The following is a 121620-nucleotide window of genomic DNA, read 5'->3' as shown; positions in this document are numbered from 1 at the left end:
TTTAGTGTTTTTAGTAACTTTGAGATTTACTAACCGATTATTCATTATTTCATTAACTTCATTTAACTCAAAGTACATACCGCCGACTACAGTTCGGTTGTAACCTAACATTCGGCAAGGTACACTATATCCAAGACTATACGCTCACTAAGATATTTCACATATTAACCGATTTGTATGGTATAAAGCCCATTGACGAGCAAAAACTGGTACTGAAATCTTCACCCTAGCAAAGTTATTATTATGGCAATGTAAAATATTTTGCAACCTGTAACACAAATAAAAGTATTTGTAATGATTACAGTTGATCTCCTTTTTGCACGGTTAACTGGGACAGTGAATTACTCGTGCAAAAAAAAACGTGCAAAAAAAAAAACGTGCAAAAAAAAATCAAATGTTTATATAAAATTCTAAGGACCAATTTATGAAAAAATTGTGCAAAAAATAGAAAACGTATTCGTACAGTTAGAATTTACACTGTTGTTGTTGTTGTAGACTTTTCTGGTATTATATGTATGTATATTTACATATTACTGTTAGAAGGAACAAACAACAACTATTCTGGGAATGGTAAAAAAATAAAATCGAACTTAGCCATATAATAAGGTAGAAGCTTTTCCAATTTAATAGAATGCCATAACTTAACTCAAGGTTTAAAAAATATTTTTACAATACCGCCAACGTTAAACGTTATACCTCTTTATGTATGATACATTTTTTGTAGGCGTGGTTATGAACCGATTTCGCCCATATTCCACCCATGTCATCAGGGTGTCAAGAAAGTGTTATATACCGAATTTCATTGAAATCGCCATTTTGTGGGTGTGGCAGTGGTCCGATTACGGCCCGAAAGCAACCTCCTCAAGGTGCCAAGGAATATGTGTTCGAAGTTTCATTAAGATATCTCAATTTTTACTCAAGTTATCGGTTGCACGGACAGACGGACGGACAGACAGCCGGATTTCAACGCCACTCGTCATCCTGATCATTTATATATATATATAACCCCATATCTAACTCTTTTATTTCTTGGTGACACAAACAACCGTTATGTGAACAACATTATAATACTCTCTGTATAATTCCATGTATATAAAAACAACAACTCACCAAAATGTGACTTGGAACCGAGTTTCGTCTGAGGAACAGAACAAGACTGAGATTATGAACAAAGATGATTTAAAAAAGTATGTAAATACACGAGGAATACAAAAAACATAAGCGTACGGGACCAAAATCTTCGATAAATGAACCTACCAAATGACATATTCGCAAGTTGGCAACTCAGGACATGATGAGTTGCTCCAAATTAAAGCGGAACGTCTACAACAAATTTTGAAAGAAGACTTAAATCTTAAATATAAATGCAAAGTGCCTAAATCCGCGTTTATAATCTCCACAAAAACCCATGCATCCATTTTCGGAAAATACAAATTCTTAGAAGTAGAGTTTCAAAATTTGATATTTAGCGATGAGGAAACATTAATTTTAGATGGATCACAATTATTGGAGGGATCTACGGAACCCTCGCCATACTTACTATAAGCGCAAACATGGCGGTGGATCTCTAATGATGCGCCAAAGAGAAGTCTTTTTTGAGTCGCGTAATATTCTCTAACTTCGGTGTCCGTCATTAAGTCTATATCTGAATTCAATAGAGGATTTATGGGAAATACTTTCCGTAACATTTTTTAGCTGAACAAAGCAGTATGACATTGAGGAGTAATGGGCGAAGATAAACGTTTCAGTACCGTAAAAGTTGGCCAATTTTATGAGAAATTGGCTAAAACTTTGAAAAAAAAGAACGGGGGCCCAGTTTCAGATAAATAAATCGAAAACATTTCATTCAAACTGTTTACCTATTTAAAAGTTAATACTTAACTAAAAATTTTAATTTTGCACAAATAGCATTTTTCTATGGTATAAAATGAAGTTTTATTAATTTGATTACGTTTTCTTTTAGCATGGTATACATACTTATGTTTTTGTTTCTTTAAATACTACTTACTAACATCTAACAAAAAAAAATCAAACATGAATAAAATATGCAAAGGTTGAATAAAAATTGAGTAAATTAACAATGCACAAATATCAATTTTATTGAGGTAGTTGCAAATTAAATCGTGACAACTTCAGTTTTTTAATATCCATAAAAAGCTGTTTTCTGGGAAATTGAGAGTAAGCGAGACATCAAAATTGATAAATATCGCTGATAATGAGGTCTATTTTAAAGCAATAGACCAATCGCACCACGGAAAGTTGGAAGTAAAAAAAAAATGTTAAGCATTTCTTTCAGTGTATGCACAGAAAATTTGTGTATCGAAATTGTTACTTTAGATCGTTATATTTCGATATTTCCTACTGAGCACTTTCTTTAGTATAGATATTTGATAACAACAAATACTTTGTAAATATCATTTGTTTAACAATAGAAGTGCCCAGTTCGTCTTCTTATGAGTATAGGCTTATAATGGAGTACAAAGCTAAATTTGTCAAAGGCAATAGTGTCAAATTAAGTGATTTGAATTAAGTACACTTAAAAGACAGTGTCAACATTTGTTTTGTAACATTTCCGCTATTAGTAAATAGTAAACGATATTATAGCAAATAGATAGTAATATAGATAATACATTACGAGTTGTACTTGCACATATCTTTGATTTTGGATTTTAAATGTGTTTAGTTACTTACTTAGTTACATAACTTGAGTAAAAATTGAGATATCTTGACTTGGTTGCTTTCGAAAATGGAAAAATCGGACCACAAAATGGCGAAAACCGAAAACCTATAAAGTGACATAACTAAGCCATAAATAAAGTTATAAAAGAAAATTGAATGTTAAATTTTTGGGGAAGTGGGCGTGGCCCCGCCCCCAAACCGGTTTTTTGTATATATCTCGCAAACCAATAAAGCTATATCAACCATCCTTTCTGCAGTCAGTTCCCTTACGTACCCTACCATACACCATGAAAATAGTTGAAATCGGGTAATAACCACGTCCACCTCCCATACAAAGGTTAGGTTGAAAATTACTAAAAGTACGTTAACTCACTAACGAACAACGTCAGAAACAGTAAATATTACAGAAGAAATCGCAGAAAGAAGCTGTGCTGTGAATAAGGTATGTATATGTATGTTAAATTCTATTCTGGTTAACTATTTGATAAAATGAAACTATTTATGGAGTAACTTAGTACGAGTATATACAAAAATGTAATAGCAATTGCTGTGTCTTGAATTTAATGCTGCCAAAGTATCGGGATTACTAAATCAGTTATGATCCAAGTAATTATTTTGTACTTGCATCTCAATTAATTAATTTTTGTCATGAACGATAAGTCATAAATTGTTTGTCAGATTAATACATTTTGTATTTGTTTGCAGTTCTATTCCACCGCTCCCAATAATAATATTTGTGTTTCAAACTGCAGACATGTGCAAAATTTCATTAAAATCGGTTTAGTAATTTAGGCGCCAATCCCGGACAAACAACATGACATGAAATTGTTATATATATAGATAAGGAACCAATGAAGATAGCGAAATAAAACTTTACACAAATACTGTTTTAGAGCTGTGGCATCATTTGTAAAAAATTGTCGAAATTTCAATACCCCGGATATCGAATATGAAGAACTCCGTGCCTTATGGTAAATCGGTAAATCTCTCAGATATCTTTAATTCAGAGGAAATCTTTTTATTCTAATAGTGTGTCTCTGTACCAGAAATGGTTAAAATAGGATCATAACTTCCTCTAGCTCTCATATACCTAATTATAGGATTTTGAAAAATACGTTGGGCTTAATAGCCCAAATAAATCGATTAATATGTGAAATATCTTAGCCAAATTAAGTGAGCATATAATCTTAGATATAATGTATGTTGGTGATGAATTACCTTACCCTATATACTATATATGATCATTTTCGTTTTTCTATTGGACTTTTTGCCGAATATGTGGGTCAAATTGTGTGTCATCTTAATAAAAATATAGCAATAAATTGCGAGAGTATTAAATGTTCGGTTGCACCCGAACTTAGCCTTTCCTTACTTGTTTATATTTGTTGTAACTGGGTATTGCCTTCTTCTCTCATTTGTTTGTTTTTATTTTTGCGCGATGATTTTGTTTGTTGTGCTCTTGATTCTATTGTTTATCTTTGCATTTCGTCTCTATTACACTTTAGAGTTTGGTAAAATAATGAATGATGTATACATATATTGGGTTAAACAAGACCGAAGAACCAAAAAAATATTGAAATCAGTTTAGCTTTTACCTTCGTGCAGAATTCTGCTAAAATAAAATAATAATAAAGCAATCTACTTGATTCCATAATGTTGATTTAATTGAACTAAATACAATTTATTAAGTTGTTTAACATTAGAAAACGTATATAATACGATTTGTCGTTTTCGTTATAACATTTGAATTACATTTTAATGTTTCTTTGACTAATATCTATCTGAATTTATCAGAATACTCGAGTAGAGACCATAATATGGTTGGTCGTTCTTAAGCTTTGGTCACTTCAGGAATTGCAGTTTTGTCGACATCAACAGTCACTTCAGGCACGGTGGGTGTAGGAGCAGACGTTGGTTCTATTTTTTTAGGTGCTGGTTTACTGTCACCACGTCCAAATATTGCCTTCTCAATGCCCAAAATGGGTGCCTCGAAAGCCAATGTGGCGAATACGGAAAGTGTTAGGGCGACGCCGAAATCATGCCACCAGCGAAGGACCTATATATTAACAATTGAAAACATTTAGTTTAATTAACTTTTGCTTAAACCATCAATATAATACATACCATTTCGTAATCGCCAAAGTGTGTATCGGTTTGAATACGACCACCATTCACGAGTTGAACAATTCTGTGGATTACATACATGCAGTATGTGAGACGGCTGAAGCCTGTGAAGAAACCCCAAGAGAGGAAATCGTTGATTATACCGCCATGACCGTTGTAGCAGGCCCACACAATCCAACCAATAGCGACGGCCCAAGAAGCACGACTTAATGGTTCGTAAAATGCACCTTCAATAATGGGTGCACTTGGATTCTCAGGTAGAATACGCCAATAGGGACCCCACATATCGGTCAACATAACACCAAATGCCAACACCCAACCGGTAATGACCCATTTCTTGGCCAATGCAATCTGTCTACCGCGGTTATACTTATACAAGAAGTAGCCGAAGATAACACCAATCAACCAAGTGGGCACACGGGTGTGCGTGGGATAGTAGGTCAAACGTTGGCGATCATCAACATGATCATCGTCCACACGGAAGAGAGTGAATTTCCATGTCATGAAAGTAGCGAAAGTGCAGCCCATGCAAAGGACACCAAAGAGAATAATTGGAGCGAGCGCCTTCTTGCCCCATTTCCACAGTGGAATAAGGATGAGTGGTGAAATAACGTAGAGCTGTGTATCTACAGCCAAGTACCAAGACTGACTGATGCACTGAAAAAGAGGAAATTTTACAATCATCTCATAAATATACATTAATGGATTATTTATACTCACAATCTTCTTAGGAAAAACATAATTCTGCACATACAACAGAGTTGCCCACCATGTGTCCGAACAACGATCATCTTGAGTACCGATCTTCATCCACATAGGACCATGACCCGAATATTTGTAAAGTGACATGATATAGAGAATAACAACAGCTACCACTGGAGTCAAACGAATGTACCGATGGAAATACATCAAGCCCAGATTCAGTTTTCCTTTACTAAGGTAGAGAAAGAAATATTTGTTTGTTTAACTGAATCTTTCTAACAAGCAACTATAAAAACTTACGTGCGTTCCATTTCGCGGAAAGCACCCCATAACATCAATAGACCAGACATGAAGAAGAATGTATCCACACAGAGAGTAGCGTTTTGCACCAACATGGAATAGGGAGTTTCGACCCACTATAAAAGAAGTGGAAATGTGGCAATATTTAATAAAAATTTATAAGTAAAATCCCTAAAAATCTTCAAAGACTTACGGTATAGAATTTATCTCTGTTAATATGAGGCAACTCGTAGAAAGTCATATAACCGTGACCAAATACCACCCACATCATTGAGAAACAACGCAAGCCGTTGAGGCATTGGATGACATTAGGATTGTTGCTTTTTTTCACAGTGAAAATCTTTGGAGCATTAGTGAGTACAGAGAATGCAACGAATAGTGGCTTCTTTGGTTCTGAAATTTGAAACGGATTAACTATGTACGTATACTTAAATGGAGTCTTGATTGCAACTCACGATTATTTTTCGTTTTAATGTAATCATAAACACTGCTGGCAAACATGCAGAAAACAATGAAGCTGAAGAAAACACTGTAAAATATTCAAAAATAAGTTGCCATAGACCACTTCGGAGTAGTTATGTATATCAATTCGCTTACATTGCAAAAATGTCGATACCACGTAGTTTGACGGGCTGCTCATATTTACAGTATTTCTCATGGACCATAGTTGAAGAGATACCAGCATCGTAGTGTCTATTCATTACTTCTGTCAATATTTTGTTACCCAATTCGGCGGAGCATGAACTTGGTATACAAATACCCAGTTCGAATACTTCGGGCCTCTTATATTTGTAACTGATCCTTGCTTGCAAAGTCGATTCACGTGGCTTAATCTCGTCCATATATTTTTTAATTGGTACACGTGCGAGACAGTATTGACCACGCAATACATCGTCTCTACCGAATTCCCAAGAAGCGGCAATACATTCTTCATAGGCGCCAAAGCTCAGTGCATGGCCCCACATCAAGCCAACAGGCAGTCGACCCCATGTGTCGGGAACTGTAATGAACAAAATTAGGTTTATTAAAACATAATATATTTTAAGGATATTTTGATTTTGCTACTTATGCTACTTTATTAACAATACGACTAGAGCAGAGTATCGAATTCAGTTTCCCACTATAAACAAAAGTGCCTTGACCTTGACCGAAAAGTGAAACCTTCGACCACATCACAATGTATAAGTATAAATGAGAGCAGAAATATTGCTTCCAAAGCGGCTAATCTACCTATAGTACCCTTTAGGTTAGCTAGTATATGTGTTGTCCAAATTGTATTAAAAAAGAAAGCTATGTTTAAATCCAGGAAGTCAAATAGACTTATTTGTAAAATGTATGATATAGTGTTAAGTATTAGCTAAAACTTGATAATTAAGAATGAATCGATGTAAAAGGAAAAAAAATCAAAAATGGATCAAGCAAACCGATTTGTATTGTACATATCTACTATTCTACAATACGAAAATATTTATAGAGCACATGTGCAACCAACGTTGCAAAAATATCATATTCTTTTATTAATGTCTTTATATTTTTTCGAGTTCACCTTATATTGAGTAATAAAGAACAATCGCTTATCTATCGATAATCTGCAATTGAACTTTGCATTTGGCACTAACTCACATACATTTGTACTTGTGTATGTATGAATGTGTGGAGCAATTGTTTCCGTTAATGAATTAAAATCTTTCGGCAGCTGTTCATGTACATATGTGTGTTTCAAGATATGCATTTATATATACTTTTGATTAGACCATAACACTGCTACTATCGCAACTATTTATGATGTTTTATGATTGCATTGTGATTTATGGCCGGTATTCCCAAAAACAAAACGTATGCAGAATGCTACTTAAAGTTTATCACTGACTTGGATAATAAATCTTAAAAAGTAGAGATTTATGAAACGCTATGTGCAATTTGCCGATTAAGACTAAAGTTTTTGCTAATATCTTTCGCAATGTCGAATGGCGGTGATTCGTAAATGTACGATCGAAACACAAATTATATCATCGATAATACTTAAAACAATAACTGTAAAAGTGAACGTGACGAATATTATGTGGATTGAATTAAGGCAGTTGATATCATGGTACTTCAAGTTATAAGTGAACATTATTTATTTTAAATAAAAAATACACAAATTAAATAAATAAATGGGAACAAATGAAGTGGAATAAAAATAGAATGGAATAGATCAATGAAGCTATATTTTTTATGTTTAAACAAAATAAAACTGTTATAGTTAAAAAACATATATTTAAATTTATAAATATTTTTTTTTATTTTTTAAATTTTAATTTATATATTTTTTTTCTCTTTATATTTATATTTTATCATTATTCTTCTTTCGTTGTTTTTGCTTTTTTTAGATTTTTTAATCGTAAATATCTTATTATCGACAATCAAGTTTGAAAAACGATGTTTCTGTGAACTCGAAGCAATTGTATTAGTTCTGAACAGCAATCATTAGAACATTTCAAATGTTTCTGTGCATCATTTAGCAATATAACTAACAACCTGTTGCAAAAATTTGTATAGCACGTTTGCGTATAAGCCGGAAAAAATAATTAATCCCGCAATTTAATAATTATACACACGCACACGACTTTAAGTTCTTACTCGTATTCAAATTTATGTAGCAAAGTTACTTACACTCAATAGCCCATTCGTAGTACTCATCAAGAGCTTGTGATATGCGATCAATATCCTTCAGGCACTGTGAATTATCGTACGCTCTGTATGACGAATTAAATGCTTCAGCACCAATTTTTGCGCCTTCTTTATAAAACGTATAAGCGAGATCATTCTTGAACGGTGATCCTGAAACGGCGGCCAAAGCTGTCGACTCTTCAGCATAGCAATTATGCGCAAATACAGCTAAAAGCAGCGCAAACGCTGCAAAGTAATGCCGCGCTGCCATTTCGTTTGTAAATTTTAAACTTGATTGTGTACCCGAACACTAGGATCAGTCCGTAATCCCTACCTTTCGCACGCGTATTGGGTATGAACTGCAGTTGGTACATGTTTGTCGGTAACTTTTATAGCCAACGCTGTCATGAAGAGTCCGCTACTTCAATATGAAACGGTAGAAATTTTATAATCTCCATACTTATACACTTTTATTTCGCACATACTAGTATGTACATGAATACATACTTCTTGGCTCGTGCGGTAATACTTACATCTTACTACGTATTGGGGCGAAAGCGCAGGGTAGGGTTAATGCTGATAATGTCTTCACTTCAATTATACCAATGCCAAATAAAAATCAATTATACAATATTGCCCGTAATCTCAGAGTCAAACGCTTGGCTAATCTAACGGCAGCAAGGAATCAGTCTATATAAATCTACTCACATACAGGTGGAGTCATAAATTTGCAGTCATATCAAATTCTAAGTTTTATGGCCAGTTGTGTATATAAATAGTTTTACGTTTGTTCGTTAAACTCGATTAATCTGTGCGCTTATATGAAGTACTTATTTCATACATATATGTACATATGTATCTAATAGATGAGACGTAAATATAAATGGTTCAAAGACATTTGTTGAGCAACGATCAATTGTAAAGTCCTGCCTTACTAGCTTCACCTAATATTCACATATTGAAGTGTACGTTTATCAAGGTTTTACAATTATTTTGCGAATCTTGTCGTCATTGTTTTCATATACACATGTATGTATGAGAAAATAGCAAGAAAAACGTATTTGCAAGTCATCATGAAAGTATATGACTTCACGTGAATTGGTCATATAATTTCATGTGTGAAAATACCCGATCAATGTACCATACAGGTGGACAGTGTATATGAAAATCAGGACGCTGCACTTTGCCCCATACATTAAGAGCAACTATAAATATTGAAGTGTATTATTAGTTGAAAGATAGGTTCGAAGAATATACACGTAAACTAGTTTAAATGTGGAATTTTCTGAATGAAATTGAACAAGTCAGAAAAAACAACAGGTTTATACCAATTATAGATAATTTAATCAGTTGGTATTTTATTACGTATTTAAGCTGCAAAATTAAATTTTGCAATAATTAAAATAATAATAATGCTAAAAGAATTACAACTATATTTTCAAGAAATTATCAAAGCGGAAAACGTACCCTAATGTCTAATTTAGTTAGCTGATCATACCGGTTATAAAGTAGTTTACACTTGCTATACTGATTTGTACCCTTCCTTGTACAGTTCAAAATGTATTCATGAGCTTAAACAATGTTTAGCAATATTATCTATACTACTATTATAAAGAGGAAAGGTTTGTATGTATGTTTGTAATGAATAAACTCAAAAACGACTGTGCCGATATCAAAAATTCTTTCACCATTTGAAAGCTACATTCGCCCCGAGTAACATGTATGTATGTATGTGATTGGCGTTGAACCGTTTAGCCGGTTATAGCCGAATCGATGAGGGCGCGCCACTCGTCTCTTTCCTTCGCAGTTCAGCGCCAGTTGGAGATTCCAAGTGTAACCAGGTCGATAAATCTTGCGCAAAATTTTCCTCTCAAACAGCCGTTTGGAGGCGAGCTAAAGTGAGAAGGCGAACCCGCTTCTGCGGTTGTGCGTAGGGTTTTGGAAGAAAGCCTCAGATGAGACACTCCCCTTTTGATGAGGCGTGGTTGTGAATGTAAGGAATGTGGAATGTGGATGTAAGGAAACTATTACAAACCAAGTTTCATTGAAATCGGTCGAGTAGTTCCTGAGATATGGTTTTTGACCCATAAGTGGGCGACGCCACGCCCATTTTCCATTTAGTAAAAAAATCTGAGTGCAGCTTTCATCTGCCATTTCGTATGTGAAATTTAGTGTTTCCGACGTTTTTTGTTAGTGAGTTAACCCACTTTTAGTAATTTTCAACCTAACTTTTGTATGGGAGGGGGGCGTGGTTTTGATCCGATTTCTTTCATTTTTGGACTGTATTAGGAAGTGGCTAAAAAAAACGACTGCAGAAAGTTTGGTTTATATAGCTCTATTGGTTTGCGGGATATGTACAAAAAACTTAGTAGGGGGCGGGGCTACGCCCACTTCCCCAAAAAAATTACATCCAAATATGCCCCTTTATTGTGCGATCCGTCATACCAATTTTTATTTCCATAGCTTTATTTATGGCTTAGTTATGGCACTTTACGTGTTTTCGGTTTTCGCCATTTTGTGGGCGTGGCAGTGGTCCGATTTTGCTCATTTTCGAAAGCAACCTTCCTATGGTGCCAAGAAATAAGTGTGCCAAGTTTCATCAAGATATCTTAATTTTTACTCAAATTACAGCTTGCACAGACGGACGGAGGGACGGACGGACAGACAGACATTCGGATTTGAACTCCACTCTTCACCCTGATCACTTTGGTATATATAACCCTATATCTAACTCGTTTAGTTTTGGGTGTTACAAACAACCGTTATGTGAACAAAACTATAACACTCTCTTTAGCAACATTTGTTGCGAGAGTATAATTATAAGTATGTTTAATAGTACTAAATAGTATTATGAATAAATTTGTAAAAAAAATTATGTATTTATGTATGAAGTGCAATTAAATTAAATCAATTTTTGAGGAATTTTTATTAGAAGAGCGATCATCATTCAATGAGGTAAGCAGGTGAGTCTTATACGATAATCAGCTATAAGAGTTTGTTATCAAAGTCCATGGAATAACCGGCAAATAAATAATCAGTGTTAACTCGTGCGGGTAGACGATATTACAGGGTGAAACAAAAGTACCTTATACAATATAGTTTATTAAAATCTATATATAAAATGTGTTTTTTTTCAATATACTTTATTTAATGGATCTGCATTTTTGGAGACCAACAAAAAGTTATAAAATCTTGAATCTAATTAAAAACGGGCTTGTTCAAAGAAGTGATTGATCTGTTTTGATATTACGCTACTCTTTATCAGCCAGTCTGATAGCTTCTTTTCAAGCGAGTTTGATCATAGGAATGTTTCATGGCATTGACCAATTGTTTTGGATGACCATAGAGTTTTGATATACATTTCTTTCTTCTGTCCTCTACATCTAACTACCTTTGTAGTTAGCCTTAAGAATTAGAATATACAGTGACTCATGAAATTAATCACAATTCCGTTGAATCGTTTGAGATTGGATGGGCGATAATGGATGTGGAGATGCAAGAGTGCGAAACCAGAGGCACAACGCGCATAAGCCCATGCTAAAGTTTGAATTGAGATTTTGCGCAGTCATTTGCTCGGTACTGCAGGTGACTTAGCTGAAAATGGGTCAGATATTGTCTTCCAACAGGACAATGATTCTCGTAAATGCTGCAGGACAGTGGTCGGCAAACTTATACAATCAAACAATTTATTTTGTGAGAGTGTATGCGTGTTGAAAGCTACTCAACTGACCAAGAGTTCTGTTCTACTGGTCCCGTACTTTTTTAGAACTGGTGAAATTAGGACCAATACTGGTTTCCTAAAAATAATTTTTATAGTGAACACATACAATCAATTGCTTTTACTGCGTAGAAATGTGTATGAAAACATTATAAACCAGTAAACTTTATGTAAATTACATTTTTTGCAAAACAAAAATCGATAGTACTACTTCGAATTAAACACACAATTATTAATTATATTACAAACATTTTAAATGGCGAATGAAGTTGGAAAATTAATCGCTTTGTTTTTATGGACTAACTTGCAAAAATAATAAAAAATTAATAATCTAAATAGAAATATTATAATATATATAAAAGCATTGTCTTTTGTGTTCATACATTCGTGCGTACAATCCACAATACGTCCTGCTCGCTGTGAAGTCAGCAAGCAACTGACCTGACATCGCGTCTATGGTGTAAAAATGATTGCAAGTACGTGTGTTTCACACGTACACTCAGTGTGCGCTCAGAGAGCGCTCCGCGGGCAATGGGCTGCCGATCACTGCTCCAGGACTATAACGTTACGCTGCTGTTACACGGGAAGGAATTTGCTTTCAATTTGATCACACGAATTAATTGTCAAAAATGACATCAATTGAAAACCAAGACGTAGGCTGCAAGCAATTTGATATTCAATTATTGCTACAGAGATGCCGTCGTCAAGAAAACTGCTTCCATTTATCGCCAAAATAGATTCATAAGTCTTTATTTTTTCTTTCTCGCAAAAATTTAAAGTCCACTTTCACATAGTCAACTCCTGTTGCTAATTCTCGGGCGATTCTCTTTTGCTATCGCCCATTGCGTTCACACGAACAATTATTGTTCGACAACTCTGTTCGTGTCTTTCTCTCATTCTCTTTCATATAATTTTCTCAACTTCTTGTACGCATCGTTTCCAAGCAAAAAAATATATTTCATTAACTAATTTATATCGTTATTCTCAATTTTCTAACACATTTTAATTATATTATGCATATTTCTATATGTATTTGCAAATTACATACAAAATACAGTACAAAAAACTTTCATATAGTGCCTCATCTGTAGACTCTAGTGAAATCAAAGAAGCTCTTGAAGAATGTGGCTTTGAAGTTAAAACTGTTGTAAACATCTTTAACAGAAACAAAGTACCACAACCAATGTTTAGAATTGAATTGATGCCGAATTCTAACCAGCTTAAAACGAACGAAGTGCATCCAATATATAATTTAAAATATTTGCTGCACCGTAGAGTAACCGTAGAAGAACCACACAAAAGAAACGGTCCGGTACAATGCACCAACTGCCAAGAGTATGGGCATACCAAATACGCAGTGTTTGTGTGGTATGTGGAGATTTACATCCCACTTCAAAATGTATCCTCAAGAAAGAGGATTTAAACAAAAAATGCAGCAACTGTGGAGGAAGTCACACTGCCAACTACAGGGGTTGTCCTGTTTATAAAGATTTGTAATCGAAGTTGTCGCAGGGAATTCAAGCACGACGTAACCAAATGTTACATATTCCCCGCACTGACATTATAGATATCACAGACCATATTCCGAAATCTAGTAATATTAAAAATAATACTGTACAAGGGAGCTATGCCAATGTTGTAAAAGGCAACAATGTACAAATGCAACCATCGCAAAATCCTCCAAATAGTGGTATTGAAACTATGATTATAAATCTTACGCAATGTATGACACAATTTATGTCTACAATGCAAAACATGATCCAAGATTTAATAAAATCACAAAACCAAATGCTGCAAACTTTATTAAGTAAAAAATGAGCATACTAAACATTAGTATATGGAACGCTAACGGTGTTAACCAACATAAACTAGAGATTATTAGATTTCTGTCTGAAAAAAATATAGATGTAATGTTAATATCAGAGACTCATCTGACAAACAAAAACAATTTTAAAATACCGGGATTTAGACTGTATGTTACAAATCACCCGGATGGTAAAGCACATGGCGGAACGGCAGTATTGGGTAGAAACCGGTTAAACCACTTTACTCTGGGTTATCATGCTACAGCACAGTTACAAGCTACAACAATATCGTTAAAAAATCGGGGTTGTGATTTAAATCTATCGGCTATATACTGCCCACCTCGTTTTAAACTTACAGATAGCGAATTTAAAGACTTTTTTGGAACGCTAGGTCATAGATTTCTAGCAGGTGGAGATTATAATGCAAAACACATGTACTGGGGGTCACGTCTTAATAATCCGAAAGGACGCCAGTTGTACCAAACCATTATGAACCACAATAACCTTGATATAATATCTCTGGTTAAAATACAAAAAATATGTGAGTAGCCACATTAATATTGATGTAAAAATAGATACAGAAAGAGATATTGATGAAGGTATAAGAGAATTTAATGATGTAATATCAAATGCAGCTGTCATAGCAACACCAAACATAAGCAATAAACCGATTATCCGCAGAAAAATCACTAATAATGAAATAGAAAAGCTTGTAAATGAAAAAAGGCGAGCTAGACGTGAATGACAGTTAAATCGCTCCCCTTCTACTCAGCTGCAACTAAAATATGCTGTACGAAAACTAAAAACAGCGCTTAAACGTGAGGAAGAATACCACACTCACAATTATGTAAAGAAACTGTGTCCAAATTCAAACAAAGGAAATTCTCTTTGGAAAGCCCAAAAGTCAATGAAGCCTCCAGTCGACTCCAACTTGCCTATAAGAGGCTTGGGTGGAAACTGGGCACGAAGTGACGAGGATAAGGCAAATTGTTTCGCAAATCACCTAGAAAAGGTATTTCAACCTAAATTGCCCAAAGAACAGCTTTAAGCTGCCAATCATCTCCAATAGCGCTAACGAGTCGCTTGGGTCTATTCAAACGTCATCTTCTGAAATTATTAAAATCATAAAAGAGCTGAATCCTAAAAAGTCGGCAGGACACGATAAAATTACTCCAAAAATGCTAATTGAGTTACCAAATATTGCTTTAACAGTACTCTCCTTGCTCTTTAACGCTATTCTCAATTTCGGGTACTATCCAAGTTCATGGAAAAAGTCGCAGATCATCATGATAGAGAAACCAGGTAAAGACTTGACACAGCCGTCTTCATACAGACCAATCAGTCTTCTACCCTGTCTTTCTAAAATATTTGAAAAAGTGTTACTATCAAAGGTGTCTCCTTTCCTCCATGAAAATAATGTAATACCAACGCACCAATTCGGTTTTCGTGCAAAACATGGCACTGTAGAACAAGTAAATAGAATTACTAACGAAATCAGAAGGGCGTTCGAGTATAGAGAGTACTGTTCTGCTATATTTCTAGATGTGGCTCAGGCGTTCGATAAAGTGTGGCATGACGGGCTTTTATATAAGATTAAAAAAAGCTTACCTCTCGAAATGCATAAAACCTTGGAATCTTATTTAAAAAATAGAAAGTTTACTGTCAAAGTAGGAGACTTCATATCTGAAGAACGACCAATAAGACCTGGTGTACCTCAGGGCAGTGTTTTAGGGCCAACTCTATACATAATATATACAGCAGACCTTCCAGCAGCTAGTAATATTTTGACATCAACTTTTGCGGATGACACAGCTTTAGTGAGCCGAAACAAATGCCCTATCAGAGCATCAAGAGTATTAGAGGAGCACTTAACTTTTGTCGAAGAATGGCTAGCAAACTGGCGTATAAATGTAAACGAACAGAAGTGCAAGCATGTTACATTTTCTCTAAGACCAAAAACGTGTCCGGCAGTTAAAATGAACAATATTTTAGTACCCCAAGCGACTGAAGTAACATATCTTGGTATTCACTTGGATAGAAGGCTCACGTGGAGAAAACACATATCGAGCAAAATAACCTGCATGAAGATAAGAGCTGCAAATTTAAATTGGCTGTTAAATAAAAATTCAAAACTTAGCCTAGACCTGTGCAACCAATATCGATATAATTCAGAGATTCCAATCTAAAATGCTTAGAACAATCACGTGCTCACCATGGTATATGCGTAATGAAAATATCCATAAAGATCTTGGTATTCTCGTGGTAAAGAAAGAAGTAGACAACAGCAGAAATAAATATTTATCCAAACTCCGCGATCACCCAAACCCATTGGCTAATGCTTTATTACATTCTTGCAATCAATCACGTCTAAAAAGAAGAGATATGCCAGCACCCTGAGGAGCAACGTTTCACCAAAACAACTCAATAAATTGGTTGAGCTTGTCTAGTTTTAATTAGAATTAAGATTTTATAACTTATTGTTAGGCTCCAAAGAGCAGATTCAATAAATAAAGAAATATATGAAAAAAAACATACAAAATTAAATGATTAAATTCAAATGTTCAAATATATTGTAAACATTAATTTTAAAATGTGCGCAAATGCAACACTGTTACGTAGCAGCGAACTGTTACGAATAAGAACACAAAACGTGTTGCTCGAACACAGCAGACTCGGCGCGATTCTCCTCTTCTCGTCGCCCCTTCTCCTATAAAACTAAGAATTGCCGCAACAGGAATTGCCTGTGTGAAAGGGGTCAAAGCAAGATGGCTTTCAAGTTCAGAAAGTGCGTGTGTGGAAACTTGAAAGAAATTTCTTGAACGTGTAACGTCCGCGTTAGTAGGCTAGATTGGCCTAAACAATCTCCGTACCTATTTTTCATCAGAAACGCAAATTTGTGTAGTAGTATGACAAGAAGAATCAAAGCCGTTATATTCTCTAAAGGTGGTTATACTTAGTACTAATATTAATTTTTAACCCTGTTTATATTAATCACAAAATTGAACACACTGACTAATTTTACATTTAGTTTCGTTATTGCTTTTATTGTTGTTTGATGAAATATTACTTGTACTTATTTTTTTTCATTATTATACCTTTATAACAAAAAATGAAAAAAACATAAAAAATTGTTTGGCTTTTTATCATCGATAGGGCACCTATAGATTCCATGATAATTTCGTGTGTCACTGCACATATGTATGTATAATAGAAAAAAATACAAGTTAATAAGTTTCGGCTGACTCAAGGCTAGCCTGCCAGGAAACCTTCCGGGCACCGTCCGAATGTTCATTTTCAATGAAAGAAAACGAAATTTAGAATCTGTTTAAACCTTAAATTCATATATGTACATATTTTTAATTCAAAATACTTTATTATTACAATGATCAATATGAAAAAATAAATAATTAATTACACAAATATTTATTTGCATTCATTAACTACGTATGGCGTTGAGGCACTTAAATAATCATTTTCTTCTTCTTCTTGAAGTTCATTCATTTTATTTACCATATGCATTCGGAATACTCTCTGCCTTCTGCTGGATAGTTTTTCATAATCAGAGAGCAAGCTTTTAAAAAATAATGCATTCCCATTTTCGTTTAGTTTCTTCTTCGTTTTGGCGTGAAGATACTCACTAATTTGTTCTGCTACCATCTCAGTTAGTGATGTTCTATTATTCTTCGTAGGTATTGGACTGCTTCTACCACTATTTACAGTTTCTTCATCTAAAACATCCTTAAACTCGTTCTGCGACATGTCGACTGTTTGTTCTTTGATATAAGAGCTATCTGAATTACTGTTCAAACCATGATGCTGATGCACAGATTTTTTTAAAAAAGACATAGCATCTGCCAAGTACCACTTCCGCCTTTGCTTACCACTCAATCCAGATGGTTTGTCTTTTTCTTCCCTCAGATACCGCGAATATGAGTTTCGTAAATTTATCCATTTATTTTTGCATGCTGCTACTGCAAGATATAAAATTTGGTATGTTTAATTAAAATATAACTTTAGGCATTTAACGACTGGAGAAACATATATATACATACATATACATGTACATAATATGTAAGTTGCTTTCGTATCTTTCTCGCTGTGCCATACAAATAGTTATAATGAAACTTACCATCACAATTCATTTCGGTAGCTATTTCGTCCCATAATTTTGCCGTTATTAATTTATTTGATTGCTCTTTATTTTTATTATTATATATGGGGCTTCTTGATTCGATTAAATACAATAATTTTTCCGCGTCAATATTCATTCTAACTCAACTCGTATACGCAATGAAAATCTATGAAAACAGACGAAACAGATGATGGAGCAATAAGCATCGAAACGTGTATTTCTGTCTTGACTTGTTTTGTTTTGTTTCATTCGGCGTAGGTTGCGCTGTGGCATGTACTCGTATTGTTCGACAAACAAGCCGATTTGAAACGAGTTTGTCGCATTTGGTGTGCGTTGGCTGTATGTACAAATGAATAGTATTTATCTCAGTATATATGTACAGCGGAAAATCTTTGGTTTGTTTACATAAATTTTCATCTTTTAACACACCACCGAGGCGTACTTGGGTTGTGTGCTACGCTTTTTTGCTACAATTGTGGTAATTGGGGTGTTGTGCTAGCATTTAATCTTCACAAAAAATTTAAAGTCCGATGGACAGTACTTAAATAATAATAAAATTAAATAATTATTTTCATTAATTTTGGAATTATTTTAAATTATTTCGCATATTTATTACATTTTATCGTGGTATTAAATGTTATGTATTGATAAGTTAGTTATATGTTATGTACAAGTGTATAACGCGATTCAACTAACTTTTAAATACATTATTAAAATAAATACATCCCTGGGTTGGTGACACTGCATTTGGCGCTTTAAAATTTTAAAAGATTTAATATTAATATGAAACAATTTTTCACTAAATAACCTTGAGAGAGTATGTACTTATGTCTGGTTCAAGATAGTTCTTGGCAAACTTTGGCAATGTCGTCCATAGATAGTAAGCTATCTATTAGACATTATATGTAAATTGATATAATTGAAAACGATTTCCTTCAGAGAAATTCATTTGCATATTTTTATGGTTATTTGTATAATCAATATTTTAAAATGCACAATTGTTTGCTGTCTTTAACACTATTCGAGAAAGGGAAAATCTTTGAAGACGCCTATACTTTTACAAAATAAAAAAGCAATAATCATTTTCACAATAAAAGAAACTTTTGCTGAAAACATCACAAACACACATTTTTTTAATCATTCGCTCAATTTTTTTTTTTAATTTCTAGGTTGACGAAATTAAAAAAATATTTATTTAAATATGATACAAATGTGTTCTTAAGAGATTTCTGTTTTAGGGTCACGTAAATATCACTTTAGTTAACAAATATGATTTATTTAAATACGGTTAACTAAAGTAATCTATTTCATGTTCAATTTGTTTCACTGTTCATAGCATATCCGTTTTCATTTGACAATTCTTCATGTTGCCTATTCCCATTCAAGGGTCCTGTTGCGCCACTATGTCGTAATCTTGTCTTATATTTGTTTCTCTGTCTTCTATATTATATTTATCTCACGTAGTAAATTTTGCTAATTTTCCTACTTGCCCTTTGACTCATACTAAACAATAATTTTTAATAGAACCCATTCACAATAGTAAATTCTAAAAAGTAAAACCTGGTATCATTGGAGAAATATATTCTCGAAATATATATTCTCGAAGCGTTGGATTATAATGGATATACATACATATATCAATAAAAATAATGTAATACAAATAAGGATCACTTTGATTAAAAAATTAACAGAGAACAGAGCGATATTTATATATAGCATATGAATATAATCAGATTAATGAAAGATTTTGTATAATAATTGTGTAATTAATAGATTTATTTATATAATATTTTTTAGCTTCCATTCATAGTAGTATTGATACAAAACAAGTGCATCAAAATAGATAAATGTAAAAGATAGGTTTTGTTGTATTATATTTTTGGTTATTTTATTTTATATAGATCTTTCTGAAGCTTTCGCTCTCATTAAATTATATTGCTTTGCTTAAAAAGCATTTCTAAAGCAATCAAGAAAATTATTTGTATGTATTTATTTATCACAATTCACAATTGGTAATTGTTTATTGTTGGCAACGCGCTGAATGACGGCGACATGACAAAACCGCTGAAGTGCTGAATGTCAAAGCCCAAAATGACAGCTGTCATCTAACCTTTCCTTTCTTTCCGGTGACTGCTCCACAAAAGACGCTAAAGTATGTAAAAATTATTAAAATTTATCGTTGAAAATCTGTGTAATCACTAAAATGATATGTGTACAGAATCAAATAATGGTTGTGAAACATATTTGTATCATATATAACTAAATTGATGTATGTTCAAGACAAATGAATTCTAAATAATTATGTTTGGTATTCTAATACGTAAACCGATTAATAGCGGTCATTGATATCACATTAATATACATATATTCCTCGATATAATTGAGTGAACCTTCTTTATTGATTTGTTTGTTTCTATATTTCAGGATGTTTATGCCAAAGGCTCATCGCGTAGCTATCTACGAGTACCTCTTCAAAGAGGGTGTTATTGTCGCCAAAAAGGATTTCCACGCTCCCAAGCACCCTGAGCTGGAAACTATTCCCAACTTGCATGTTATCAAAACATTGCAGTCGCTTCATTCGCGTGGCCTGGTTAAGGAACAATTCGCATGGAGACATTACTACTGGTATTTGACCAACGAAGGTATTGAGTACCTCCGCAGTTACTTGCATTTGCCTCCTGAAATTGTGCCAGCCACATTGAAACGCCCAGCTCGTTCTGAGACAATGCGTCCCCGCCCAGCGGCATCTGCTCGTACTGGTGACTCTACCAAGACCGGTGAGGATCGTACTGCTTACAGACGTGCGCCCGGTGGACCCGACAAGAAGGGAGATGCTGGTCCTGGTGCTGCTGATGTTGATTTCCGTGGTGGATTCGGACGTGGTGCACGCCCACAATAAAAAGTGGATATGAAAATATCGTAACCACTTATTTAGTTATAAAATGATGTTCCAGACGGGATTTTTTATTTTAAAGTAAATAAAAAAATGAAACAATCTTGAATTACGGTGTTTTAAAATAGTGAAATAGTGATTTATATATGTGGTTGATTATATTATGGCAGAGTTTTTCAATTTGTGGTCTTTAAATTAAAAAGGTCACTTCTGATTCAAGAATGTACTGGTTTTGTGTATTTGGATGTGTTGAAGATGTGCGTATTTATCACCCAACAACTTAAATATATAATTTTTGCAAATGGCCACTATTGTTGCCAAGAAAAGTTGTGGAAGGTTAAAACAAATGTTTGGAGAGAAAGTGTTATTGGGTATCGAAGTCGAGACGAACAACAATTGGAATATTACAAATTTTTTAACTACATATAAATATAATCATAATATTAAAATCATTAACAAATTAAGCTGTAATTGTTTTCAAGGGCAATACGCCGGGTGCGAGTTAGAAAATTGCTAGTAAAGAAAATATTTTGACATAAAGCGGATGCAATATTGGAAGAGGGTATTTTTTATATATCAATGCATGTTTTCAGTTTACTAATTGTATAAATTTTACAAATAATTTAAAAATGTGTAGGCGAAGTAATAATATAAATTCACAGCTTGTAGGGTTCATTGTAAGTCGACCTAGCTGCATTCGTTTGTATGTTTCTTTATCAGTGTAATTCGTTTCAGTTGTTGTTACACACACACAAACATACACAGTCTCCGACAAAGCAGAAATGTCAATTTTATCATTTTGGTTTGCAATTTCTGTGAATTCTATAAAGCAAAGCGAATTATTTAGTAATAAATCAAGCAACGTTTTGAGATAAAGTAATGGAGCGTACAAATATGTGCTAAATTTTCTAATATATCTTAAATAAATAAATTTGCCAAGAAATAACTACATATACCTAATTTTGGAAAGAATACAATATTAAGTGCAATGGGACAAGTTCAATCAATTAGCGACAGCACCATTCCAGACACAGTAGACGCCGTTCATATGCAAGTTATTCGCCATGCCAAAGTACTCTCGGAAATAAACTCTCTAAGTTATGAAGATTTTAAAGCATGCCTGGATAGCTTAAACGAGCTGTAAGAAGTGTTGTTTTTTATTTATAATAAGATGTACAGAACTGCGCTACAAACATACTTTCAATGAAGCATGTCTACCCGGCCTTCTAGGTAGTTTATTACTTTAATTTCAATTAATGAACACAATTTCAGATCCCGAAAATGTATTGATCCAAATGGTAAGCAGCTGGTATTCCTTATCAAACGCGGTACAGACACATCTTTGTTGTGGAAAGCAATGGTCAAAATTGCTTGCATAAAAGTAGATCCTACTACGAGGAAAATTGAAAGCTATAAATTTCTTAATCTAAAGCAATTCCTGTGCGTTTTTAGGACTTTCCAGTCTCATTTAGAAAGTTTAATGTCAAGCGAAAATCAACTGGTAAATATAACAGATACAGAATAATATTGGTTTAATTTTATAATTTTACGTATCCAACAGTGTTCACGTCGAAGTTCACTATCCCAAACTCCAATAGATGATGAAATGACAGGCGCAGCATCCGCTGAAAATAATCGCATAACAGCATCGATGATAATGGAACGAGTAAACTCGCTTGTAAATATTGGTCGCAATTCAAGCAGCGAAACATCGAGTGGTCTAAACAGCCCTTCATCATGTTCACATTCGGAACATGTTGATGAGTGCTCCATTTGTTTAGACCGATTAACGGAAGTAATACTGCCTTGTACGCATAGTTTTTGCACACCGTGTATTGAACAATGGTTTGTAAAATATATAATATACATTATAAATGTCTTGATTACAAATTAATTGTCTTCATAGGAATGTCAATAATAAAACGTGTCCTATATGCAGTGAGGCTCTTGAGAGCACAGATGAAACGTGGATTATGCCAGATATTCCAGGGGTGGAAGAGATAAATGAAAAAATTTGCTCTGAATTTATGAGCTTAGCAAAAAAGTAAACAAATTGTTATATCTTGTATTTTGTTGGTAAGAAGGACATGTACATTGTGTAATAATAAGGAAATGAAAAAGTTTCCATTTAGAACTATTCGAATTATCGGCTTCTTTTAACGTTCCTTATTAAAAATCTTTAATAAGCACATCTTAATCATTGATTCATATTTTTTTGCTTAATCCAATTTCACAACCTTTAACATACGTTGTACATATGTATATGTCCAATCATACCTCAGTGCATTCCAATCAAATTATTCATATGTGTGTAAAAATACTCCTTTGTTATGAATATAATAATTTAGTTTTAATTGTTGGATGATCATTTACATGTTTAAGACTAATTATATTAACTATTAATTAAATAGACGACTTTTCTTGTTGGAACAATAAATAAGTTATTGCGAGACATACATTATAATATAAACATGAAATCTAAATCTATAATTACACGTTTGTAAAATTACATATTTATTAAATTTGTAAACAGTTTATCAATTATTTGCTGTTGTTATTACCATAAATGGAGTGTTGTGTTTGTTAGGACTGCAGCTGAAAGCGCCACTTTTGGCGTTGGATCAGTTGGCGCGTCGCTTAATTGTAACTTTGCCTTTAGCCAGATGAGACATATTTATTTTGACTTTACTGTCGTTAGTCTTTTTGACCCACACCTGCATTAATATATAAATTAAGATTTTTTTCAACAGTATAATATGTATATTTTTAATATGTACTTACCACTTCATTTCCTATGGCGGTTATTGTTGCTGCAAATTTCGCCAAATCCTTCCCCTCCACATATACTTGTTGACCTCTATGGAACCATCTTCTTTGATAAAGCAGTTTGCCATCTTCAATACGAGTCTCAATATTGGTGCCGGCATTTGCATTTGTAGTTTCGGAGAGTAAACCTCCTTGCTGCAAATTACTGAAGGGTACGTTTCCGACACCATTTTGCTGTGTTGCTACAATGGAAACAGTTATATGAAATACATTATCGCCTATTTTTGTAGACACACCAGTTGTTAATGCGTCTTACCTCTCTGTATCGTTTTCATATCACTATCAATTTCTTTATCGTCCAACAAGTATACAAGTAATTGACCCGTCGTAGGCTTTCGACGTTTTTCAACCACCGGTACTGGTTCATTTGGACGTCTGCGCAATTTGCGTGTTACGGTCGGTTTAACTTCCGTTGAGTCATTCGTTAGCTCCAAATTATATCGCTCATTCTCTATGAGTTTCTTCCGCTCTTCCAAATCTGCTAATATGTTTTCCTTCAAATCAATCTGCAGGTACAACAAATTTAATCATAATCATTATTCATGTATAGCTAATAGTAGCCTAATTATAAAAATATGATTTTAATCTTGCTTCAGAAAAAAAAAGAACAATGAAAACATGCAAAAATTGCCCAAATAAAACCCATCGGAAATTCCGTCCAGAATACAACATTTAAACAATTAACATTACTTACCTTTTTCTCTTCATACTCCTTTTGCGCTGCTCGACGTTCTGCTTGATAGTCTTTTTCAACGCACTCTTTGAGATATTCTTTATGGATTTCATTCAGTCTTAAGCGTTCTTTGTACTGATATTCAAGCTTTTTTACCCGCTTTACATAGTCGGGATGTGCGAGATGTTTTAGTTCTTCCAGCTGTTTATTCAATATGGCTAATTTGTGTTGATATACTCTGCAAAGTTAATGCTACAAATTTAGTAGAGATATAAAAAATGTACACTAATATTTTGACATACTGTTCTTTCAATTCGTGATTGCTGCCACCGTTTGTTGTGTTTGTAGCGTTACTGCTACGACTGTTGTTTCGAAATTCCGTTTCACTCGCATCGTCAGTATCTATTAAAATGTAATATGTTTACTTATTTTAAAATATTATTTATATTAATCTAAATAAATATAAATAAATTTATTTTATTACCCTCTTCACTATCATATGCATTTTGGTCATAGTGATTTGAACGAGAGTCATCATTCTCTTCCATGTTTTGGTATACTTGATTTGTGTGGCCTTGAAAATGCATTATGTCCTAATAAATACTCTTCTTTCTATATAATAATTTTTAATTTTAATATTATAAGAAAGTTTTTATAAACTGTGAACGATTCTACAACAAAAAATAACAATTCCAATAAGTCTGACATTTATCTATTGCAATTGGTCCAGATTATCTTTGAAGACATTTCGCACAGGGGTGCATTTTTGAGACATCGAATATTTATTAAATAACAAATGATAATTATCTAAAACTAATTATTTTCATAAACACAGTGAGCTATGCAGCTTACTTGCAAAAAACCTTATCTAAAAAGCAGAAAATTATTATTTCCACTTAAACAAAACTTTGTTTATTTTATATATTTCACTATTTTAAATTTATTAATTTGAACTCATTGTGTTTTTGATTCACAGTATTGGTATTGGTAATTTCTCTATGAGCAATATATTAATAGCGCATATGCATATAAAATTATTACCGAATACTGAAGGCTTTCAGTAAAAAAGGTAGATGATAACACTTTCACAAGAATTTCGGTGATATGAGTCAATTCGCCCTTAAGAAACTCACAGAAACTTTCACGGAAAATTGTTGTAGCACTTTCTAGTAACTCACCGATTCAACACTTGAAGGGTTTCGTGAGCATAACATAATAGATAATTCAATATTATCAGATTAAAGGACCGAAAGTTATAAAACAGTAAAAAAAATTATAATATAATAATAAATTTGTTAGGAAAGCATAACTTTTGTTTTTGTAAGAAGAAGCATGCTACATACATATGGGTTCAGATGAAACAATTTTTGGTTCTCATACTCAGCAACTTCTCTTTTGGTGTTGTCTATACCGTACACACGGGCAACTCAAGCCGACTAATTTTCTACCAATTTTTTCTTACAATACATATATGTTTTTTTTCTAAAATTCTCGTATGTTTCATTTACATATGCTAAACACTAAAATATATTTTTAAATAAGTTTGAAAATTTATCGCAACTGAAAGCATTTCAAGAATTTCAAAATGAAAAGCAAAGAGTGTGGCCCCAGCGGAGAAACATGGTGCATATCTCTTTCCTTATCATTATATACAGTTAGAATTTTCAAAAAATCGATTTTTTTTATTTCATTTTCTTAATGTACATATATTTAAGAATACACACAGAAAATTTCATATCGTTCCGGTCAATATTTTCAAAGTTACAAGCAAATGAAAAATTTGAAAAGGCGTTTCAGAGTGCTTGGAAGTACAAGGTCCAAACTTTAAACGCGTTTTTCTCAAAATGGTGTTTTCAAAGTCGGTGACCAACATTACTCGAAAACGGCTAGACCGATTAGTCTTAAATTTCACCACGACCTTCTTAAAAAATATTTTTTAGTAATTAATCGAAGATTTTTTCTCTCCGATAAACATTTTTTTTATAAACAATTTAAGGCCGAAATTGCGGTGAAAAATCGATTTTTTTTTGAGAAACCGCCATTTTGTCAAAAAATTTTATTTTGCTTATTCCTTCGATTAATTACTAGATTTAACATTATTTTAACGAAATCTGTTTAGTTTTTTAATTTCGGATGATCCAGTTCCGAGATATAGTGGTCACCGCAAAACGTCTTTTTTGAAAGGAGCTCCTGGAGATCAGCTGTAGCTCTTTTTCAAATAAATATTTTTACTAGTACTAAGTCTTAAAATACAGTTAAAAGATACCATAATATGTGTATAAATTTTTGGATCAATAAATTAAAGTTTTCTCTGAAAAAATTCTGGAAAATTCACTTTTTTTCGGCCGTCTAACTGTATATAACCCCTTAACTCAAAGTATTTGTTTCAGACTTTTGCATGAGATAAAAAGTGAAAATATCTATAAATTCCAAAGCCAACACGAGTGTTTTTAATATTCGATTCTTTCGGTTTCATTAGATTGCATTGTACTCACAATTTGTAGCTGTTATGGGTTTAATTTAGTGCTGTCTTTGTACTTTAAAACCAATTATGCTTTTTCATTTTTATATCTACCCCACACCTTCCTGCAAAACAAACAGCTCTTGAAATTCAAATTGACAAATAAATTGTGTTAAATATAGGTGTTCGTAAAAATAAATAAAACAAATTATGTATTTTTCGAATTTATTGTGATTTTTTATTTCAAGTACAATTTAATACTTTATCGCATTTTCGCGGCACTTAAATTATAGATCATTTACTGTTAACTTATTTTATAAGGATCATATATGCATACCATATTGGAGTCGATAAATCAGTGCAATTTCGTGCGTTTTTTATTTAAAAATACTTTTATTAATATTGAATGATTGTTGCTTTAATTTCATATATTTATTTTGTTTTTCTTTTAATTTTTCAATCTCACTTAACGAACTTAATTGACTATTGAATTTGACCTAATCTACCTATCCTAATACATATTTAAGTTCAGCGCATTTCTTTTTTACTGAGAGTTAGAAATAAATAAATAGTGCTTATATGTAATTATATGAAATGCAAGTTATTTAACTCGAATATATTTTCTTTGCATTTGCTTGTTTATATTTATGCTTAATCTCGTTTGCATATCAAAAGGGGCAGTGTATAAAAAGTATGTTTGTGGAAAATCATTTTATTATACAAAAATAGATTGAGCGAAATTAATTTAAAAATTCACAACTTTTATATGTACTTTACAAAATTAGTGTGTAATAATATTAGTCAGTCGATTGAAATGTGACATTCATTGTAATCTTAGGATATACGTATGTGACCCATGCGAATACTTAGATATTGCTCTTAATTTTTTTTTATAATTGTATTGAAATTGACTTCAAGTTTATTTCTAATTACAGTTTTAAAGACAAACCATATAATTTTTGTGTAATTTTGTACGAGTACATTTTCCAAATGTTTAGAAAAAATTTAATATTATTGTGTGTTATTGAGTGCACTGTGGTGCAAGTGTGTTTAATTATTTGAATACCTAGGTATGTAAGCGTATGCATAATTACTAAATTAAACCATGATAAAAGTGCGGCATGCACGCCTATTTAAGATTATTAATTTTATTTGTTTGTTTGTTTATTTCTATGCAATGCAGTAGTACCCATTTAATAACTATTATTATCATTAATTAACTATTTCAAAATTATTATACTTTTGTTACACACAAGTCGTGCTAGAATTGGAAATGTGTTTGTGCCATTAGATGTTTACAAGATATGAATGTGAATGAATTCCGTAATATTAATTATGAATTTCTATATAATAACGCTTTATGTAAATACGTACCAATATTGATTGCATTAAAATTTTACAAAATTAAGCATTAAATATTTTAAAACTTAAACCGTAATAATGACATCAAAGCACTTGAAGCGAATAAACACGCGGTAAACATATGAAAGCGATACGTGTTTCATGTGAAATTGTAATACCTAGCTAAATTAAATAAAAAATGCTCCTAAAATACCTATAGTTTCGAAAATATTTACAGTTCTTAGTTTCAATTAGTTGTATAACTAATGAGATTACAGTCCGCTAAAATTATGTTAAGCGCTAATAAATAATTTAACTAAGTAGCATACTGCTTATAATATAATAAACAAATATATGAAATGTAAAAAAATATAAAAGAGCTGAAAATAAATGAATTTATAATTAAGTCTAAAAAATACTTTGAACGCTGGAATTGAGTGGCGTGAATATTTACAGTGTGCGTATAGGTATATACATGTTTAATTGTTTTATAAAAAAATAACAACAAAATTAACTAAAAATGAGTGTTTTAAATTTTTGGAAAATTTTTTGTCGTTTGTTTACATTTTCGCATTGATATTCCTATGAAATGTTTATTATAGTAATAATATTAATAATATTTTTTAATCATTAATTATGAATTAATTGTATTAGGGATTTGCAATTGACGCATTATTTGATTTTACGTGCTCATATTAAATTCACAAAATATAGTTTGTATTAACTACAACTGCAAAATATTCGTGCCACTCAATTACCGAATCTTTTATTTTGATTTTAAAATAGCATAAGAAACCTTGTTTAACCTTCACATTATTTATTTATGTTTTAACATTATTATTAGTTTAAAATGCAAAATTACCCGTTATCACAATTTACCGTTGATATTTTCCTAAACTATAGATAGTTAAATTTATGGATTTGCACGCACCTACACCCCGTTCAAATACATAGTTCAGCAAATTTAAGGTGTCACAATACTATGCTTAAGATTAACGGTATTTTTTGTAAGCGAATAAAGTATGCTTTCTATTATTTATATCGGCGGAACTAACGTATTTATAGTTCTAATTATATATTTGTACGCACAAGCACAACGATTTCAGAAGCTAATTTAATATAATTATAAATAAATTAGCTTAACACATACACACAATAAAAAAATAATAATTAAAAATTAGTTAATTAAACATTATGAAGTTAAAAAAATACAGTTATGCATGTAAATTCAAAACACTTTTAAATTTTAACATACTAGTCAGTTCAATAGCGCATACATTTCGTTTCTATTTGTGAATTGGTAAATGTTTTAGTTGTCAGTTACTTCTTCTAGTTTTCACTTTATTACTAAATATTTAATGCTTAAGTTAAAACTCCGTTGATTGTCAGACAAAGGAGGAGAACCCGGGTAGTGGCGCCCGCGATCTGGCCATATTATTCACAATAATTTGACCGCCATTCAGACTCATAACGGCACTGCCCTCCGGTTCTGAGTCGGTGTAGCTGGAGTAGTTGCGCACTGGTTTCTGTTTCTTCCACGACTGTCGTAGCGAATCATTCACGTTGGCATAGTGATTGACGAACGAGTGCGGATCGGAACGCACGCTCTCGTTCTCGCTCTCGGAATGCTGCAATAATATACAATATAGTTAGGTGCAAAAGTATGTACACCACATTGAAAATTAAAGAAAAGCGTCTTTATGATATATGAAGTTGAAAAGCGCTAAAAAATATATAAATATGTAATTTGCATATTCGATAATGATATATGTAAGATTATGTTATTCTTGCGTTAAGTTAAAGCTGTCTAATTTTTTTTTCAGAAGACAATTTTTAACTAATAATTAGATAATATTCGCATTCAACCGTAATATATGTGGATATTTATAAGGCATTTAGCTGTGTCACAGCTTTTATAAACCGAGCCGCGTATATACATACTTATCTGACTTCCAGAGGATTTATCAATCTCAGCTTGAAAAATAAATAAATATGAAGAAAGTTTAGTTGAATGCATATTTCAAGTGCACTATTTTGGGCAACTGAAAGCTAACGGAACATTTTAAGCTTTTTAGTGATTTTTTTATGTTTGAAATGACAAATTGTTTTTTCTTGCACATTTTGAATTATATATTGAACTCAATATTTAGTGCGCTCAATGTGTATGACGTTTAAGCAGAACTGTGTGACGAAAAAAAATGTGTAAACGGAAAGAAATATTCAAATCTGATTGATAATTTTTTAGTTTTGTTCCATATAACATTTCCAATAAAATTGATGGATAAAAATAACAGAGGCAAATGAGTGAGACTTTCACACTCTTTGCATTTATGTATGGCTCTTTATGCTTTTAAATAGTTCAATAGCAAAAATGATCTTTTCCCTCTAATTTATTGTTAAAAAAATTTATTCATTTATGTATGGCTCTTTATGCTTTTAAATAGTTCAATAGCAAAAATGATCTTTTCCCTCTAATTTATTGTTAAAAAAATTTATTCATTTAACTAACTACTTATAAACTAAACTATTTCTAATTATAACATATTTTGTAATTCTTACCTGTGATGCTTCAGAGGAACTGACCTCTGACGGCTTCTCTGTAACACTGCTATCATCCGGGTTCTCATCGTAACACTTTAAACTCTCTTCATCGCTATGGTATGCCACAGACGCTGGAGATGGGCGTGGCGGACTTTTACCTAATTGCAAACTTGTCGGCGGTCGATTAGATGATTTCTTGCCCAGAGTGCCTAATGCACCGCGATTCAAGGTACCGACACTATTAAGGGTACCAGTGCCGACACCATGCCGTGAGCGATACAATTCAAGCGCCAATTCCTGTCGTTCATCAATAGACATTGCCATGGACTCCTCAAGTGTTTTCTGTGCTTCTTCTGTAATGAGAAAAGGTTAATAGTCTATATGGTGACTGTTAAAAATAATGGACAAACTCACGTTTATATTTGTAACTTTTGCTTTTCACGCACAGCACAGCAATGACCATAATAATGATGACAATGGAAGTGGCTGCTAATGAAACCATAAACCAAGTTTGGCGGTAAAATGGTTTGTGCTGCAAATAACCATATTCCAAATGCAACTTCGATGGCGTCAAAATCGAATCCTTAGAATAGGCGGGGAACGAAATGCCATACCGATTGTAAGCAATCACGCGAAATGTGTACGCAGTGGATGGTAATAAAATCTGATAGCTGACTGTGAAATCCTGTATGGTGCCGCTATTTGTCTGTTCGATGGTCTCCCAACGGGAGTCGTCTGTGGAAAAAAAATATTATTATTTTTATTTTAATGGTATAACTTTGTGATACAGTGTTTACAATTATAAATTGTATTATTATTTTTATGTTAAAGGAATTGCTTTTGGATATACATATATTTACCCAATAATAAAACAATTTTTTTTTAGTTAATAATATAATTTATAAAATAATAAATCTAAATATAATAACGAGTGAAGTTCACAGTTTCTTCCAAAAAATTTGTGTAAACTTATTTTTAATGCCCGGTCAAGCTTTTTAATTGAGAACGTTAGCAAAATAGTTTAAAATTATTGATTACGGAATAGCTTCTTCAAAGGAATATTGTGTTTAGTTCGGAGTATACCTTAATTTTGAAAACATCACAAGTGATATCAATATTTATTTAACTGTACATCAATATTTATAATAACGATTTGTTATTTTTAAGCATAATTAAGATACACATTTTAGGACACATATTCCAGCAAGTACTTACAAATAAAAGATGGTTCTCCTCTTTCTACTTAAGCATTTTGTACAGATTTTGTAGTTAGATTTAAAGAATTGGAGGAATAAAGAGAGAGAGAGAGAGTAAAGATTATTATAAAATTAAAACCAATTCACCAAAATATATGAGTTTATATAACCATATAACAATGGATAAATATAATGTATTATATAAAATATAAAATAGAATAATGTTAGTATTTATAGTCTTAAATATTTCAAAATTTTATCCAAATTTAGGTTTATATCATACTCATATATATTTATTTCCCAAATCTAGTTGTTTTTCTTGATTGCATTTTGAAGACATAAATCCCATCATAAAAATATTTTCTCCGTAGACATCCTTTTAACACCTTACGTTTATTATTTTTTAATATTAATTATATATTATAATAGAATACCATTATTGAGAGAGCTAAACAAATAAGATGTGTAAGATAACATGTTATATCTAGTGTTCGATCGCATAATTGATATTAGCCTCAGAATCGGCCAAAAATTAGGAATCGGTCCGACACTAGTTCCAATCATAAATCTACGGTATATGTACCTTCTTTTAACAACTCAAATATTTGGTTGCTCGTATATGTATATGAAAAATAATTTATTGGACGGTGCGTCACCGAATATTATTTTAATACTCTCGCAACAAAAGTTGCTAAGAAAGTATTATAGTTTTGTTCACATAACGGTTGTTTGTAAGTCATAAAACTAAACGAGTTAGATATAGGGTTATATATATCCGTCCGTCCGTCCGTGCAACGGATAACTTGAGTAAAAATTGAGATATCTTGATGGAACTTGGAACACACGTTCCTTGGGACCGTGAGAGGGTTGCTTTCGAAAATGGGCAAAATCGGACCACTGCCACGCCCACAAAATGGCGAAAACCGAAAACACATAAAGTGTCATAACTAAGCCATAAATAAAGTTATAAAAGTAAAATTTGGAATAGAGGATCGCACTAGGAAGGGGCATATTTGGATGTATTTTTTTTTGGGAAAGTGGGCGTGGCCCCGCCTTCAAACCGGTTATTTGTTATAACTCGCAAACCAATAAAGCTATATAAACCAAACTTTCTGCAGTCAGTTCTCTTACATACCCCACCACACAATGAAAATATTTGAAATCGGATAATAACCACGCCCACCTCCCATACAAAGGTTAGGTTGAAAATTACTAAAAGTGAGTTAACTCAGTAAAGAAAAACGCCAGAAACACTAAATTTCACATAAGGAATGGCAGATAGAAGCTGCACTCAGATTTTTTTTACAAAATGGAAAATGGACGTGGCATCGCCCACTTATGGGTCGAAAACCATATCTTAGGAACTACTCGACCGATTTCAATGAAACTTGGTTTGTAATAGTTTTCTTACATCCCAATGATATGTTGTGAAAATAGGCCAAATCGCTTCACAACCACGCCAACTTCTATATACCAGAACTTTGAAGACGATCTGAATCGTTAACTTTACAATATATAAAGTAAGCACTAGTGAAGATATCGATGCTGAACTTTGCATAAATACTACGTTTATAGTGTGGCAGCCCCATTCTAAAAATTGCCGAAATCGGACCATAGGTTGTCAAGGCCCTATATATCGAACATGAGGACCTCGGTGCTTCTAACCTAATATTAGGGTTTCCAACTTTCAATGGACTTTATACAATATATATGACGAATATGTGGGTCAAATTGTGTATTATATAATATTAATAAAGTTAAATAAAAAATTGCGAGAGTATAAAATGTTCGGTTACACCCGAACTTAGCCCTTCCTTACTTGTTTTGTATATATATATTCATATTGAAATCATTACGTGGTACGACAAATATTCTGATACTGGATGAATGCTCTCCACTTACCTCTTTTTTTCGCTTCTATGTAATAACCTAAAATTGGACCACGCCCAGATGGCCCATTAATCCAATGCATTTCCACGCTACTCAATGTCTTCGTAAGTATCAAATCACGCGGCGCCACCGGTGAACCCTCCTGTGGGCCAGTGGTGACATTTTCGCTAACAGCCGGACCATATTCGATTGTCTGCGCACGTACTGTAAATGTATAGGTGACCTCCTCTTCGAGATTTTGTACCTTTAATGTTGTGCCGGAAACTTTTTGTTTGACTTGTTTGCTGAATTCTGTAAATGTTATTATTATTAAGGATATCTTTATTTGTTTTCATAAAACCTTACTTTCGTTCTCCTCAGTGGTCTCATAGGTAACCAGATAGCCTAATATTTCGCCATTAGGAAATCGCGGTGGATCCCAAGACACCTTTAAACTTTGCATTGTGATCTCTTCAAAACGTAAGTTGAGTGGTGCACTTGGTAGTCCTTGTAAGGTTTTCACAGTAATTGGTGCCGACCGTGGGCCGTCGCCAGCGGGATTGAAGGCCAGTAATTGAATGCGATATTCAGTGAATTTATCTAAAAACACTAAACTATGCGAAGTGGCAGTTGCTGAAACTACTTCAATCTCTTCTTCCCATTTGCGTCCCTCTTCTAGTTTTTGTGGAGAGTCGATAACCAAGTAGAATATTTTGTAGCCTAATAGATCACCATTTTGCATGCTTTGCTTTGGCGGTTTCCAGCGTAAACGCACTTCGGTGCTGGATATCGGTGCGGCATCGACTGCGCGCGGTTCACCGGTCGGCACAGCTTCACCAACGTATACAGCTACTGGTGGTGATGCCGGTCCGGGACCTTGTGAGTTGAACGGCAGAACAACGATTTCGTAATTACGATCTTGTTGCAAATCTGAGAGTACCACATTATTCACATTAATGCCCATCACATCCGTTTTAGGTGTAGCCTGTAGCGCAGTTGGAAAATCGGCCAATTGTTGATACAAAATGCGATAACCACCGGTGGCCGCATCGCCATTCCACATTGCAGTCTCCAAAGCATTCCATTGTACACGCACTGAAGTGGTTGTGATTGGTACTACTTTCAGACCGCCTACGCCTGAGGATGGTGCAGCTGGCAATGTGCGCACTACAATGCTTTCCCGACTGAAAGCGGACGGTCCCAAATCATTGGTGGCTTGTATGCGGAATTGGTATGTAGTATATGGTTTAAAGTTTGTAGCTGTGTAAGAGGTGAGTGCGGGATCGACGCGCTCTGGCAGCAGCGACCAAGGACCATCATTTTCACGCATCTGTACAGTATAGTAACGAAGCGGCGCGAAGCCATCACGTCCAGGGGTCCAACTGAAAGTTATCTGGTGAGCCTGCACTTGACTGCGTGAAATCTGTGGCATCGAAGGTGGTTGGGGACGTTCACGATTATTCGTTGTGTAAACCAATGCCGAAGCGGTTTTGCCCCAACCAAGTCGAGTTTGTGCTGTCACGCTAAATATGTAATAACGTTCAGCGAGCAGTTGTGTTGCTCGATATGTACGATCCGAAGGTGGAAACTCGCGGCTGTAATTTAAATTTGCGCTGCCATTAAGAGAATAGGTAACTTGATACGCAAGAATCTCTCCGTTTGGATCGTCAGGCACATCCCATATAATCCGGGCCGTTGAAAAGGACACGTCAGGAAAACTAACGTTTGACGGTGCTCCGGGAGTGTCTTCAAACGTTTGCACACGTACCGGTGGCGTACTCAATGCACCATCTCCGAGGCGCGTAAAAGCGAGCACTTGTATATGATAGACCACAAATTTTTTCAGTTCCGTAAGCGTAGTGGTGAAGGAGGCATTGTTGGATATTGTTTTATGTAACACCTGACCGCCGCGATTGGTGGCGGCATAGAATACTTTGAAACCATCAATTTGTCCATTGCGATGTTGTTTCGGCACTTCGCCCCATCGTACGACAATAGTCGTGGAAGAAGTGGCGTTAGCCTGTACATCAAGTGGTCCATAAGACGGCACAGCCTCGCGTGTGCGCTCAGTAGCTACAGTACTGTGCCTGAAACCAAAATAGTTTTCATTTAATTATAATTAAGATTAATGATATAAGTATTGAATTGTAATTAATAAACAACTCTGTGTTTTGGGCTAATGGAAGTAGGTACCCATAGATTCGTAATAAATATAACTTACTTTGAACATCCGACGTCGTTACAAGCGCTCATTACAACATCGTAAACCGTCCACTCTTCCAATCCTTCCAACACATGTGAATTGGCAGTGTGATCCTCGATCATTACGCTTTTTGCTTGCACTCGCGTATCGCTTTCCAGCTGCCTATAAGTGATATTATAGCCGCGTGGATTTCCGAACCATTCGGTTTGTTGCAAAGGAATCCAACGCACGCGTAATTGTGTGGCACTCATGGCACGCACTGTTACATTGAAAGGTGGATGCATCGGACGTGCTTGTATTGTTTGGAAGTCCTTGGTAGATTCCGATGGTTGCGAAGTGCCGACCACATTTGTAGCACTCAGCCTTAGACGGTACTGCGTAAAAGGCATGAGCCCTGTAACAGTGAGAGTTTCCGCATCAGGATCAGATATTTCACAAACTGTAAACCAAGTGACATTGCGTGCAGTTTGTGCCTCCACTTTCCATTTGGTGATTGATGAGTTGCCATCGAAGCCGGGTGTAAATTGTAGTACAACTGAGAACGCTTCAATATTCGAAAGAGCTAAATTAGTTGGTGGATGTGGCAACACCGGCTCCACACCCGATTGTATAGTGGCAGTTTTGGCTGGTCCAGCACCAACCTTTGTCCATGCACGTATTTCAAACCAATAATGTGTTGTGGCTTGCAATTGTGTGACTGTAAGTTCGGTATCTTCGGCTGTCAGATTGACAGCTTTGAGCGTATCTGGGCGATCCTTCACTTGATAACGCACACTGTAGCCAGTAAGAATGCCGTTTGTGTTTCTTGGTGGTGACCAGAGTACCTTCACTGAACGATCCGATACATCGTCAAAGTGCAATGCCATTATCTCATCTGGCACATCTTCCATTGTCTTCACGGGTATTTTGTAACTGCTTACACCATCACCGGGATCTGTAAAACACAGCACGGTGATATTGTATTCGGTGAACTTATCCAAACCCGTCATTATTGCAGTCTGTTCCGCTAATGGATCGAGTAAACTTGGTGGCACCGTTATCATGCGTTCCTCGATATCGCGTGGTTCGCCGTCGATAATTTCCGCGCGCCAGGCTTGTAATTTGTAGCCTTGATTAATGCCATTAATTTGCTGTGGATTCGGTGGTGTCCAGCTAACTCGTATTGAAGTCGAATTAATGGCACTGACTTTGACAAATGTAGGCGGTGCTTCCGGTACACCTTCCTTCGTCTTGATCTTGGAACCTTCTGTATAGGCACCAACACCCATATTATTGTAAGCGGCAATTTGTACGATGTAATCCTTCCAAGTGATAAGTTCTTGTATTAGGAAGGTGCGTTGTGCTTCATTGGTTATATTCTGATATGTCCAAGGTACATTGTTGTAGCCGTAGAGTCGATAACGTAAGATATAACCAAGTATCTGTCCATTGCGGTGCTCCTCCAGTGGTGGCTGCCATTGGGTAATTATTTCTGACATCGAACGTGCCGAACCGACAAAGCCGACAGGCGGGCCAGAAGGTGCTGAGGGGGTAGTGGTAAAAAAGTTCAAGATTAGCTAACTGTAGCCAGTAATTTAGGAATGCAATTTGATGTAAGATTTATGTAAATGTACCTCGGTGAAGCGGTAATTCTACAAATTATTTTACACAGCCGGTATTTTTTAGGCGCATAACGACAAAGAGGAATACAATAGCGTTAATACACTTGTGTTAGCGTTAATTATTCATAAATTTCAACATTTTTAAATTTAACTCAAATTAAATTTCAATAATAATATCCACAAAAAAAATCGAATAATAATTATGAGATAGTAATAAGCAACAACATAAATACAGGAAGTTAAAAATTTTTTTTAATACATTTTAAGTTAATATTACTTTAAAAGCTTTAGTGCGCCGAGGTCTACGGTGTGGTGTCTCTGTGTTTTTCTAATTTCGATATCAATAATACGAGTAACCGAATCTAAAGCATATCGTTTTGAAAAATAATATTCGTCTATAACTCCTTATTACGTATTTACTGTTTATTATTAGAAAGTGCCCAAGTAGATTGCCAACACAATTCTTCTATTTTGTTATATATATACACTAATACCAAATTAAATAGTCCGGCTATGATTATTATAGCTGGAAGCCTTATCAAGGGAATTTTCTCACATCAGGCATAAACGGTTTCTAATCAAACTTCCGGTGGACCTCTTTGATTTCACTGTAGCGTTTTTACTATTTTTAAAATGGACGTATTTATTGATGCCTTCGGTCTGTTGTAATCGATGTTGTCATACTTTTATCATAATTAAATTAATAAGAAATAAAATCACCAACAACTTTTCCGTTGGCCTATTTTCATAACGAAAAGGCATTTAATTAAGTACTTTTTAATTTCGGTTACCATGTTGACCATCCAAAAAATGAAGTGTAAAAATGCTGTTATAATAATGCCGTTAATTGTGAACAATTTAAAGATGATATAGACGTAAAAACTGTGTACCTATTCTTATATCATCTTTATTTATGATAACTAACGGCTGATCCAAGTGGAGGTACTTTTTTCAATAGTTTTTTTTTTGACAGATCACGCGTGAGTCGTGTCAAGCTGTCATGTTATTTTTGTTCTGTACTGTACATAATCCCGCTACTGAGCATACTATTCCTAATGCAATCATTTGACGCATTCTACATCGATATCTTAAATTGTAAGCGTTAAAGTACAGATTGTGCAAGAACTGAAGCCGCTCGACTATCGCAAGCGACATCGCTTCTCTCTATGGACTCTTGAAAAGTTCCAAGAAGATCCGACGTTTTCTAGTCAAAGTCTGGTCAGCGTTGAGGCCCATTTCTGGCTCAATTGGTATGTAAATAAGCAAAATTCCCGCATTTGGAACGAAGGGCAACCTGAAGAGATTCAAGAGCTGTTATGCCATCGAGAAAAATCAACGATTTAGTGTGGTTTGTGGGCCGGTGCAATCATCGGTTTATAATTCTTCAAAAATAATACCGATGAGAACATAACCGTCAATGGCGAACGTTATCGTGGCATTATAACCGACTATTTCATGTCTGAAATTTAAGCTCGTGATTCCCACCATATTTGGTTTCAACAAGACGGCACCACTTCACATCAATCAATGGATTTATTGAGAGAACACTTCGGTGGCAGATAATTTCATATTTTGGTCCGGTCGATTGTGATATCACACCGTTAGACTTTTTCCTGTCGGGACATGTAAAGTCTTAAGTCAGTCGAAATGCTTGAACGAGTCATCGATAATTGGATTGAACGGATGGACCATCTGAGACGTAGTGGTGGTCAACATTTGAAAGAGATAATCTTTTTTTAAAGAAATAAATGCCAAAGAATTGTCTTGTCAATGAATTTTGAGTTTTCTGTGTTTTTTCTTTAAAAATGTAATGAACCTCGAAATGGATCACCCTTTATAATTATTTATAAATTGTTCGCCTGTGATATTCTAAAATTTTTATAAATCTCGTAATATAAATGAAACTATACACTTTCTCTTGGTTTTACCATAAGTTAAACAATTTAGTATGGAAAAGCTCAGCTTATGTGCAACATTTAAAAAACACAAAAAAATTAGATCATGGTTGAAGCTAGTTTAATTAAAATTGTAAAATATTAAAACAATTATAGCAAAATCGGAAGGAAAACCAAATTTTAAACACAATTTACTAAACAAAGCTTTTTCAACTAAATAATTTTCCTTTTAAAATTCGATATCATATATTTTTTTATAAATTACTTACCTTCCTGCGGCAATTCCACAATATTACTCGGCTCCGATGGGGAGCCCTCGCCTACACGATTCACAGCACTCACACGAAACTGATACACAGTGGCCGCTTTTAGGTTCTTCAATAGAGTCCAACGTTGAACTGCCGAAACATTGCTCAGTTCCGTCACCCAATTGAGTAATGGTTCTGGAACTGGACCTACGAATTTTTCTGTGATTGTTAATGATTCGAAGACGAGATAGAGTGAGAGATAAAATGTGGGGTTTGGGAGAGAAGAAAATAGTTAAATAGTGTAGGAGGATAAAGGATAGCATATAAGAGAAGTAATAAGGTTAAAACGATAGCGGTGTGGAAAACGAAAAGTATTAGTGCAAAATTTTCAATAAAAATCAGTTAACCAGTCACCAAAATAAAATTATATAATTAAGTATATTATAAATCAATTAAGATATTTAATAAAAAAAATTAGAACGGTTGGAAGACGATTACAAAAATTTATATTCGAGTTGTAAATTAAAACCAAGAAATTGATATTATTCAAGGAATGGGATAATGTAAAGATATTTTTAAATATGGTATATAGAAGGCATATTTATGTGGGAAAGTCATGTTTATCCAAGGTCATGTAAGATAGGCGCGCGTAGTCGACAGTTTAGTGAGCACCCAGAGTTGAGTTTGTTGTTGATTTTAGAGTGTGAGTACGTGTACATTGGCGTGTGTAGACGTGCCAGAGTATGCGTGTGTGTATTCAGTGTAAAAATATATTATATATTTTTGTGCAAAAAGAAAGAGAAGAAAGAAAAAACGTAGTTTTGATTTGTGAAAATTTGATATATTCTTGTTTTGGTGCACTATGCAAGTTGAAATGCATATTGCACTTTGTTGCTTGTTGTCACAACACATACTTAAATATGTACGAGTATTTTCGAAAAATTCTAATGAAAATCAAGCACAAAATCAAACCAATTGTGGCAACAGAAAATCTTTTCTTCAGTGCAATCTTTGTGAAATGCTTGTTTACTACTCTATTTGAATTTTTATTGCCTGACTGTTGTGGTATGTAGCATTGCGTGAAATTAGAATTTAATTGAATTCCATTTAATTTTCCATTTTCAGACTCGAAACAAAGAGAGAACATTTTGAGCATATACATAAAAGTAATTTCATCATATTTTGGCCGAAATTTGTGTGCGTTATATGCCTACGTAGAAGGTGATCGTGTGTGCTTCTTGCTAGGCTCTTTACAATTAATTTGTAATTCTTTAGCTACAACTTCTGAAAGTAGAATACAATTCAGTTTTATTTTTTACAAAGGTATCATGAATTTAGTTTTTGGAAAATGCTTAATTTAATTTTCTAACTAAAGTACAGTAGAAGTAAATGCATTGTTTAATACGAAAATGTTCTACTTTTATTAAAAATATTCTTCTGCTGCAAGCGAACTTAGATATATTTTAAATACAGCAATCACAACTCAATTAACTGTTATTGTTACTGTGATCTAACTAAAACCAATAAACGGCTATAGGTACTGTGATCGAATCAGAATCACTGAACTGTTGTGATCGAACTTGAAACATAGAAATGCCATTGTGATTGTAATTCGCTGCTGTTTACAAAAAAATATCGCAGTTGCTATATACGATTTTCATCACAGTGAAAAAATCACCAGTAGTGAAATATCGCTCATCAATATAAGAAAGCCCACACCTCAATTATCAAACTTATGTTTCACACTTATATATCTATAATAAATCAATATTAACCAAAGTGATGAAAATAATACTTTTGTTTCTCTTTAAGCTTTAGACTTCAATTGTGATTTAAATTTAAAACGTATAGATGGTGATCTGATGCAATATGTTGTGAAGTGCTCTTATGTACATATGTATGTATGAATGTATGTGACCTTACATTTTCCCTACAGATAAATCAAAGCGATGTGAACTACTTTAAAGCTAACTTTTGGTCAAACTGTCGACTATCTCTATTCAAACATCATCAATTACAATTTTAGGCAAAATCTATTTTTACTTCCTGATACTAGAACAAACTAAAATTTTCGAGGAATAGGAGTATACTCAGATTTTCGATGTTAGCTTCCAAAAACGAAATATTCAGTTCGAAAAAAGGACTTTTTAAAAAAATTATTATTAAGTATCGAATATAAATAGTCACCAAAAGATCCATATGGATATAATCTACATTCCCCTCTTAATTCAATGGTGTATAAAATTTTTGTGTGAATCTTACATTATGGATGCTATGAAGGGTCAATGTTTGATCTTCAAAAAAAATTATATATCGGAAAAATACTGGACTCGTTTGAATTAAAGCTCAAAATTAAAGGAATGTTCTACTGAAAGTTCAGAAAATTCTGCCTGAGCTTTAAACCGAATAATGTCTAAATACTGTTGTTGAACTATCGCTTAATATTTGTTTGAATTCTCCGCATTTTAATATTGACAGTCTTTCTCTAAGGTGACGTCGTCGGTATAGTGTGTTTCTCTATAACAACATCAAAATGGATTCAAACAAAGAGTAGTCAAAGAGAATATTATTATGTTTTCCTTTTGCTTTACATGCTAGAAAAATATCCCGTACGAATTCTCTTGAAAAATTATCCATCGATATTTATCTATATTATAAATATTTGACAAGTTTGTAAGCAGAAAAATAATTATTTACTGATTTCATAAATATGAAATCGGCAAAAACACATACATATGCACGTACTACATATGAGTACTTTTGCTTGAATGAATCCAACACCCTGCATAAAACCATAATACTCAATACCATTTACATATGTACATATGCCTATTAAAATATTTTAGCTTTTTAAAAATAATGAGTTCACACACTTACCTAGTTCGGAGACTTCGCGCCGTTGCACGATGAACTTCAGTATCGGACTATTACCATCAAAGCCCGGCGTCCATGAAACGTTGATAGACCGTTGGTTGGGCGCATCGAGACGCGCCACTTTCACATTGCTCGGTGGGAACGGTAATTCGATGACACTTAAACGCGCCGAACGCGTCTCATTGCCGCCTGGCGAGGTCACCACACATTGGTATGTGCCCACATCGGAGGCTCGCACCGCTTGTATCTCGAGTGTGCCGTCCGATTGGACGCCGATACGTTGTGAGTTACTAATGGCAGTTGGATGACCTTCACGATACCAGTCGACATTATACGGCACTGTTGGATCACTAGAGACTTTGCATTGCAGTGTCGCATTGAGGCCCAGCAGGACGGTAGTGTCAACCGGAGGCTGAATGATTTGCGTACGAACTGTACGGTGGATGTCCAATAAACATAAAAAAGAGAAATGGAAAAATAAAGAAAAGTTGAATGGTAAGTATTAGAAAAGTTTTGTATGTTTTTTTCCCCGCGTAAACATCTAAATGCAAAAACGGCTGGTGTTGGGAGGAAATTGAATTGCAACTCATGGCATTTTCCTGTTTGCTGTGCCTTCAAAACACATTCCAGTAACGGCCAAAGTTATCCGCTTTGCGCCATTTTTTCATAAAAACGGAGTTTAGGTTATTTGATTGTCTTTGGACGTTGAATGCCGCGAGTTAGTAAACTGCGGATAAAGTGAAACACATATATATGCTCGTATATATTTTATATATGTATATATATATATGTTTCTTTGCTATGCTATCTACAACTACAACTATCGTTGTAGGCATAGCGAGTTCTATATGCGGCCAGTGTAGTTGTATCGCTGAAGGCGTAGAGTTTGTACGCGTAACTCTGCAGGCTCTTACGGAACATATTGCCCAGGTGATGAGTTGAGGTATTTCAGTTTCTACGAGTATTTTCGTTTTTCGAATTTGTAGCATGCAGCGGCATTCTGCCAATGGCTTGATGTTATGAAATTTTAATAGAGTTTGTGCAAATTTGATTTGCCGCCTGTCTGGCATGTACTCCGTCTTCAGTATGCCAATAGATGTTCGGAGAAGTTGACAGCAGCCAGGAATTACGTTAGTGGTTTAGGTAGCTAGTTTCGTATATATTTTGAAAATCAGAGGAACAAGTGCAGTATCAACAAATGTATATGTGTGACAGTTATACTTTTATTTTTAAAAGCTTTATTTGAAGTTCACGTTGATCCATATTCAGAAAATATTTGGTAAACAAATAGCTGAATATTGATTTAAATGACTTTTTATTCAAGTAAAAGTCTACAGTCAAGCTGGACCGGGGTTCGCAGTGGGTCCACACATCATAAAAGAAGAATTCCGGAAAGAAAAACAATGATGGAGAATGGATATTTACTGTATGCAAATGCCTGGACTTCGCTAAGAGAAGCTGAAAAGGTTCAGACCGATAATCATCCTGCATATTGGGGTGTTACAAGCAGGGACCTCAAATAATGATTATTGTTCCGATTGTTCAATGTAAACATCAATCACTTAGAATCGTCATGCGATCTAGTATAAAAGTCTACTAAGTCTAAGTTTTTAAATTAGGGATTTTTATGATTTTCTTCATCGATAATGATGTTTCATGAAGGTTTTTGGTACATATTATTTACATCTTTATTACAGGATTACTAAAATAAATATTATAATGTTTACGGTCCCTGGTTACAAGGATTTCGTTCACTGAATGATGTGCTGTGGATTATACGACCACGTGGCAAAATGAAGAAGGTTAGTTACTGGATATCATAATGTGCGTTTTTATGTTAACTTAATGCGCTTGAATTCGATGCCGTGATATGAGGAGTTTAGGGAACATTAGATCAAAAGTTGTAGTGCATACCTCATATTTTAACTATCGATCTGTCGAGTACTTTAGAGTACTAAGTAGTTCATTTTAATACTTGTTAGTGTTTATTAAAAGTACTTTTCAACCCGTATCGATGATTATTTTAAGAATTGATATCTGAGTTCTTTGGCTACCATTACTGACTAATATTAATAATAATGCTAATAACTATAAAATTAATCAGTTCTTAATCCTCCGTTTTCTTTAATAGTTTTTTGTTGGTTCTAACTAATAGCAACATATCTAAGTAGATTTTATTCGAATGAGTTCGAATGAGTTTATAAAAATTATTTAAAGTTAATATTCAATCTAATTCTAATCGAATAACGACTCAAAACTTATTTTTCTGTCATAAAATAATTTAAGCTGAATGCATGTTATGGCTAGAGGATTAGCTTAATAGCTTATAGCCACTTTTAGCGCACAAGTACAAAAACGAGAGTACTTGCAACTGATGTCCAAATAATTTGCAATTTTCGTGCAGGCTGACAGCGCACCATAGAGAGGCAATTATAAAAGCAATATCCACTACAAGCAAATATACATACACATACGAGACTTACCTAAAACACTGAGATAGGCCTCGCCGTTGACGGTGCCCGCCTCATTCGAGCGCACACACGTGTAGAGGCCAGCGTCCGTTTCGCGCACATTTGACATTAATAAATCACCTGATTCGAGAATTTGTATGCGACTGGATATCTCAACAAGTTGTGTTTCTGTTGTTATCATTCAAATTTTTGTTATGTTTGGTTATTTTCGTCCACCACAGATGGAATGTCGTATAAAACAGCGTTGCGGTAAATAATATGATGTGCATGATGAACGTTCATTGCAGGCGACGGATGAAGTGCAAACAACACAAATGGCGCATTTCCGTTTCGTTGAAAATATTATCCAGTATTTGTTATTGTTGTTGCCAAAACATCATGAACATGAACACAACCAGCAGCCAATGCATACGTTTACATATCAAATACCCAATTAAAGAGTACTCGCCGGGTGGGCAGATGTGCGGAAAACCATGATGATCATAATCACGATTTCACGAGCGAATTTAAATTCAAAGTGCGAATGATACCGGTGGACGGTATGACGGGACGGGTGTGGCAGTATGGCGCGCGTGGAATTGTGTCATTATAACCGTTATTTTTGCGGTGGTTATCATTTTGCCAAAAACCGACAGCCGAAATTGTTAGCAGGGCGGTCGTGCATTTTGTCAGACATCGAGGCGACATGGATACAGCAGGTATGGTGAATGGCAATTTTAGTTTGGATGTGCAGCCAATTGTTGGTGTTATTGTGGTTTTCGGCGGTATTTTAACGTTTGTGTAGGCGAAATTAATGCGTTGGTTTTGCGGTAAAAAGGATTTTAGCAACACATTTTAGCATTTTAAAGTACACAGTGCCACATTTTGATTGTGAGCGTAGTTGGTTGTTAGCGGCCATAACGGTGTTTTAGCATTTTAAATGGTCAGTTTGGTTTGTTGGTTGGTTGTAGTTAGTCGCATGGGCACACAAAATTAGAAAAGGAAAACAAAAACAAACATTTCATTAGCATTAGTAGATATTAAAATTCAAGCTTGCGTTATTAAATAATTTGTATAATTATTAATATGTATAATTATTTTATCTGTGGACATTTGTAATATCAGCGTAATTCGCAGGATGCGCGCGAATTGCCACGTGCACAAATTTATGACTTGGCACGCAATTAGTAGATATACATGTTGGGTAATTAAATTAAATGTTAAAGGCGTTGAAAGGGATATAACAATTTAATTATTCACGCGTTCATTCAACTCTTTTACTCGTAATTGTTTATTTGGTAATTGCTTATGCTAAAAACACAGACACTGATATCAAAAAGAATGTAATCTAATAAATAGTATTTCAAATATTTATTCTAGGGAAAATATGATGAATAAAAGCAAAATTCTAAGTTTATGAAAATTAACGAAATTAGATTTCTTGTTAATGGTTAATATTTAAAAAAAAGCATAAAATATAAATATCTTATTCAAATCAATTATTTTTTTAATATTCAAAAAAGTCACTCTGTTTTTTTCTGAATTATTATAACAAATTAAAAACACACTATGTTGAGAAATAAATTGTATTTTTCATTTCTTTTATAATGGGTAATCCAAGTGGAGGGAATTTTTTCAATAGTCTTTTTTGTTGTTTTTGTTTAGTATTTTTGTTCAGTATTGTTTGGCATTTCATCATGGAAGGACATACGACTGAACGATGTCTACAAATTGTTCAACTTTATTACGAAAATTCACGTTCTGTAAAAAATGTGTTTTGCGCGCTCGCTCATGGTCAACATAATCGCGGTACTGAGCGTACTATTCCCAATACAATCACCCATCTTGAGATTTAGCATTCATTATTGGATAATATTCGACCGAATATACCATGTCCAACACGATGTGAAGAAAATATAGCGGTCGTAGCTGAGAGTTTACACGAAGAACGTGGAGAGTCGATTCGGCGCAGCATCTCGGACTGATGTATGGAACGACTGGGCGCATTTCCCGTCGATATCTCAAATTGAAAGGGTATAAAATACAGCTTATGCAAGAACTGACCGTCCCAAGCGACATCGCTTCGCCTAATAGGCACTTGAAAAGTTCTAATAAGATCCGACGTTTTCGAGTTCAGCGATGAGGCCAATATCTGGCTCAAAGGGTATGTAAACAAACAAAATTGCCACATATGGGAAGAAGAGATTCAAGAGCTGGCATTTCATCTAGAAAAAACAATTGTTTGGTGTGGTTTGTAGGTCGGTGCAATCATCGTTTTATAATTCTAAAAAATAACGCCGGTGAGAACATAACCGTCAATGGCGACCGTAAGCGCGCCATGATAACCGACTTTTTGAAATTGAAGCTCATGATCTCGGCGACATTTTGTTTTAACAACGCAAACAGTCGAAATGCTCGAACGAAACATCGGAAATTGGACTAAACGGATGGACATGATAATAAATATTCCCAATTAAATGTAAATTTTCTGTGTTTTGCTTTCTTAAAAAAAGTAGTAGAAATGGATAAACCTTTATAAAACTAAATTTTTGATAAAAAAAAATTCTTCAAAAAAGTCAGTATTCTTTTATTTAACAAAATTGTACGTAGTCAAGAATAACAAATAAAGAGAGCACTATGTCAAGAAATTAATCGCAATTAAAAAAAAAGTTTTTCTTTTATATACATACATTAGTGCATTTTTCATATATAAAATATTAATTATTATATATTATGTTGTATTATTTTCTAGAAATATTCTTGACCGATGAGGAGAACAAAAGCACTATTTATTCTCCAAGGCACAGTTAATTATGAAAACTCACATATGTTGTTTTCAATGATACTAACTTTTTATATTTTCAATTACATCTAATGAAAAAGTTAGTCCCGGCCTGCCTTTGAACAAAAATATAAAGCTTTTAGTAGAACCATGGCAACATGTCCATACGTATATATGTAGGCGTGTGACATGAAACACCACCAAACTTTGTTTATTCATGTAAAGATAGGCATTTCGTCTAATGAGCGTCTGAGTGTTGCACTTCTAATACTACCGGCAAAAGTTCTAAAAACTTTCGACACTTCACTTCAATGGATGAAATAACATATAACTTTCAACGAAACTTATGTACATAGATCTGTATATTAAATAGACCCAATTGGAAATTAAACACTTCACAAAATATATATGTATGTATGTAGTTCTGCGCTATATCGGAAATAGAATAGGACTTATGTTTATGTCATTATAAGTAAGAACTTCTATATCACCTATTTTAGCTCTGAGTTTGGAGTATATTTTCATTAGTTGACTATCGACAGTAATTTATTTAATTTTTCATTGCTGATTTTATCCAAAATTAAGTTTGCGATGTATATTAGTTGTCTTCGAGCTGCTCTTGTCACCAAAATTGTATTGGAAATCAATAACAAAGTTATCGGGTTGAATTTTATACAAGAGAGTATGCGCATTAAAGTGGTATACTCGTTATCTTCAATTGTACCAACTTTTGTTTTATACATTTTAGACCAGTTTTGCCATTGTGAATGACTCAAATGACAAATGAATGTCAAAAATAAAAATACAAATATTTTCTTATGGATTTTAACCTAAATCAAATTATAAATATTTTAGGAACCAGTATGCCTCAACGTTACTAAAAGTTACAGTTAAACAACAGGTATAATATGTTCGATTGACTACTTCTCAACGTTTGGCCTACAGAAGACAGTTTTTGCTTATATGAAAAGTAGCACAATAAAATGAAAATAAAGCGCTTCCTATACAAAACATATATTTTGGATTGGATCTAAATTTCCTACTGGGCACAAATACCTATCCATCTACATGAGTATCCAAAAAATATCGTGTACATGCCTTCTTCCGAGTTATTAACCTAAGTGCTAAGATTTTTTTATGCGCGTGTGGTTGCGTGTTGCCGCAGTGTTATATTCGGTGCTCTTTCATACAAACATACATATAAACACATTCACTACAAATAACCATACATAACGGCTTATGGCTGCGTGTAATTGTGTAATCGCATTCTCAGCCACCATAGACTTACCGTTGTAAATCCATGTGATGTTGGGATTTGGTGCACCAACTGCTCGACACCAAATAGTTGCGTCCTTGCCATCCAATGCGGTTACATTTTGCGGTGCCTTCTCCATCACCGGCGCCGAGGCTAAGTAAAGAGAAAAAAATGCATGAAAATAAAGTCAAAAGTCGAGCCAATAAAAGTAAAAAAATATATATATAAAAAAGTAAAAAGCAAAAATAAAAATCAAGTTGAGAACGACACAAAGTAACACGAGAGTATAAAAAGGGCAAAAAAAATAGTTTTTAGCGAAAAATATGAGTAAATAGTGTTTAAGTGGAGTTCCAGGCTGGAACGTACAAAAAATCTTAACTGTGCACTTATGTACGCTAAAAATCGGTGGGTGTATGTAAGGAGTGTACCATCAAGTGGCTTATGTCGCTGCCAACCGGCTAACTAGACGGGCTAACAAAGGGTCAGCGCCTGGCCAATTATTCATTTACGAACTTTGACCAGCTAGGCGAGCTAAAAAGGTGTAAGTGCAAATAAAATGGTTCAGAGTGCTTGTGTTATGCCTATATGCCACGTTGTAGGGTTTACTTCAACTTAAACATATCTACGTGTGAACTCTGTTATATGTTAGTGTAAATAGTCAAAGGGATAACGTAAATGTGGTAGGCAAATATGACTTAAAGTGTGAGCATATGGTACGTGCATTTATTATATGGAATATGTATATATTATATTTATGCTTTGCAGGTTTCTATGTCTCTCGCAACATGTTGCATAGAGCATAATACTTTTGTACAACTTACACTTGAGTGAACTCTTTAAAATAACTGAGATGGATTTATTGTTCGTGATACATATAAAAATGATGAGATCGAGCGAGTTTGACATCGCCTACTTTTAGACGACATTTCTTATTCAATATACAATTTATCCGATTCCCATAAAATTTCATACATAATATTATTTTATTCTTTGTTCTTGAAAATTAATATCCGTCCATAAGTTTATCAAGACCCCCTTTTTTCTGCACAAAATTATGTGAGATTTTATGTTCAGTTGCGCCCGCGTATAACACTTCCTTACTTGCTATACACACATAGGACGGCACTATTTTATATTTGAAATAAAATATTCATATACATGCATATATTTGCATGGCATGTTTTTGAGTGCAGACCAAATGGCGTTGAGGTATTAAAATTTTGGCGTGACTGCGGAAATATTACGTTTATTTGTATAATATAAATATATATATGCACATATAATTAAGACTGGGCTGGCGTTGCCGTGTCTACCTGTGTATGTACATATTTACTTTAACACGCATAAAACAAATTTTGAAATATTTGAGTAAAGCCGCTGAGGCTGACTGTTGGTGCCGATAGCAGCATTTGCATATCAAACACGCATGCACAAATACACACTTATATTGCTTAATTGTGGGCAATGAGAATTTTGCGATTTTTGCGTGCCCCTAGGCACACTTACTGCCACTTAATGCATACAAAAAAATAGTACTGTAATAAAGTTTTGGCAGCAGCTGTCAAGGACTTTTGTTTGGCGTTTTACTGTGAAAGATTGGGTTAAAATTTAGAAATCGTATATCCCTATAACTCACAGAGTTAAAATAAAATGTATTTGTATAATAAAAATATTATTTAATATTTATTATTATTATATACAGGATGTGAAGAGTCAGTTTTGAATTCTCTTTGTTATTTTCTGATGATTTGGTGAAAAATCCTCATAATGAAAATTATTGCTGCTGCCACCTATTTAAAAACAAATTCAACATGTAATGTATATCAAAGAATATATAGAATCAAACAATTTGAGATAAAACGCAGTACAATCTGTATACCAAACCAACAGGTTTCCGAACAAAGTCTGTGTGTTATATTTTTTAGAGAATTAAATTTTTTTCAATAAATATTTTTGAAAAGATTTTAGTCCGATAAATTTTTAAAAATAGTTACCTAATTGTAAACGTTAAGTCAAAGAAATTGTAGACCAAGTCATATTGAAAGATATGTACTAATGGGTGAAAAGTGGAAAACATTTTTGGAGCGGTGCTGTCATCTGTTTCTAAATTTCCATGCAATAACTTTCGTAAGATTAATAAAATTATAAATATACATAGGTATCAAAATAAAACTTTTTAAAAAGCCTGGAAGGTGGAATCAAATAATTAATGAACATATAATTAATTAATATGTTCTTATATATCGTATAACCTTTGAAAAACATACTATTAATTTGTAAACAAATTTCCGCCAGCTATTCTTAACATTTAACCTTTTGCGTACTGAATACAACGTATACGACACACCCATTAAAGTCTCCCCTTTTGTTGCACGCGGTTTTACGCACACAATTACTTAATGATGAACACCGTTAACAGTTTCAAAGAAACCAAATGAATAAAATACATTCAAATTAAGTAAAAAATGCAAAATTACATAGTATACTTCTAACAAAAGAAAATTAAATGCAAAGCGGCGAAAATGTCGCCTTTAATTTAAATAATAACCAGCTTACACTTCAGTTGGCAAAGCTGATGGAGTACTGCATACAAATTATTCACCTTTCCTTAAGGGTGTCCAAATGAAATTAATTTAAAAGAGTACATAGTAGCAATTCAGCAAGAAGAAATTATAGTCAAACTGCACGACAAATAAATGGCAGAGTCGAAACAATAAAGGATAAGGAAAACTACGAATACGAAACTAGGGCAGCTGACTTAACGAGCTGCTTAACGCAATTTTACAATGGCATACATATACTTATATTTACATACATAGGTAAGGGCTGCGTAAAAAATTTACGCATTTCAGTTATTCAGAATTGCCAGCAATACGCGGACAGGTCACGGAAGGTCGACGAACGATCACACAATTGCACTGATAAGAGTACAAACATACAAATGTATACAATATGTGGAGTGACAAAAAGGAGAGGAAATGCCTGCATGTGTGCACACATTAACTGCTTTACATGTCCTTAATTAGCACCTGAATATATTGCATTTCGCTTTTCCTTCTCGTTTGTTTCCGCGTCAATAACTGTGTACAATTACAATGCAGTGCCGGCAGCCATAACGATTGTAAGCAGAGCGACAATAACAAATGAAAATTTCGCATGAAAACAATACAGAAAAGTTTGCCCTTTCGTTGTATGCATTTTATAAGCAAAAGGCAACATAAATAAATTCATATTGTGGCTACAATGAAATCAACAATAACAACGAAGCAGTTATGTTCAGTTCATTATGGTTACGAATAAAAAGAATGTGACATTAATAAACTTGTTAAGCGAAAAGTGGCTTTTGATCACTCGCAGTGCATTCAGAGTTTGCGCGGAGTAAGCGGCTGCCGGGTTGCTACTTATCGAACATCAGCAATAAAATGGCTCGCGAAGTAATAAAATGGGCACTCTACACTTCCTTAAACGTACAAATGACTCTCCACTTACTTTCAATTATGAGGAGATCAATACTTTTCTGTTCGTGCTTAATCACCCTTTACGCAAAAAAATCAGCAATTTGTTTTCTATAACAAACGATTTATGTACAAGTATTGTTTACTGCTACATTCGAAGCAGCAATTTGGGGAGAAGACATTTGAAAATGAAAATAAAGAACACGTATGATATAACCTCTGATGTCTCGTTTGATTCTTATTGTGAGTTTTGATAGGTATCATTAGGTATACAAACTATTTTATACATCCAGTATAGCCGAACAAATCGAAGTCTACAGTCTGCAATGCGTGGACAATTAACTCTTTCAGACAGAGGTGACTGACATTAAGGTAGCAGTAGACAAATTGCTTCGAAGTGCGACCTCCTTTAGAGAGGTGTATATTCACTCCGCCAGTAGAGCGACAATACTGGATTTGGATTCGATGGCGGTACGAACTCCCTAAGCTGGTTAGGGAGTAGCTTCCAACTACTTCGGAATTCGACTTGTGTGGGTACCAGGACCAGTTTACAAGAGAAGGTACCCTAAAACATTGAAGTCGGTGTGGAAGCGGGTGGGTACTCCGTGGTCCACTTGCACTAGAGCGCTGTATTCACTGTCTGCGAGTGAGTTCACCAAACTATGGACAACAACCATAACCTGTGCAGTTGCGAGTTCTTGCTGGCCCGCGGTGGACCGAAAACGGTCCTTCCAGCTGTTGTCGCTTAGGGAGACTCATTTCGCAGCAAACATTAGTGTGCTTACTGGTCCCTGTACAATAGGCACACATGCGGTGAGATGAGAACTTTGCAACATATTGCTATAGTGAGAAAAATATCGAAATCAGATATTAACCTCGCCTACATCTAAGTTAATTTGAAATCTTTGAACGGTATAAATACTCTCTTTCCAAAGAATGTAAGAAGCAATGTTAATTTTAGTGGTAGGGATGATACAGTAGAACTCCATATGGATCATTCTCTATTTATTATTCTATTATGCTGAGATCCCTTTAGTTAAACAAATAATGATAAGGGTATATTCTCAAGGTCTTAATTTTAAACCATAGCGCACAAATTGTGATTTTTAACGCCAAAAATAATCGTTCAACCGCCCGTAGTGTCAAAGATAGATGTCTATTAATAAAATAAAATATGATTATGATTTATTGATGGGTGATTTGGGATTATGATTATTAAAATGTCTAATTGTTTATTATGGTATAGAACCATGTAAATGGCGTAGGTAAAACCTGGAAGTTAATATACACGATCATTAAATTCACTTGCCCTGAATAAATGTTTATTGCATCATAAAGTCATACTTAGTTAGTTGATGTGGCAATTTACTAAGTTAATTGTGTCGTGGCAGTTAGTTTATTGAAATGTTGTTGTCACAGCTATTATTGCCCGACAATTTTTTATCATTGCCCATGGCCCGTTGCAATTTAATTATTGCTCTAAAGTGAACACCAGTGGACCACGCCAATCGAATGACCTAAATTATTGCGTCCATCTACGTACACGAGCAGTCAGGCAGTCAACAGAGTCGCCGATCAACTGGACAAGAGCTATAACAATGGCTTTATACTGTATTGGCGCAAAGTTGGCGTAGAGCGCCTTCTGCCCAATGGACCTTAGCGGCAAAGCGTGGACATGCTCGCGCAAAGCAAAATTGCATGCTTTTAATTTTTAGTCCTTTGCCTGATTGCGAGCCGTGCTCGATGCAAATTAATCTCGCTGTGAGAGTTATTTTTCAGGTTGGCAAACGTGTCGTTGGTAGATGAATGGCTTTTGTAATGTCGTTTGGCGGCTCTATGTAAAACGGTTGCATTTTTGTTATTAGTGGTTGGAGGTGGATATTGGCAGAGTATTTGTAGTTAAAGCCCGTTGTGCGTTCTCCGTAATACACATCAAAGGGACATTGGCTTTTAAACGCTTGCCCGCCTTAAGTATACATATATATTCCCGGTAAAACTACACCCATGAAATGCAGGTCACCGGTGGTTTGCATTTAATTTCCTCAAGGATAGTATGTGGCCGTTCGCATTAATCATGGAATACACGTTGGCATGGTGGCACCGCAGCGAATAAATAGCGTATGCATACCGCTATGGTAATACAAAAGCACACATAGTGTAGAACAACAAATTGACTAGAATTTTATGCTTCACCGGTGTATTGCGGCAATTGAAGCTTGCGATAAGGTTGCAGAAGCGCCGGCGAGTTCGCAGCACTCATTTACAGTGGTAAAGAACAAAGTCGATTTTTTGTCTTTCTTAGTATAATAATTGTAACCAGTAGCTTGGTTGAGATTATTTAATTATATTTTTCGAATTCAATTTTATTTCTAAGAAATTTTATAATTTTTTAAATAAAACTTAACCTCAAAAACCTGCATACAAATTGTGCTTTTATATCACCGTTTACCACTGTATCAAGCAATTTGAATTTATCACCACATATTCCGTTTATGGTTGGTATTAACTTTATTTATTGTGTGCAAACATGTTTACTCGCAAAGGACTCATTAAATGTTTACGTTTGAACTGACACTTACGTGGTATTTTACACTATACTCGCGCTTTTGTTTTTATTAAATATGTAGTTTATTCAACTTTGTCATGTAGCCATTCAGAGAATTTCACACTTTGCGGTCAGTGTCCTAGCTGGTCAGTTGACCACGACACAATGGCCATTTTAATGACAAAGACATCTGCTTGCGGTTGGATGGGATATTAAACCACTATAACATTTAAATATGTACTTCAAGTGCGAGGTCTAAAGAAGAAGTTTGATATTTCTTCAGTTTATACTATTTACGTATATCGTAGGCTGTTATATATTAGAATTCTAATTTCATTGAAAAAAATTTAATGGTGACGACGTGATACAAACAGTTTTGCGCTCATGTCCCAAAGTTTGAATACTAACTTTACCGAACATTTCCCCAGATCAGCATCAAATTAAGCATAATTATTTGGAAGATACATTTTCAAAGCCCCCAGATACCAAATAGAAATATCAGAGTTCTTATTGAAATGAGAGGGTAATATTTGCCTAGTCATGTATACACACTTTACTTCAGGTTGGCTTTATTATTAACGAGTAATATCTTGAAAGTAAAGTCATATCTTAATATGACAAATTTTAAAGTAATATCTTTAAAGTAAAGTCATATATACACACTTTACTTCAGGTTGACTTTATTTTTAACGAGTAATATCTTTAAAGTAAAGGTCAATGAAACATTTTTCGTAAATCATATCTTCCATACAACTCAATCAAAGTCAATTAGTGCCATATAGTACATACTTAAATAGTAATATATTGTTTGACTTTCAACTAAATCATTTGCTTGAGGTTGAGGAAACTCGCTTATTTAATGAACGCCTTCCTTGTTTGTATTTGCACCATCATTAGTCTGCGTGCTTTCGCTAAATTAGTAGAGCAATGAATTTCGACTTCCCCAAATCAACAACGAACAACAATACAACTGCCAAAGAGCATTTCAAGCAAATAAAGGAACAAACAGACATTACGGCAAATAATGGCAGAAAACTTGGCGCATATTTAATTAGCACTTGAAATGAAACTTCAGCCTTCTAAGTGTTTCGAATTCAATAGCTCAAGTGCAGTTAAGCAAATGCGTCGATGCTTGCTTGCATTTTGCAAGTGCTCACTCGCTCGTCTAATTTAATTTCGCCACCAACGCCTGGGCAAATGAAATTGAATTGAATCGTGAGCAAAAGTGTAGACGTGCTTATGTAAATAATTGCTTCAGACGCGCACTAACAGCTGGTTGGGAAATACTCCACGCTTCAGCGGTTGCAAAGCGAATGAACAGATAGTGGTTAGTAACGGTAAAGAGTGAAGTGGCAAGTTGCTTTACGAAGTACGATTAAAATCATTTTACGTGGTAAATTTACACAATTATTTTTAAGATTTCAAAATATATTTTGAACTGTAGACTACATGTAGAGTTCAAGTGAATGTAATGCTCTTATATTTATTTATCATGAGAATTTATGGTTATGCACAAGTGACCCTTTCGACTTGTGTTAATTGAATTTTAATTCTAAGGAAGATCAATCCCAGATTCTAAGCGTCACATATTTTATATACTCTCGTGTAGTGTGCGGTAAGTTAAATTTTTCGATCTAAACTTGTCTCTTGTTTATCTATTATTCCCGTAACTTTAGTAACCTCGTTATATATGTGTTCTTGTATCACCAACTAGTTACTGTAAAAGTTTCCTTGACGAAAAATGCGCAATTATTCTGCATGATTTTCCACCTGCCATGTACATCTCCACTGTACAAAAAACTTCTTGCCTTATTCCACTTGTTAACTGTTAGCCTCTTCTGCTGTTTTGCTTTGTTCAAGATTCTTCAAGCAGTGCAATTGAAATCACGGGGCATGAAGTGCTCAACTTCTAAACTGCGAAACTCATATTCTATTAGACTTTGAGGTGAAAACGGAAGAAACTATTATCGTTTGTAAGCCATCTTTAGTGCTGGCTGGTTGAGTAATTGCACGATTTTATTTTCACATAGAACTAAGCTCAAATAATTGGATGCCTCATTTGTTTGTCTAGAGTTTTCCAAATATTTTGAAATTTTATAAAATGTGAAAGCTAACAAATATATTTAGATTTTCAATAACTTGCAAGTTCTAGGAAATAGTTTTTTTAATATTTATTATAAGTATATTATGTTACTTATACGCCACGTAGTGCAAACATTAATATATTCGTAAATCCAGATTTATTTTCAGTGCTCATAATTTTAAATTTTGTTTTAAATATGAATAAAACGAAGAAATATTCATGGGAAAAGTAAAACTGTCGCATTTGCCTAATCTACACAAGTGCGTATATACGCACCAAAGAATCAAAGTTTTTAAGTTTGACATTTAAATCTATGGTATTGAAATTCTTTATAAATTGGTTTACTATTTCCTAAAAATACACAAAATCTAGTTGTTTGCTTGTGGCTTAGGAAATGCTCTCACAAAAATTATGTTGCTGATAAACGTATAAAATCACAGTTAATATTTTTTAATTTTTTTTTAATCTAAGTAAGTAGTGTTATTCCGTGTAAATATTGCGTTTTTAGGTATGCTTTCCAACAATAAAAGTGGCAAATATATAATAATTTTCGATGCGAATTGAAAATAAATATTTAATGAGTGCGTCAAACTTTGAAACAGCACAAAGTGCTAAAAAGAGCTTATGAACTTTCGGAATGTTTTATGCAATATAATTTTGTTGTGAGGCTTTAAGTGTGCATCAATATATTTTGAAAAGGAAGGAAGTCAATGAAAAAGTCTGAAAGAAGCCTCAGCTGAATTTTATATATGTATATGCATAAGAATAATTATTACAAATGAGCAGGTATATTCTAAAATTTAACGGAATATAAGAAAAATTAATCTTAAAAATTACAGTTTTATTTTTTTTTAAATGATAAAGAAAATTAAATTAATAATTATGACAACAAAAATTGCATTAAGGAAAAATTTGACTTTTTTATATTATATTTATTTTTTAATTTTATATTCCCTTAATAATTATAATAAAAATCTTGCGTTTAGTACACATGTTTATACCGGCATGTGAGTGCTTTTCGTTCGATACGTATACGCCATGGCACACCAACTACCAACAGCGTAGGTAGTAAAACAGCATTGCTCATATTGTGACGAAGCGTATATGTCTTAAGTGACAGTTAGCAAATAAAATAGCTGTGCCACATTGTTTGTAAGGTATATTCCTGGGCACGTGTACTCATGTGAATCGTGCGAGGCGTTTTAATAACTGATTAGCCCATTAAATATTAAAATGTGTATGAGTGTGTGTGTTTAATGTTGGCACATGACATATTAATTTGTAAGACAAGAAGCCATTTGTGGAAAACTTTGGTAATTATACGAGTGTCACTTAGGAATTCGTGAATGGGAGAAAGTGGAAAAATATATTAATGTATGTGTAGTTTAAAACAACTTAGCTATATACATAAATCTTTTCAGATGCAAGATATTTGGCAAATATAGAGAATAACATTTTAAACTTTGCATTACAAGTAAAAGTTCTTCATAACACGGGGTCATTGCGACCTTCCATGTCAGCATCAGTTTTACTTTCCTTTTACATGCATTTTACATGTATGGCATTTTATCATGGAAAACGTTTTCGAATTGTTTAATTTTATTACGAAAATTCGCTCTATTTATTGTCAATATAATCGGCCTACTGCGCGTACTATTCGCAACACCATCATCCATCTTGAGACCCAGCATTCATTATTGGATAATATTCGACTGAAATTGAAGCTCGTGATGTCGGCGACATTTGGTTTCAACAAGACGGCGCCACTTCCCATACATCGCATCAATCAATTAATTTATTGAGAGAACACTTCGGTGGGGATATGTAAAGTCTAAAGTCTATGCGGACAATTTCAATTCAATTCAGGCCTTGGAGCAAAACATCACGTTACCAGTCGAAATGCTGGAACGAGTCAACGAAAATTGGACTCAATGGATGGAGCATCTGAGATGTAACCGCGGTAAACATTTGGAAGAGGTAATCTTTAAAAAATAAATGTCAAATATTGTTCTTTCGAATATAAAAATATATATGATATTTCGATAATAAATATTCCCCATTATATTCGAATTTTCTGTGTTTTTTTCTTTAAAAACGTCGAAATGGATCACCCTTCTTTAGAAACAATTCGCTAATTTGTATACTCTCGCAACTGGTTACATAGGGTATAATAGTTTTATTCACATAAGGCTTGTTTGTGTCATATAAAACTAGACGAGTAGATATAGAGTTACATATGTATATCAAACTGTTCAGGATGATAAAACCGGTTGAAATCTGGATGTCTGTCGCATATGATAATTTGAGTACCAATTGAGATATTTTGATGGAACTTGGTGAACATATTTCTTGGCACTATGGAGAGGTTGTTATTACAGATGAAGGAAATCAGATCATTACCACTCCCACAAAGTGGCTTTAACCGAAATGTTAAAACTGATCCACAAATAAAGTTATAAGGACCTCAATGCTCACGACCATTTCTCAGAAAATATGGGTAAATATGGCAAATATTCTACAGAAATTTAGAGGGAATTTAAATACATAATCTTGGATATAATATAGCTTGGTGGCGAAAATGGGTGAAATCGGTCTAGGAATTAACCCAGCCCCCATATACCATATACATATTATAAAAATTAGTTTTTAATTTATATACTTGTGTGTCTGCCAATATTGATTTCTCATAAACCCATTCGCATAAAAAAGCAATAAAAATTGTGAAACTGTGTTAAGGTTTTAAATACTTCAAATAAATGTGCGGTAATTGTGCAACAATGCTCGTGTATTTGCGGTGGTATTCTTTATTGTGCATGCAACGTGGCAATTAATATGCGATACTACTACAAATACAATAAAAGCGTGTATAAAATACTTGATACTTGAAAACATAAAAAAGTACCAGCAAAATTGCAATATTAAACGAGACTACTACATATAACAGTGCGTGCGAATGAATGAAGGTAATAAATTTATGTGTGTGCACGAGTAGGAATAAATAACAGCACTTAGCGTGCCCATACCAAAGCGTAGATCCTTGCGCCGATAGCCAGTACCCATGCCAGAGTGCGCTGATGATGCTCTTATACGTAGGATACGAGGTTGTGCCAAACGCTTGAAGCGCTGCAGCAGACTATCCACGTAGCCACGTGACGACGATGACGATTTGCACTTTTCAACAAAATGCAATGGGATTGCATTCAGGCGACTATTGTTAGCTGCAGACAAACGCAATGCATTATGCGACAGATTAGTAGTGAAAGTGGTTGTAGTTATGTCGGCTTTGGCAGACAATCCTTCAACAAGATTTTGCATTGAAGCTAACATTTTACCATTCCATTCATGTTTTTGTTTTAGTCGAGCATTTAGTATTAAGCAAGCGTATTTATAATATATTTTGTGTGTTTTCACAGTTGCATGATGTTAATGAGAGAGAAAAGAGAGTATAAGAAAGAAATTCGAAATATGGATGAATAAGCATTGAAAGCATTCGATTTAGGACTGTACATATGTATATGTATGTATATAGCTTGTGTATAAAATATGTTAATATGTTAATCCAGCTGTGAAAACATGTACAGAGATATAATACACATTGCTTACTTCAGTGCCATAACATTAGTTTATATAAGTAAAACTTTAGGATGAGTATACTCACATTTAACACGCAGCCAAGTGTAGGCGCTTTTCTCGCCCGCCTCGTTGCTGGCGAGACATTGAAACATAGCCGAATCCTGCAGCGTAAGTTTCTTGATGCTCAAGGAATTATCCTCCTGAAGTGAGTATCTGTAAAATCAATCAAACGTATATAAATTGCTCAGCTTATTTAAAATCGAATTTCATTAACTGTAGCTATAGGAGCTATAGGAGCATACTCTACTCGTACCACATAACTTTGTCTCCATTTTCTCATACTTACTTTCCATCATTCGTGTCGACAGATTCGGCATTTTTATACCATTTCACCACAGGCATCGGATCGCCAACGACGTCACAGGGCAGCGTAACCAAAGCACCGAATTCACCAAACGTCTCAGTGCGCATTTGTGTGAAGAACGTAGGCGGCTCCAACACCTCCACTTTGGCGCTGACAGTGACGGTATCATAGCCACCGCTACGTAATCGCACCTGACAAGTGTACTCGCCGGAATGTGTTAAATTGGCTGAAAGCAGTGACAGCGAACGATTCCAGGGATCATTCAAAGTATGCGGTACTCCCGCATTCTCGATAGGTATGCCATCCTTCAGCCACAGTGTCTCGAGTTCGTGTAATGGACGCGCATTCGCGATGCATTCCAAGACAGCCACTTGTTCGCCGCGTTTCACTTTCATATCTTGCGGGTGTACAACGATTTCAGGCGCTACTTCGACGTAGGGATCTCCACTTACATTCAGTTGTATGAATGCGCTGTTCTCCTCCTTGTCCAACTGTGTGTTTATTGCACGCGCACGATACGCTTTGCGATCATTCTCATCGGCGCTGAGTATAATTAATTGATTGGATTTGGTTTCGGCATATTTGATGTCATAGTTCAATGGGCCGTCAACTGTTTGCCACATTACCAGCGGTGGTGGTTGTGACTCGATAGGTGGCAAATCGAAAATGGCTGGATGCCCTGACGTCACTGTGAGATGTCCCAGTGTGGTGTTCTCGAAAATGCCCATATCTGAAAGAGCAATGGAAAAAATGAATGTAGAAGACGCAGTACATGTTATGCCGGAAACTAACATTTTCCAAATTAAGAAAATACTGTGATACTTAATAGTTTAGAAACACTTACATGCCACTTCGATGTCGATTTTCTCACTAAATATCGAGCCGGCATCGTTTTTCGCTATGCACTGATAGCTGCCGGCATCCTCGCGTCGCGTTTTCTGCAAACGATAATACTGACTGGAAGAGTAATCGGTGATTGGTATGCCATCCTTCAGCCAACGATACGTGGGTTGTGGGTATCCTGCAAATAAAATAAGCAAGAATTAAATATAAATTAGTGAATGAGAAGTCGAAATAAAATAGAGCAAATTTTGCAATTAATGGCGAAATGTCGAAAAAGGGAAACACGAAGCATTTCGTTAGTTAGTAAAATGCTTTGAGGACTTCCTTGTGCTCCTTAGTTTACCGTTTAGTTACATTCATCGCATTTCATTCGAAATTATTAAAGAATTCATAAAGATTTCCAGTGGATTATAGGTTGTCAATGAGTTCTAGTCAGCATTTAAATGGAACGAATCTAGCATGATCTGATATTAAGTACTATCAGAAATATGAAATCACTAAAGAATCATATGTATGTATTTGTAAACGAAGAATTTGATTTATTGAATGAGTTCAACTACAGTTGAACTTCCATAACTCGAACTCTTGAATTGACAATAGAAGTCAAATTTGATACAAATTACCTTCCGTAACTCAAAAGCCTATGGTGATTCGAGTTAGGGTAGTTCAACTGCATATTTGAATGGATATAAAGCGTTAATCAAGATCTTCATCCTTATGTTGCGTATATAAGTCTATACTCAAGAACCTGTTTGCACGAGATTTTGTCAACAAAATGGAAAAATCGGTTTCTATCTGGGTATTTTTTTCCACGGAATTGATTCATAAGTAAAAAATAGTCTTGCCTGTGTTTCGAAGTTAGTTTCCAAATCCAAATATTTGCTGTCGAATTTCGAAATATAGCTAAGTGGAAAGCCATTTTAATTAAAGTATTGAAATTACGAAAACTGGGGTCAAAATTTGAAAAAATTCAACAAATTAGATTCCAAAAAAAAAAAATAATTTGGTATTCAATTTCTTTCACATTTCTTCTCATTCAAAAATAGTAATTTTATCATTTTAGCTTTTTCTCCAGAAATTGTATAAAAACACACAAGGAAAAAGGTCGCTTATCCACATTCATACATTTGATCGATTATTTTTAGAAATATAAAAGTTTTTTTAATTTAACTATGATACCAGAAGCGGACATATGTATAAGTTGATCGACCATTGTTATACGTCATTGAAAAAATGGAAATGGTAACTTAAATCCATATTTTTGATTCAAATTTACGAAATTAATTTTGATTCATTCAAGATAAACAATGTGAAAATAAACGGCGTAATATTTAAATTCGCCCCTCAGTTTGTTTAAGAAAGTTTCAGACTTTATACCAACTATAATTGAAGTTGAAAAACTCACTGAATTGCCAGAACTGAAAACAATGTAAATCATTGATTATGCAAATTTTATAGATAATGTCTAATGCGTGTAGTTGGAAATATTCCAAGTTTGTCTTTCCACATTTTCAAAGCGTTCTGCTTGTTTGGCACTTGGTCAGATAAGGTGGACAGAAAACGTGGTAGACTTTTTTTATTTTAGGTAAAATTAAATTATTGTAAAATTTTCAATAAATACGAATCAAAGTGTACCCCTGTATTGTGGTTCGAATAGAAGGAGTAGTGGAGGGAAAAGCAAAGTTGTTACTTATATCCACATATATTTCTTAGATATTTTTTTTATTTTTGTCCTTACCGCGTCACATCAAAGCACAGTTAAATATTTGCACTACTCTCGAACGCACTTGGCACAAAGTAGACGCTTTTACCGGCAGTTACCACATCCCAACAGAGTCAAGTGCTTTCATCATATGTTGACATTTGGTACAAAAAGAGTGTCTGTACATAACTATTCACAATGTGTATATATTGTGTGTAGTCTACATTCTTAGTACTTAGTATATACGGGTGATCTAAATAGTAGTGTTTTTTCAATATCCAATTTTTGACAGATCAAGAGCTGAACACAAAGACGACGACACGACACGACGTAGCGACGGCTAATCACAAATGTCGCTTTGAAGCCAGCGTCTTGAACATTTTGAAGACGGCAGCGACATATCAAATAGCAATTTCATTGTTGCCGTACTGAAACCTTTCACTTCAATAAAATTTACATATTTAGTTTAAAGTGAAATTATTTGTGCAAAAAATGTAAAAAAAAAATTTATTTGTTTTAAATAATCGATTGCTATTATAAATTATATATCAAAGCTATTTTACGTTTCTGCTGGCAAAATAACGTCATACTTGTGAGAACTTTGAATAATTTTACATTTCACATGTTAGTGGCAGCTCTACAGCGGCCATTGTCGTTGGCAAAATTAGAAACATTTCTAATTTGGCGACAACGACAACTACAAGCCTGTTGTCGCGTAGTCGTGCTGTTGTCAAAAAATCTGTGCCCTTAAGAACGCGTGTATTTTAATATTTGACAGATGTCGCTCGTCGCTTGTCGTCTTCTATGTGTTCAACACATCACGCGTGTCAAGCTGTCATGTTATTTTTGTTCAGTATTGTTTTGAATTTCATCATGGAAAGACTTACGCTTGAACAACGTTTACAAATTGTTCAACTTTATTATTAAAATAGGCGCATTTGGAACGAAGGGCAACCATTTCATCCGACCATTTCAACCATTTCGTTCTCATGCCTGTGAGAACGTAACCGACATTTGTTGCTTGAAATTGAAGCTCATGATCTCAGCAACAGTTGGTTTGAACGAGACGGTGAGGATATGCAGGCCTTGGAGCAAAACATCATGCGTGTCATTCGCCAGTTAGCAGTCGAAACGCTCGAATTAGTTATCGAAAATTGAACTCAACGGATGTACCATTTGAGACGTAGCCGCGGCCAATATTTGAAAGAGATAATATTAAAAAAAAATAAATTGTTCTTTCGAATGATAATAAAAATTCCCCATTAAATATGAATTTTCTTGGTTTTTTCTTTAATAAAAGTAGGGAACCTCGAAACGGATCAGCCTTTAGTTCTGACACAAAGTACAAATTGAATCGGTTATAGACATCATTTATAGAATCTATAAAAGAGAGCAAGAACGTCGAAATAATGGAACAGTTTAGACTCGAACTACATATGTATATGCTTTCATAACGTCTACTTATAAACAAGTATGTATTATGTCAATGAATTTACAGACAGGTTAAAACCTTCGTATCAATTTTAACAAAAATATGTATTTTTAACGAAATACGATTTTATGATTTACTATAACTGGGGGGATGGGGTCATATGTAGAAGTTCACGCAAGTGAAGAAAGTTTCTGATGGCCATTCACTTGGGAGTGGCCAGGAACGATTCTTTTGCATATGACTCAAGCAGCTCACGACTTCCGGTTTTAGACCAAGTATCCCCTGGGTAGCTAACAGACATCCGTTTGGAGGCGAGCTAAAGTGAGAAGGCGAAGCCCGCTTGTGCGGTTGTGCGTAGGGCTTGGGACCCACCACACAAAAAAAATCTCCCCAATGAAAACAAACACCGAGCCTCGGATGAGAAACCCCCCTTTTGATGACGACCCCTGCAAACGTACTAAGGATCATGATTTGAGGGCATGCACCTGGAATGTCCGGACTCTTAATTGGGAAGGTGTCTCTGCCCAGCTGGTTGATGTCCTCATACAACTAAAGGCTGACATCACCGCCGCTCAAGAAGTGCGATGGACGGGACAAGGACGGAAGAAGGTGGGTCCTTGTGACATCTACTACAGCGGCCATATAAAGGAGCGCAAATTCGGTGTTGGATTTGTGGTGGGAGAGAGACTACGTCGCCGAGTCCTGGCATTCACCCCGATGGATGAACGTCTTGCCACAATCCGCATCAAAGCGAGGTTCTTCAACATATCGCTGATTTGCACCCACGCCCCAACGGAAGAGAAGGACGATGTGACCAAAGATGCTTTCTATGAGCGCCTAGAACGCACCTATGAGCGCTGCCCCCGCCACGATGTCAAAATCGTGCTTGGCGATTTTAACGCCAGGGTGGGTAAAGAAGGTGTCTTTGGCACAACAGTCGGAAAATTCAGCCTCCATGACGAAACATCGCCAAACGGCCTGAGGCTGATCGACTTCGCTGGGGCCCGAAATATGGTTGTCTGTAGTACCAGATTCCAGCATAAAAAAATTCATCAAGCAACGTGGCTGTCCCCTGATCGAAACACGCGCAATCAAATCGATCACGTTGTGATAGACGGAAGACATGTCTCCAGTGTTTTAGACGTGCGTACGCTCCGAGGACCAAACATTGACTCGGACCATTATCTAGTAGCAGCAAAGATACGCACTCGCCTCTGTGCAGCAAAGAACGCCCGTCAACAAACACAAGGAAGGTTCGACGTCGAAAAGCTGCAATCACAACCGACAGCCGAACGATTTTCTACTCGACTTGCACTCCTGCTCTCTGAGAGCACTCATCAGCATCTCGATATAAGGGAGCTGTGGAACGGCATCTCAAACTCATTGCATACCGCTGCAGCCGAAACAATTGGTCTCCGGCAACGCCAAAAAACCAGTTGGTACGATGAGAATTGTCGTTCCGCAGTGGAGAGAAAACAGACTGCCTACCTCGCAACGTTGCGATCGACAACAACACGTTCGGGGTGGGATAGATATCGAGAACTGAAGAGGGAAGCGAGACGCATTTGCAGACGTAAAAAGAAAGAGGCCGAAATGCGTGAGTATGAAAAGCTTGAAAAGCTGGCCGACATGGGTAATGCTCGAAAATTTTATGAAAAGATATGGCGATTAACAGAAGGTTTCAAGACCGGAGCATTATCATGTAGGGACCGAGAAGGTAATCTGGTAACGGATGTCCCAGTGTGCTCTGGGATTATGGAGGGAACACTTCTCCGACCTGCTCAATGGCAGTGAAAGTACCCGCTTGAAGAACAACAAAGCGGCGGGGGCCGATGAATTACCGGCCGAGCTATTCAAATACGGCGGCGAAGAACTGATAAGGTGCATGCATCAGCTTCTTTGTAGAATATGGTCGGAAGAAAGCATGCCTGACGATTGGAATCTTAGTGTGCTCTGCCCAATCCATAAGAAGGGAGACTCCACAATCTGCGCCAACTACCGTGGTATAAGTCTCCTCAATATCGCATATAAGGTTTTGTCGAGCGTATTGTGTGAAAGACTAAAGCCCACCGTCAACGAACTGATTGGACCTTATCAGTGTGGCTTTAGACCTGGAAAATCCACAATGGACCAGATATTCACCATGCGCCAAATCTTGGAAAAGACCCGAGAGAGAAGAATCGATACTCACCATATTTTATCGATTTTAAAGCTGCCTTCGATAGCACGAAAAGGAGCTGCCTTTATGCCGCGATGTCTGAAATTGGTATCCCTGCAAAACTAATACGGCTATGTAAGCTGACGTTGAGCAACACCAAAAGCTCCGTCAGGATCGGGAAGGACCTCTCCGAGCCGTTCGATACCAAACGAGGCTTCAGACAGGGTGACTCACTATCGTGCGACTTCTTCAATCTATTGCTGGAAAAAATAATACGAGCTGCAGAACTAAATAGAGAGGGTACAATCTTCTACAAGAGTGTACAGCTCCTGGCGTATGCCGATGATATTGATATCATCGGAAGCAACAACCGCGCCGTTTGTTCTGCGTTTTCCAGACTAGATAAAGAAGCGAAGCGTATGGGTCTGGTGGTGAATGAGGACAAGACGAAATATCTCCTGTCATCAAACAAACAGTCAGCGCACTCGCGTCTTGGCTCCCACGTAACTGTTGACAGTCATAACTTTGAAGTTGTAGATAATTTCGTTTATCTGGGAACCAGCATTAACAACACCAACAATGTCAGCCTTGAAATCCAACGCAGAATCACTCTTGCCAACAGGTGCTACTTTGGACTGAGTAGGCAATTGAAAAGTAAAGTCCTCTCTCGACGAACCAAAATCAAACTCTATAAGTCGCTCATTATTCCCGTCCTGATGTATGGCGCTGAAGCGTGGACGATGACAACATCCGATGAGACGACTCTTGGGGTTTTCGAGAGAAAGGTTTTGTGCAAGATTTATGGTCCTCTAAACATTGGCAACGGCGAATACCGCAGACGATGGAACGATGAGCTGTACGATTTATACGACGACATTGACATAGTTCAGCGAATAAAAAGACAGCGGCTACGCTGGCTAGGTCATGTTGTACGGATGGAAGAAAACACTCCAGCTCTGAAAGTATTCGATGCAGTACCCGCTGGAGGAAGCCGCGGAAGAGGACGACCTCCACTGGAAAGACCAAGTGCAAAGTGACCTGGCTTCACTTGGTGTTTCCAGTTGGCGCCAAAAAGCAAAAAGGAGGAATGAGTGGCGCGCTCTGGTGGATTCGGCTATAATCGCTTAATGCGGTTCCTACGCCAAATATATATATATATATATATATATATATCTGACATCAAAGACTATAAACTGATTATACCTTAAATGCATGGTGTACTATATAAGGTACATGCGATTTAAGGCAATTCGTAATTCGGTCAAATTAATCTGTATCGCAGTTTGGTGTACTTATAGGAGGAGTCATAGATGCTAACGAAGTGGTTGGAATTCTCTATATTGGGGCTGACCTTATGCTTATCTCCTAGCTTTTTGACAACATAATGTCACTAAATTTCTTTCAAGTTGAACATTTGCTTGAGAACTTGAGAATACCATGGATGCGAAAACTATGGTTTTGTGGCCCGACAATGTTTGATGAAACAACACTATCTTCTATAACCAATTGCTTTGAACAATTGTAGCTCTGTCTTACAAATTTATCCAGCACATGCCAAACAATTGACAAAAACAATTACAAAAACCAAGCAAAAGTAACAAAAACCAGTTTCTTAATAAGATATTTATTACACTCACTTTATCACATTTGCTCAGCAGTCTGTGGTGAACATACAGACTGCATTCCACAAACGAATGTGGTCACTTACTCATGCAACATCACGCTTCCAAGTATTCTTCACCTAACTATACAAAGAAAATGTTATGCTCTTGCCTGTGTGTTAGGTAGGTAAAGAGTGAACTCAACGCGAACGTATTCTTTTATGGCAAACAGAGTCTGGTGTTGCATGTTGCACGTATCGAGTATCATTTAAAGCATTTGTCAGAAACTAAATGAAAACTACCGCAGTCGCAGTGATGTTAACTATATTCGCAATAGTGATGGCATAAAGTTGAATAGGCGTGACATTTAGCAGCAGATGCTTCCTTGTTATACGCATAACATGAGAATTGCAAGATAACAGCAGCGGCAGTCATTTACCTGCAAGTGCCTTATCCTTAATCGCAACGGCAACAGAAGTGCATTGAGGTGAAATTAAGGCGAAGTGCAAACTTTTTCGGGATTAAAGCGGTCATAGAGGGAAGCAGGAAGAATACGACGGAAACTTGTGCAGCAGCTGAGCGCCTAATGCACTGACTTTTAAGAAACCCATTGAAAATTGTATTCGCCTCCAATGAAAAGAAATGGAAAATACTTTCAAAAAAAGAAATGAGAAATATAAAGTTATGCACAAAAGCTAAACGAACGCTTAAGCTAAAAAGTTGTGAAAATCACCAGGATGATGGCACACATAAAAGCAGTCAAGTATTGAGCAGCAACAGGAACGATGCGGCAACAGCAGAAGCAGTGGATAACTGCATACAGTAGCTTATATTTTATTCATGTCTTCATTAGGCAACTACAATGTGCGACCAAGTTGAGTTTAAACGTATAGTAAAACGTCTACGCGGCAAATACCTGTGCCATTCCCACCTGATCTTACTTACCTACATACATATATACACGGCTATTCCGGTGATACATAGTTGCAACTGGCCGCCGCCAGCTCTACATCGCAATCTATGGTAGTGAATAGTGCTCGTAGTAGAGTCTTTTGTGTAAAAAAGCCGGAAAGTATATGCATCGCAGAAAGATGCAGTAATTTGTATTTAAACTGTGAATAAAAATAAAGTAGAACGGGCAGAAGACATGCTAATGAACTGCGCAGTAAAAATTTAGTGTGTTGGGTTATTGTATTATATAAATATGTGCGTGAGAAGTTTCAAATACTTAATTTACTACTTCATAAGTTGAACGACAGATTAAACCTAATTTCGGAGAAACTTTATTCAGGAGATAAATAAAAAAATATAAATTTGCATTACACTTTAGTAGTTTATCAAATGATGAGGAAATTGATATTATATTTCGATACTTTAATGAGTGAAATATTTCAACTGTTTTTTCCACGTATTATCCAATCAATGACTAATCAGTTCATAATATTTATATATACAAAGAAAAGACAGACGTCCACTTAGCAATAACAATCCAAGCTGATACAGTTTTAGTTCAGAAATGTTATTCAGTTAGTTCTTAATTTGTCATTAACACTTAACTTATAAGTATGCATATCTTTGCTCGATATCATTATTGTCTAATAATTAACTCGCCTTGTGAACGATAAAGTGATAATGAAGTATATAAGCTCACCATACATACGATTTATAGGGATGTGTTCTTTACATATTTCAGCGAATTGATTTTAATAATATAGTATACTTTTCTATGTACAGAAAAACCTCTCCTAACGGACACCTCCCTTGAGGGGACACTTTTTCATGAACCAAATTAATTTTTTAAAACAAATCGCACTCTCTTAGGTGGTTTCATAGCATTTTACAAAACCAAATTAATTTAATACATTAAAATTATAATTGAGAAACCAGGTTTTGCCTTTCGCACAGCCGGCTACTCGATCAATCATAAGCTGTTATTAGGTCTACAACTTTGCTTCCGCCGTTTTCCAATAGATGTCTCTAGGGTCCAGCACTGGTCGATTAAATCGATTTTCTTTTTATATCGATTTTTTACATTTGTGTCAACATTAACCTAACAAAATATTTGTAGAGATCTGTTTGCATCCCAGACTTATTCTCAACTGAAAATGTCACTTTTTGAGCCGAATTCTCGACAATTGCGGGAAATTTTGCTTTTATTCTTTAGTTCCAAGAAAAGTGCGGCTGAGGCTCATCGACATTTGTAACCGATTTTATACAAAAAAAAACTTAAATTAAAAATTAAACGGCGGAAGCAAAGTTGTAGACCAATATATATTTTTAGTTTAAAAACTTGCTTTGTATGCTATTAAAAATTAATGTTGTAAAATAAGATTTTTTATGGTAAAGCGATCTAAATCAGCGCTTTAATCGAGCAAAGGTCGGTAATTAAATCTTGAGTGAGTGAGTGAAAAGGATACAAACAAAACCAAAACAACTAAAAAAAACTCGGCTAAAATTAGTTTTTAGTTGGTAATACAATTCACATTTTTTCTACTCTCCTGTTGCACAGAATATAATTGTTGTTGTTCATTTAACGGCTTTTTTTGTACTATAAATCAAGCTCTAGTGAATATATACATTGGAATAGGACTTCTTACTAATACTGTAAGGGTGTGATGCCACTTATTAAAGAATATTCGAAATGGTACCATAGGTTAGGTTAGGTTACTCTGGCAGGCTATAACGCCACACATAGACCAGTTTTGGTCCTTTGTGAAACCAGATGGAGTGCCGTCACTTGGTTAATGAGGAGTAGTCATCCTTTAGGATGCCAGCGCTTGTTGCGAATTTCAAAAGGCTTTGTGGCTTTACCAACGAAATCTCTTCCAGATTAACGTAGTGTGCAGCTCCCAAATGCTGAAGCCATTGTCTTGATAATGCAGAACATTCACAGAAAAGGTGCTCCATTGTTTCTCTGGTGCCTTGCTCTTGACATTTCCTGCAGTCTTCACGATCTATCAGCCCCATCTTGTAGGCGTGCGCCGCCACAAGACAGTGACCAGTGAGTATGCCGATCATATTCCTACATTTGCTTCTATCGAGCGCCAATAGAAATTTCGAGTACTTCTTATCTACCGCCTTGCACATAACTTTTGCTGTTTTGCATCCCGGTATAATGGTACCATAACTGCGTAAGGATTCTCATACCCAAAAATAGGATCTGTGGTCATTTTAATGAAAATATCGGTGAATCTCTCTGATATCATAGTTAATGTGTGAGATATCTTAGCAAAATGGAGTGAGTGAATAATCTTGTATATAAAGTAGTTTCTTGATGAAAAAGGAAAAACTCCGTTTAGGAATTTCTGCAGCTCCCTCATGTTGGGTATTGGACCAAACTATTTTTTCCGGGAGAGTGAAATTATTCTCCTCGCTGCGAAGTTAGCCTCCAAAATTTTAAAAATATTGGTATGATTATTTCAACTATAAACTACCATATGAGTATATACATATGTATGTATTTGTGCGTAATTTTAGTATAAATATTGCAAAGGTATTAGTTAAGTAGCAATTTCATAATCCTATTAAAACATGTCTAGAGGAGAAAAGGTTAAAACACTAAGATGCTAACATGTGACATATGTTTCCTTTAAACTGATATTCAAGAAATAGCATGGTATTAAAGGATTTGCTAACGGTATATAAGTGGTGGTGGTAAAGCCAATTGTGGTAAAAATATGAAAATTCTAAAAAAAAATATTTAAAAAAATGCCACCAAATTCGCTTTTACAGAATCTATATTAAATAATTTTTCCTGTCTTAGTTTAAATTTTTTGTTTTAGAATATATTATATTAAACATTTATAATCAGCTACAAATCACTACAATCACTGAATTGAATCTACATTTTACAAAACGCTCTACTGTGTACCTCTATGTTTTACTAAGTATATACAGTCATGTAGATAACGAAAGTAATCAAAAATGGATATCGAATGTCGAAAGGGCGCAAAGTACAACCACAAAGAATAAGACGGTAAATGACTAAGAAGCTTTCGCAATGAAATGTGGGTGGCCACTTGAAACTCATATTCTGAGAAACAGTGAGAAAGAAGAAAGAACGAAGAACGAAAATTAAGAGACAGCATGTATCGAACAGTTACAGGAAGCCACATAAAAAGTTATTGTTTTTCTGTTCATTTCACTATCCGAAGAACAATGTTGCTTGTCGAATATGGTTGAGTGGCTTATCCTTAAGCACTTAGCGACAATGAAACGGTAAAGTAGTAAGATGAATAAGCTACAATGACTATCGATTCGCAATGCAAGACTATAAGTAGGCTGATAGCTGGTAGCGCTTTTAACGGATCACTTCGTTGCCGAATTTCCAATAAACGACCGTCGGTTCGGTCAACTGAATTTTGGTCACTTTAATGGCTGAAGCCAGTTGTTAATGCCGGAGCGCAGGTTACCTTTAGCTACGACCAATCACAAGGGAATTCTTTCAAAACGGGAACAAGGTTTTGCTGATGGCGTAGCGTAAACGAAAGAAAGGAAGGGAATATTGAACCAAATAATATTTATGAAGCATTTCCATAGGCTTTAAAAGAAGTTTGCCGTTTAAGCCTTTTTGTTGGTATTACATATTTATGTCAGTTTCGTAAAATATTGATGTATTGTGTATAAAAAATGGGCTGTACTTACCTAAGGCATGACACTGTAGAATTTTCGTGCGACCTTCACTCACTATCGAACCTGATGACGAAGGTTGTGTGGTAAAGCGTGGCGCTTGCAGTTGTGGGCCATCTAAAACATAAAAAATAAATAAAAATTAATTAAAAATTTATTTATTCGTAATTTCTTTGGTACTGAAAAGGGTATAAGAATTTTTTTAACAATAAGAGTAGAACGAAAATACTTTCGTGTTTAAAATATTTTATTTACAAAAATTTATGTGTAAACACGTGAAGAAACTAATTTTTTTTTGATTTGGGGTTGTAAATTTTATTGCTGGTGAAAACAAATATTTTGAGCTACAGTAAGACTTCAAATTGGAGGTATTGGAGTGTTATATTGGAATTGATATTATTATATCATTATATTGAAATATGGGTTTTTATACAATTAAATATCACGCTTCGTAGGGCATACGAAGAAACTTTAATTTTATCATTTAAAATTCTGAGAAATATCAAAAAGTCAAAATTGGTACATAAAAATTAATTGTAATACATTAAATTATTCCACGACGGTTTCGTATGAAATTTGTGTCACAAGCAATGAAAAATAAATAACCTAATAATAAGAAATGTAAATGAAAGGAGGCATAAGGAAACCATTTATGTATATATAATTAAATGCATGCATAATAACATTACGATATCATCGAATGAAACTTAATCCAAAACTGCAAGGGCTGTTAGTTTTAGCAACCAGGCGACGAATGTTGAAATTGACGCATGCGTGCCGTCGCACGTTACAAAAAGTTGTCTTACGTTACCTAACCGCAGTGCAAAAGGCTTGCAGCGTTCAAACGCTGAACAAGCTACCAGAGAAAACATACATATATACGTATATATAAAGGGTGTTTCGATAAGTGGTTATAATAGCAATATCTTAGGCATGAGATGTACTAGACAAGACGCTGTAAACGTTTTCAAATAAGAACGCGGCAAAGACTATCAACATCGCCAAAAAACCAATTGGAAACCCTTGTACTTTATTCATAAAATAAAAGCACCTAAGCACTGTGTATAGTTTTAAGTAAAGCAGCTGAAGTAAACAACGTGCAATCAACTGTAAAGGGACATGCACAGTGGCACCATTGTTGCAGAACACTCGTGAGTATCTCTGCTGCATCAACTAAATATGTTCTTAAAGAAAATGCGTCAGCTGCACGCGCTTCCAATTTAACGCTTGTATTATCTTACATTATAAGAGTACACATTAGATGAGAATTAAGAATGTACATACATACATAATGCTTACAAGATGTACATATGTAGAACGGGGCTGATGCTGCTCCATTTATTTCAATATCTTTACTTCACTTTACTTCGTGGGTAAAATCTCCTTGTGATTCCCATAACACGCAAATCGTTTACATTGTAAGCATTTTATCGCAATGAAAGTGGCACAGATAAGATATTTATTTTTATAGAGTTTATTGTTCATACAAAAGATGAAGTATTTGCTAAACAACAAATACATATGTACATATATAAGAAATAATTCAACGTCTTTGAATATGCATTTTCTGAGAAATATCATCTAAAGAGATGATGGTTATTATAAGTAATTTTTCCGTAATTTTAGACGTTAATCAGTTATTATTGTCGATATTTTAATTGAAAAAAAAACTCAAATCAATGAGTCTGCAAGAGAAAAAATGAATTCCTATTTGTGTTGTGAAGAATTGTTCGGATGTTTGCCACAGTTGCAATGTGCAGTTTCCATAGTATTGTTGTATTTCTTGTTTCATTATCGGATAAGGTGATACGAGTACGCGTACAAAGCGTGCCCATGTCACATTTCAAGGGATTTGTATAAAATATGTTCAGTGATACTTATGGGATGGCGAACAGCAACCACATTATTAACTGCAATTTAAATTCAAGATTTGTCAAGTGATTTTATTTAGCTATAAATTTAAGCACGTGGAACAAACGGTATCCCTGTAGGAAACATAAAGTATAATTCCATATTTTTCTGTCGTTATTCATTGAAGATATGAAGAAGATTAGCTAAAATTGGTAATGAATTATAGCTGGATCACATATTTAATATTGATAATAAGCTTGTATAAAGCATGTTCTTCAATGTGGAATGAATAAATACTATATATTAATAATGGAAATTGAAGATTCTAATATTTATAGACTATTAGAGACTTTACAGTACAATTTGTGATTGATTAATACATAAGGCATATCACTGAATGAAGAAAAAAAAAACAAATAATACTTTTTTCCTACAGGATATTTGAATAAATTTACTTCAGGTGTGCCAGTAAAGTACATATATATGCAGCGAGGTTTAATGCCTAAAATTTCGTGAGAACACGCCTTATCATCATTGCAGCAGGCGACATATTTTCTTGAAATGAAAAATATAAATTTGGGGAAATTTTCATTGAGGATGGTGTAAGCATGAAATACCTACTTAAGAGGATTATAGTCACACCCTGCTCGACGAGCTACCCCAAATCGTGTAACAATTGAAAACCAAATAATTCTACTTAGAGCACTCACGCTTTCGCTTACTCTGAAGCTCTTAACATCATTTTGTGGTTTCGACATACCCATTCATGTCGTGGTACTCCGTATTCATTAACATAAAAATAGTTTACTTCAAAGTTCAAATCTAAAAAACTCCAAAGTATACTTAGTTTGTGTGGTATGCACAAGATATAGACCACGTTGAGTAACTTGAATTTTTTTCCGGTCCTATTTTTTGGTTTTATTATATATTTAAATATATTAATTTATAAAAAAAACCTATTATTAAATTGTATTGCATCAGAATGAATGGAATACATAAATGTTCCGTTTAGCTAATATTTACATATTAGAAAGTTATAAGTCTTAAGAACCTGAGATAAACGTAATTTACGTGAGATTATTTTCACTGTAATTAAATTGAAGAACTTCGAGATTCACTTGTAGAAATCCAATAATCTAAATATATTACCAACGCCCATTCGTAAAAGGATTTAGCAAATAGGTAGGCGAACAATTTTATACGAATGTAACGGTCATATATATTGGAAAACAATAACCCAAATAACAAATTGTTAAATTGCGGAAACAATTAAGCGGTCATAAAAAAATAATTGCAATTGGAACATCCCATCTGGTTTGCTGGTTTCTGTTTGTTTCGGGGTTGGTGATGGTCTATGTCAATGTATCCTAAGTAATTTATGTACTTGCTATGGTTAGCTTGTGGTTTTCCAGCCTATATCGGACACTAACCTAACCACAATTGTAGTCTTCCTTGACGAATTTGTTTGAAACCTATAAATTGTGCATTAATATACATTTATAAAAGAAATTCAAGAACTGATGTGATATTGGAAAATATAATATTTACAGTTACATTGGACAAATTTACAGTGAGTTTTTGAATATTTGACACTTTAAACGTGTGAGAACCGCAATGTTAAAATACTTGGATATTAAATTAATACGGCCACTTTATCAAAATAACACAAAACTACTAGAAGTAATATTAAAGTTTAAATATGATAATTATTAATTTAATTATTTTCAGCTATAATTTATAGCACTAAAAGCTGTGATTAATTTTGCAGGTAACATCATTAAAAATGTGCCCTTGATTTTGTATGTTCTTCACAATTCACAGTATAAAAATTGTTTTATAAATTTCCACTAATTTCAAAGAAATACTTTCCATACAAACTAACAAAATGTTATATGTTTGGTAAATAGGATTTTTTGCATTCGATAATGATAACTTTTAAATATACACCTTCGCATTCACAATTCAAAGCTAAACCATCGTAAATCTAAAAATCTAAATGTGGCCGGTAGTTACGTAAGGCCATTCTGGGGAAAAAAGTAGTGTATATAATATAATAGGTGGTAAAATGTAATTTAGAGGAAGAAGAGGATAACGCCGATTAAAAATTGTATGTGTCATTCATATAAGCACGTAACTCAAAAATATATATGTATAATTGCTGGGAATTAACTTTTCATGGCAATAATCAAGTCATATATGGACATACACACAGCCAGAGGTAGACTTTATAAATCAATAATACTTCACGAACTTTGCATTCGTCGTCTTCTGCAGTCTGCAGACAGTCTGCGATGCACCCATACCCTTCATTGTTTGTGATAGACACTTTGTATGCTCCTCCATGATTCTATGGCCGCATTTGCAATTGTGTATATTTCTTATATTCGTGCCAAGAATTTAAAGTCGTGTGAAATTCAGTTTGTTCTGAGGCATCGAAAAAACGATCAAGTTTTTGATAGTAGTAGTATTGGCTACGTATACCTGCTTCCCTCTGTTTTGTTAACTACTTTTTATTTAAATTTGCTTCGCTAACTTTGTATGTAGTTAAAAGAGCAGTCACTGCTGTAACATAGAACTATGTAGTGTAGCGCCAGTAGCTGAATCGTTCGTTCGATTTGCATTGTTACATGTGTTTGAATTAATCCTTCTTTTAAATCTTTCTCGAAACTGATTTCAAATGGGAGAGAAAGAATCCCACACGCACCACGAATAAATGTGTTGACGCTTTGGAATCTTTTGGCTGAAAAACGAATCGAAAGAAAATCTTTTTCAACCAATGATTTTGCCATGAGTAGTTGAACTAAACTAGGCAATGGTGCAATAATTGCTGGCGTATTCTTCGCTTAACAAATAGCCTCACAAAAAGAAGTATTGAGGAATAAAATGGTGATCACTTAACGTCGGAACTTTTTTTTTTAATTGGCTTACTGTAATCTTCACAACTTATAAGCTTCTTTGGTGCGATCACATGGAATTTTGCATTAATTACATATAGGCAGCATTATAATATGGAAATACATTTTATAACTTTTCTTTATTATTTTCGCGCCGTGATATGCAAACATTCTTTAGTGGTTTGCATTCCGCTGGAATTTTAAGTAGTGAAATATGTTCAATACATACAACAATATATATATATATATATATGTACTTATGCTAGTATTTGTAATATGTAGACGAGACAAATGCAACCTGTTTGCTTATTCATGTCTCATGCCCATACAATTATTTTTCAAAATGCCTTCCCATAAAATAATTATTAAGTGTCCGATAACCAATATTGCAAGTAAATATTAATACTAATTCTTCGTAGACATGGTACATACATAAGCAGTATATTTGTATGAGTCCAACTGCATATTTATCAACAGCTAAAGGAATTAGTAATTGATTACTTCCGGTAAATCCCATTACTTTTCAGGCACAAAGTAATATATACTTATTCATATACTTCAAAATTGTGGTGAGCTGCTAATAGTAATGAACTGAAGTTAAAAGTCGCCGGTTTAATAATTTGCTTGGCAATGGTAATTTTAAAATTTAACGGTTTTATTTTTTTAAGAATTCTAATTACCAATTCTGTACATACCATATATGTATACATGAATCATGATGATACGTGGGTGCACATAACAATTTTATAAATTCTGATATGAGATCTAAGTTCACATATATTCAAACTTATCGCCATATGTGTATATATGTACATACATATACCATGGTAATATGAAAGTTATAAATACATTAATTTCTTCATACTTATTTACAATTTAATATTTACATACATACAATTTAATATTCCAGCTGACTTATAGGAATTTATAAAATGACAACCGTCATTTACGAACTTCTTCAGAAATATTTTACACACTTTTTAATGGTACGGCACCAGAACATTTCGGTATGTAAATCTCAGTAACTCCACTGACAGTATACGTTAGATTTCAGAAATTCATTAACCATAAAAAATATGATAAACATACAGCTGGTGAATGAAATCTAAAAGAAATGTGGCATGATGCATTAGCTACGGAAGGTGATAGCTGGATAACAGCAGCAGTTGGCGGAAACAACACCCGCTGGGGATGTTGATGAGCTACCGCCCTACTACTCGAAAACATCCACTTGTGAGAGCCTCTGTCTTCTGTGATTCTGTCTCACATGTTTCACTTTCTGTCGCCTTTCAAAGCAGACGCCGCGATTCACTCAAACAGCGGTTCCAGTTATGTTGGACTATAAATAATATTTTTGTCTTCCTCGTGTATCGTGTGTTGTCTACATATGGTTGTCGTTTATTTTCGTTTGCGCCATTTACTCGTAATTATGTTCTTGTACTCACATCTGCATTTGTTGTGTTTTTTCGTTTGTTTACTTGTCTTGTAAAAATGTTTCTTCCCTCTGTTAAAATGTAGTGGTCACTAATGCCAGATGTTAGTGTCTTTCAAAAATAGTGTATAAATAAATTGCTGTGTTTTAAACTCAGGTATTCGAAGGCTGGTGTAGCAGGAAAGTCATAGATGCAAGGTTTAGATAAATACGTACCTGTATGGAAACAAATTTGGTGGGGCAATCTATACATCAGGAACTGGGGAAAACCACTACATACATTAAAGTTTTCGAATGCAAATATTGTGAACCTAATAAGTCTACTCCACAAGCAAATTTTTAAGCACTTGTCTTTGTGATTATTAATAACACAAATACACATTGGTTAAGGTCCAACAAACTCAGTTAAAACAGATCATACCATTTCCTACAGGGCAAGCCATGGCATATTTACATATGTGGTTTATGTTGCGTGCTCTTTTGTTTTGTTGTTCTTTCACGCTTTTAGTTCTTTACTGCGGTAGTTTACATTAATAAAGGCTTTGATTTTTTATGTGCAACCACAGCACATTTTGTAACATATTTTTGATGCAGTGCTTTGACTTCAACACAGAAATAATAACAAATCCCGCGATGTATAAGATTAAAGGGGAAAATCTAAAATTAAAAAATAAAATAAAATAAAATTTCCATCCTTAAATTTTATAATGTTTAACGATGAATAACTGAAGAGAAACAACTGTAGAATGGCTTAAATTTTACCTGAGAGAATTCTTTCGAAATAATTCTCTTCCGATTTCGATAAATTGATGGAATATAAATCCAATAAATTGGTGGAATATTTTATGCCGAGAAAACGAAGAACAATGTTCAAGTGTTGCATTTATATTACCGACACGCATGCATATATACATATAGCACATTTGTAATGCTTTAATAGTTTTTTGGCTTCCCACTACACTAAACTTATTAGCAAACACGCGTGCAATGTATATAACTGAGTATATTTGTATCCAAACAGTATGTGGCATATGTAAGTAAATGTGGATTTCAACATTTAGAAGCGGAATAATTGATTTTCTATTTTCACAGTCGATGAATCAAGAAACTGATAGAAGCCATCTGTAAAGATTTTGTAATAATCTAAAATAATCTAAAAAATTTATTTAGTATTAAAATAAAAAATCTATATGTATATACCGAATTTCACTATTACACAATAATTTGGTTAAATACACTTAAAAATGTCGAAATATACCTCCTAATTGAATTTATACAACAACAGCTAACTCTAGTAGTTCGAAATTTCATTTAGAAAACATTGGACATAGCTTTTGACTATCCCAGGTACTAAAAAATAATTATCGAAAACTTTCAAAGCTGCCATATCGATTTACATTTTAATGACGAACCTAATTACTGATTTTATGTCATAAAATTTACAAAGCTAACTTCAGCGCTTACTGCTGTCATAGATGACTCTAATTGGCTGCTGTCAACAAGTAGTTGTTGATGTAGAGTTGCTTTTTTGACTGACATCAGGCACTATTCTCTTTAAAGCATTGAAAAACTATAAAATATTCGTGAAATAATTCGTTTCAATTATTCATATATATATATTTACCTCGTCAAAGGAATAATTATGGTCTTAATGTTAGTAATTTTCATATAACTCAGTATAACTGCTTGAGGATTTTCAAAAAAAAGGCTTTAAATTAAGGTGGAAAGGTATTTAAAGTGCATTTCAATTCCAGTTCCTTGACGGTTTATCAATTTAAACGTCTTTTTAAAATATAAAATTTTTTCTTGAAATGTTTCACAACTCTGCAAAAAGTGAAAAAATAAAATTTGTATTTTGAATTAAATTGGTTTCAGAGCCAACGATGGAACATACACAATTTAATTTTATAATAATGAAGTCAGCTACACATAATTGATTTTTCTCCTGCTTTCCGGGAAATTATGTTGGAATTAGGATATTTTACTATGCTATGGAGAGATTAAATAATCTTTTGGGCTTAATGCACTCAATTAGAAACTTGCAAGTTACAGCTGGCCTAACCAACTACCAAAAGTAATTTAATTTTTCATGAAATTTATTCGCGAATGAACAGCCATTACAAACGTAAGGTGTCTATAGTTTTTAAAATTAAATGTTATAATATTATGTAAAATTCGTTCAAGTAAATTAATGGAAGTAGTAAAAGCTTCTACAATTTGTAACAACGTTACATTAAAATTGTATCCTTTTTTTTCAGAAAATATTGTAAAATTGTGAATAAAATATGATACTGGTAGTGATTTAAAAATTTCTAATCTGTTCCATAACACTATTATTTACATTCAAAACTAAATTTTAATATTCTAGAAATAAAGTAATTTCCTAAAGAATATTTAAATAACTGCTAGATATAGGGACTTACAACAATAAAATCAACATTTTACCATTCTTTGCGGTTATTCTATCGAAAAAAGTTACAAAGAAATATGAACTTACAAAAATACTTTTGAAAGCAAATAAACCTACATATGTACATATGTACTTGCAACATATATTTTTTGCACTGATTCTGTGAAATTAAAAAGAGAAAAATAGAAATCAACAAGAAAACTTGTTTGTTTACATTTTCCGACGCACACATATCGAAATATCTGCACCTGACAACATACATACATCTAGTGCAAACTTACTCCGATCTCCTCTGGATGCGAACTGTTTAAAATACAAAAAAAAAATGTGGCAGACATTTTGGACTTTTCAGCGCGTCTTTAAAAAGTTATGGCCGTAGACATGAACATAAATAAAATAGAAAGAACTAAGAAGAATAGAAAAAATGAAAATGAAAAATATTTGGTTGTTTACTTGAAACTGCTCCTTAGTTCATTCACACTTTCTGTTTGGTTAGTTTGTTTAAAGTGTGGCTGAGCTTAATTTTTTCTCAAAATGATTTATTTTAAGTAAACTTTTTTTTGTACTATTTCAGTACACCATACATTAGAATTTTTACTGAAATCTATGCTTGTTTTTAGAATACGAGTATTTGTTAGAACTTCCAAATATTACTCCTCTATTTATTACTAATTTGTTACTATAATAATATTGGGTATAAAAAACAATTTATTCTGTAATTCAATACAATCTAGTACTTGGGTATAAAAAATAATTTATTCTGTAATTCAATACAATCTAGTGTTTAGAGAGAACATCTAGATAGCTCCTTCCTGGCTATTTCATTGTTCTTTTCGCCACACCATAAGTTTTGGTGAGGAAACAAGGGTTGCTATGAGAAAGTTTTAATTGTACTCATTAAAAATTAATTTATACCGTCGACATCACGCATTTCGTCCCACGCATTTATTGCCTTATGATTTTTATTAAAACCTTAAAAAATTTGAAAGCGGGTTGAACAACAATGAAGGAGGTGGTATATATATGTAAATCATAAGAAATGTTTATTTTCCAACGTTCATTTTGAAATTTTATTCTTAAATACATCAATTAATGTACAGTGAAGGCAAGTTAAAGTGGTACAAAATAAAATATGCAACTCTAGAAGCTCAACGACTGGCAAGTAAATACGCTCAATCTTTATAAATAATGCCTCAATCATACATAGACAACTGTTGCAATTACTAATTGCCCAGAACTCCATGCTCCAAAAAAGACAGCTTAGCCTCACACATCATAATTTAGCTCTTGACTGAATGAAAGAAATAATTGTTGGGATCAATTGATGAGGGCAATGATGTGTCTGCAGCAGCTGCGTCAACTAATTTGTCGCTATAAAAACCTGGACACAAGAGATGCAGCAAAATAAAGACAGTGAAGAAAAATTCAGCAATTAGCAACAACTTAGTTCTATGTATCTCTATAGTATAAAGGGTGTGGTAGAATATACAATATTAACGACTGTGTACATCAACTGGAAGATAGACTTTTTTATTAAAGACTCCTTAGTTCAAATGAGAGTTCAAGAAATGCAATTCGAGCAGTTAAAAAATATGACTTCATGTCCACTTGCATTCATATATGCATTATTTTGCAGAAATAAATTATTCTTTCGTTGATTATAAATGTTCTATTGTTTTAGTAGTTGTTGCGAGTTGAGAAATTAGCAGCATTAACCCAAAGATTACCACACACAATTCCGCATTACTTTTACCTCCGGCCCATAGCTGTCGAGTCAGCTTGAACTGTAGCCGTGGTCACAGTGGTTGCCTTTAGAATGTGGCTTTGAACTGCCCAACATTGTGCACGCCTTTTTGACAATAATGTTCAGCTTACTGGCTTTTGTGAGTTAGTTGTTCGTTAATCCATTTCGTTTTGGTCTCTTTGTCTGCTGGTGATATAATTTTATATTATTTTATACATTCCAACGGTATGCGCTGTCACTGTCGCTTGTGTGACGTCATTTTAACGGTTTATGTATTTAAGTATGGTATCGGATGGCAAACTAGTTTGAGATGATACTCATGCATACACTTTTGTCTTCGGTCCAAGCAAAGTTGATGCGTAGTGATGTGCTTATGTGTGATTACTCACATTTTGTGAAATTTGCTTTCGCCGTGACTTATGCAAATAATTATTGGTAATTTCTTAAAGCTTTTCTGTTTGATGATTCACCTGAATTTATGACTGGAGTTGGGTATGTATGTATGTGATTGGCGTTGCAACCGTTTAGCCGGTTATAGCCGAATCGACGATAGTGCGCCACCTCTCTCTCTCCTTCGCAGTTCGGCGCCAGTTGGAGATCCCAAGCTTAACCAGGTCGCTCTCCACCTGGTCCCTCCAACGGAGTGGAGGCCTTCCCCTTCCTCGGCTTCCTCCGGCGGGTACTGCATCGAACACTTTCAGGGCTGGAGTGTTTTCGTCCATTCGGACAACATGACCTAGCCAGCGTAGCCGCTGTCTTTTTATTCGCTGAACTATGTCAATGTCGTCGTATAACTCGTACAGCTCATCGTTCCATCGTCTGCGGTATTCGCCGTTGCCAATGTTCTGAGGACCATAAATCTTGCGCAAAATTTTCCTCTCGAAAACTCCTAGTGTCGTCTCATCTGATGTTGACATCGTCCAAGCTTCTGCACCGTAAAGCAGGACGGGAATGATAAGCGACTTGTAGAGCTTGATTTTGGTTCGTCGAGAGAGGACTTTACTGTTCAATTGCCTACTCAGTCCAAAGTAGCACCTGTTGGCAAGAGTTATTCTGCGCTGGATTTCGAGGCTGACATTGTTCGTGTTGTTGATGCTGGTTCCCAGGTATACGAAATTATCTACGACCTCGAAGTTATGACTGTCAACAGTGACGTGGGAGCCAAGACGCGAATGCGCCGACTGTTTGTTTGATGACAGGAGATATTTCGTCTTGTCCTCATTCACCTCCAGACCCATTCGCTTCGCCTCCTTATCCATGCGGGAAAAAGCAGAACAAACGGCGCGGTTGTTGCTTCCGATGATATCAATATCATCGGCGTACGCCAGGAGCTGTACACTCTTGTAGAAGATTGTACCTTCTCGGTTTAGTTCTGCAGCTCTTATAATTTTCTCCAGCATCAGGTTAAAGAAGTCGCACGATAGTGAGTCACCTTGTCTGAAACCTCGTTTGGTATCGAACGGCTCGGAGAGGTCCTTCCCAATCATGACGGAGCTTTTGGTGTTGCTCAACGTCAACTTACACAGCCGTATTAGCTTTGCGGGGATACCAAATTCAGACATCGCGGCATAAAGGCAGCTCCTTTTCGTGCTGTCGAAAGCAGCTTTAAAATCGACAAAAAGGTGGTGTGTGTCGATCCTCTTTTCACGGGTCTTCTCCAAGATTTGGCGCATGGTGAATATCTGGTCAGTTGTCGATTTTCCAGGTCTAAAGCCACACTGATAAGGTCCAATCAGTTTGTTGACGGTGGGCTTTAGTCTTTCACACAATACGCTCGATAGAACCTTGTATGCGATATTTAGGAGGCTGATCCCACGGTAATTGGCGCAGATTGTGGGATCTCCCTTTTTATGGATTGGGCAGAGCACACTGAGATTCCAATCGTCAGGCATGCTTTCTTCCGACCATATTCTGCAAAGAAGCTGATGCATGCACCTTATCAGTTCTTCGCCGCTGTATTTGAATAGTTCTGCCGGTAATCTATCGGCCCCCGCTGCTTTGTTGTTCTTCAAGCGGGTAATTGCTATTCGAATTTCTTCATGGTCGGGTAATGGAACATCTGTTCCATCGTCATCGATTGGGGGATCGGGTTCGCCATCTCCTGGTGTTGTACTCTCACTGCCATTCAGCAGGTCGGAGAAGTGTTCCCTCCATAATCCCAGTATGCCCTGGACATCGGTTACCAGATTACCACCTTGGTCTCTACATGAGGATGCTCCGGTCTTGAAACCTTCGTTAAGTCGCTTCATTTTTTCATAAAATTTTCGAGCATTCCCTCTGTCTGCCAGCTTCTCAAGCTCTTCGTACTCACGCATTTCGGCCTCTTTCTTTTTTTGTCTGCAAATGCGTCTCGCTTCCCTCTTCAGCTCTCGGTATCTATCCCATCCCGCACGTGTTGTGGTCGTTTGCAATGTTGCGAGGTAGGCAGTCTGTTTTCTCTCCGCTGCGAGACGGCACTCCTCATCGTACCAGCTTGTTTTTTGTCGTTGCCGAAAACCAATTGTTTCGGCTGCAGCGGTACGCAGTGAGTTTGAGATGCCGTTCCACAGTTCCCTTATACCGAGATGCTGATGAGTGCTCTCAGAGAGCAGGAGTGCAAGTCGAGTAGAGTATTTCGTGGCTGTCTGTTGCGATTGCAGCTTTTCGACGTCGAACCTTCCTTGTGTTTGTTGACGGGCATTCTTTGCTGCACAGAGGCGGGTGCGTATCTTCGCTGCGACCAGATAATGGTCCGAGTCTATATTTGGTCCTCGGAGCGTACGCACGTCTAAAACACAGGAGACATGTCTTCCGTCTATCACAACGTGATCGATTTGGTTCCGCGTGTTTCGATCAGGAGACAGCCAAGTAGCTTGATGTATTTTCTTATGCTGGAATCTGGTACTACAGACGACCATATTTCGGGCCCCAGCGAAGTCGATCAGCCTCAGGCCGTTTGGCGATGTTTCGTCATGGAGGCTGAATTTTCCGACTGTTGTGCCAAAGACACCTTCCTTACCCACCCTGGCGTTAAAATCACCAAGCACGACTTTTACATCGTGTCGGGGGCAGCGCTCATAGGTGCGTTCTAGGCGCTCATAGAAAGCATCTTTGGTCACATCGTCCTTCTCTTCCGTTGGGGCGTGGGCGCAAATCAGCGATATGTTGAAGAACCTCGATTTGATGCGGATTGTGGCTAGACGTTCATCCACCGGGGTGAATGCCAGGACTCTGCGACGGAGTCTCTCTCCCACCACAAATCCAACACCAAATTTGCGCTCCTTTATATGGCCACTGTAGTAGATGTCACAAGGACCCACCTTCTTCCGTCCTTGTCCCGTCCATCGCACTTCTTGGATGGCGGTGATGTCAGCCTTAAGTCGTATGAGGACATCAACCAGCTGGGCAGAGGCACCTTCCCAATTAAGGGTCCGGACATTCCAGGTGCATGCCCTTATATCATTATCCTTAAAACGTTTGCAGGGGTCGTCATCAAAAGGGGGGTGTCTCATCCGAGGCTTTCGTAGATTTTTCATTGGGGGGTGTTTTTATGTGGTGGGTCCCAAACCCTACGCACAACCGCATAAGCGGGCTTCGCCTTCTCACTTTAGCTCGCCTTCAAACGGATGTCTGTTGGCTACCCAGAGGATACTTGGTCTAAAACCGGGAGTCGTGAGCTGCTTGAACCATGTGGAGAAGAAGCGTTTCTGGCCACTCCCAAGTGAGTGACAATCAAAAACTTTCCTCACTTGCGTGAACTTCTACACATGATCAATAGTAATATGAATTTTTATACTTTTACCACAAAGCAAATGGGCGAAATCGGACCATTACCACGCCCACAAAATGGCGAAAACCAAGTCAATAAATACAGTTATAAAACTAAAATTTGGTATAAAGTATCGCTCTAGGAAGGGGCATATTTGAATGTAATTTTTTTGGGAAAGTGGGCGTAGCCCCGCCCTAATACGGAAAAATATACTAAAAGAACTAAATACCTTCTAGATTGCTAATTAAGACAGGTTTAAGAAAAACTGGATATGTAAATATTGTAAAATGTATGTGAAAATATTTGTATCAAGATGAAGTCTTATCTCCCAGGCTGCAGCACTCCTATACTGCTGTTTTTTGTTGAATACGGAATGTAATGTGAGCGCATTCGTCACATAGTTTCATAGATTAAGGCAGACATCGCGGTAATTGTGCTGCTAAACGAGCGCAACATGCGTTCCATTAATTAAAATGGAAGAAACAATTACTAAAACTATACGAAGATTTGTCTTCTTGCATATATGTACGTACATGTATATATTCAGAATATAAAATTTTTCACTCGCCTAATAGAAACTATAGATTAATTAAGATGACTGCTTTTTGATAACAATAATGGATATGTAGAATAATTTTTTAGAATGCAGTTATGTTCATATATTAATAATATGTGTCATTCAGTGTGATGCTAAAAGGTGGTCTTTACTTTCTCCTCACTTCTTCTTCTTCTTGACTGGTGTAGACGGTTATAGCCGACTCCAAAACAGCGCGCCACGTCTCCCTCCTTGTTGCAGTTTGGCGCCAATTGGTTATACCAAGCGAAGCCAAGTCCCTCTCCACCTAGTCCTTCCATCGAAGTGGAGGTCTCCCTCTTCCTCGGCTTCCACCAGCGGGTACTGCATCGAATACATTCAGAGCTGGAGCACTTTCATCCATTCGAACAACATGACCTAGCCAGCGTAGCCGCTGTCTTTTTATTCGCTGGACTATGTCTATGTCGTCGAATAACACATACAACTCATCGTTCCATCGTCTGCGGTATTCGCCGTTGACAATTCTTAAGGAACCATAAATTTTCCGCAAAACCTTTCACTCGAAAACTCCTAGTGCCGTCTCATCGGATGTTGACATCGTCCACGCTTCTGCACCGTAAAGTAGGACGGGAATGATAAGCGACTTGTAGAGTTTGGTTTTTGTTCGTCGAGAGAGGACTTTACTTTTCAATTGCCTACTTAGTCCATAGTAACACCTGTTGGCAAGAGTGATTCTGCGTTGGATTTCCAGGCTGGCATTGTTATTGCTGTTAATGCTGATTCCCAGGTAGACGAAATTATCTACAACTTCAAAGTTATGACTGCCAACAGTGACGTGGGAGCCAAGACGCGAATGCGCTGACTGTTTGTTTGACGACAGGAGATATTTCGTCTTGTCCTCGTTCACCACCAGACCCATACGTTTCGCTTCCTTATCCAGTCTGGAAAAAGCACAACTAACGGCGCGGGTGTTGTTTCCAATGATATCGATATCATCGGCGTACGCCAGAAAGTAGCTTTAAAGAGACGACAAAGAGATGGTGTGTGTCGATCCTATTTTCATGGGTCTTCTCCAAAATTTGGCGCATGGTGAATTTCCAGGTCTAAAGCCACACTGACTCAGCCCTCCACAAACTCAGTATACTCTGGTCATCAATAACTAGATCACCTCTGGGGGTCTTACAGGAGTGTGCTCCGGCGTTAAAATTTTCGAGCGTTACCCCTGTCGGCCAGCTTATCAAGCTCTTTATACTCACGCATTTCGGGCTATTTCTTGTTTTGTCTGCAAATGCGTCTCGCTTCCCTCTTCAGCTCTCGGTATCTTTCCCATCCCGCTCGTGTTGCGGTCGATCGCAACATTGCGAGGTAGGAAGTCTGTTTTCTCTCCACTGCGAGACGACAATCCTCATCATACCAGCTGTTTTTTTGACTTTTCCGAAAGCCAATGGTTTCGGTTGCAGCTGTACGTAAGGAGTTTGATATGCCGTCCCACAGCTCCCTTATACCGAGATGCTGATGAGTGCTCTCAGAGAGCAGGAGTGCAAGTCGAGTAGAAAATCGTTCGGCTGTCGGTGATGAAATTTGAAATCGTCTCAGGTCCGCATATACTTATGTATTATATGGCTGAGATCACTAGTAGTCACTTAACATAAATGCGTTATGAAATAGCCTAGTCTCAACATATCAAATAGATATGTATAATCTTAACTGTATTAATTTAAATTTCATTCTGGCAAACCTTTATTTATAAATATGAAATATTAATCTTATAATCGATGCATAACTTCCAGATAATAAATATGGAAAGTAATTTTCGATTTGTGCAAATGTTTGTTGCTAAATGTAAAATAAAGAATCTTGAGAGCACTCACCCACTTTTTACGAAACTAAACCATACGGTATATACAAAACCACAACAATAGTTGAAACATATGAGTAAAGAATCGGAAAGACTGCACAACACAAATCAACTGACTTTTTATGCTTAAAAGATGCCAAAGCGCTTTGAATGACCTCAAACAAATGTGCGGGCAAATTTGTTTCACAGCCTAGTCAGCTCTAAAAGAGTATACAACAATGGCCATCGAAGTGGTAGAAATGCGGGCTACAAAGCAGCGAGTGCAAGAGTGCAGTAAAAAGCGCAACAAATGGATGCTGCAGTGTTTCCATTGCAGCGACGCCTGGCCGATGAGTGCTAACATACGAATACACTTACGAAGTTTTAAAAGCTTTTTTGCTGTATGTGCCAGAAACCGAGAGATTTTTTGTCGTTTTTGGCACACTTTTTCTTGTCGATAGGTTGGTCGGTAAACAAAAGCGATTTCTGTCGATTTGTTTGTGTAAGTGTTGCTGGAAACAACAACTAAAAATTTACATGTTTTTGAGCAGAAAAACAAAATAATGTATTTTAAGATTATTATAGGAAATAACCGTTTTCTGAAGACTGATTGAAAGGGAGAGAGTTATATTTTTTTCGCACAACCAAATAAATTTAGTACATTAAAATAATAATTGAGATACTAGTTTTTGCCTTTCGCACATCCGGCTACTCGATTAACGATCAGTTTTAAATATTTTTGGTTTTGCTGTTCATACGGAGCTGGTAAGTTTCATCAGCTGATTGCTAATTATCAATAACCACAACCAAGCCTACAGCGTGGTCAATCAACAACCCGCGAGTTGCATTCCATTTACAACTCGATTTATATTCGATTAAACATTAATGTAAAAAATGAGATTTTTATTTTTTGTGGTACCTAAATCAATCTAAATTAGGGCTTTAATCGAGTAAAGACCGGTTAATTGAACAATTAACTCCTGTGCGAAAGGGCTATTAAATATGAGTATAAAAAGACGCTCTCGTATAAAAGTTGGTAGAAGTTCAGTTCAGATCAGGAAAACTAAACTCTTTGGTAGGTTATGCCAAAAGATGTTTGCTAAATGCAATGTAACGAACAATTTCTATATTTTTTTTTACAGAAATCGCCGGAAAAGGAATATCATCACATAGGCAAACTAAATGAATAATGCTGAAAGCAACCAATATTATTAATCAAAATTATCGGTTTAAGGTTGCCTGTCTATGTTGAAATCAAGGCGAACAAAAAATACTGCTAAAGGCAAGTCAACACAAAATTAATCAATAGTTCTGAGAGACACCGAAACAAAGCCCCACGAATCGTTAATAAGCTAAGGAATTTAACAGTATGGTCAGACTTAGCAGAATTAATGAAAAATGAAATTGGGGAAAACGTATGGGGCAAAGAAAATGCGAATTGAAAAATAAAAAGAAATTAGTAAGTGCAGCAGCACATTCCCAATAAACCGCTAAGAACAGGTTTAACACGTTGACCAATTGCTGTATTCAGTGACGGTCAGCCCTTTTAGCTGAGTATACATATGCCGAGTAAAAAGCTGGTTTTTCTATAAAAAAGACTTCCATTCACTGAAATGTTGTTATGTTAGTTTTCTTATGACCGTAGCTGCACACTGCATGCAACTTGTTCGGCCATTGTTGAGCACCAAGCACTGAGGTCACATCAGATGTCCAACGGTGATTATATCGCGTGCCTTCACAATCTCTACGCATTTACTGCATTTCGATGTTTTTAATTACAAACTTGCTTCGTTTGTTTCTGCAGAAGCTGTTGTGATCTCCTAACAATCACCGCGTCCCAGAGGTTTCTTAGACAATCGCTTCTGTGTGCGGTGGTTAAGAGACGCCCTACCCGAATTCCCCAAGAATGCAATATTGCAACTCATTTATTTGCTTGTTTTAGTGGATTCATTAAAATTTTTATATTTGTTAAAGAAAATAAATGATGGCCTTGCAACATGCAACAGCCACGATTGCAATACGTTATTACTTTGTGAACACCACAATTAATCCATGGACTTGTCCCCGAAGAATTGGTGATGAAATTATTGTGCAATAATTATATTTATGCGGAGGACATTCATAATGACTATTAGTCCGTTTATATTGTTAGTTACTATATATATTTCAAAGAATAATAAATAGAAAATATGGTGAAAATGCAGTAGAAGAGGAACATTTTGAAGAACACGGGCGAATGGACTATAATGCTAACATGAACTCACGAACTACCTAATGGCAGTCACGCCCTAACACACTGCACAATGGCAATTTATATGATATGCGGTAAGAATTCGAATCCGTCCAAAAAGAAAAGAATAAGAAAATTAGATAAGAAGCAAAACTGAAGAATCGGAGAATTGAAGAAATAGCAGACGCAACAGAAAACGTGTGTGTTGAGGCACATAAATTGCCAACGAATATATTGAAACCGCTGACTCTTAGATCTGGAAATAAGCAGAAACTTGTCTAGCTAGTCTACACGATGTACAGCACAAAAGAGAATGGAAAATGATAGAATGAAGGAAAAGTGTGGTGTTTTAATGAAATTCTACGCTTTCCGGGTGCAGCTATTGTAATTGTGCTGGCGGCCAGAAATTAAATGACCGATTGCTGCTTGTTGCATTTATTCGTTTGCTTTTGTAGCTATGCGTCTATGCATTTAGCCGTTCTTTCAATTATTTTATTTTGTTGACTGCGGCAGCAGTTTTTCATAGAGCTGGTGCGTCGCTTGGGCGATGCAACACCATTTGTTGCAGACGCATCGAATATTTCCGCATTCTTTTGTTTATGAGTTTTTAAGCATTTAAGCCAACAAATCAACAGCATATTATTGTCACTAGTGATTCGGTGGACAAGTTGGTAAAATAATGCAAAACAAGATTTTGCCCAAACCGTCGAATGATTTTCTAAAATTTTTAGAGTGTAAGACAAAATTAATATGTAAATGATTCGAACGATTAAACTTTCATAGTTATAGTGAATAAATTTGTTCCTATCGTTTATGACGTTACGAACTGATGTGTTTTTCTTACAATGCACTCCAGAATATAAAATTTCTGATATTTAGAGAGGTTAACTCTTATTAATCTTGCGATTTAGAGTTTCCCTTAACTCTTTCGCAAGAACAAAACTGTCTTGACTTTTGACAATTTCACAATTAGTCAACATCGTTTGTTGCCACTAGGACACATTGAGTGAATTGAGCGGACATATATTACATAAAGTAATGATCACAGAGGTAGTTATATTCATCCGCGAAAGTTAATTTTGACTTTAGCAGTAAGTCTGTCTGTCAGATAGGAGTACATTTCAGCTGTCTCGCAATACTGATAAATACTAACCAGTACAAATTGTTGTTCCTGCATTGCATACAAAAACATTCAACAGAATGCACTCATAAAAGACAATGAGAGAAAAGTAATTGGATCGTCTCATTTGGAGTCGTCGTCGTTTGGGAACTTAATTAAGCATGACGATGGAAATGACAGCGACATTGATGATACAGTTCGCATGAATGCCAGAGAAAACACGTAAAGATAAGGAAGAAACCAAGTTTATTGGAAAAGTGCTGACTTCTTATAAGTGAAAAAAATATTCATAGATAATACGTAAATAATTTCTTTTCGTTTTATATGAATATAACTTTATAAAAGCGGATAATTCTTTTGCAAAACGCTCTTTTACTAACAACGCATGGTATGATTTAGAGAGATTATTCTAGAAGGAAGTTCCTTTCATAGTCATGTTAATAAGTAAGAAAGTAAACAAGTTTTTTCGGTAAAATAAATCATTTGGTGACTTTTTTAGATTATGAATGGTGTAGTCGTTGTCAGACCTTATAAAGTCCAGTATGGTAGTAGAAAATAAAATTCCTCAAACTATTTTCATAGGTAGGAAGATATTTACAATGCGTCAGTATCGTAATTCAAATGTGGTATAAACATAGCATTTTAAAGCATCCAACAAAATTGTGGTAATTTCTTGTAGCATATATGTAATTAACTGTCTACAATAACTCCTACTGGACAGCTTCGCCATCGACAATGGCAATGGCAATGACTTGCCCGCTTTTATTCCACGCTTCCACTATGTCTGCTATAAAAGACATATTTACACCAACTGCATTCGCCTTTCTCATTTTTTATGTCGCATTTACAAATATTTTTCTTTACTTCTCGCCGCTCGCAGCGCATATTACTGCGAACTCCATTCTCACATACATTTTGGCATGTGCTGAAAAATCTCGGCACAACTTCGCCAAACCTGTCTTTTTCTCCTTTTCTATTTAATCTTACTTACCAGATAGCAGATCATAGCTTGCGTTAAATGGAATGCACTAATTACAAAGAATAAATGGCTCAATGCTAATACAGTTCACCTGTCAGCAATGAGCATCCCTACTATACAAGTAAAATTTCCCACAAACTCTTGAAGAGTTTACTTTCTTTAAATATACGTCTCCACTTCCTTGCATATTCGTGCATGTTTACTGTTGCAGAGTCTGCTCTTTTGTTTATGAATGTGAAATTAAGAGCTTGGAAGTCTTCACGGAATACCATCAAGTGGATGGAACAATTGCGCTTAATTCCCACATGTGAGTAGATATCTTTAGTGAGTATATATAGACAAACAAACCTGAAAAGAAAAATGAAAAAATTATTTAGTCAATTGTAATTGTAATTTTTTAACAATAAAATTATTTTTAAGGATAACCTTTAAAGTATAGCTATCATATTGACAGTCAAACTTTTCACTTTGATTTAATTCACTTAATTATGGAACCAAAATCAAACAAAGTCCAAAAAATAGAAAGTAAAATTAAAATGATTAACCTATGTATATGTAACAGTAGAATAAACATAATTTTTGATTTACCAGAGATCTATATGAAATGATACATTTTTTATTTAGCCAACTCATGTTAAATTTGTTTGAGTTTTAGTGTGCTAGAGTTGAAGTTGTAGTAATTCCTTTACCCATTATAACACATATTAGTTTCTAATGTAAACGATTTTCCACGAATGTTATGGTGACTCTGAGTACACTGAAATTCTAACCGACAAGACAATAAGTCAACTTGTATTTTAATATTTTCTCATGTGAAGTTTTCTAAATATAAATATGTATTTTGACTTATTTTGATTTAAGCAAATACACAAGACACTTGTAATGGCTCAGCATTTCTTTGATTATCCATTTCAAGTTGTTGGGATATTCACATGTTCATACGATTTTTTTCATAATGAAATATCAAATTCGTTTAAAAAAATGTTTGGCGAACCATATGCGCTCTTAAGTATATGGCATTTTTGTTGATGTTTGCATAATCCACTTGAAAGAGTAACCTGATACGGACTGATATGAATAGGCATAGAGATAATTTAAACTGACCGAAAAGACTCGCACATTTCTTTAATTACATACATATGTATTTGCATTCAGAAACAAAGAATGGGCAAGCGCACCCTAAAAATTAATTCTGTAATATAAATAAATTGTTTAAATTAAAGACATGTGATTTATACCTATTACGTTATTAAGGTATTCTGCATATAACTTAAAATTAAAATGACAAAAAGTATTCTCTATGTGAGTGTGACACGAATGAGTCGATTTTTAAATTTTCATTATTTTATTCATCATTGAAAATAGGTTAAGACATTTCTCGATTCATTGCGAATAATTAATAATAATAATAATTCCAAGAGGAAATCACATTCCAATTATAAACTATTTCACTTAACTATTTGTAAGTCCGCTTTGTCAACTTATACTCGTAGTTAAATTTATTATTTCAGATATTATTCGTTAGACACTTATCGCTCACCCGTTATTTATCGCTCACTGAAGTGCAATCTGACCGATATTGTGGAAATTAAATGATTAAATCGTTAATTTAAGTACTCACTTAGATGTATGTTTTTTAATAAAAATTAGTTAAATATCACTAAATTGCAGTTTAGTAAATTGTTTAATTGTTCAAAATCGCATTATACGAGATGGATATTTTTTAATTAATAATACTCGTAAATTTTGATAACTATTTAAAAACTTGATCAATCGTCGTTCTCTTCTTTTGAATACTTTTTTGTTTTCAATTTTCTTCCTGGTGCTCTGCAGAGTGTTCATATATATTATCGGCTAAATTCTTCCAAAATGGACCAATTCAGTAAATTCTCCACTACGAAATGTTTACGTTATTATTTAGTATACTAGAAACGGTGGACACTTTTAAATTATTTTTTTACACAATTCAGACATCCTTCTATTTGGCGTTCAAGGTTTTCTATCCAATTCAATATATTTTATGCACTCATTTTTTCAATTTGCACCTTTTTTTAATCTTCTCACGTTATTCCTTTTTAATACAGTTATCACTATTTTAACATTTGACATTTAACTCTTTCTACATACATCTTCTTTATGATGTTCGTTAAACCCCAATATTCGCTGTTTAAGGTACTCAATGTAAAAAATTTGCTAGTTCGTTATATGCGGTTTTCGTTAAAACGAATATTCGTTATTTCGGGAAAATACAGTATATTGTTTACTTATGCTTATTTAACATTTTCGTTTAATTTGCGGTTAAAATCGGCAATAAAATTTTTATTATGCGTAAATGAATTGTTCCCGAGAACTTTAAACGAATAAACAGAAACAAAGTGTAAACTAGAAAAGATCACAACAAAAATGTGGAAAATTAAGCTTGGTTTAAAAGTTCCCAAAGCCGACTCATAAGATACTATACACAGATGAATATACACTATAAATATATACAACAACAACTTTTCTTATCTTGAGTACAGCACAAACATCAGGGCTATAATGCGCCCTAAATAAGCACCACTTTTTCGCAATTGTGGGAATCTCGTAGTCAACGACGACAACGCGGTGTCTTTAGGGAAAAACAATTTAACAACAACCATTATCACAATGCACTAGGAGGAAGCAGAAACATGTGAAGACAATTTAAATGGAAAACAGAAAAACGAGTAGCTTGCTGGTTGAATTCAACCAAAGAGTGGCGTTTTAAAAGACAAACAATAACGAATGTGAAACAAAGCACACAAATAATACTAAATACGGAAAGAATGTAGGAAAGAGACAAGCAAATAAAACAAAAAAATATTTATAATTACAAGACGCGACAATGCTGAACATTACGACGGCTTTTACTCTACAAAAACAAATCAAAATGGTCGAAAAAATATCAGTTTACTGTTGTTTCGGTCTGAAAGTAAACTAGTATGAAGGAGACCAGTCATGTACCAATATTGAAATTATTTTTCTATGAATAGTTTTATGATAATTTTAAATATCTTAAAGACTTAAAATAATTAAATATATAACAAATTAAATAATAATACTTATCCTAAAACTTTTCATACTTATACAAATGTTCAAGCAATTTCCCTACAGTCCACTGTATATTTGTTTTCCAGCTTTTTTTTGATTTTCAGATTCTTCATTTTCAAAGGTTTTTCCTCTTTTTTTCTTCTGTCTGTGATTTGTTAAAGTCGCATAAACAACGCGTCATTGTGATCTTACGCACATATTTACAAACACATGCACGCACTTTTTCAACAACTTCTTGATTCTTCTCTTGCCTTGCCATGTGTATGGTTCAAACTAGTTTATTGGCCATGTTGTCATTCTGATGATGGACAAGTACAGGTTACCTAATAGTTAGTGACGTTATATAGCTGCAAAGAAGTGCTTACTGCAACGATTTGTTTTTCTTTTAGCTGAACATTACCTTAGCATGTGTGACGAAACCATTGCTATCATATAGGAAAACGGTGAGAAGCAATATTGAGTTACAGGAAAATAACATTATTCATAGATATTATAGTTTGTATACACTCGCAACAAAGTTGCTAAGAGAGTATAATAGTTTTGTTCACATAATGGTTGTTTGTAACGCCTAAAACTAATCGAGTTAAATATAGTATAATATATACTAAAATGATCAGAGTGATGAGTATATTTGAAATCTGGATGTCTGTCCGTCCGCTCATCTGTGCAAGCGATACCTTGAGTGAAACTTGGTACACATATTCCTTGGCGCCATGAGAGGGTTGCTTTCGAAAATGGGAAATATCGGACCACTGTCACGCCCACCAAATGGTGAAAACCGCAAACATATAAAGTGTCATAACGAAGCCATAAATAAAGTTATGAAAATTAAACATGGTATTGAGGATCGCACTAGGAAGCGGCATATTTGGATGTAATTTTTTTTGGAAAGTAGGCGTTCCCCAAGTAGTTTTTTTCGTATATATCTCGCAAACCAATAAAGTTATATAAACCAAACTTTCTGCAGTCGTGTAGGTGAAATCGGTTAATTACCACGCCCTCTCTCTTACAAAGGTTACGTTGAAAAGTTCTAAAAGTGCGTTAACGGACTATAACTCCCTGATAGCGAACATGAAGAACTGAAAATATCGGTAAATCTCTCAGATATTTTTATTTAATTCAGAGGGAATCTTTTTCTTCTAATAGAGTGTCTCTGTACCCAAAATAATTAAAATCGGGTCATATCTTCCCCTAACTCCCATATGCCAAATATTTTTCGAAAAGACAGTGGGCTTTATTCCGTTAATATCGGTTAATATGTGATATATCTTAGCAAAATTAAGAGAGCGTATAGTCTTTTATATATGTAGTGTACCTTGGTGGTGAAAATGAGTGGAATCGGTTCAGGGATTACTTCAGCCCTCATATACTATATATGACGATTTTCGTTATTCTATTAATTTCTTTATGCCGAATTTATGGGTCAAATTGTGTGTTATTTTAATAAAACTACAGATAAATGCTAATGTTTAGAGACAGTACAGTTAAACAACATCTCATATAATAAAATGTGTCGTCAGAGGTATATAATGATATTTCTAGAGCACTTACAAATACAAGTAAAATCACACCATCATCAACAAATAGCAAACGTTGTTCATTGTTGATATCAATTGGAAAGGAAACAACTGTTGTAATATTTATTTTATAAAGCTTAATTTTAATTCATTATCCAACAACAAAAATGCTTCAATTCAACGGCGTTTGAGGGTATGTGCAATAATTCGATCAATCAGGAAAAAGATGAAGGAGAAATCGCGGTGGACTGATTTATTCAGAATATGCTGTCGTATGCACGATGAGTAAGTTTATTCATTTCGTTCATATAATAAACGATAGAGCCAAATTAATTCTCCTCAATTGATATGTTTTTTAATATTACTTATTTATTTATTTATATTTAGGTTTAGATAACACGCGCTTTCAAAAACGATATTAAAAGTATTTAATGTTGTACGTAAGTTATTTTATATCTGATCTATTGTGTAACAATAGTTAGCGTACTGCCTGATGATTATTTTTTGTTATTAGTAAATACATTGCTGTTTGATGCCATATTTTGTTGTGCAAGTAAATTACTTTAGTCGTTGTGCAGCCTTCGCTTTCTAAATTTTTCAATGAACATTTATGCATGTAAGTACGTAAGTACTCCACCGATCTTCCACAGTAAATATATTTATAATTATACATATAGTTCCATCTGACTGATTTCACATGAAAATAAAGTTTTGCATTATTTTAATTTTTTATGAAGATATGAAGATATTACATATAGTGCATTATCGGCATTAAAATGGATATCTCAACTGAAAATATTGTTCGAATGGAAAACTACTTTGACAACGATATATAAAAAGGAATGCAATCCTCATTGCATGTATTGCTTCTGTTTCAAGGAGTTACTGTTGAAGGTTTCAATATTTCTAAATCAAGGCATCTGCTGGATATGTAAATAAGTGTTAAAATTTAATTTAATTTTAATATTTAATTGGTTTTTACTTATACCAGATCTCTTTACAATTTGATATCAAGTAATAATCACCAAGTATTTCATATTACCCAAAGAATCTGGAATATTTTTTGAGGATCATTGATCGATTAATAGAGCTATTTTCTCAGCAACTCCCATTAGCTTTAATTTTTGGACATTTTCCCATTTCTCGTCAACGGTCTTGATTGTAATGGAAGTGATGAAATTTTAACTTCTATAATGAGGTCATAATAGGGAGAAAGTAAGGCGATTAGGCAATACAATTGAATTATGTGAACAAAAACATAGCAACAAGAAAATTATATTATATAATGAGCTTTACAACAACTGGAGATACCATTCAATTGAAATAATGCAAATTGTCTACTTCTCATAACTGTTCGTAAGAATTGTAATAAAGGGTAAAATTTGTAAAAATTAAAAAGCAAAATTAATAGTAGGCATAAGCGAAACAAAAATTAACTTTTGCATATAGTGGAGTTTCAATTAAAGCTTTTCTCTTCAAATAAATAATAACTGGATTCAGCAATTGATTTAATTATCTTATTATTGAATCATAACATTGGGAGTTTAAAGTTACTTATATACAAAATTGAACTCATGTTTCAAAAAATCTACTAATTAGTGAAATTAAGCTGTCATTCCTAGTGGTTGATGAATTAGCACTCATGGGAATGAAAACCATTAGTGCCACAGAACATAAATTGTCTAAAAATGCTTGCGAACTAATTAATTCATTAGCGAAATAACACACGATATGAGCAAACAATAAAAACTACAAAATATTGAATCGCTTTGCAATAAATAGTAGTCAAAATACAAAGAATATATTATTAAATATGCGGGAATATGAACAAAAATATATATTTGAGTATAATATTTAAAAAAAAACATCGCATTTGCATTTTTGGAATTGAATTATTAATGTAAATATTTGATTGAACAGTTGTAATAACTGTTAAGTGAAAGAAAATGTGTAATATGCGACAAAGCGCCAACCTCATTTGAAGTTTTAGACAAATGGGAAGCTTAACAAGTTCAATGTCCACAGTGCTGTAGGTATTTCTCCATTAATGTTTTTTGATAACATTGTATGATTAACTATTAAGCGGAAAAGGGTCGAGATGGAGAGGTTTGAAATCAATTCTAATTACAAGGTCGACACAGTCCCAAATAATTCAAACAAACCTGGTTGAGATTTACCAAAGAAGATATATTCTGCTACAAAGAACTTTGAACTAAGTGTTGAAAGTTGGGTTTACGACGCGTTCAACGTAGGTTGATTGCATTTTAATAATTTTTTGGTGAATAAAAAAAATTAAGAAGTAAAACAAAAATTGTTTCCTATTATATGATATTTGATACATAAAATATATAATGGTTACCAATTGAATATGAATTGAAAATATTGCATAAAATGTGACTATGCTGGCGAATATTTTGCTTGCAACATCAATTTATAAATTGATTTACTTGTGTTTCGCTGACGTAATCGTACGATAATATTTATGTAGTAATAAATATGAATATACAAACTCATATACTTTTAATACTGGAAGTGTGTAAACATAAAAGTATGTTTTGTCTCTTGCTCAATTTCTATTGATAACGGTTACCCCATAAATGAGCTAAAGTAGATTTCTATGTTTCTGATAAAATAGAGTGTCTAATAGACTGTAAATTGTGCAGCTTATTTACCATATGCATATGTACATATATAATGTTTACCTTTATAAGACAATATATATAATCACGATTAGAAACGAATTGAATTGTTATCTATTATTTACACGTAACTATGCATTTATTTGTGCCTGAGAATTGAGCAGACAGTATTTATTTACGAGGTGGAAGTAAAGTAGCTATGTTCATGAAACAGGCGGGATAGAAAGGTGCTGCTGTGTAATTAGGTCAATAAATACATATATGGCGAATCGTAAATTTTTAGAATATACTACATCTCATACTGTTTAAATTTTCGGAAAAAGTCAGATTAAAACAAAGTTGAGTAATATATTATTGAATTTTTATTTGAATTTAATTGTGAAAAAATTTGGTTTAAGACTCATACATTTTCATATCCGATAACAGAACATGTAACATTATAAGCAAAGAAATTCTAATCTATAACATATTTTCTTAAATATGAAATTATAAATTAAATCAATATAAAATGTCGAAGAGTAGAGTAAACGGAAAGTGTCGAAGATAACGTACAAGGTAATATTTCAGATGTCACGGCATTTAGCATTAATGAATGCTTAATTGTATTTAAGGCCAAAGGCAGCAGCAAAAAGTCATTCCGGAAAGGAATTATCCAAACAGTTAGCAATTTCAAAGTGCAGGCTAGGGATAAACACAGAAATATGTTGAGTTGAACAAAAAATTAAATGCAAACACTGCGTTAACTAAGCATGTCATGGATAGGCAAGTGCTCGGAGTGGAGACATTCAACCTGTTTACAGGAATGCTATGTAAAGTAAAAAACGCGTTACGACAATCTTCTTTGTTAATGTTGCCGAGGTTGGTTATTCACATTGGCCGTTACGTGTCCTCCAAACTTGCCAACGAAGTGTAGTAGCGGCACTTTGTTAGGCCACAAAAGTCAGCTCCTCTTTATGAAGCCTGCGTGTAAGAGTGTTGTTGCTGAAACTCTTATTGCACTCGAGCACCTTATTGCCATAACACTGCGAATATGCCCCCTGGTACATCAGTCGTTGCAAATGTCGAATGTGATGAAACATAAAGGTAAAGTGCGCGTTTTTGTTGAGATGTGTGCATTGTCAGGTAGAGTGAAATAAGTCAGAAGGCAGAGTATAGAAGACAATTTACAATAATATCTCATAAAATGTTTCTTAGTACTAAAATATACTGTTTTAAGGAATCGACACCATACGTCTAAATCGAAATTCTTATCAAATTTTTTATGAATATTGCTTGAACTTACTGAATTTGGTAATATGATCGAAGCGTAGAACATGCCTTAAGATCATACCCAATTCTGTATTTATAGTGTTCATAATGAGAAGAAAAACCCAATGAAGGGTCCTATATTTCATGTAAGTAACTGCTATCCTTAATTTATTCACCAGACAATGAATTACCGGAAATGCCTTAGGACGCAAATTCTTACACTGTCCTTCTTTAATTCTTCCATTCCTAATTTTTTGTGTGTATACACATATCCATACATACATATGTCATTCACAACTCATGTTTGTGAGTCATACGACAATATTTACTCTAGGTTCAAGCGCATATTTGTAGTAAGAAACAGATGCACTTCTTGCTTATTGTACACCTGGCCATGATGCGTGGCTGTGCGAAATGGTTGCTGACCGCATGAAGGGCGCATATGCAAATGGGTGCCGGTTGTCAGCAGTTGTTACTACTGCGCAGTCAGCAATTGGAGTTATGCCTCCAATGTTTCTACGTTCATACGCATGAGGTTAGGCCCCAAGTCGGTGATGAAATGGAAATATATATACTCGTATTAGAGAATGTGTTACTTACTTATTAAGCAGTTTATTGAAAAGTTTCAAAAAAGACATGTATGCTTACTTAGATAACAAAACATCTGAAACGTGTCAATTTACATTACTGTGACGTAACATTGCAACTAAGTAAAGAACAACCACAGCCATCATTCAAAAATACCATTTGAAGTGGCGCGCAACTGTTGTCAGTTAAATAGTTAGTTTTTTCACATAATTTGTAGAAGAGTGAGATATTGTGAGGCAGGTATGCGCGAAAATTGTTCATTTGTTTCTCTTGCGCAAAAGTTAAGACGCTTTCTTCATGAAGGAAGGGAAAGGACGTGCATACGTGGTAGATGAATATTTCTCAAACTGAATTGCGAATTTGTCAGCACACATAAGTGCATATTTACTTGTAGATATAAGTACAAGTAAATTTGGCAGTATGATCAATTCCAAACGGAAATATACAATTTTCAAATGTGAAGAAAACAATAAATTTATTTTTCCGTAAGAATCTTAGCTTTTATAAATTATTTTTAAGAATTGAATTGTGGTAATGAATTATTCAAAAATCAATTATTATCGCAGTGCTACGTGCAGTAACAAAAGAAAATGTTATTCACGTTCTTAAATGAAGTAAGAATTCCAAGTCATTGTTTCGTGATTTTTTTAGAGAAAGATATTAGAAGGTTCATATTTTCAAATATATTCTTACTATTGAATTTAAAAATTTTGTGTTAGCTTAATTGTAATCGAGAAATGGTTAAAGTCATGTATGACTATTAAAAGACTTTTCACTGCTATTGGCAAGGTACCTATGTATCACTCTGTAGTTAAAGCAAATATTAGTTTTTACGTGTTACAATTTCTTTTCACCTTTTGAATTTTTGTTGAAAGTGAATTAATTAATTATACTCATCTAACCACTATAAGATCATTAGGCAAATATTTTAACACTGACCAAAACAATAACTTGCAATACAATATTTATGAATAATGTTTCACATACGTACAAACATACATACTCATATGCCTACTATTTGACCAATGAGTAATTCACAAAAAAAAATAATAATTTGATATTGGTTGTGAAATTAGTAAATAACAAAACTAGCACAATTTTTGCGCTGTGCAAATATGAATAGCATATTCATTCTTCACTTTTAATAATGCTACAATGGAATTTTTCATATTTAATAATACGCAGCATTATTTTGTCTAGTAAGCGCTTTAAACACTAGAGCTGTTTCAATGAAATTCAAAAATATAATTTATGTGTTGTAAAATTCTAAATTACCTTTAGAAAATAGGAGTTCTATAAAATATATTTTTCGACTACTCAAAAGTTGGGGAAAAACGTAATGTGTGTAATTTGAAAATGTATGGCATGTAATTTTACTATCCATTTAATGCTGTGGATTACGATGAACTGAATTTTTTACGAATTTTATAAAACCATTAACGGGAGTGGTTACTCCATAGAGGTTATTAGGATACTTCAAAAGCTCTAATTCATTACAATTATCATCAACTAACTATCTACCCATAACATTTTGCTGCCATTACTAATTGAGCTCTCGCCGTTATTGTGGTGGTTGTGATACTTATCAATTAAAGTACCTTTGCTCTTTGATACTTGTCTATTGTTTTCAATGTGTTTCTCATTTATGTTGGAATATAACACACAAATAAATATCGATTAACTGGTTTTTAATAGCGAGGTGGGAAAGAAATTTCTTTCGATGTTTGTAGTTAATATATGGGTATTAAGCATATATAATGGTGCTTTAGTATAAATACCGTTGAATTTCGATGATTCGAACTTCTATAACACGAATTTCCTTGCATAAATCGAAGAAAATTTAAAATCGAGTTAGCGAACTTGAACAGTTTATTCTTTTAATTTCTGTTCTGATATCAAAACGATCATAAAAAATAGAAGAGTTTCAGCGTAATATCATTGGACGAAGGGGATTAAATGGGGTGTTTTGAACACAATATATGACAGATATATGTACATAGATTATTTTTGTAGGCATTTACATGTATACACAAATCAATTACTCAATATTTTGAAACTTGCTTTTAGGCACGCACTCCTAACTAAATATAGGCACTTTAATTGTAGGTGAAACATGATTTTTTCCCAGTAATTGATCTTAAGTTTTTGGTAAACCCAGAACAGTTCCTCATCTTCACTTGTGTAGCACGATTTCTTTTATTTTATAAACGCGCTTCTCCCCTAAACAAAAATAGTTTTGTCATAGGTCAGTGAATGGCATATAAATTGCTTGTCATTAAGGTAATGCCACCATTGTAACTAAAATCACATATTGTGCTTTATTGAATCGTCATCTGACAAATACATATATGTATATCTAACAAACACTCAAACACACATACCTGAACAATAGCAGCTGCCAAAGAGGCTGAGCAACAGCCAGACACCGCCGCTTATAATCCATAAATTCAATTTTAATGGCACTTTACAGCGGCTATATGCCGTGCAGTTTTTGTTGTTGTGGCAAAGCACAAATTTGGATTTTTCTAAACGTCGCTCGCATTCCTCCATGGCTGTTTATTTCTTATAAGTGGGTTATTGTGAATTAATCGATCTGCAAATGTCGTTTACTATTATTATTATTATTGTTGTTGTTGCTGCTGCACTTAGCAGTATGGCAGAGGTGAAGGTGTAGTGAACTTTGAGAAGTGTTTATTTGTATTCTCTTACATTTTGAATGCACACCACCAAACACATGGTGAAGAAATAATTCAGTGGTTGCACATCTAATTCTTTAACGGCACTCAATACTTGTTTACTTAATTTTTTGTATTTTTTTCACATACTCTTTTTGACTGCTTTAATTATTATTTAAGCTGGCAACGCTGTTTGTCGTTTTGAGAGCGCGAGTGATCGTTTTCGCAATTTTTAGAGATCGTTGATCGAAAACTCGTTGCACCAACACACACGCCGAAAAGTTGAGAGTTGCCGACGGTGCAACTAACAACCGGTTTCCGTTGATACTCACAACAACAACATCGCGTCTGGCACACCTGCCTGTTTGCGCTGGAACGGCATTTCCCCGCTCTTTAATGACTATTACTCACAGGCACACACACACTTGGCAGCGACAGCGCTCAGGTAAGCAAACAGCGCATAAATGCGACGCGTCGTCTTTGTGTTGGCTATGTGTGTGCGCGAGCGACTCACCAAATTCACAAGAACGGCAACAACACTAAACACTGGATTATTAACACAACTGCACCGAATTCACATAGATACGAGCGCAAACCAACACTTGAATGGCCAGTTGTGTACTTTTTATTTAATTTGGAATTCTCAGGCCCTTTGCCTGCCTTTATTCATTTATGGCCTTTAATTATGGAATGCATGCACCAGAACTTGATTTATGTGTGTATAAGCAAACATATAAGCAAATACATGAAAACTTAATATTTTATTTTCATTTCACATTTGTTATAAAAACCATCGAATTCTTCTAAGTAGTCACACACACTTTGCCACACATTTCGATTTCAATTTAACTGCTGTCGCTTTGTGCGATCGCATCAAAACACTTTTAATAGATATCAAATGGTGAAATGTATAAATTTTTTTGAAACTATTCGAGTTAAATCACCCCTCACTTATTCCATAATTATATTTCCATTTGTGCACTCTTGACTTTTTCTATTTCCACAACACACCGAACGAAAAATTGAAAAAAGTCCACAATTAAACCGTCGACGAGCGTGACTTCCGACAGCATATGTGTTTCGCACAGCACAGCACAACGAATTCTATTCACCACCGGCGCAATGAAGAAGACAAGAACTCCAGCCAGCGCTACATTCAATGCTCACCAATTCATCGGGCAAACTCACCACAGTGTATTGAGTGAAAAACAATGTTTAGGGGAAAGAGAATGGTTGCCACTCAAAGTTCAGTGCAGATAAATTTATTTGAGTTATTTGTTTTTAATGGTGGAGTAAGTTGCATAAACTATGAGTGGAATCGTTCAACGTGTTATGTGTATATATTCAATAAAAACAAAGTTTATTTTTCTTTTTTGTTAGCTCTAATTATATATAATATGAAATAGATTATTTGATTAACCTTTCTTCGTGGTTTGGAGAAGCATACACTGTCTGTCAACAATAATAGAGGAGTGAGAAATTATCTGAATCACTGAGGTATACATATAGGCGCTGAAACAGTAAACGTCCGAATGCATGATTTTCGGATATGCGGGCATTTAATGAGTTTAGCATTTATAATTTATTGTACATTTGTCTTTTAAAAGTTGTGTATCTTTTATAAAATGGGGAAATCCGTACTCGCTATTCTTCAGTTCTGTAGCCATCAATAGACATATTGTGATCCCCAGGGAGGTAAAAGTTAGTACTACTGGACTTAACGAAATGTCCTATTTTATTGCATCTTATTAGCGTGATATTTCGTATTACATTTTGGATTTTGTAATTAGGTACCTCATAGGAGAGTTACCTCTAACCCTTAATTTTCTTATACACAATGTCCCCTATTCTGTCGATTCAACCTTACTTTGTTTGGGAATTACTTTGAATGGTATTAGATTTTGGATTTTGTAATTAGGTACCTCATAGGAGAGTTACCTCTAACCCTTAATTTTCTTATACACAATGTCCACTATTCTGTCGATTCAACCTTACTTTGTTTGGGAATTACTTTGAATGGTAAATTTTATAAATAATTTACTAAAAAACCGCATTTGAACATACCCGTCAAAATGACGGGTTATAGTTAAAAAAGGTATACAACCAATGTTCGTAAATCTAGTGTTAATAGAGAGTTCCCTATTATTTTTTAGTGTTTTGGCCCACATTGACCGCTTTTTTGTCTTCTGTACCTGTGTGATAGGGAGGAATGACGTTCACTGAGGTCTTAAAGTATATTCAATACCTCTTTGCAACAATATATGATGCATTCAATATGAAAATAAAATAATTTACAAACGAAAAAAAATCAAAGAAGCCGAATTTTCTATAAATTATATGCAGCTCTATACATATATCCAACTCAATATTTTTGTTTGGAAAATACAAAGAAGAACAGTTGCGATATTGAGTTACGAACCATTTCATTAACTCTGATGTTTTCGGTGTCACATCCGCTAACAAGTCATGTACGAGAAATAAATTCGAAGCTACAAAAGTTTAATAGAATTTGCACAGTTAGAAATCGATACGTATTCACGTCTGCTCTTATGTATATACATGTACAGCAGTATATTTTGATTGATTTTATTGGGCCAATCAAACCGCAGATTGATCCATTTTTGGCAGTGAGTGTTTCCAAAATACATTTTCCAATAATGTGATTTAGTGGTAGAAACTAATTGAATGATTGACACTTGAATAACATGACATGTGAATTATCGCGCTTACCCCTCAACTAGCGCTACCTGCAAGTTTCTGTTTCTGACTGCAAAATACGAATACTTACAAATCTTAATATACATTAGATACTATCCTAGAAATTGTTGTTTATATAACTTTTATAAAATCTTTCCATTTGAGAAAGAATAAATAAATATTCGTGTTGCGAAAGCAAAAGTTTTATTTCTAAAATAAGAAATCAAACCATTAAAATTTTTACTGTCTCAAAGATACGCATTTAATGAGAAATTGCTGATTTATTTTATAATTAAGAAAAATATTAATGCCTCTTCTATTATGACGTAATTTTGGGATAGTTGCCTCCGCATTGATAATATAACTCTTAGCAGCATGGTGTGAAGTATATTATACAAATGTATAGTCTTATATATATATGTATAAATTATCGATAAATTACGATCAAAGAGGAGACACAGAGTGTAAACGAAGAATATACCAGTGGAAAAGGCATGAAGCGGGCACGAAAACTTCTATGAGAACCAGAATAAACTTTTTAGTCACGAAATTATGTGTTTAACATAAGCTATAAGTTACTTCGCTTTAACCAGTAAGTCCTTTAGTGCTCTGAGATACCACACTCGTTGCGTACAAATATGATGAAAATTCGTTGGAAATTGTCCACTTTTACAATAAAGCTCCCGTTCTTCAACCAATCATCTTACTCATAAATGAATTAAAAGACCCATTGAAAATAAAGCTCGTTAAACATAATTAAACTAATTAGTGAACTAATTTTTAAATATCATACAGACTTTCTTTAATTGGTAAATGAATACACATACATTTTAAACATGCCGCACAATTAGCCCTATAAGTTTGTCGCGACTCATGAAGTTCAAAGTTCGCATGAACGTTAGACCGCCTCTCCGTGACAATACTTATGCAGATCAACTCATTAATGACTTAATTAATGGTTTACCAAAAAGTTTAAATTTACTCTTTGAACTACTAATTGAAGCGGTGCCAGTCCTTCCTCTTGACTGGCGTAGGCACCTCTTAAGGGTTATAGTCGAATTCACAACAACGCGTCACGCATCTCTCCTTTTTGCAGTTTGGCGCAAATTGGTAATACCAATTGAAACCAGGACCTTCTCCAACTGGTCCTTCCATCGGAGTGGAGGTCACCCTTTTCCTCGGCTTCCACCAGCGGGTACTACTGCATCGAACACTTTCAGGGCTGGAGCACTTTCGTCCATTCGAACAACATGACCTAGCCAGCGTAGCCGCTGTCTTTATATTCGCTGAACTATGTCTATGCCGTCGAATAACACATACAGCTCATCATTCTATCGTTCCGCAAAACCTTTCTCTCGAAAACTCCTAGTGTCGTCTCATCTGATGTTGACATCGTCCAAGCTTCTGCACCATAAAGCAGGACGGGAATAATGAGCGACTTATAGAGTTTGATTTTGGTTCGTCGAGAGAGGACTTTACTTTTCAATTGCCTACTCAGTCCAAAGTAGCACCTGTTGGCAAGAGTGATTCTGCGTTGGATTTCAAGGCTGACATTGTTGGTGTTGTTAATGCTGGTTCCCAGATAAACGAAATTATCTACAACTTCAAAGTTATGACTGTCAACAGTTACGTGGGAGCCAAGACGCGAGTGCGCTGACTGTTTGTTTGATGACAGGAGATATTTCGTCTTGTCCTCATTCACCACCAGACCCATACGCTTCGCTTCTTTATCTAGTCTGGAAAACGCAGAACAAACGGCGCGGTTGTTGCTTCCGATGATATCAATATCATCGCCATACGCCAGGAGCTGTACACTCTTGTAGAAGATTGTACCCTCTCTATTTAGTTCTGCAGCTCGTATTATTTTTTCCAGCAATAGATTGAAGAAGTCGCACGATAGTGAGTCACCCTGTCTGAAGCCTCGTTTGGTATCGAACGGCTCGGAGAGATCCTTCCCGATCCTGACAGAGCTTTTGGTGTTGCTCAACGTCAGCTTACATAGCCGTATTAGTTTTGCAGGGATACCAAATTCAGACATCGCGGCGTAAAGGCAGCTCCTTTTCGTGCTATCGAAGGCAGCTTTAAAATCGATAAAAAGATGGTGAGTATCGATTCTTCTCTCTCGGGTCTTTTCCAAGATTTGGCGCATGGTGAATATCTGGTGCATTGCAGATTTTCCAGGTCTAAAGCCACACTGATAAGGTCCAATCAGTTCGTTGACGGTGGGCTTTAGTCTTTCACACAATACGCTCGACAAAACCTTATATGCGATATTGAGGAGACTTATACCACGGTAGTTGGCGCAGATTGTGGGGTCTCCCTTCTTATGGATTGGGCAGAGCACACTAAGATTCCAATCGTCAGGCATGCTTTCTTCCGACCATATTCTACAAAGAAGCTGATGCATGCACCTTATCAGTTCTTCGCCGCCGTATTTGAATAGCGCGGCCGGTAATCCATCGGCCCCCGCCGCTTTGTTGTTCTTCAAGCGGGTAATTGCTATTCGAATTTCTTCATGGTCGGGTAATGGAACATCTATTCCATCGTCATCGATTGGGGAATCGGGTTCGCCATCTCCTGGTGTTGTACTTTCACTGCCATTGAGCAGGTCGGAGAAGTGTTCCCTCCATAATCCCAGTATGCTCTGGACATTCGTTACCAGATTACCTCCTCGGTCCCTACATGATAATGCTCCGGTCTTGAAACCTTCTGTAAATCGCCTCATCTTTTCATAAAATTTTTGAGCATTACCCATGTCGGCCAGCTTTTCAAGCTTTTCATACTCACGCATTTCGGCCTCTTTCTTTTTACGTCTGCAAATGCGTCTCGCTTCCCTCTTCAGTTCTCGATATCTATCCCACCCCGAACGTGTTGTGGTCGATCGCAACGTTGAGAGGTAGGCAGTCTGTTTTCTCTCCACTGCGGAACGACAATTCTCATCGTACCAACTGGTTTTTTTGGCAATATTAATATATAATCCAAAATTATCAAATCGATCTCAGTAAAATTTCAAGAGATAGACATTTTGGAAGATCTGCCCATCAAGCCATGTGAGTTTGAATGGAAATCTTTAAAAGGATTTATCTCAAAACTAAAATTTTGAAGTGAATGGACACGATTTGTCGAAAAGTTATAAAGAAATTCTGTTCAAATTTTCAACTATTTTTTCGAATCGGTATATGGCAAAAACTGAACCAAACAATTTAATTTTTTTGTTCAAAACCTGTCAAAAATTCATATTTTAATATTTTAATTTTTCCTTCGTTCATTAACAAGAGTTATCCATGCACTATCGAACTATTTTTGATTTGTTGATTTGGATGAACCAATAATGAGTAATGCTATCCACGGCAAGAACCTTTTTTTGGACATGCCATGGGAGATGAGGTACCAACATCTATGCTTTCGGAATTTGTAAGTAAAAATTTCACAAAATACTGTTTAAATATGTATCTCTGATATGCTGAATGGTTTAAATGAAATATATGATTGTATTATTAAACAAAACTTTAAATACTTATGTTTTCAACATCTGAAACCCATCAAACCTCTTAAAGGAAATGCATATGTGCATTTAACGTTATTCAAATATTTGAATATTTTTTTACACTTAAAAGGAAAAATGCAATAACAGAAATATTTGATATGTACTTACATATTAAAAATATGTTTGTTTTTCAAATTTCTTTTAAAAAATTATATAGTGTTGCAAAAAGAAATGAATATTAGCTTTTTCAAGAATATTATTTGGTGGAATTAACCGGGGAAAATAAAAGGAAATTTATTTTTGATGGCATATATTTTGAACCAACTAACCGGGAAAATAAATTAACCGGATACAATTATGCGGAGAAATTTACGTGTGCTTTCATATGTGTTATTTATTCCATGCTTGTGCAAAATGATAACCCTGACTATGTCCTTTGATCGGCTTTAAAAGGAAGATTCAATTTTGCAGTTTGCAATTTCCTTCGCTATAGAAAATGTAGAACGAGTGTTATATTGTTTGAATAGAAAACCCTAAAGTACGTGGAAGTCATCTGCAATATTACAGCACGTGATTCGTGACAAGTAGGATGATAACTGTAGTGGCGTAAAAATATGCAAAAGTCGTGTGTAAAAAGGACTTGTATTTTATTCATATTTCGATTACGTAACTACAACCGCTGGAGAATACAAAACATATCCTATTTAAGCCTCTCGCCGAATAACTAAATAAAAGTACTATGTAAGACGTCCCATTCATAGCAAAGATTCAAAGAACTTGTCGCCAACGACGTGAATGCATGATATGGTTTAGTTGAGGCGGAAGGTGTCAGTTTAGCGCACTGGAAGTGGCTGCAAAATAAAATATGTTCTGCTCCCATACACAATAAGTAACCGAATCTTCTATACTGTTATCTGTATGAACAAATCATGTTAGAAATCATGTTATTATTATGTATGGAAGAATTATAGAAGAGGATTATTATTATTTGAGTACCAAAAAACGTCGGGAACACTAAATTTAATGGAGAAGATGGTATAGAATTTCTACACTCAGGTTGGTGTAAAAAATATCGTATAATATTGACATCCATGCGCTACTCTTGGAAAATGGGCGAAATTGGTTCAAAACCATGCCTACTTCCCATATAATACAATTTTGGATTCCGTCTGTTAAGTTCACTTGACAATATATAAATCAAACGATACTTTTGTTGTGTACAAAATTTATTTGAGAAATTGTGAAAATTCCAATTCTGTGAGGATAAATACGAATTCACTTTAATCAATCGTCATAAAATTTAAATTTAAAATTTTTTGAAAATAATTTGGTTCCGTCTGGCCGCATTTTATTTTATAACCTACTACATCAAAAATTTAATCAATTTTCATATGAAATATGTATCTTACCTGGTACGGACTAGAAATAAAGAATGAACAACAGGTACTATTGTATATATAGTCGGTAATATTTGAATTAAATAACTACAATATGTATACAAAGGAAAAAACATTCGATGTTTCTGAAATAAATCTAGTAATATTTTACGAATAATAAAACTTCAATTCCTAAATTCCTTTTCGGTAGCTGACATTAAGCCCATCCTTCTTCAACTCTCGGTAATTGTTAATTATCAGTGTAATATTTACTATAATTGAATGCTGAAGAACACAGATAAGATTAATTTCCGAATCAATTTTATAAAATATGTAAGCCTTCAATTATGCCCAAAAAATAATAATTTAACGTATTACGTTAGGGTCATTATCTGTATCAGATAATAGCATAGAAGAGGATAGAATTTAGTGTCCTCAATACTTATATATTTACATATGTATTGGTAAGTTTTTCTAGCTCTGCTAGTTTTGCCAGTCTATTTGTTCATTTTACTAAAGCGAAGGACCAGTATGGACGCTTGCTCTGAGGGTTTTGAATGATTTTGTTGTTAGGATAATGATTCTTTTTGGGTACTACCCAGTTAATGAAGAGGAAAAAACTTTAATGTGGGTGAATGTTATAGTACATAGAGGTGGTAATGTAATAATAATATGTACTTGAATATTATTATTGCAACTTCCTTATATGTGGTAGCAAAATATATCTCTTCCAATTATTCAATAAATTTATAACAATGTATAAAGTATCTTTTAAAAATATTTAACTAGGTAAATAACAAAATAATTAATATTTACAAAAATAAAATTCAACTGAATACCAAGATTTTAAATATTAACATAATTTGAGCTATTCGTATTTTTTATGCTCACTTGAAATGCATTCAATTAATTACCGTAGTATACCACTAATTGGAGTAGTACTGCACTTTGACGTAAGTTGCAGTGTTAAAGTAAGTGGAAGCAATTCAGTACCCTTATACATTCGTTGATTTTAGCAGAAATAAAATATTTAAACTTCGCTGTTTATGTTATTTAAATTGCAACTTTATTTTCCATTTTACAAGAAATAGTATTGAGATTAGTTTTTAGTTGGTGTTTTAGTAATAATTCACTAATTTACATGTAAAGAATAGCGATAAAAAACAATTTTCGGAATTAGTTCTTTGCCCTTTTTTCAAGCAATAAACATGTTGTATAAAGAGTTTAATAAAAAACTAAAATTAAACAAGTTAGATATAAGGTTATGTACATCAAAATGATTAGGATGACGTCACGTCCAAAAATTTGTCTGTATCTCCGTCAATACAAGAAAGAAGACGTGGTCAGAATTGAAATATAAAACTTAATTTAATGAATGCACCAAGTGTGATATTTCTATTTACCTTTTCTAATAAAGTCTGACACATTTGTTTGTCTAATATAAGTAAAGCTCAAGATCAATACTCGTAGCACTCAAGAAATCTTACTCATCATGAAATCTTCATATTTTCTTCTCTTTGTTAATTCTTTTGCACTTCTTATAACATTTGTTATCACATAAACGCTTTAAACGCATTTCAATTCAATTAGTTTGACGCTTATAATTTAATCTTTCATTTTATTTCCCAACTGCCTTTTACAACTGTCAATTTACCTTCCACAACTAATTGAGAAATTATTTGTTATCTATTTCTTCCAATTCAATTAAGCAAAATAAATGCATCTATCACATTATTAATCAAATATAGCCAGTGGCAATTAACATAGCCAAGGCATATAAAGAAGAGTGTCACAAAACGAATTGTGATGGCAGAAGACATTTGCAAAATATGAGAAAATTCTTCTTTATAAAAATAATTTATTTCATAATTTCGCACTTAAAGAGCCACTGACTCATTTCTTGTATGAAATGTCTGTCGTATTGTTAGTCTTTGTAACCATATATACATACTTTACCTGTATATATATAAAATGATTCATTCCCCAATTTTTGGAATTTATGTACATTAAGCTTATTTGTAACTTCGTTGAAATCATCAAACGCATAATATTATGTTGATAATTTAATTTAATGCACTAGACGGAATTCAAGAGTTGATAAACATTTATTTATTTCTTTTTATATATCAATTAATATCACCTTTGAACATTTTATAATTGGCAAGGCAATCTTGAAATATAAATTTGGTATAAATAAATAAGCCGTAATATTAAGGAAATTATAGCACTCTTAAATAGTACATTACAAGGCTATCGATAGCTATATTCAGTTTACAATATATCTTTAGGTGTCATAAGTAGAGAATTAAAAAAAAGTAAGAGTCCTATTATATTTTAGTTATTGGTTATAATTGTATTGATACTGTCCTATTTGTAAAGACTGAGAAATTAGTAATATTTGTAGTAACGCAAAGTTTTAGATTGACTACAAGGCGTAGCTTAATTCTTTGGGCTTTTTGTTGATACGAGTTTATATGGATTTTGTGTATGAATTTGGCGAGTTATATATCACGAAGTTATAAAGTTAATTAAGTACTAAATGACAAGTATGACCCGCAAGCAATTAGTATTTTTGTTGTTGTTGATTTCTTTATTAAAGAATCGCCGCTCAAAAACAGTAATTTTTTTATTTAACAAACTGTGTTAACATTCTTTGTAAACATTCTTGTAAAATTTCGGCAAATTGAATTTACAAAATGCCTAAAGTACAAACACATTCCACTTGCAGCTATGAGTACTTGTAACACTGCACCATACCGATTCTGTTTTCTACCCAAAATGGTAATTAAACATTGTAATTATGTTGATGTCATATGCTCCAATGTGTTTATACTCAACAACAAGATTGATTTAATTGCTAATTAGACCCCACTGAGGAATACAAGAACAGCAAATTTGTGCCAACATTGTTATAAATTGAATAGCTTTTTTGATGTTGAAGTGGTACTTATGTAATTTGCTGCTTGCTTGTGAGTTAGACAATGAAACAAATCTAAAATATATGTCCTTAGTATTACCCTGTCAATGGTTTGATCGCTCATATTTAAAAATACTTAATTCAAAATGTCCTATTTGTACAAACGGGATAAAATTTTAAACAGCAGCGAAGAATGCAGTATTTTTAAATTATTATAAAAATATTAAAAATTTAGTGGAAAGGAAGTACAATTTACTTACAAAGGCTGCAATCCATAATTCATTGTTTGTGAGTATTAAATTGAATACCTCTTATATACATTTTGTAATCTTTTCAATTAATTAATTCGACTCGAATTAATTCTACTTGCCGGTTTATTAAATTTCAAAAAATATACTGCCTTACTGACTTTTTATGTCGTAATTCTAAACTTAACCTCAGACTCAAATGCGCCATATTAATGATTGACTTATAATGCGACAAATTAACTCAGTTATTGACTAAGAAAAGCAATACCTCTTGTAATTAAATATTTCCGTTCAATTTCTTGCAATTAAGTTGTTTGATATTTTTGTGCGATTCCCCTAATTAAAATATAGGTAATATAAAGGGTAAAGTTTACGTATAAGTGCAGCTGAACGAATCATTAATATGAGATTTGTGGCGCTTTCAATTACTCCCATATGACGCCAAAAGTTTGACAAACATTTGGTCATGAAAATGGAAATAAAACCATGAACCTTGAAGCAATTCTCATGTCGATAGTTCGAATCTCATTGCCGCTGGCTAGTTAGCTAGCTCTGCACATTTAACAGAAGTAGGTAGGTACTGTACGACATTGTTGTTTTATGTTGACCTGTGCAACTGTGCCATATTGGAAATTACAATATTGGATTTGAACTCTTAATCGCCGAATCTAGGCTAAGAACCTCTATAAAGATATCTTTCGTCTATTTAAGTATGTATGTATGTAACTTGAATGGAACTAAGCTGTCTTTCGTTGGATTGCCAAACATTTATTTAGTGAAAATTAGAAATTATATTAGTATTTATTATTTCTGTAAGCATTAGGATTATCAAAAAGTTAATTACTTACTTACTCGGAGGAGTGCTTAGTAGAGGCAAAACCTCAGTTAGGCATTTGTTATTTTCTTTTAGATATAAAACAAGTTTTAAGCCGCCTCTTAATTTTTATTTTGTATCAAAAATTATAATTAATAATTATTAGTAAATCTGAGGAGGAAATGTATATTAAATTTTATATGTAGAAAAAAATACTAAAACATTTGCCGGCTTACTCTAACACCCGTGAAACACTTCCACCTTGAGGGGTGAAGTCGCCAACATATGTGTTTACAAATATGATTTCTCTGGGAATAAGTTAGTTGCCTTTAAAAGCTATAACATGACAAATATCAATAATGCTGATGTAGTGATTAGGGAATCAAAGTCTCCTCAACGCTTTGCTTGACTAGTTTCATAAATAATTAAAGCGGCAACTAGTAGATCGAAAGAAGATACATGTGAGCATAAGTAAGATTTTTTGACACTGAGCTCTTTATAACGTCTTAATTGAGTACACACCATTACATGGTTGTATCTATGTCTGCAAATTGCACATACTGTAGTGCATTCATATGCAATTTTTAGGTACCAGCTAGATAATATGTTAGTTTCAGGAGTAATACCATAAAGGTCCAGACCCAATGCTGGCTGGCTTTACTTGCTTTGCTGTGAGAACTGTCAAAACTGAATAGAACTATACTAGAGCATATGCAAAGAGACCAAATGGAGCTTTGCTTCAAGCGCTTGAAGTTACGAATAGATCTATGCTCTATTTGCCAGCGATTCTGGCGCTTTTGACATTTGATATTGCAACTAGGGTTACCAGTTTGGGTGAAATGTACCAATTTCAGTAATTTTTTTGATGCTACATTGGCAAACGCATATGTGATAAATATAAATAGTTAAAATGTAGAATATTTAAAATATTTGATATATGTATGTAGAAATTTACAATGAGTTTAGAATAATATAACATTTAACATGAAAATATTAGCAAGTTTAAGTGTGTGGTAACAGTGATTGTGACATTATTTTGAAAGCGTTCAAAGCGCTCATTTGGTCATACAAGCATTCAAAGTACGCAAAGTCAATGAAAGCAAGTAAAGCCAGCCAGCATTGGGTCTGGACCTTAAGGCTACTATACTTCTCATATAATAAAATTGAAATTCTTTATACCAAAGTCAGAAGTATTAAATGAATAAAACTATAGTTGGTGTTAATATTGACAGTATGCTTTTACTGCCTTTTGTTTTCAATTGAAATACATTTATTTTTTACTCAATTATACTTTAATTCTATTGATTCGTTCTGTTCTATTCAATTTTCCTTGGTTGAACATGTACGTTTAGAAATTAATAAAAGTGTCCATAAAAAGCTTTTCATTCTTCGACAATGAACACTGCTGAGCTTAAAATGCATGACAACGAAATCATACTGAAAGGGATGGAATTCATACGCATGTAAACTACGAATGCCATTACAAGTGACAATGAAAATAAAAGTGAAATTTCCATTGAAATCAAATATTTTGCAGAAATCATATGGAGATAGCAATGCATTCATAATAAATATTTTTCTGAATCCTGTTTCCGTAAACATTTTATGTATTTATATTCAAAACAAAAACAAATTTTAATATAATTGAGTTATACATGTATATGGTTTGATTTTGAACATTTATGTAACAAATAAGTTAAAGCTGTACTTAAAAGTAACAAGAATTCAATTAGTTCATCATAACAAAGAAGTCAACTTGTTTCATGGATTTCCCTGCCTCTAATCTTGTTACTGGGAATTATGTAATACAATGTGCAAATAGGATAAAACAATATACAGATTATACATTACTGGTTTACCAATCAAATCATTTTATTCTAATTCCCACTGATAATTCTGATAGTACACAGAATCAAATTTCAGAGACGAGTACCTAAGTGAACTTCCCAACTTAAGTGTATGATCAATTTACGAGTATATTGGTTTAGCTTATGTCATATTATTGCAAAATATATGATAATTCCATGAACTCAGAGCACCGTAATTCTAATGTTCAGATTTGATACCTCCTAGCTAAAATCTCACTAATTAGCGCCAAGCTGATTTTGGATATGCGTTTGGATGCGTTGGAATATAACTAGCCTTTGTGCTACTTAGTACTGTTGGTGTTGAGGCGCGCTCAACACTATTGTTCATGCTTACGCATTGAATGCAATTTAATTCTTTTCGGTTGACCAGATGCGAAAGCAAAGTAGGAAAAGGTAATGCGACAGGTTTCCTTTGAAACAAGCAAGTTTTAAAGTTGGCTGGCCATTGACATTATGGAAGTACTAAATTATGGAAATAAACAAAATATCCCTCATTACTTCAAATTTCACTTTGATAAAGAAATGGTTTACATATATATATATACAAATTTTATAATTTACGATAGTTTCCGTGTACCAGGTGCAGTTTAACAATTTTTTGCATTGTAAATCGCTCGTATTCTTTCGTTTATATCAAAGTAAAATATTTAAGCTAATAATAATTTAAGTTTTTGTAGCAATGCAAGCATATCTTGTCTACCAATTGGTGAAATATGTCCGTCAAGTACAGCGCAAAGCGAGAAACATTTTTCATTTACCACATCCCCAACGAAGAAATGCAAGTCGTTTCCATATCCTGCACTTTTTTCACTTCCACTGTTTAATAAATGTGACTTCATTCACGTTAATGTTGTAGTCCAAATGCTTAACTCTCCGCTCAGTCACGTTCCGGTACTCAAGTATTATTATGCGTACTCAGGTGTTTGCTCTTGAAAGTTTCCACTCCTTCTTAACAATTTACTGCAGCTTACGGTATAGTATAACGTGGTCATATTTATTATTACTTTGTGGTGAAGCAAATCAGATGCACACGCAAATGATTATAAAAAATTATATTTATGAACTACTGGCAAAAATGTGTTGGATTTTTTCTCGAATGTTTTTTCTCAAAGCTTAACAAAGGAGTAAAGATAGGTACATTGTATGCATTTATTTTACGTGAAGGTGACGTGTCTGTTAACATATATGTGATAGAAATGAAATTTCAATTTAAATAAAAAAAATGAAATATGTATGTGTGTAATTCATATATTGCTTGTATATTTATGTGTGCTAATATATAATTGTATTCAAGAAAGTGAACTAAGAATTTGACTTACAAGCGTAAGTTGACAATAAAATAGTAAACATTTCATGTATATCTTGAACCATATTATATTACGATTTGTCAGTTGGAGCACAAAAGTAAGTTGCTTGCATGAGTGAAAATGAAAATGGACGAGATCGGTTCACAACAACGATTTTTAGATGAGCAGTGTCACACCTCCAATGCAGTATTAGTGCTATTTGTTTTACAAAAGTCAAAATCGGACAATAAGACAATAACTTTTCAGAATCCCTGCTATCGAATATGAAATCCCAGGTCCTATCCCACGTTCAAAAATAAAGATACTCATACGCCATGTACACCAATTACTAAAGTACATAAGTACACTCGCTCAATAAGCTCCAGCTTATAGCTAGAAAGAAGAAGTTGTTCCATGTTTAATTGACAATAATTTCGATTTTTGGGTTTTATATGTGTCATGCTAAAGGGTCAATTAGACTGTCTCCATTAATTATTGAAAACATTAAAAATAACACTTAAAATAGCAACATCTTGATAAGCCTTTGAATAATTAACGGCAAAAGACTAAATGCATAACATAAAGCACAATGGCGTTGCAGTGGTTAAGCGCGCTTAAAAAGAGAATAATTAATGAAACACAAACTTGACTGTTGCCAATTGGCCACAGCACAGAATTAATGGATAATTGACACCTCTTGGGCGAAAATGGATGCGAGTTGAACTAAAATTTGCAGTTGCATACTGTAACTCTTTCCCTTAACTAATTTGGTCTTCCCAAATTATTATATAGATACTTCTATAAAT

At 34.5% G+C, this 121620-nt stretch overlaps 6 protein-coding genes across 17 annotated transcripts; 2 read left to right on the top strand and 4 right to left on the bottom strand.

Annotated features, from left to right (window-relative positions):
• Positions 1 to 4321: 4321 nt before the first annotated feature.
• On the bottom strand, positions 4322 to 8832 carry LOC105219568 (nose resistant to fluoxetine protein 6). The gene is made up of 8 exons (XM_011195794.3): positions 8461 to 8832; positions 6403 to 6805; positions 6261 to 6334; positions 5999 to 6198; positions 5806 to 5921; positions 5524 to 5737; positions 4804 to 5460; positions 4322 to 4735 (listed from the first exon to the last, which is right to left on the bottom strand). The coding sequence occupies exons 1-8, from the start codon at positions 8726 to 8728 to the stop codon at positions 4511 to 4513; spliced, it is 2157 nt and encodes a 718-aa protein (XP_011194096.1). The 5' UTR covers positions 8729 to 8832; the 3' UTR covers positions 4322 to 4510.
• An 8472-nt stretch (positions 8833 to 17304) lies between these two features.
• On the bottom strand, positions 17305 to 18510 carry LOC105219567 (uncharacterized). 2 transcript variants are annotated; one of them, XM_029045158.2, is made up of 3 exons: positions 18110 to 18509; positions 17619 to 17951; positions 17305 to 17551 (listed from the first exon to the last, which is right to left on the bottom strand). In XM_029045158.2, exons 1-3 carry the CDS (start codon positions 18246 to 18248, stop codon positions 17487 to 17489), a joined length of 537 nt encoding a protein of 178 aa, XP_028900991.2. In that variant the 5' UTR covers positions 18249 to 18509; the 3' UTR covers positions 17305 to 17486. The 2 variants fall into 2 exon arrangements, with proteins under 2 accessions (XP_028900991.2, XP_011194095.1); XM_011195793.3 differs by having other exon boundaries at positions 17305 to 17951; positions 18110 to 18510.
• A 1601-nt stretch (positions 18511 to 20111) lies between these two features.
• LOC105219566 (40S ribosomal protein S10b) lies at positions 20112 to 21114 on the top strand. Its single transcript, XM_011195792.3, has 2 exons — positions 20112 to 20264; positions 20537 to 21114. The coding sequence occupies exon 2, from the start codon at positions 20538 to 20540 to the stop codon at positions 21009 to 21011; it is 474 nt and encodes a 157-aa protein (XP_011194094.1). The 5' UTR covers positions 20112 to 20264; position 20537; the 3' UTR covers positions 21012 to 21114.
• A 505-nt stretch (positions 21115 to 21619) lies between these two features.
• LOC105219564 (RING finger protein 141-like) lies at positions 21620 to 23549 on the top strand. The gene is made up of 4 exons (XM_011195789.3): positions 21620 to 22145; positions 22278 to 22506; positions 22567 to 22850; positions 22912 to 23549. Exons 1-4 carry the CDS (start codon positions 21994 to 21996, stop codon positions 23051 to 23053), a joined length of 807 nt encoding a protein of 268 aa, XP_011194091.1. The 5' UTR covers positions 21620 to 21993; the 3' UTR covers positions 23054 to 23549.
• A 72-nt stretch (positions 23550 to 23621) lies between these two features.
• On the bottom strand, positions 23622 to 25201 carry LOC105219565 (sin3 histone deacetylase corepressor complex component SDS3). The gene is made up of 6 exons (XM_011195791.3): positions 24989 to 25201; positions 24807 to 24906; positions 24526 to 24742; positions 24088 to 24337; positions 23787 to 24013; positions 23622 to 23719 (listed from the first exon to the last, which is right to left on the bottom strand). The coding sequence occupies exons 1-6, from the start codon at positions 25089 to 25091 to the stop codon at positions 23627 to 23629; spliced, it is 990 nt and encodes a 329-aa protein (XP_011194093.1). The 5' UTR covers positions 25092 to 25201; the 3' UTR covers positions 23622 to 23626.
• A 1972-nt stretch (positions 25202 to 27173) lies between these two features.
• Positions 27174 to 107241, bottom strand: LOC105219563 (protein sidekick). Of its 11 annotated transcripts, XM_054230593.1 has the most exons (18): positions 105828 to 107241; positions 73621 to 73722; positions 62085 to 62261; positions 61223 to 61970; positions 60962 to 61089; positions 60327 to 60623; positions 49254 to 49373; positions 45217 to 45372; positions 42737 to 43165; positions 39881 to 40078; positions 36134 to 37637; positions 34279 to 35999; positions 33946 to 34224; positions 32063 to 32089; positions 31262 to 31582; positions 30866 to 31200; positions 30248 to 30280; positions 29796 to 29934 (listed from the first exon to the last, which is right to left on the bottom strand). In XM_054230593.1, exons 1-17 carry the CDS (start codon positions 105994 to 105996, stop codon positions 30248 to 30250), a joined length of 6744 nt encoding a protein of 2247 aa, XP_054086568.1. In that variant the 5' UTR covers positions 105997 to 107241; the 3' UTR covers positions 29796 to 29934. The 11 variants fall into 11 exon arrangements, with proteins under 11 accessions (XP_054086562.1, XP_054086563.1, XP_054086564.1 ...); XM_054230587.1 differs by lacking the exon at positions 30248 to 30280 and having other exon boundaries at positions 27174 to 29934; positions 105828 to 107240; XM_054230588.1 differs by lacking the exon at positions 30248 to 30280 and having other exon boundaries at positions 27174 to 29934; positions 32063 to 32086; positions 105828 to 107240.
• Positions 107242 to 121620: the final 14379 nt, after the last annotated feature.

This window comes from Zeugodacus cucurbitae, chromosome 5 (assembly GCF_028554725.1).
Source record: "Zeugodacus cucurbitae isolate PBARC_wt_2022May chromosome 5, idZeuCucr1.2, whole genome shotgun sequence".
Taxonomy (NCBI): domain Eukaryota; kingdom Metazoa; phylum Arthropoda; class Insecta; order Diptera; family Tephritidae; genus Zeugodacus; species Zeugodacus cucurbitae.
The sequence above is the reverse complement of the archived record's forward strand: the minus strand, read 5'-3'. Positions and strand labels throughout refer to the sequence as shown.

What these genes read in the sequence shown, in the direction of transcription:
- LOC105219568 (XM_011195794.3), bottom strand. Translation starts at nt 8,728, where the DNA reads ATGGCAGCGCGGCATTACTTTGCAGCGTTTGCGCTGCTTTTAGCTGTA. An exon ending in ACAGAGATAAATTCTATACC is followed by an intron (nt 5,922 to 5,998) that starts GTAAGTCTTTGA and finishes CTTCTTTTATAG; the next exon opens with TGGGTCGAAACTCCCTATTC. An exon ending in ACTTTGGCGATTACGAAATG is followed by an intron (nt 4,736 to 4,803) that starts GTATGTATTATA and finishes GTTAATATATAG; the next exon opens with GTCCTTCGCTGGTGGCATGA.
- LOC105219565 (XM_011195791.3), bottom strand. Translation starts at nt 25,091, where the DNA reads ATGCATTTTCAAGGCCACACAAATCAAGTATACCAAAACATGGAAGAG. An exon ending in AGGAGTATGAAGAGAAAAAG is followed by an intron (nt 24,338 to 24,525) that starts GTAAGTAATGTT and finishes TTGTACCTGCAG; the next exon opens with ATTGATTTGAAGGAAAACAT. An exon ending in CCGCCATAGGAAATGAAGTG is followed by an intron (nt 23,720 to 23,786) that starts GTAAGTACATAT and finishes ATATTAATGCAG; the next exon opens with GTGTGGGTCAAAAAGACTAA.
- LOC105219563 (XM_054230587.1), bottom strand. Translation starts at nt 105,996, where the DNA reads ATGGAGGAATGCGAGCGACGTTTAGAAAAATCCAAATTTGTGCTTTGC. An exon ending in CATCACATGGATTTACAACG is followed by an intron (nt 45,373 to 49,253) that starts GTAAGTCTATGG and finishes TGATAACAACAG; the next exon opens with AAACACAACTTGTTGAGATA. An exon ending in GCGCGAAGTCTCCGAACTAG is followed by an intron (nt 40,079 to 42,736) that starts GTAAGTGTGTGA and finishes TAACAATCACAG; the next exon opens with AAAAATTCGTAGGTCCAGTT.
- LOC105219567 (XM_011195793.3), bottom strand. Translation starts at nt 18,248, where the DNA reads ATGAATATTGACGCGGAAAAATTATTGTATTTAATCGAATCAAGAAGC. An exon ending in TACCGAAATGAATTGTGATG is followed by an intron (nt 17,952 to 18,109) that starts GTAAGTTTCATT and finishes TATATCTTGCAG; the next exon opens with TAGCAGCATGCAAAAATAAA.
- LOC105219566 (XM_011195792.3), top strand. Translation starts at nt 20,538, where the DNA reads ATGTTTATGCCAAAGGCTCATCGCGTAGCTATCTACGAGTACCTCTTC.
- LOC105219564 (XM_011195789.3), top strand. Translation starts at nt 21,994, where the DNA reads ATGGGACAAGTTCAATCAATTAGCGACAGCACCATTCCAGACACAGTA. An exon ending in CTGGATAGCTTAAACGAGCT is followed by an intron (nt 22,146 to 22,277) that starts GTAAGAAGTGTT and finishes ACACAATTTCAG; the next exon opens with ATCCCGAAAATGTATTGATC. An exon ending in TGTCAAGCGAAAATCAACTG is followed by an intron (nt 22,507 to 22,566) that starts GTAAATATAACA and finishes CGTATCCAACAG; the next exon opens with TGTTCACGTCGAAGTTCACT.